Consider the following 144,179-nt stretch of genomic DNA (forward strand, 5'->3'; position numbering starts at 1 on the left):
TTTTCTGTGAGCTGGAGGAATATACTCACCGCTCCAGGAACAGGATAGTTAAAAAAAACGTTGACACAGATTTCTTTAGATCTTCTTCCAAGCTGGCCGGTCCTTGAGGCTGTTGTTCCTCTGGTTCTCGTGGTCTGTTTTCAGCAAGGCGAAGCGTGTGTCAGGGCAGGAGAGTAGAGTTCTTCCAACAGTTCCTCGGACTTGACTTTTTAAGGGTAAAACCCTGAATGGGTCAAATACTGACCCTCCCACAGGTGAATTCCAGGACAAAGGAAGCCTTTCTGATTGTTGACAGAATGGAAGTGATCAAGTTCCCCAATCAAAAGGTGTCATAATGTAATTTGATTTTAATCAGTGCCCTTACAAAAGCTTGCAATGTCTCTGGTTTCTGCCGGTCTCTTGACAATGGTCGCTGGAGACAACATTAATCGTTATCTCATTAATGTATTGTGCTTCCGTCTGGCCAGGGCAACAAGTGATTTGCATTTCAAATGCCCCTGGTCTCTTGACAATGGTCACTGGAGATAACTTTAATTGTTATCCCAGTAAGGTATTGTGAGTCTTTCTGGCCAGGGCCGCAAGTGATTTGCACTTCAACTGCCCCTCTTTGAATGAGATCGGGCCGTTTCATGACTCACGGCCTGTTTGTTTTGATTCAGTTGTCTGCCTGCAGACATGGTTTGTACAGCAATCTGTCCATTTAAAATGGAATGCCCTGTTCCAACATGTCCAGTTCATTTTGGTCCTTTGATGAGTTTGCTACAACTTACAGGGTAAAGACATTTTTTTCCAATCTCTCTCTTACTGTCTGGTTGCCAGGTTATTATACTCCTCTTACAACAACTCTTCATAGTCTTGAAGATCTCCTCTAGTTACCCCACACCAACAGCAGCAACTAGTGTTTAGATAGAGCTTTTAACATATCCACGGGCACCACAGGCATTATCAAACAACAATTTGACAACTAGGGATATTGTTCAACTGGGAGCCAGTATAAGTCAGTGAGCACAGGGGTGGTGGGTAAATTGAACTTGCTGAAAGTTAGGATAGACAGCAGACATGGCGGTTTATAGAGATTAGAAGATGGGAGGTCAGCTAGGAATGAATTGGAACATTGGAACAGTCAACCTGGAGCTAATCAGCATGGATCAGGTTTTTAATAATAGTTGACCTGAGGCCGGGATGATGTCATGGAGGTGGAAGGTGGTGATTTTAATGCTGCCATGGCTATGTGGTCAGAAACTCATCTTGGGGTCATCTTGGACACAAGGTTGGAAACAGTCTGGTTCAGCATCAGATAGTTGCCAAGGTGATGATGATGAAAAAAACGGGGATTGTGGCAAGGAGCAAAGGCAATGGGTAAGCTTTCCGGTCAGATCACTGTGGGAATCGTCACAGGTGGGATAGATAATTGACAGACCATTTAAAGGTCTGTTGACCTCTGGTAGGAGTCTTGTGGTGGACGCGACCTGAAAATCCCACCCAACGACTTTGCTGCTGGAGGAAATTTCTGCTCATTCAGTACTGGACGGCAGATAAGTCTGCCAATTTTGAGAAAGTGGCGTGATCAAGGGAGGTGGGTAAGCAGAGCTGGATGTCATCATCATTAATGTGGAACCTGATGTGTTTTCAGACGGGTGTTGCCAAGTGCAGCATGTCGCTGTGATGGAGGAAAGCTCCAGCATCTCAATTCTCGCTTCATAGTCTTTCCCCTTCCATCATCCTTTCTGCTGAATATTTTAATGTCTGCTTTTTAAATATATTTTTATGAGTATTTTCCCCATTATTTAATAATAATAAATGCAACAAATAACAGAAGAGTTGATGCCAAACTGGTACAGAAAGAACAAGAGTTATTGCCAACATAAATACAAGCAAAAGAGTGCAGAATAGATTCAGAACAGGTCAGTTGAGGAACCAGAGCCCCGAGCTTAAATGTCGGATCAATCCAACAATGAGATACCACAGCGAGTGGGGAAAAGAGGGCAAGATCATATTAATGCAGAAGGATCACAATACAGGCCGCGCACACCAAAGTATTAGCGCTTCAGATTAAATTGAGTTGAACTAAGATGAATTCATTCATGGAAGTCCCAGCAAATGTAAGACAGCCAAAGTTGGGCCTAAGGTAGGGGTTCCTTACTTCACAAAACACATCGGATTTAGAGTGGAAAACAGATGTCAAAAGCTCCATGGGATGCATTCCATAATCAGCCTATGCCAATTTTGGATAGAGGGATATTTGTCACTAATCCATGCGCATAGGGTATTCTTATGAACAGTAAAGGTCAGAATATTATGTAGGTTTTTTTCATTAGAATTTGTAATTCTCCTGTTCTGGTGACCCAAAATCAGAAATAGAGGATTAGGCTTGAAGGCTCTCTCAAAAATCCTCTCCAGTCCCTTGACAATACCTGACCAATAGGATTGAATCTTGACACAGGCCCACAGACAATGAATTTTATCGCCCTCAACCTGGCACTTTAGGCACATCGGGGATAAGGAAGGATCAAACCTATGTCTAACACTAGGCATAATACGAGAACAGTGTAGCATCTTGAATTGGGTATCCTTCATCTTATTGCAAAGCAAATTTTATAATAATATAATAATCTTTGACACAAGTAGGCTTACATTTTCACTGTAACGTGAAAAGCACCTAGCCACCACACTCCAGCGCCTGTTCCGGTACACAGAGGGAGAATTCAGAATGTCCAATTCACCTAACTCCCAATTCTTTGGACTGTGGGAGGAAACCGGAGCACCCGGAAGAAATCCACACAGATACAGGGAGAACAAGCAGACTCTGCACAGACACTGACCCAAGCCAGAGTCGAACCTGGGACCCTGGCGCTGTGAAGCAAGTGCTACCCACTGTGCTAAAGTTACTGGCATAATCCCATATGTTACCCTATGTTTCCTCATCAATCTGGCTAGCTAAGTGTTTTTCCTATGCCTGCAGGGCATTCAGAATGGCGATGTGGGTCCTGGAGTTCAAAACATCTTACTAATTAATTGATTAGGCTCAACAGAAATCAGGATTCTTTCCACCGTTGAAGTTGAGAAGTCAAGATGCAGGCAAGACTTAATTTTTTTTTAAAATCTTTTTATTGACACTTTCAAAATCACATACATTGCTGTTCGATTTCATTTATTGTACAGTCACAAAGGTTTCTCTATTTACTCTATCTGGGTCAGCATACAATCCTCTCTACCCCCCCCCCCCCTCCAGCTCCCCTCTCCCTGACCCCCCCCTCTCTTCCCCCCCCTCCACCCCGTCTTCACTGCTGCCCCCCATTCTTTCCTGCTGGGTTTTGCTACCTCACCTTGTTCCCCCCCACCCCACCCCGGGACCTCCCTCGCTTTCCTCTTTCTATCTTGTCCTGGCTATTTCCCACTGGCTACTGGCTATTCATTTATTTATGTATTGGCCACAAACAGGTCTCAGAACAGTCGGGTGAATGGCTCCCACGTTTTGTGGAAGCCCTGTTCTGACCCCCGGATGGTGAACTTGATTTTCTCCATTTGGAGAAATTCCGATAGGTTGGACAGCCAGTCTGCAGCTTTAGGTGGTGCTGCTGACTGCCAGCCAAGCAGGGTTCTATAGCGGGCAATCAGGGAGGCAAAGGCAAGGGCACCTGCCCTCCTCCCCATGAAGAGATCTGGCTGGTCTGATACCCTGAAGACCGCCACTTTCGGGCATGGCTCCACCCTCATCGCCACCACTTTGGACATTGCTTCGAAGAAGGCTGTCCAGTACCCAGTAAGTCTGGGGCAGGACCAGAGCATGTGGGCGTGGTTGGCCAGGCTCCTTGGCACCATTCACGTTTATCCTCCATCTCCGGGAAGAACCTGCTCATTCGGATTCTGGTCAGGTGGGCTCTATGTAACACTTTTAGCTGCGTTAGGTTGAGCCTCGCGCATGTGGAGGTACAGTTGACCCCGTGCAGTGCTTTGCTCCAGAATCCCCACCATGCTTGTCTTGTCCAGTTTGGTGTCGGCCCTCTCTACCAGTTGTTCGTACAAGTCACTATAGTTCCCTCAGCCGCGGATGTCTGCGTCCAGTAGCTCTTCTAAGTGTCTGTCATTGTAGTCGCGGGCATGTCCTTGTCACCTTCCGTAGGAAGATTTTAAGCTGCAGGTACCTGAGTTCGGTGTCTTTAGCCAGATGGAATCTCTGCGTCAGGTCTTCCAGTGTTGTGACCCTACTGTCAGTGTATAGGTCCCTGACTGTCAATGTCCCCCTGTCCTGTCTCCATCTTTTGAAGGTGGCGTCGGTGAGTGCTGGTGTGAACCTGTGGTTATTGCATATGAGGACTTTGTCGGACATTTCGGTGAGTCCGAATTGCTGTTGGTTCCACGTCTGGAGGGTGGCTATCACCACTGGAGTGCTTCTTGAGCGGGGATGGGAGTGTCACCGAGGGCCCGGCGAGAGGACCCCTTGCAGGTGGCTTCCTTCGCGCGCACCCTCTCTGCTTCTGGCTCCTTTGTCCATCCCATCACTCTTTCCGCTGTCGCTGCTGAATAGTAGAATTGTAGGTTTGGGAGGGCTAGCCCTCCCCTGGATTTTGTAGGACCTTCTTTGTGATCCGAGCATTCTTCCCTCCCCATCCAAAAGCCATGATTAATTTGTCCAGTGAGTTGAGAAAGGCCTTGGTGATGTAGATCGGGATGGATCTGAATAGGAAGAGGTATTTGGGCAGCATGTTCATTTTGATCATCTGGACTCTCCCCACGAGTGAGAGTGGGACTGTGTTCCATCTTTGCAGGTCCTTTTTGACTTCCTCTGTCAGACTGGTGAGGTTCCAATTGTGGATCCCTGTCCAATAATTTTGCAACAAATTCTTTCAGGAGCGTGATAATTCCTTCCATGCTGCTTTGTGGGTCCGAGATGTAGAGGAGCAGACATCCGCGTAGAGCGAGACTCTTATACTCTCTGCCTCCTCTTTGGATCCCCCTCCAGTTCTTTGCTGTTCTGAGCACGATCGCTAATGGTTCGAACGCTTGGGTGAACAGCAGCGGGGACAGCAAGCTTCCTCCCTTGTGCCTCTGTGCAGCTGGAAGTACTGGGAGCTGGTGTTGTTTGAGGGAAGACTTAATTAAGGATAAATTCTCTAAGCTGTAAATATTTAAAAAAGGATTGCCTTGGGATGCCAAATTGCTGACATAACTGCTTAAAGGATGACAAAAAGGGATCTCTAAACATGTCTCCCAGCCTACAAATGACTCTATATCGCCAGGTACCTAATCCATGGTCAATTAAACTGGGTGGGAAGTCTGGACTGCCCTGACTAGGAGAGAACAGAAGTAAGTTTAGATCCCCCTTCTACTTGGCGGACCAACCGCCATGCTAAGAGTGTTAACAATAATAGATTATCACACTTAGCAGTCCCCCCCCCCCCCCCCCTTTAATGTCAGGCACATGCAGCACCGGCCGGTGGCAACACAGGCCAAGAGCTGGAGCTTCGATGACATTCAAAGACTATTCCAGGCTGTTGAAGCGAATTATGCCTTGCTTTATCCTACAACACTGAAAATTGTATCTGACAACTCTGTCAAGTTGTCCAATAATCCATCTACTGCTTTGGCTTTCATTATATCCATGAGGGGCTTGTAAATGGGTTGATCATTTGCTGCTCGGACTAACTCAAGCTCGAGTGTGGACTCTATTGCTGCACCCTTTTACTGACAGATTTCTTGACGTTTTCCAGCATATTCTACCAATACTAATCGCAAATACTTCCGGGGCATAACAGCAAATATTAATTCAAGGACTAGGTAGATAAACATCGGGCAATCAGGATAAATGACGGATTAAAAGCAAGTGGCGCTAGAGCCCACGGAAAGCGGCAACTCCCAGGCTCACATCACGTGGCCCCCAATATCTGCTTTTTAACAGAGCATAAATTCAATTCCTCCAAGACTACATTCTGTGCCCAAGAAATACGTTGCTATGGAATAACTAGAATCACTTATGGAGTGGGCTGAACTGCAATAAGTTATGATGCAAAGACTTAACAGCCAACTTGCATCTTTTAATGCTGTGGATCTAATTTGTAATTTTAAGTATAACTGGTATAAATTATACAACATGAGAATTCAAGATGCAGCTGACACTGGTAAAGTGTTTGGCCACATTGTTCCTGCTTGATGTTGTCTTTAATTCCAGCACATTGCTTTTAGCTTCCACTTCAGAATTATGTATGAGTTTCAGTGATTATGTAAAATCTAGGGAAAATGGTTTGAAGAAAAGAACAGGTTATGTAAAACTCCACAATAAATTATGGGATATTTTGTTCATATAGAAAATAATGGTTAAAGAGTTAAATGATATCTTGTGCATTATACATAAAGCTGGCTTTAAAATGTTAACCTCCATTTTGAACATCAATTTAGATATATTTTAGTAAACAACTTGCACATAAGACAAATCATAAATTTGACTCAAATTATTTCAAAACTGCATTTAATCTTAGTAATTAATAATTGTGAATAATTGCATGTATAAAATTAAGTAAAACTTATACTTGGGATTCAAAATTTTTAATCAGCAGTTATTACTTGACATATTTGCCTCCTGCTTCTGTGGATTTCATTCCAAGACCATTTCACTAAAACATGTACAAAATTTGAAAATAAAATATGATTCAAACATTCTTTTAAACAAACATTTTCAGAAATCAACAATGTTTAACTACGAGAAATAATTATATTTTAACATTTATGCAGCAAACAGTAAAATCCAAACTGACCTCATTTGCAAATACTGAACTATCTGATGTGCACTCACTTTTTAAAATATAAATTTAGAGTATCCAATTCGTTTTTTCCAATTAAGGGGCAATTTAGCGTGGCCAATCCACCTGTCCTGCACATCTTTGGGTTATGGGGGTGAAACCCACGCAAACACGGGGAGAATGTGCACAATGTGCACACACTTAATCAATAATTAATGAAGCTGCTGTTTAATCTAGGTGCAGATTTAATATGAATGGTTTGAATTATTGCTTTGTCAGTCATGAGGATATATTTGCAAAAGATTCCTTAATTCAAAGTCATTTCATTGAGGAACCAACATAATAATGTCAATCAGAATTACACCTTCTACTGTACACAATCCACATTCCAAAATCAGTCACTGAACAGCACAAAGGCAACATCAATGGAGCCGTAATGCATCTGACTCAAAAAGTCTTCCTACCATAGAACCATGGAACCACAGAATTCCTACAGTGCAGGAGGAAGCCATTTGGCTCATTGAGTCTGCACCAACCCTCTGAAAGTGCATCCTACCCAGGCCCACTCCCCCACCCTAGTCCCGTAACCCCACCTAACCTGCACATCTTTGAACTGTGGGAGGAAACCAGAGCACCCGGAGGAAACCCACACAGTCACCCAAAGCCGGAATCGAACCTTGGACCATGGCGCAGTGAGGCAGCAATGCTAACCAGCTGAACTGTTCTCTCTTTCTCCCTCTTGTAAACTTTATCTATCACCATCTTTCTATCATGCCATATAGGACATCATCTATTGTTCCAAACTATCAATGAAATCTTCTTGACTTTTGTCCAAAGTAGGATAGAACTTATTATATCACAGTAATAAAATTCCCGTAACAGCCTCCCCGAACAGGTGCCGGAATGTGGCGACTAGGGGCTTTTCACAGTAACTTCATTTGAAGCCTACTTGTGACAATAAGCGATTTTCATTTTCAAATTATAACAAACTAAACAAATTATAATAATGGGGAAATAACTTCGCCTGAAGACAGTTGTCTGAAAATTCTAAACTAACTGAACTATGCAAAAAATTCAAAATAACCCCATAAATGTTTTTCCAAACAATGCATCAATACACAACCTTATTTTCAGTAAGAAGGCCCAATATTGCAATAGTGTCGCAGCAACATTCTCTTAGCGTTTACCGCGATATTTAAACTAACACTTAATTACATAGCTGAAAAAATACAAAAGTATTTGGTCTAATTGAGAAGATACAACACTTGTTGATTGTTTCACACAACTACGATCGACAAAACAGAAAGATGAATAAGTGACCATACTGCAAGCTTGTATAAACGTCAATCTTCATTCGGTACCTAAACAATAAATTGTTTGTGAATAAATCGTTTCCTGTACGCTGTTTCATGAATTCTGGCCTCTTTTTTCTTCTTGTGACTTCAGTATTGACCTGTGGGGAAGAATAGAACATTACATATCTATTATCTGTACTTGTGGTTAGAGTTTCAGTGGGATCTTGAATGTTTATCTCATGATTAAAATAATTAAAGGAAGCAGATAGGCACATGCTATAAACTTATCAAATAATAAACAATAAAGCGGTGCATAAAATTTTTTATGTAGAAGCTCATTTTGTTGTACACAGAGATTTTATGATGATTATCCCATCAAAAAATGGGAAGGACATAAAACTATAAATAATTAGATAGTTAAAATAATTGATTGGATTGGATTTGTTTATTGTCACGTGAACCAAGGTACAGTGAAAAGTATTTTTCTGCGAGCAGCTCAAACAGATCATTTAGTGCATGAAAACTTAATAAAAATATTTTCAAAAAATAGAGAGGATATAAAACTATATCAAATCAGATACAGTTGAAATAATTGATTTTGGGAATTATAACATACAAGAATGCACTTGAAAAGTTAGTTCCTTATCGAATGCCTCAAGAATGAAGTTATTGGAATCTTAACTTATGAGATATATTTTCCGACTGTACTGTTTGAATGAAATAGCTGCATTATTGCCTTAAAACAGTCCTGTAATGTATATTAGAATCAGATAAAGTATCAGCTTTATGGTTAAAATGCTAATGATTCTAACAGGAATCACTGAGAGGGTCTGTGGCTTTACAACACAGCAGTTAATCGGTATGACATGAGCAGAGAGATAACTAGTCACTGTAGGACTCAGACTTTGAAACTTTAGGTGACATAAGAAACTTTGCCATAGTACAAATTATATATCCAAAACCTCCAAACAACTATCCAAAATTAAGATGCCGTGTTGTGAGCAGCACCATTCCTTTTCTGCACAATTCATTATAATCCAAAAGTATGTGTGTGTCTGATTAGCTAATGAGTAGACAATTAACTGTTAACCACCAACTAGGACCATAAATAGTCCCTGCAGGAGGTATGAAAGAATAGGCAGTTAAAAGGCTGGATTGCTAAAATGGAGGACAACTTTCAAACTTTGATTTTGGAAGGTGCAGCCGCTTCCCGACTTAAAATGGAGAATGGCAAAGACTGAAGGGAAATTCAGCCAACACAGGTAAAATTGAGCAAGTGCAGAAATCATGTGTATTGAAACTTGCAAAAACCAGACAGCACTGAAACCAGCAGCCATCTGCATAGTAATGAGCAATTCCAAGGCACAGTTGCAACATTCAAGGTGAATAAAACCAAGCCAGACTCCTCGGCGCCAGCAGGAGCCAAGACAAAGGAAGGCCAACGGACATTTATGGACCGCCCAGCGATCAAGGAACAACTCCAGTATTGGAGAAATCGATCCAAATGATCGGAACGCAGTCCTATCATTTGGAACCAGGTACGTGGTCTGCCCCGAAGGGCGGGAAGCCCCTGGGGACTATAAGCCCCCAAGTTCAAATCGTCCTTCTTTGGCAGGGTCACTCAGCAACTTGAATCAACCCGTGAGAGTGACCTGTCTAAGCTGCCGCATCAACCAAGTAAGTCTCCAGTCAACGCTCGCTACGAGATAGGCGCTCCTAGCTACAAGTCCATACCAGCTTTTGAATCCTGCAGACTCAGGACCTGAACGAAAGGCCATTTGTTCCCCTGACCTGGTGGACCAATTACGAAGCTAAGTATAGGCCGTTTAGTGATAGGAATAGTCTAGAAAGTAGAGTTTATGCATGAGTAGTGATTTACTGTGTATAATAAATGTGTTTTGATTTGAATCTTACTAATCGGTGTGTTGAGTTATTGATCATTACTTGAACTTGAACCTCGTGGCGGTATCATAAAGATACCTGGTGACTCTAGAGCAAAGATTAAACGAACAGAGCAAATTACAAATTAAGAGCCAACCAAAAGTTAGCAGCATATTACTGGCAACTTCCTGACGGGACCCGATTTAGAAGTGGCCTAACCACTCCGGGAGAACCCAAAATTTGAATTAGAATCCAATTGGGAACACAAAAACTACAAGTGTTCAAGCAGTTCTGATCAATCCTCATAATTCGGAAGTGTGTTAATGCATGCGTAACTAACAGGGCTATGAGGTAAAACTGATAGATTTTTGTTGCGAAAAACTGTCGGGAGTTTGTATTCCGGAAAATGGCAAAAGCCGTACCCGTAATTCCAGCACCGCCTTAGTACCCCTCGTTCCAAATTTTAAGAGAGTATTTAGAGAGGAAAGATGGCAATGCAGGCAATGCAACGCCTCATGAACCCTGAAGAAGTTGTGGTCGCAGCGACCAGCAGTAGAGTAGGTCAGTGTCCCGTTTGGGAAGAGGAGATCAGGAAATATCTCAAAGGGAAGGGATGGCCCCTTTGGAGTGAATTCTGTGACAATGAGGAATCAGGCCCCTGGAGTATAAGACATACTTGGTGGGAGACCCTGAGCGAGATCCACAAGAAGAGCTTAGGGAAAGCTCACAAGCCGATGGCAATCATGTCCAGCTTGGCACAGTTGCGAGGCACAGAGCAGGTCGTTAGGACGCTCCAGAAAGAAGTAGAAGGCATACATTGAATGAGTAAGATTGATGTAAGTGAGGTTGAGAAAGAGAACATAGAGTCGAGAAGGAAGTTAGCAGCAAAGGATGGAGAGGTGGATGATGCCAAGCGGGCACACCAGTCTTGTCTGGCGCACCAAAGCAGTTTCCAGCCACAGTACGAAAAAGCCTATCAGGACACGCAACGTGCAGTCCTGGTAAGAGAGGAAACAGAGAAACAGGTAGAGGCATTGCAAAGGCAGTGTAGCGACCTGAAAGCAGCATTACGAGCACTCCATGCTACTGTTGCTAACTTTCCGGTTGGTTCAATTGCTCTGTTTTATTACCTTTGCTCTCGAGTCGCCAGGTATCTTTATAATATCGCCACGAGGTTCAAGTCCAAGTAATGATCAATAACTCAATACACCGATTAGTAAGATTCAAATCAAAGCACATTTATTATACACCGTAATTGCTACTCATGCACAAATTCTACGTCTAAGCTACTTCTACAACTAACAGGCCTATACTTAACTTCGGACTGGCCCACCAGGTCAGGGGAACAAATGGCCTTTTGTTCGGGTTCGGAGTCTGCGAGATTCGAAGTTGGTACGGATTGGTAGCTAGGAGCGCCTAATTTGTAGCGAGCGTTGAATTTTGGTGGTCACTGCACTGTCACGGTCAATGTTGGTTCGTGTTGCTGGGTGAGCCGGGCAGGACGAAGAGAGAGAGAGCGATTTGAACTTGGGGCTTAACTCTTATAGTCCCCAGGGGCTTCCCGCCTTTCGGGGCAGACCCTGTACCTGGTCCCAAGTGATTGGACTTTGTCCCAATCGCTTGGTTCGATTTCTCCAATACTGGAGCGGTTCCCTGATCGATGGGCGGTCTTGAGGTGTTCGTTCACCTCCTTTGTGTTGGCTCCTCCTGGCGCCGGGGAGTCTGACTTAGTTTTGAGTGTCCCAAATGTTGCTATTGTCCCCGGGGATTGCTCATTAGTATGTAGATGGCTGCTACATTATTATGCTGATGGTCGCTGGTATCGATGTTGTCTGGCCTTTTGCAGAGTTAAATACACAGCAAACCTGCACCTGCTGGTTTCTGTCTATGTTGGCTGACTGTCCCATCAGCCTTTGCCGTTCGCCATTTTGAATCAGGAGTTGGCCAATTTAGGTGGCTACACTCCCTCCTTGTGATCCTAATGCGAAGCGTGAAGGATCACGTAACTACATTGCTTTCCATTCCCTGACCCTGTGAGCACTTCTTTCATGGCCTCTACACTGACCATAACTATGCAAAAACGTTTTAACTGACAATTCTAAGGGGTGCTATGTCAAACAGGGACATGCATTACAAAACAAGAAAATGAGAACCTCTAACTATCCTTAATACACTACACTCACTTAAACATTTCATCACTCTAACTTCCTCAACCATACAAACAAAATCAGAGCAGTTTATACACATTTTTCCTGGCTTGGCAGTCAAGCTCAGGATCGTACAATTGCTCATGAACATTTCTTTATTTACAACAAAAACGCAAACGAATGCTATTTATTATAGATCTTGGGGGTCGGGGGTCTGGTCGTATCCGAAAATAGGGGATCTGATTCTATATACCGGGGTGCGAGCGCGGTAGGCTCTCCTTCTCCATTTTCTCAGACGAATAGTCTGCACGATGCAGCAGAGTATCGCCAATACCAATAAGGATTCTATCACGTAGGACAGGGAATACCAGGTTATAAACCTGGCACACCAAGATGGTGTGGTGTCGCTGGCGACTGGGCTCTGGGTACTTTGGGGAAGTGAATCATTAACGGCTGGGGGGCTTGAGGTCATGGGGTCCGCATTCGTGCGCAACCAAATGTCCATTATCATGATGAACAATCCGGAGGATGTCCTCATGGTTCTTCTTCTTTCACTTCGCTTCTCCGGTACTGGAGCTTCTGGAGTTCTGTGGAAAGAAGCATAGTATCTGTTACTATCTTGGTTTAACATCTCGTATGATAGCCTGTCTGTCCTTTAGTGCCAATTACTCCCTTTATAATTGGTCACTATGTGTGACGCCCTCATTTTTTTTTTCCAACAACCGAATTTTAGGACAAGACACACTTCCAAATAATGAACCAGTGCGAGCCGTCTCGCAGACTGTGCGGTTTACCATCCAAATGTTTCAGGATGTAAATAGCTTGTGGTTGGCAACCTAAGGGTTACCTGAAACAAAACAAAACTTTTTGAACTAAAACTTTCCAAAATGAGGTGCGTATGAGCCGCGACGGGTAAGAGTTGGATGGAGGCCCCGGGTAGGACGGTGACCAATGCAGTGTCTTCCCTACCCGAGCGTAGCTGACCAGAGTGGGGTTCCCAGGCAGGGCGGGTCCCAAGCCGTTTCTCCACTGCCTGAGCAACCAAGAACGGGCAAGAAATGTAGTCATCATGGGGGGGCTGCCGTTTTGGTTCTACCTTCGAACCAGAAGGGCAGTTATGAACGGGTGTGTGGTATCTGTCGACAGACGAGTTCCGCTGAACTGGCGTCTGGGACTTTAACAAGTCTCTGCAGACAAACTAGTTCATCTGAACTAGTGTCTGGCCAATAGCAAGTCTCTGTGGGCAAGTCCTCAGAGGTTTCGGTGAAAAGGCGTGGGGCCGTGGAAATTTTTTTTCGGTCTGAACATACAACATTTAACAAAACAGTACAAACAACGTAAAACATGCTGCAGGTTCCATCAGACAGGACACCGGTTTCTTTAAAACATCATCTGGACATCTCAGTTATCTGTTGCGAACAGTGTCGCAAAGGGGTTCTCGTTTTGGGAGTCAGACTCAAGGTCGTCGCCTTCTCCCGGATGCCAAACTCTTGAATGTATCACGGCTGAAAGGGCTGCTTGGTATGATTTCGGATCGCTCTCGTCATTCCGGACGAGTCTGTACGAGCTATCTCTGTGCCAATAGGTGGTGTCTAGTTGTGTGGGGACGGAATCAGGGTCGTCATTGTAGGTCGGTGGCCGGTGGTGGGGTTTGTTCAGGAAAGTGATCATGAAGGGATCACTCGAATCGTGGTCAGATTCGCTGGGTGTGGGTCCTGTTGCATGGGGATAGTAGGGAGGCGTGCTGTGGCTATCGTCCGAGTCACTGTCTCTGATGCTGCAGTCTGTGGGCGTTCCGGGGCGGAGTGTATATTTCAGGGGTGGAGTCGAGGTAGAGTCCGTGGCTGGGCTGGACGTGGTGGGGGATGGTAGGGTTACGTTGGCTGTGGGTGGGGTGTGGTGTGCTGCGTCAAGCATGACGTGGTGTGCGTGGTTAGACTGTGTTCCATATTCCTTCATCTGGTTGATATGGAACCACGCAGTCTTTCCATTGGGGTACTTTATCTTGTAGACGGAAGGGCTTACTTTGTCCGCAATGGAGTACGGACCAGAGTACTTTGGTGACAGGAATGTGCTGGGGTTGTATACGGAGAGCATGACTTGCTGTCCTACACTGTACTCAGTTGCATGCACTGTCTTATCGAAACAGGCCTTGCTCTGTTTCTTTCTTGTGCCCAATTTCGCTGCGGCTGCTAGCTGAGCCGTTTTAACATTATCCACTAATTGTTCTACTACTTTCTCGTGTGTGAGGACCGTCACTTCGGGGCTGGTCAAGTCTATACCTAATAAAAATTCTGTGCCTTTCATGGGGCGTCCGGTCATGAGGGTGTATGGGGTGTAACCTGTGGAAGTTGAAACTATATTTCGCAAAAACATCAGCGCAAAAGGGAGGACTGAGTCCCAAGTGGTGTTGTTTTGCTGGACCATTTTTCTGAGGGTGGATTTTAGGCTCCGATTCATGCATTCCACGATACCACTCGACTGTGGGTGGTATGCAATGTGGAATTTTTGGGTAATGCCAAATATCGTGAGGACGTTCTTCATGACACGTAAAATGGGAACCTTGGTCTGGTTCAATGCTGCGGGGGAGTCCCCATCTTGTAAAGATGTGGTGGGTCAAAATCTTGGCTGTGGTCTTTGCCGTGTCAGTCCCATCAGGTCTGGATGGGAATGCTTCCACCCATTTTGTAAACGTGTCTATCACCACGAGTACATATTTATAACCATTCCTGCAACGGGGCAATGGTCCTATAAAATCAATCTGGAGGTTAGTCCAGGGGCCATTAACGGGTCGGGTGTGACTGAGTTGAGCCTTTTTGGCATATCTGTCCGGATTATTCTGGGCACAGGTAAGACAATTCTCGATGTAGTGATTTACATCGTCCTTTAAATTCGGCCACCAACAAAGCTGCTTGAGGTGGGCTGTAGTGGGATCGATTCCCTGATGTCCATGACCGTCATGGAATAAACAAATCAGTTGATTCCTGTCCTGTTCAGGAACCACATAAAGGGTGTCTTTTAACACCACACCGTCATGTGTGGTCAGAGCATTTTTAAATCTCTCTTAGGGTGCTGGATAGTTTCCTTTTAAAATCTCCCTGAGATTGTTGTCCTGCTCCTGGGCCTCCACTAGATCCTTGATCCGAGTCTGTGAGACCTGAACTGCATTCACTGGTGCGCTTTCGGGGGGTGTCCAAATATATCCATGCCTGGAACCTGCTTTAGCCACTGCGTCAGCTTTTACATTTCCAGGGGGGAGAGGAATGATGGTGACTTCGAACTTTGACTATCCCAAAAGTCCTGTTCTGTGCTCCCTCCAAGATGTGACGGAGCAATGGGGCTGAAGGGAGGGGTTTTCCATCTGCGGAAACAAATCCTCTTGCTTTCCACAGGGGTAGGAATTCCGTAAGGCTGTTGCAGACATAGAGGCTGTCCGAGTATATGTCTGCTGGGCTGGGGAAGGAATCTGGGTGTTCCACTATATATGCGATGTCCGCAAGCTCTGCTGCCTGCGCGCCTAAGTGTCCTGGAAGTTTTATTGCTATTTCTTCTAGGGCGCGTCCCTGTGCGTCCTCGACATATATACCGCAACCTGTTCTGTGCTTCCCATCCAGTACTGTGGAAGATCCATCCACATATATCCTTATGGGTTCGCACGTGTCTGTGTGCTTGGGGCTCTGGGTTGAACTACCTATCTTTCTGGGGGGGTGTTTTAGCAATAAAGAGTCCTGTGTTGTGGTGTGGAGAGATAATTTCACATTCATGGGGGGTTCCGGGGTACTATAGGTTGTTGGCTAAAAAAAGCGTTGGTCTTTGTCCTTTTAACAGTGATGTCCCATCCCTGCAAAAGAAGGGTCCATCTGGCTGCTCTTATTTGACTGACTGTATTGTATTTGAGTCGTCCGTCCAGTAAAAGTTGGGTGGGGGTGTGTTCTGTGAGGATTGTGATGGGGTTCAGTCCCAAAAAATACTGAACTGCCCAAAATACTGTGAGCAGGTGCCTCTCACAGGCTGAAAATCCCTGCTCCACAGCATCTAAAATTATGGAGGCGTAAGCTACGGGCCTTAACTGTTCGTGCCGTTCCTGGAGGAGCACGGCTGAAAGGGTGCGGTCTGTGGTCGCTACCTCTATGGCGTAAGGGGAAAGCGGGTCTGGAACTTGTAGTGCGGGGGCTGCTATGAGTGCCTGTTTTAAAGAGTCCACAGCATCCGTATGCTGCGGAAGCCATTCCCAGGGGGCTCCTTTCTTTAGGAGGTCTGAGAGGGGTGCTGCCTTGCTGGCGAAACCGTCAATGTGGTTTCGGCAGTAGCCAACCAATCCTAAAAACGACCGGAGGGCTGAAACATTCTGGGGAAGGGGCAATTTAGCAATCACGTCAATCCATTTATGCTCGATCTCGCGTTTACCATGTGTGATAATTGTACCTAAATATATCACCTTATCTTCCAAAATCTGGGCCTTTTTGGGGTTAACTTTACAACCAATTGAGTGTAAGAATTCCAAGAGTTCGGATAGAAGCTCGATGTGCTCTTCCTTGGTGTCTGTCTGCAGTAGTAGGTAGTCTACGTACTGGACCAGACATTCGGGGCGAGAGAATTTGGCTAAACCATTTGCCAGCTGTCGGTGGAAAATAGAGGGGGAGTTGTGGAATCCTTGTGGCAGGCATGTCCACGTGTACTGCTGATTTTTAAAAGATGAAGGCAAATTTGTACTGGCACGCCTTTGCCAATGGAATGGACCAGAATCCATTACAGACATCCAAAGCCGTAAAGAATCGGGAATTGAGTCCCTGCTTGAGCATGGTCTCGGGACTTGTTGCTACTGTGGGGGCTGCTGCGGGGGTGATTTTGTTGAGTTCCAGGTAATCGATGGTCAGTCGCCATGATCCATTGGGCTTTCTCACTGGCCAAATCGGGGCATTATTAGTGGAGGCTACTGATCTTAGTACGCCCTGCTCTAATAAGCTTTTGATTACTTTTGTGATTTCGCCCTCTGCCTCTTGGGGAAATCCATATTGTTTTTGGGTCTAGGGTCAGGTCCTGTTACTTGTACGGAGCCAGTTATCCGTCCACAGTCGTGCTTGTGGGTCGCGAATGCTGCCCTGTTCTTTTGCAGAACTGCCCTAACCTGCTTGTCCGTAAGCGTGGTCGGGTTGAACCAAAATTTGCCTACTGCGCTAATTTTGTTCGCGTATTCTCCTATGTTGGGCGTTGCGGGGGCTCTTGCAGACTTTGCCATTTTCCAGACACACTGGTTGACTGGATCAAATGATAAGTTGTAGGAATTCATAAAATCGATTCCCAGAATGTGTTCTGCTGTGTGGGGCAGATCGACTAAGACTACGGGGTGCTTGGTGGTGATGGTGCCGATTTGAATGGGTACAGGGGCTGTGATGTGTCCCTGCTGTGAGTGGCCTGTAAAGCCGCTGAGGGTGATAATGGCTGTAGTGGGCCACGTGTCCTTTTGGAACAGGGTGGAGGAATTTATTGTGGTGCGGGACCCTCCTGTGTCCCAGAGAAACTCGATGGGTAGTCCCCGAATTTTCGCTGCAACTACCGGTCGTCCGGACCTATCCCAAAGGGTGTCGCAGATCCAACTGGGGGAGCCCGTACACAGTCAGCCTGTTCCGGTCAGGTCCGTCTGATCTGAATGGGTGCTAACACTATGAATGGGCTCTGTCTTCTTCTTACTCAGAGTGCCCGTCTGCTGGGCTCTCTGTGGCTTTCTAGGGGCATTACACTCTCTTGCGAAGTGTCCCAACTGTCCACAGTTGTAACACTCCTGTGACTTTTGTGGGGGGCTGTTCTTTCCTTCATTTACCCATGCGGGGTTCTGGTGTGTTGTAACTGCCTGTATGTCTGCGTCGGCTTGATTTTCCTCGGGATTTTTAACTGCGGGTTTGCTTTGTACAGATTGCTCCCAGGCGCGGGACTATCCTTTTACTACCCACTTCTCGTTATGAGCCTCCTCTGAGGGATGATAATTCGCGCAAGCTTTCTGTCCTGTTTCTGTGGCATGGGAGATAAGGGTCCATTTGGCCATGTCATCTGGGGACAAATGCGCGTGGTCTAAGTCTCCGAAAACTGCTGCAAAATGGATCGACAGGCGTCCAGCAAACGCTGTGGGGCGCTCGGCTTTCTTTTGCCAGCATTTGTTGAGCCCATCTACGGGGTCACCCCGGTTATACCCGATCGCATCCAGGATCGCAGTATGTATTTCTGCAAGGGTGCCTCCTCCTACATTCTGTGGGTCGGGAAGGGCTGCTCCGACTGAAGGATCTAAACTTAAAACTGTGAGCTTTACCTGCTCTCGCTCATCCAGGCCGTACATGGTCACCTGCTGCTTTACTCTGGCAAAGAAATGGTGGGGGTCTGAGGTGGGGAGGAACGGTGTGATCTTATCGCATGCGTCCCGTAATTGGGTCACTGTTAAGGGGGTGGAGTATAGAAATTCCGCATCGTCCGATGTGGCTGTGCGGTGGGTGGTTACTGGGTTCATTGGAGCCTGAACTATCTGCTCTGTGGGGGGTCGGGGCGCTTTTCTCTTTTGTGGCTTTCCCTGCGCACATATTCCCTGAACATATCTCTGCGCTGTCTCGTTTAATTCTTCCCAATCAGGGCCCTCTTCCTCATCTAACTTTGCTCCAAAGATTTCCTGGAATCCTTTCTGAACTGAAAGCAAAGATTGCAGCTCTGCAATCTGCTTCCGGCACTTTGCGTGGTCTAGTGAGCTTTGTCTTTGCTCCGTGGTGGCAGCATGGAGTGCTCTTAACGCTGCCTTCAGGTCACCACACTGTCTCTGCAATGCCTCTACCTGCTTCTCTGTTTCTTCACGTACCACGTTGCGTGTCCAGATAGGCCTTTTCATATTGGGACTGGAAGCTGCTCAAGTGCGCCAGACAAGACTGGTGTGCCCTTTTGGCATCCTCCACCTCTCCGTCTTTTGCTGTCAAATTCCTCCTCAATTCTAAGTTCTCTCTTTCTACCTCGCTTACATTGACCTTACTCATTCGATGTATGCCTTCTGCTTCTTTCTGGAGCGTCCTAACGACCTCCTCTGTGCCTCGCAACTGTGCCAAGCAGGACACGATTGCCATCGGTTTGCGAGCTTTTCCTCAGCTCTTCTTGTGAATCTCGCTCAGGTTCTCACACCAAGTATGTCCTATACTCCCAGGGCCTGATTCCTCGTTGTCACAGAATTCACTCCAAAGGGGCCATCCCTTCCCTTTGAGATATTTCCTGATCTCGTCCTCCCAAATGGGACATTGTCCCACTCTACTGCTGCTGGTTGCTGCGACCATAAATTCCTCGGGGTTCATGAGGCGTTGCATTGCCATCTTTCCTATCCGAATGCTGCTCTTTAAATTTGGAACGAGGGGGACTAAGGCGGTGCTGTAAATACGGGTACGGCTTTCGCCATTTTCCGAAATACAAACTCCCAACAGTTTTGTCGCAACAAAAAATCTATCAGTCCACCTTATCGCCCTGTTAGTTACGCATGCATATACACACTTCCGAATTATGAGTATTGATCAGAACTGCTTGAACACTTGTGGTTTTCTGTTCCCAATTGGACCTCTAATTCAAATTCTGGGTTCTGCCGGAGTGGTTAAGCCACTTCTAGATCGGGTCCCGTCAGGATGTCGCCAGTAATATGCTGCTAACTTTCCGGTTGGTTCAATCGCTCTGTTTTATTACCTTTGCTCTCGAGTCGCCAGGTATCTTTATGATACCGCCACGAGGTTCAAGTCCAAGTAATGATCAATAACTCAATACACCGATTAGTAAGATTCAAATCAAAGCACATTTATTATACACAGTAATCGCTACTCATGCACAAATTCTACGTCTAAGCTACTTCTACGACTAACAGGCCAATACCTAACTTCGGACTGGCCCACCAGGTCAGGGGAACAAATGGTCTTTTGTTCGGGTTCGGAGTCTGCGGGATTCGAAGTTGGTACGGATTGGTAGCTAGGAGCGCCTATCTCATAGCGACGTTGAATTAAGACTTACTTCTTTCAGTGGTCACTGCACCGGTCACAGTCAATGTTGGTTCGTGTTGCTGGGTGAGCCGGGCAGGATGAAGAGAGCGAGAGCGATTTGAACTTGGGGCTTAACTCTTATAGTCCCCAGGGGCTTCCCGCCTTTCAGGGCGGACCCTGTACCTGGTTCTAAGTGATTGGACTTTGTCCCAATCGCTTGGTTCGATTTCTCCAACACTGGAGCAGTTCCCTGATCGATGGGCGGTCTTGAGGTGTTCGTTCACCTCCTTTGTGTTGGCTCCTGCTGGCGCCGGGGAGTCTGGCTTAGTTTTGAGTGTCCCAAATGTTGCTATTGTCCCCGGGGATTGCTCATTAGTATGTAGATGGCTGCTACATTATTATGCTGATGGTCGCTGGTATCGATGTTGTCTGGCCTTTTGCAGAGTTAAATACACAGCAAACCTGCACCTGCTGGTTTCTGTCTATGTTGGCTGACTGTCCCATCAGCCTTTGCTGTTCGCCATTTTAAATCGGGAGTTGGCCAATTTAGGTGGCTACACTACCACCACGGAGCACAGACAAAGTTCACTAGATCATGCGAAGTGCAGGAAGCAGATTGCTTTCAGTTCAGAATGGATTCCACAGCACCTTTGGATCCCAGTTAGACACAGAAGACGGCCAGGATTGGGAAGAATTAAATGATACCGCGCATAGATATGTGCAGGGAACATGTGCACAAGAAAGGCGCCCCAACCCCCCACATCGCAGATAGTTCAGGCACCAATGAATCCAGTAACCACCCACCGCACAGTCACATCGGACAGAGAGACAGAATTTCTTTATACCACCCCCTTAACCGTGACCCAATTACGGGACGCGTGCGAGAAAATCACACCGTTCCTCCCCACCTCAGACCCCCACCACTTCTTTGCCAGAGTAAAGCAGCAGGCGACCATGTACAGCCTGGATGAGCGAGAGCACGTGAAGCTCACAGTTTTGAGTTTAGACCCTTCGGTCATAGCAGCCCTTCCCAACCCACAGAATGTAGGAGGAGGCACCCTTACAGAGATCCACGCAGCGATCCTAGACACGATCGGCTACAAAAGAGGTGACCCCGTAGAAAGCCTGAATAAGTGCAGGCAGAAAAAGACGGAACACCCCACAGCGTTTGCTGGACGCCTGTGGATTCATTTCACAGCAGTTTTCGGTAACTTAGACCGCGCCCATTTGTCCCAAGACGGTATGGCCAAATGGACCCGCACCCTTATCTGCCATGCCACAGAGGCAGGACAAAAAGCCTGTACGAATTATGACCCCTCAGAGGAAGCCCACAATGAGAAATGGGTTTTAAAAAGATTGTCCCGCACCTGAGAGCAGTCTGTACAAAGCAAACCCGCAGTTAGGAAACCCAAGGAACAGCAGGCAGAAGCAGACATCCAAGTGGTGAAAACGCACCAGAACCCCGCATGGGTGAACGAAGGCAGGAACAGCCCCCCACAAAAGCCACAGGAGTGTTACAACTGTGGACAGCTAGGACACTTTGCACGAGAATGCAATGCCCCACGAAAGCCACAGAGAGCCCAGCAGGCAGGCACTCTGAATAAGAATAGGACAGAGCCCATACATAGTGTGAGCACCCGTTCAGACCAGACGGACATGAATGGAACAGACTGACTGTCTTCGGGCTCCCCCAGTTGGGTCTGCGACACCCTTTGGGATAGGTCCAGCCGACCAGTAGTTGCAGCAAAAGTACAGAAACAGCCCATCGAATTTCTCCGGGACACAGGAGTGTCCCGCACCACAATTAATTCCTCCACCATGTTTCAGAAAGACACGTGGCCCACTACAGCCACAATCACCCTCAGCGGCTTCACAGGCCACTCACAGCAGGGACACATCACAGCCCCTGTACCCATTCAGATTGGCAATATAACGACGAAGCACCCCATAGTTTTAGTCGATCTACCCCACACAGCAGAACACATTTTGGGAATTGACTTTATGAACTCCAACCACCTTTCATTCGATCCTGTAAACCAATGTGTTTAGAAAATGGCAAAATCCGCTAGAGCCCCCGCAACGCTCACAATAGGTGAATACGGAAACAAGATTGGCGTAGTCGGCGAATTTTGGTTTGACCCGACCACGATTAGCACAGACAAGCAGGTTAGGGCAGTTCTGCAGAAGCAGAGGACAGCATTCGCGACCCACAAACACGACTGTGGCCGGATGACTGGTTCCGTTCAAATCACAGGACCTGACCCTAGACCCCAAAAGCAATACGGATTTCCCCAAGAGGAAGAGGGAGAAATCTCAAAAGTGATCGGCAGCTTATTAGAGCAGGGCGTACTCAGATCAGTAGCCTCCACTAATAATGCCCGATATGGCCAGTGAGAAAGCCCGATGGATCATGGCGACTGACCATTGATTACCGGGAACTCAACAAAGTCACCCCCGCAGCAGCCACCACGGTAGCCACAAGTCCCGAGACCATGCTCAAACAGGGACTCAACCCACAATATTTTACGGTTTTGGACGTCAGTAATGGATTTTGGTCCATTCCATTGGCGAAAGCGTGCCAATACAAATTTGCCTTCACTTTTAAAAATCAGTAGTACACGTGGACATGCCTCCCACAAGGATTTCACAACTCCCCCTCCATTTCCCACCGACAGCTGACAAACGGATTATCGAAATGTTCTCGCCCCGAATGTCTGGTCCAGTATGTGGACGACCTATTACTGCAGACAGACACCAAGGCAGAGCAAATCGAGCTTCTGACCGAACTCCTGGAACTCCTATAGAAAATTGGTTGTAAAGTAAACCCCAAAAAGGCCCAGGTTTTGGAAAACAAAGTGATATATTTGGGTACGATTATCACGCACGGTAAACGCGAGATTGAGCACAAAAGAACTGACTCGATTGCCAAATTGCCCCTTCCCCAGAATGTTTCAGCCCTCCGGTCATTTTTAGGACTGGTTGGTGACTGCCGAAACCACATTGACGGTTTCGTCAGCAAGGCAGCGCCCCTCTCGGAACTGCTAAAGAAAGGAGCCTCTTGGGAATGGCTTCCGCAACATACGGATGCTGTGGATGCTTTGAAAAGAGCCCTCATTGCAGCCCCCGCACTACAGGTTCCAGACCCGCTTTCCCCCTATGCTATAGAGATAGCTCTCACCGACCGCACCCTTTCGGCCGTGCTCCTCCAGGAACGGCACGAACAGTTAAGACCCTTGGCTTACACCTCTAGACTTTTAGATCCTGTGGAGCAGGGATTTTCGGACTGTGAAAGGCACCTGCTCGCAGTTTTCTGGGCAGTTCAGTATTTTTCCTACATAATGAGACTAAACCCCATCACAATCCTCACAGAACACACCCCCACCCAACTTTTACTTGACGGACGACTTAAGGACGGTACAGTTAGCCAAATTAGAGTAGCTAGATGGACCCTTCTTTTGCAGGGACGGGACATCACTGTTAAAAGGACCAAGACCCACACTTTCTTAGCCGATAACCTTCAGTACCCAGGCACCACCCACAAATGTGAAATCATCTCACCGCACCACAACACAGGCCCCTTTATTGCGAAAACACCCCCCAGAAAGATAGGTAGTACACCCCAGAGCCCCCAGCACACAGACACGTACGCACCTTTAAGGATTTATGTGGATGGTTCTTCCACAGTATTAGACGGGAAGCGCATTACAGGATGCGGCATAAATGTTGAGGACGCACAGGGACGCGCCCGAGAAGAGATCTCGTTAAAGTTACCAGGCCACTTGGGCGCGCAGGCGGCAGAACTAGCAGCCGTTGCGTACATTGTGGATCACCCAGATTCCTTCCCCAGCCCAGCAGACATATACTCAGACAGCCTCTGTGTCTGCAACAGCCTTACAGAATTCCTACCCCTGTGGAAAGCAAGAGGATTTGTTTCCGCAGACGGAAAACCCCTCCCTTCAGCCCCACTGCTCCGCCACATTTTAGAGAAAGCACAGGACAGGACCTTTGGTATTGTTAAAATTCGCAGTCACCACCGTTCCTTCCCCCCCCCCCCCCCGGAAATGCAAAGGCCGATGCACTGGCAAAAGCAAGTTCCAGGCATGGATATTTTTGGACACCTCCCGAAAGCGCGCTAGTGAATGCAGTTCAGGTCTCGCAGACTAATATCAAGGATTTAGTGCAGGCCCAGAAGCAGGATAGCAATCTCAGGGAGATTTTAAAAGGACAATTTACAGCACCATATGATAGATTTAAAAATGCACTGACCACACATGATGGTGTGGTGCTAAAAGACACCCTTTATGTGGTTCCTGAACAGGACAGGAATCAACTGATTTGTTTGTTCCATGACAGTCATGGGCATCAGGGAATTGATCCCACTACAGCCCACCTCAGGCAGCTCTGTTGGTGGCCAAGTTTAAAAGAAGACATAACGCACTACGTTAAGAATTGCCTTATCTGTGCCCAGAACAATCCGGACAGATAGGCAAAGAAGGCTCAGCTTAGTCACACCCGCCCTGTTAACGGCCCCTGGACTAACCTCCAGATCGATTTTATAGGACCATTGCCCCCTTGCAGGAATGGTTACAAGTACGTATTAGTCGTCATAGACACTTTTAGGAAATGGGTAGAGGCATTCCCATCCGGAACAAACACGGCAAAGACCACCGCAAAGATCTTAACCCACCACACTTTTACAAGCTGGGGACTCCCCCGCAGCATTGAATCCGACCAAGGTTCCCATTTTACGGGACGTGTCATGAAGAACGTCCTCACGATATTTGGCATTACCCAAAAATTCCACATCGCATACCACCCCCAGTCAAGTGGTATCGTGGAGCGCATGAATCGGACCCTAAAAGCCACCCTCGCAAAAATGGTCCAACAAAACAACACCACTTGGGATTCAGTCCTCCCTTTGCGCTGATGTTTTTGAGAAATACTATTTCAACATCCACAGGTTAAACCCCACACACTCTCACGACCGGACGCCCCATGAAAGGCACAGAATTTTTATTAGGATTGGACTTGACCAACCCCGAAGTGCCCTGCCCTCACACATGAGAACGCAGTCAAACAGTTAGTGGAAACAGCTCAGCTAGCAGTTGCAGTACGATTAGGCACAAGGAAGAAACAGAGCAAGGCCTGTTTCGACAAGACCGTGCATGCGTTTGAGGTAGGACAGCAGGTCATGCTCGCAATTTACAACCCCAGCACATTCCTGTCACCAAAGTATTCGGGTCCGTACTCCATTGTGGACAAAGTAAGCCCCTCAGTGTATAAAATTAAGTACCCCAATGGAAACACTGCGATGTTCCATATTAACCAGCTTAAGGCATATGGCCCACAGTCCAACCACGTTCATCACATCATGCTCGACGCAGCAGACCACACCCCACCCACAGCCAACGTATCTCTACCCTCCCCTAACACGCCCACCACATCCACGGACTCGCCCTCGACTCCACCCGACCTCTAGACTTCGCCCCGGAACGCCCACAGACTGCAGCAGCAGCGACAGCGACTGTGACTCAGACAACAGCCACAGTACGCATCCCTACTATCCCCAGGCAACAGGACCCACACCCAGTGAATCGGACCACGATTCGAGTGATCCCTTCCTCATCACATTCCTCAACAAACCCCACCAAAGACCACCGCCCTACGATGACAATTCCGTCCCCACAGAACTAGACACCACCTTTTGGCACCGCAACAACTCATACAGTCTCATCCGGAACGACGAGATGGACCCCAAATCGCACCATGCAGCCCTATCAGCCCTGATACATTCGAGAGTATGGCATCCGGGAGAAGATGACGACTTTGAGTCTGACTCCCAAAGTGAGAACCCCTTTGCGACCTTGTTCGCAACTGATAACTGAGGTGTCCAGATGATGTTTTAAAAAGGAACCGCTTGGGAGAAAACGGTGTACTTTCTGATGGAACCTGCAGCACGTTGTTTAATGTTGTTTGTTACTGTTATTGTTAAGTGTTGTTTGTACGGCCACATGCCATATTTGTCTGCAGAAACCTATGAAAACGTGCCAGCACGCTCATCGGCAGAAACCGCTGAGAACTTGCCAGCCCCCGTTCATAACTGCTCTTCTGGTTCGACGGTAGAACCTTTACAGCAACCCCCCACGATGACTATATTTTTGCCCGTTCTTGCCGGTTGCTCAGGCAGTGGAGAAACGGCATTGGTCTCCGCCCTGCCTGAGGACCCCCCTCTGGTCAGCTACACTCGGGTAGAGCACATACAGCATTTGTCACCGTCCTACCCGGGGATTCCATCCAAATCCTACCCGTCGCAGCCCATACGCACCTCACTTCGGCACTCTTGGTTCAAAAAGTTGTTTTGTTTTGTTTTCTGGCAACCCTTAGGTTACCATCCCTATGCTATTTACATCCTCAAACATTTGGATGGTAAATCACAGAGCCTGCGAGACGGCTCACACTGTTTCAGTATTTTTAAGTGTGTCTTGTCCGGAATATTCAGTTTAAAAAAAATTGAGGGAGTCACACATGGTGACAAATTGTAAAGGGAGAATTGGCACTGAAGGACAGACATGCTAACGCATGAGATATTAAACCAAGATAGTAACAGAAACTATGCTTGACCCATAGAACCCCAGAAGCTCCAGGAAAAGAGACGAAACGGAAAGGAAGAGAAGAGAAAGAAGAAGAACAATGAGGACAGCCTCCGTGTTGATCACCGCCATTATGATGTGTATTCGGTTGCACGCGAACGCGAACCCCCTGACCCCAACCCCCCCCCCCCCCCCCACCCCCCCCGGCTGTTAATGATTCACTTCCCCATAGCACCCAGAGCCCGGTGACAGGCAACACACCATCATGGTGTGATAAGCTCATAACGTGGTACTCCCTTTCCTACGTAGTCGAATCCCTATTAGCATTGGCGATCCTCTGCAGCATCGTGCAGACTATCCGCATGAGGAAATGGCGAAGGAGAGCCTACCGCTCTCGCACCCCGGTATACAGAATGAGATCCCCTATTTTCGGTTTTCACCAGGCCCCCCGAACCCCTTGATCTACAATAAAGACCATTTGTGTTGCATCTTCTGTAAATAAAGAAATGGAAATATTGTACACCCCTGTGCTTGACTGCCAAGCCAGGAAAAATGTAAATGCTGCTATTATTTTGTATTGTTTAGGAAGTTAATATGACTGAATATTTAGTGAGTGTAGTTTATTGAGGACAGTTAGAGGCACCGTTTTTTAAATTTTGTAATGCATGTCCCTGTTTATGACATAGCGCCACTTAGTTCATTGCATAGTTATGGTCAATGTGGAGGCCATAGAAGAGTGCTCGCTGGGTCAGGGGATGAAGACAACGCAGTTATGTGATCCTTCACGCTTCGCGTTAGGGATCACAAGGAGGGGGTGAAGCCACCTGGGTTGGCCACTTCCCGACTTAAAATGGAGAACGGCAAAGACTGAAGGGAAATTCAGCCAACACAGGTAAAATTGAGCAAGTGCAGAAATCATGTGTATTGAAACTTGCAAAAACCAGACAGCGCTGAAACCAGCAGCCATCTGCATAGTAATGAGCAATTCAAAGGCACAATTGGAACACTCAAGGTGAATAAAGCCAAGCCAGACTCCTCAGCGCCAGCAGGAGCCAAGACAAAGGAAGGCTAACGGACATTTAGGGACCGCCCTGCGATCAGGGAACAACTCAAGTATTGGAGAAATCGATCCAAATGATCGGAACGCAGTCCAATCATTTGGAACCAGGTACGGGGTCCGCCCCGAAGGGCGGGAAGCCCCTGGGGACTATAAAGTAAAGCCCCCAAGTTTAAATCGTCCTTCTTTGGCAGGGTCACTCAGCAGACTTGAATCAACCCATGAGAGTGACCTGTCTAAGCTGCCGCATCAACCAAGTAAGTCTCCAGTCAACGCTCGCTACGAGATAGGCGCTCCTAGCTACCAGTCCATACCAGCTTTTGAATCCTGCAGACTCAGGACCTGAACGAAAGGCCATTTGTTCCCCTGACCTGGTGGACCAATTACGAAGCTAAGTATAGGCCGTTTAGTGATAGGAATAGTCTAGAAAGTAGAGTTTATGCATGAGTAGTGATTTACTGTGTATAATAAATGTGTTTTGATTTGAATCTTACTAATTGGTGTGTTGAGTTATTGATCATTACCTGACCCTCGTGGTGGTATCATAAAGATACCTGGCGACTCAAGAGCAAAGGTTAAACAAACAGAGCAAATTACGAATTAAGAGCCAACCAAAAATTAGCAACAAAGGAAAGAAGAAGAAAGTTGTGAGGGGAAAGTGAAAAGTGAAGTTTATGTACTCCATGATAGTCCTCAATACCGAGGCCACGTAAGGCTGTGTACTTTGCCCCCTACTATACGCCCTACACACGCGACTGTGTGGCAAAATTTGGCTCCAACTCCATCTACAAGTTTACTGATGACACAACCGTAGTGGGTCGAATCTCAAACAACAATGAGTCAGAGTACAGGAGGGAGATAGAGAACCTAGTGGCGCAGTGTAATGGCAACAATCTCTCCCTCAATGTCAGCAAAACTAAAGAGTTGGTCATTGACTTCAGACATTGACACACTCTTGTCTGTATCAATGGTGCCGAGGTGGAGATGGTTGACAGCTTCAAATTCCTAAGTATGCACATCACCAACAATCTGTCCTGGTCCCCCACTATGACCAAGAAAGCACTACAGCACCTATACTTCCTCAGGAACCTAAGGAAATTCGGCATATGTACCATTTACAGATGTATCATAGAAAGCATCCTATCTAGCTGCATCGCAGCCAGTTTTGGCAACTGCTCGGCCCAAGACCATAAGAAACTAAAGAGGGTTGTTAAGAAGAAGATGAACAAAGAAAATTACAGCACAGGAACAGGCCCTTCGGCCCTCCCAGCTTGTTATCCCAGCCCAGTCCATCGTGCAAACCCACCTCCCAACCATTGACTCGGTCTACCTCCCGCTGCCTTGGGAAAGCAGGCAGCACAATCAAAGACCCCTCCCATCCGGGTTATTCTCCAATACATCAGGCAAGAGATACAAAAGTCTGAGAACAAGCACTAACACGTTCCACAACAGCGTCTTCCCTGCTGTTACCAGACTCCTTATATGGATCGAAGTGATCTCTCCACACATCTTTCTCCACTGATTAGTACAACACTCCTTATGCTTCACCCGAGTCTGTATCTATGTATTTACATTGTGAATCTATCGTATGTCCTATGTTTTTTTTCATGTATGGAATGATCTGACTGGACTGTACGCAGAACAATACTTTGTGCTGTACCTCGATACATGTGACAATAAACCCAAATTCAAATCCAAATCTAAATAGGGGCCAACTTTGACAGAGACCTGAGCTTAAAATGTTGCCTGGACTGTCCCCATTTCCTCAAGGTGGATATGACCACCGGGCTCGCAGAATAATTTGTCGCCGAAAACAGGAGCGAAGCCGTCACCAGTGTGCCCAACCCAGACTCCCTACATGTCCTCAGCTCAACCTGCACCCAAGCGGCCCCTAGTCCACTACACCAATCCAGCACCTTTTCCACATTAGTTGCCCAATAATATAAAAGCAAATTCGGCAAAGCCAGCCCACCGTCCTCCACAAATTTTGTGTCTCTCTGTAAAACTACAAATTCTCGGAATCTTAGCCGCCCATATAAAAGCCGCTATCAATTCATTAACCCTCCCCAAAAATGATTTATGGTGTGATGCACGATCAATGACCACTAAAGCGAGGTTGTAGTCCAACTGAAGGCTTTAATAAGCTAGATGTTTCCCCCAGCAGCTCAGGTACAGAAAGAAGGCTGCTGGGGCGGCACAGGTTCTTATACTCCGCCTATCAGGGCGGAGCTATTATACACTCTAGCCAATAGAAAGCATACAGTTTCCACCAATGGTGCTTTAGCCTATCAGGTACCGTAATATCTATAATACCACATGGAGGAAAACAGGAAGACATTGAAAAAGAAACAAAAACCATGGGAGAATATTAATTTTGATAGACTGGACTCTGCCCGCCAAGGACTGGGGAAGGTTATCCCACCTTTGCAAATCTTGATCCAGCAAGGCAAAAGGGAAGCACCCTCAGGTCAGCTTACCACCCCGTGAGGTCCAATGGAAAATACTCAGTCTTTCCCAAATTCTTTTTCATTTATAAATTTAGAGTAACCAATTTTTTTATCCAATTAAGGAGCAATTTAGCATGGACAGTCCACCTACCCTGCACATCTTTGGATTGTGGGGGTGAGACCCACGCCGACACGGGGAGAATGTGCAAACTCCACACAGACAGTGACCCGGGGCCGGGATCGAACCCGGGTCCTGGGTACCTTGAGACAACAGTGCCAACCACTGTGCCACCATGCCGCCCCTATCTTTCCCAAATTTAACTTGTATCCCGAAAAAGAGCCAAAGCTCTTCAGTAGCTTCATTATATCATCCATAGTGGGGACTGGTCCGTCACAAAAAGCAGCAAGCCGTTGGCGTATTGGGATAATCTGAACTCCACCTTGCACCCCCCCCCCCCCCAGCCCCCACAACTATCCCCTTTCACTTTCTCAAACTCCTCAAAGACATAGCTAGGGCTCAATCGGCAATGCAAATAGGAGCGGAGACATCGGACACCACTCTCATATTCCCCAGCCCAATTGAAAGTACCCTAAACTCAGAGTGTTGGTACGCACACTAGCCGAGCGGGCCTTATACAGTAGATGAAACAAACTTTGGTCCAAGCACAAACTTCTTCAAAACTGAAAACAGGTAGTTCTACTCCAACCTGATAAATGCCTTCTCAGCATCCAAAGACACAACCACCTCTGGAACCAGTCCTGCCGGCAGGGAGAGAACTACATTTAACAGTCACCGGACATTAGACGACAACTGACGTCTGACAACTTAACAAATCTTGTCTGATCTTCATCATCACTCCAGGGAGACAAGGCTCTAACCTCAACCCTAACACCTTAGCCAAAACCTTGGCATCAACATTCAGCAACGAAGTAGGACAATACGATCCACATTCCACAGGATCCTTGGGCTGGATTCTCCGCACCGCCACATTTCTATTTCACCCCGCTGGCGGGATGCTCCGTTACGCCGGCTGGTCAATGGGCTTTCCTATTGTGGGACAGTCCCACGCATTCAGGAAACCCCCGGGCTGCCGGCAAAACGGAGCATCCCGCCGGCAGAGAATCCAGCCCCTTATCTTTCTTCAGGAGGGAAATTGATCGTGGAAGGGAGCCCCAGGTCAGAGAGTCGAGAAACATTAACACCAGCAACGACACCAACTCTCTAGAAAACATCTTACAAAACTCCACTGGAAGCCCATCCGGCCCAGAGGCTTTACCTGTTTCCATCCATCCTACCTGCTTAGATTTCCCAGGACGTGGCAGTGCCTCCAACTCTTCGCGCTCCTCCTTCCCCAGCAGAGGAAATTCCAAACCCTCCAAAAATGGCAACGAATCCGACACCCCCACTGGCGGCTCCGACCAATGAAGATTCTTATAGAAAGACTCAAACGCACCATTAACTCTATCTGGTGCGGATACCAGCTTGGGGCTTGTGTCCCTGACCTGAATGATCTACGAGAAGGCCACCTGCCATCTCTCAACTGGTGAGCCAGGAGGCGGCTAGCCTACTCCTCATATTCATAAATATGAATGCTGCACCTAACCCTTACCCATAGACAACAGATCGAATTGCGTCTGCAGTTTCTTCCTATTCACCAGGAGCTCCAGGGTCGTGTCACTCGAATACCTGCCACTTCCAGAATATCATCCACTAGGGTTTGGCGCTCTTCTCTTACCTTCCTAGCCATGTGTGCCTAGTATGATATAATCTCCCCTCTAACAACTGCTTACAAGGCCTCCCACAGCATGGTAGGAGAGACAGACCCGTTCCCATTGAACGTCACATACTCATCTATAGCCTTGGAAATGTGCCCATAAAACCCCATATCCACCAATGGCCCCACACGCAACTTCCATGTCAGACGGTGAACAGGGCCCACCTCTAAGGACAGAGGTCCACCAAGTGCGGTGTATGGTCCTAAATGACTATAGCTGAATATTCTATCTTTCTCATCCCAGGGTGAAGAGACCTGCCCAATATGTCTTTCCTGGGGTATACCTTATGAACTGGGGAAAAGAATGAGATTTCCTTATCCCCCAGGTGCATGAACCGCCATGGGTCCACCCCCACCTCTGCCATAAATGCTAACATTCCACGTGACCAACCTGATCGAGAGTCTTTCACCAACACCCCCCCCCCCCCCCCCCCCCCCCCAAGTGTCAGCCATTTACAATGTGAAGGATTAGCCCATACCCACACCAAAAAAACCAGGCCCAAGTCCCACCCAAGATGACAGGCAGCCCCACCCAAAAGGTGAGACAAATAAAAACCCTAGTCACTGTCAGAGAAATACCTCTTCCCCTCCCCTAAACTATTCCTCCCCCGCCATGAACCTGATTAGCTCCCAAAGAACAATGCCCCCTCCTCTCCAACTACATCCCCTGTGGTAAACCACGGTATTGCATTGCATAGCATTGTATTGTATTGTTACATGCCTGGGCTTGTCCAGGCTGGCTCCTCCTGTGGCTCCTCCCCTCGGGCTTATGTATAAAGGTGGCAAGTCTCCACCTCCGACCCAGTTCAGGACCAGAGGCCAGGAGGCTTGCTGTTTAGTGTATTCAAGCCTCAGTTACGTTCATCACTCGTCGTGTGTTTATTGATGACATCTCAATTTAATACACTAAACTTCGAAGATGAACTCATCAGTCAAGCCTGATCGCCTGGAGCTGGACCTACAGGCAGCCGACGCCGCAGAAACCTTTGAGCACTGACTAAGCTGCTTGGAAGCGTACCTCGGATCCTTCACCGAAGACTTCACAGACCTCCAGAAGAAGCAGATCATCCACGCACAGGTGAGCCCAAGAGTCATTCTCATCAGGGACGCCCCCTTGTATGCGGACGCAATAATGCTGCTGAAGGGACAATACGTGAAGTCCGTTAACGAGGTGTTGCTAGGCATCTCCTTGCCACGAAACGACAATGCCCTGGGGAATCACTCGTAGAATTCCTGCGTGCCTTGGGTATGCTTTGCCTGAACTGTGACTGTCGGGCGATATCAGCTACCCAGCATGCGGAGCTGCTGATCAGGGACGCTTATGTCGCGGGCATGAACTCTAACTATATCCGCCAGAAATTATTAGAAGGGGGGACACTCGGCCTCCCAGAGACATTGCAACTCTCCAACTCGCTGGAGGTGGCCTCCCAGAACATGGAGGCCTACACCTCCAACCGCGCGGCACCCTCATGGATGCAGCCATCATCCGACCCGGGTGCGACGCAAGCCTGTGCTGTGCAGCGGCCGGCCAACGCCAGAATCCCGAGGTGCTACTTTATCGGCCAGAGTAATCACCCCAGACAACGCTGCCCAGCACGGAACTCAACTTGCAACAGCTGTGGGAAGAAGGGCCACTTTTCAAAAGCCTGCCAGGCCCGATCTCCCCCCAAAACCTCTGGGCCCAGCAGCGCTGCCTGCTGCCTGTCAGGGCCGCCCCCAGCTGCCGCCCCACCCGCCATGTGCAACTCATGGGCTCTGCCATCTTTTCCGCCACCTTCAATTTCAGCCGCAGCGTGCAACCCATGGGGGCCGCCATCTTTAACCCATCCTCCAACCGCCACTCGCGACCAACAGGGGCCGCCATCTTGGACGCCATCGCCGCTGCCACCCGCCACACACAAATCATGAGGGCCGTCATCTTGGACCACCCCGCAGCCTCCCGGGAGCCCAGCTCACCCGACCGTACGCTGGCTACCGCTACCTCAGACCGGCCTACCGACCGCCTTCCGAAGCTCGCCTCCATCACGCTTGATCAGTCCCGACCGCACCAACTCGTGAAGTCTACGATGACCGTCCGGATCAACGGGCACGAGACGGCCTGCCTTTTCGACTCCGGGAGCACAGACAGCTTCATACACCCAGATACGGTAAGGTGCTGCTTACTCCCAATCCTACCCGCGACCCAGAAAATCTCCCTGGCTTCCGGATCCCATGCAGTAGAAATCCAGGGGTACTGTGTCGCCACCCTTACAGCACAAGACGTAGAGTACGCTAACCTCAAACTCTACGTCCTTCCCCATCTCTGCGCTGCCCTATTACTGGGGCTCGACTTCCAGTGCCACCTCCAGAGCCTTACTTTAAAGATGGCGGATCCCTGCCCCCCCCACCGTCTGCAGCCTCGCGACCCATAAGGTCGCCCCACCCTCGCTTTTTGCAAATCTCACTCCGGACTGTAAGCCCGTCGCCAGCAGGAGCAAACGATACAGTGCCCAGGACAGGGCCTTGATCAGGTCGGAGGTCCAGTGACTCCTGCGAGAGGGGATCAGTGAGGCTAGTAATAGCTCCTGGAGAGCTCAAGTGGTGGTCGTCAAGACTGGGGAGAAGCACCTCATCGATTACAGCCAGACCATCAACCGGTACACTCAGCTCGATGCGTACCCCCTCCCCTGCATATCTGACATGGTCAATCAGATTGCGCAGTATCGAGGTTTCTCCACGGTTGGCTTGAAGTCCGCATACCACCAGCTCCCTATCCACCCGGAGGACCGCCAATACACTGCCTTCGAGGCAGATGGCCACCTCTACCACTTCTTCAGGGTCCCCTTTAGCATCACCAATGGGGTCTCAGTCTTCCAAAGAGAAATGGACGAATGGTTGACCAGTACGGGCTGCGGGCCACATTCCCGTACTTAGACAATGTCACCATCTGCGGCCATGACGAGAACCTCCGGCACTTTCTCCACACCGCTAAACTCCTGAACCTCACCTATAATAGAGAAAAATGCGTCTTCCGCACAACCCGCTGTGGTAAACCACTGTTACACCTGTATTGGGTGATGTGAGGTCGGACCTGTACTACACGGTCGCCGGTAGCCCCTGCCTGCTGGCTCCGCCCTGTAGGAGGAGTATAAATATGCGTGTCCTCTATTCAGCAGCCATTTCACCAGCTGCTGTGGGAGGCCACACATCTTACTGCAATAAAGCCACAGTTGTATCCAACCTGAGTCTTTGTACACTTGATCGTGCATCAATTTATTGCAGTAAGATTTTCTCAAAGATGGACCTCCGAATCAAACCAGATCGCCTGCAGCTGGATCCGCAGTCGTGCGACGCCAGAAAGGACTTTAATCACTGGCTGGCCTGCTTCGAGGCCTATATCAACTCAGCGTCCACCCCTCTGACGGAGGCTCAGAAGATACAGATCCTGTACTCAAGGTTGAGCTCCAGCGTGTTTCCGCTGATCCAGGACGCCCCAAACTACGCGGACGCCATGGCGCTCCTCAAAGAAAACTATGCACAGAAAGCGAACACACTCTTCGCCAGGCACATACTCGCCACTCGCTCTCAACTCCCTGGCGAGTCCATAGAAGACGTCTGGCGGGCCCTAATCCCACTCGTCCTGGACTGTGACTGTCAGGCCGTTACAGCCACCGAACATTCTACCCTTCTTATGCGCGATGCTTTTGTAACGGGGATTGGGTCGGACCTCATTCGCCAAAGGCTGCTTGAAGGGGCCACGCTCGACCTAGCGGGGACTAAGAAGCTAGCACTCTTCATGACGGTCGCCTCACGTAATGCTCAGACCTACCCCTCTGGCCGCACGGCCCACCCCTCCTATCGCTCGTGGACCCCACACACGGCCGCCCCAGCCGGGGCTTTACCCAGCCAATACACCTGCGCCACACGCCAATCCGCGCACCCCGGGGTCCCTGATGTTACTTCTGCAGCCAGCTGAGGCACCCACGCTAACGCTGCCCGACCCGCGCTGCCATTTGCAAGGCTTGCAGCAAAAAGGGCCACTTCGCCGCGGTGTGCCAGGCCCGCGCAGTCGTCACTGTCGCCCCTCCCCCTTACCCACACACAATGGGCGCCGCCATCTTCGTCCCGGACCAAGCGCGGCCAGTGGGCGCCGCCATCTTCACCTCCCGGGGCCACATGCGGCCAGTGGGGCCCGATCCCGACCGCATGCGCACTCTCATGGAGCTTCCCCTCTCCCACTGCCCCAAAGCCCTCAAACGCTGCCTGGGGTTCTTCTCCGACACGCCTAGTGGGTCCCAAACTACTCGGACAGGGCCCGCCCACTCATTCAGTCCACCCACTTTCCCCTTACGGCCGAGGCACAACAGGCCTTCGCCCATATCAGAGCTGATATAGCCAAGGCCGGGATGCAGGCAGTAGACGAGACATTGCCCTTCCAAGTAGAAAGGGACGCATCAGACGTCACACTTGCCGCCCCCCTCAACCAGGCACGCAGACCCGTGGCATTCTTTTCCCGCACCTTTCATGCCTCAGAAATTCGGCACCCGTCCGTCGAAAAAGAGGCCCAACCTATCGTTGAAGCTGTGCGGCATTGGAGGCATTACCTGGCCGGCAGGAGATTCACTCTCCTCACAGACCAATGGTCAGTAGCCTTCATAGATTATCATAGAATTTACAGTGCAGAAGGAGGCCATTCGGCCCATCGAGTCTGCACCGGCTCTTGGAAAGAGCACCTTACCCAAGGTCAACACCTCCACCCTATCCCCATAACCCAGTAACCCCACCCAACATTAAGGGCAATTTTGGACACTAAGGGCAATTTATCACAGCCAATCTACCTAACCTGCACATCTTTGGACTGTGGGAGGAAACCGGAGCACCCGGAGGAAACCCACGCACACACGGGGAGTATGTGCCTTCATGTTCAACAACACGCAGCCTTCATGTTCAACAACACGCAGCGGGGCAAGATCAAAAATGATAAAATCTTGCGGTGGAGAATTGAGCTCTCCACCTATAATTACGAGATTTTGTATCGCCCCTGCAAACTCAACGAGCCCTCAGACGCCCTCTCCTGAGGTACATGTGACAGCGCACAAGTAGACCGACTCCGGGCCCTACACGACAGCCTTTGTCACCCGGGGGTCACTCGATTGTACCATCTGGTCAAAGCTCGCAATCTGCCCTACTCCGTCGAGGACGTACGGACAGTCACCAGGGACTGCCAGGTCTGTGCGGAGTGCAAGACGCACTTCTACCGGCCGGACCGTGCGCACCTGGTGAAAGTCTCAGCGTGGATTTCAATGGGCCCCTCCCCTCTACCGACCGTAACACGTATATTCTCAGTGTGGTCGATGAGTACTCCAGGTTACCCTTCGCCATCCCATGCTCCGATATGACATCTGCTACCGTCATCAAGGCCCTCAACACAATCTTCGCTCTGTTCGGCTTCCCCGCTTACATCCACAGTGACAGGGGATCCTCATTCATGAGTGATGAGCTGCGTCAGTTCCTGCTCAGCAGGGGTATCGCCTCCAGCAGGACGACCAGCTATAACCCCCGGGGAAACGGGCAGGTAGAGAGGGAGAACGGGACGGTTTGGAGGGCCGTCCTACTGGCCCTTCGGTCCAGGAACCTCCCAGCCTCTCGCTGGCAGGAGGTCCTCCCTGATGCACTACACTGCATCCGGTCACTACTGTGCACCGCTATGAATAACACACCCATGAACGTGTTTTTGCCTTCTCCAGGACGTCCATTTCCGGGGTGTCGCTCCCGACCTGGCTCGCAGCTCCAGGACCGGTCCTCCTCCGTAGGCACGTCCGACTCCACAAGGCGGACCCGTTGGTGGATAGGGTGCACTTGCTCCATGCCAACCCCCAGTATGCCTACGGCCGCCAAGATGCTGTCTCCCTCTGGGACCTGGCACCAGCAGGTTCCACTCACACACTTCCACAGCCTGGCGCCGCCCTCCCCTCACCCGGCGCTCCCAACATTATCCCCACCAGGACCATCCCTCCTTCCCCTGCCCACGCAAGAGGATGAAGAGGATTTTGGCACGCTCCCGGGGCCACCCGACATCAGGCCAGCACCGACGTCGCCAGCATCGACATCGCCGCCACCGTTACGTCGCTCCCAGCGGAACATCAAGGCACCAGACCGATTGAATCTCTAACTGGCACCGGACTTTCAAAAGACATTTTTTTTCTCTCCTAATAAAACACTGTACATAAATTCACTACTGTATATATTTCTCCAGCACCCCCGCCGGACTCATTTTTAACAGGGGGGTGAATGTGGTAAACCACTGTTACACCTGTATAAGGTGATGTAAGGTAGGACCTGTACTACAGGTTCGCCGGCTGGCTCCGCCCAGTGGGAGGTGTATAAATATGCGTGTCCTCTATTCAGCATCCATTTCGCCAGCTGCTGTGGGAGGCCACAAATCTTATTGCAATAAAGCCACAGTTGTATCCAACCGGAGTCTTTGTACAATTGATCGTGCATCACCCGCCTAGCCATCCTCGGCTATGTCGTGGAACACGGAGTCCTAGGGCCCGATCCCGACCGCCTGGAACTCCCCCTCCCCCACTGCCCCAAGGCCCTGAAGAGATGCCTGGGGTTCTTCTCTTACTATGCCCAGTGGGTCCCCAATTATGCGGACAAGGCCCGTCCACTGATCAAATCCACCGTTTTTCCCTTGACGCCTGAGGCCCGACTGGCCTTCAACCTCATCAAGGCAGATATTGTCAAAGCCGCGATGCACGCTGTGGACGAGTCCATTCTATTCCAGGTGGAGAGCTATGCGTCGGACTTTGTTCTGGCCGCTACATTCAACCAGGCGGGCAGGCCCGTGGCTTTCTTCTCCCGTACCCTCCATGCCTACGAAATCCGACACGCCTCCGTCGAAAAGGAAGCCCAAGCCATCGTAGAAGCTGTGCGACATTGGAGGCATTACCTGGCCACAGGCAATTCACTCTCCTCACTGACCAACAGTCGGTTGCCTTCACGTTTAACAATACGCAGCGGGGCAAAATCAAGAATGACAAGATTCTGAGGTGGAGGATCGAGCTCTCCACCTACAACTACGATATCTTGTATCGTCCCAGGAAGCTCAATGAGCCCCCAGATGCACTATCCCGTGGTACTTGTGCCAGCGCACAAGTAGACCGACTCCGGGCCCTCCACAATGACCTCTGTCACCCGGGGGTCACCCGTTTGTTTCACTTCATCAAGGCTCGCAACCTGCCTTACTCCATCGAGGAGGTCAGGACCGTGACCAGGGACTGCCAGATCTGCGCGGAGTGCAAACCGCACTTCTATCGGCCAGACAGGGCACATCTGGTAAAGGCCTCTCACCCCTTTGAGTGCCTCAGCATCGATTTCAAAGGGCCCCTCCCGTCCACTGGCCATAACGTGTACTTCCTCAACATTGTTGACGAGTACTCAAGATTCCCTTTTGCCACCCCATGTCCTGACATGACCTCTGCCTCCGTCATCAAGGCCCTGCACAGTCTTTTCACCTTTCTCGGGTTCCCCACCTACACCAACAGTGATCGGTGATCCTCCTTCTTGAGCGACGAGTTGTGTCAGTTCCTGCTCAGCAAGGGCATTGCCTCCAGCAGGACGACCAGCTATAACCCCCGGGGAAACGGACAGGTGGGGAGGGAGAACTCAACGGTCTGGAAGGCCGTCCTCCTAGCCCTACGGTCTAGAAGTCTCCCAGTCTCCCGCTGGCAGGAGGTCCTCTCCGACGCGCTCCACTCCATCCAGTCGCTCCTGTGTACAGCCACCAACGAGACTCCTCGTGAGTGTATGTTTGCTTTCCCCAGGAAATCCACTTCCGGGGTCTCTCTCCCGTCCTGGCTGGCAGTCCCAGGGCCCGTCCTTCTCCGGAAGCATGCGTGGAGTCATAAAACTGACTCCCTCGTCGAGAAGGTTCTGCTCCTCCATGCAAACCCACAATATGCCTACGTGGCACACCAGGACGGGTGGCAGGACACAGTCTCTCTTCGGAATTTGGCACCTGCAGGTTCCCCAGCAACCACCACCACCATCCCCGACCCTATACCGTCTTCCCCCGCCGCTGCCCACCTACCACACAAACTAGCACCCGCAAGCCCACCGGCAACAATCACCACCACCTCCGCCCATACGCCCCCCCCCCCTCCCCCTTCACCGACTCAACATCTGGGTGAAGAAGAAGACAACACTCTCCTGGACATGCAGGTCTCGACACCGGTGCCCACACCACAGCCGGGACTGCGGCTATCACGGCGGAAGGTCAAGGCCCCCGATAGACTTAACCTTTAAGACCACTTCACCCCGCCGGACTCTTTTTTAAACAGGGGATGAATGTGGTAAACCACGGTATTGCATTGTATAGCATTGTATTGTGTTGTACATGCCTGGGCTTGTCCAGGCTGACTCCGCCTGTGTCTCCTCCCCTTGGGCTCATGTATAAAGGTGGCAAGTCTCCGCCTCCGACCCAATTTGGGTCGGAGGCCAGGAGGCTTGCTGTTTAGTGTATTAAAGCCTCAGCTACATTCATCACTCATCGTGTGTTTATTGAAGGCGTATCATCCCCCCACCAAACAAACCAGCTAAGCTCATTAAAAATGGGTCCAACAGGCCACAGCCCCTCCCCCCACCACACTCCCGTTCACGAGCTAAAACCTTGCTGCTAGTGAGGTAACCCCCTGTCCAGGTAAAGGTTAAGGAAAAAAGCTCCCTAGCCCATCCAGTTACATTTGTAAAAAACAAAATCCAACACCCCTGCAGCACTCAAATTCCGATCAGGGACCATGCATTTCCATTACTATTCCCATCAGGGACCATGCATTTCCATTACTATTCCTTAACCACTACTCACATTAGTCCCCCACCCCTCCGCCACATAACGTATGTAAACCCCGAATAACAACACATATATACAGTATATAAGAAATCCCAAACAAACCCATCCCATCAACAACGATAACAGTCCTCACCGTACCCTTTTCACTGGATCCAAGACCCTGCTCTTCGGCAAAAGGCCCCACCTTCTTCACTGTATCAAAATAGTGGTCTTTCTGCCCAGAGGTAACTCGCAACCTCGCTGGGTACACCACTCTGAAACTCACTCCACTCTGGTACAGCGTTGCCTTCGCATTATTACAGGCCACCCGCCTCATCACCATCTCCACTCCAACGTCCTGATATATCCGGATGGTGATCCCCTCCCATCTTGAGTCTCGATTTTCATTTGGCCACTTCAGGACTCTCCCCTTCTCTCGGGCGTTTTGGAATCTTACAGCCACTGCTTGTGGCGGACCATTTGTTCGAAGCTTCTGCCGGAGAGTTCGATGGACCCTATCCAACTCTGGAGGGGACATCTTTTCATTCCCCCCCTCCACGAGCTCCCGAACATGTGAGAAAAATACTCAAGTGGGATTTGGGCCCTCCATCCCCTCCGGCAACCCACGATTCTCAGGTTTTGCCCTCTTGATGTTCTCCACATCATCCACTTTCACCTTCAGGATCATGTTTCTCGCCCCTACCAACGCGATCTCAGCCTCCAATGAGGCGATTTGATCGCTGTGCCTCGACAAAGTTTCTTCCACTCCCTTCAACACTTCTCCGTGCTCCTTCACAGCCTCCGAGTTTTTCTCCACCATCTCTTGGATGGGACCCAAGCGCCTCCCCAATCGATTTTGAGGGTTTCCCTTGTTTCTCGAAATGCTTCCCGAGCTGCTCTTGAGGCCATTGCCTCTGTCAGTGTATCTGCTGTAATAGGAGCTGCCGCACCCACTGGAGTTGACTCCGTCATCTAACCTCCTGGTGAGCCACATGGACACCCCAAATCCGTCGAACTTTCTTTCCACCAGCCTTTTTTTTGAGAGTTTCAACATTCTTTCCTCAACGGGCAGACTAAATCTTCAGGCACGCCGAGTGTGTTCACCCAAATTCCTCAGGCTCTGGGCAAAAAGGTAAAAAAAAACAAGTCTCTGACGGGAGCTACCTAGTGTGCGACCTCCTCCTACATACCGACACCAAATTTTTTGTAATGTTTCTGTGCTCCATCCCCTGTTTTATTTCTTGCTGTCTATAATAAAAGCATGCTTTTAGTTTCTTAAAATTATAGATTAACCCCACTCAACTACCCACTAGAGATAAATTGAAGTCTGAATTTGAAGTGATTAAAAATTACTATGACTTCATTGAAAATTGGTAGCACAGTGGTTAGCACTGTTGCTTCACAGCACGAGGGTCCCAGGTTCAATTCCCAGCTTGGGTCACTGTCTGTGCGGAGTCTGCATCTTCTCCCTGTGTCTGCGTGGGTTTCCTCCGAGTGCTCTGGTTTCCTCCCACAAGTCCTGAAAGAAGTGCAGTTAGATGAATTCTGAATTCTCCCTCCGTGTACCCGAACAGGCGCCGTAGTGTGGCGACTAGGGGATTTTCACAGTAACTTCATTGCAATGTTAATGTAAGCCGACTTGTGACACTAATAAAGATTATTAAATTGCCAAATTGAATCATAAAGCATTCCTATGCTACTCCGTTAAAAACAGAATTGAAAACATCTGCCCACACTTCACTGGTTTCACACATTTACCGTGCCTTTAATTCTACTGTCAATTGCTAGAAGCAAGATAACAATGCTGTTATAATGAATAAGAACCACAATTCTTGGTGGTCTGTATGGAACAGCTTTTCTTGCTACTGTTTGCAGGAAATCTGCATGCAAACAGATAGTAGCTCTCTATGTCTGATCCTGCGATGTGTATTGTAAATCCAACTACAAACAACATCCAGCAAAGGATAAAACCATACCCCTGATTTGGAAAAAAATAATCAATTTTGAGGTCAACTTCAGGATAATTAAATTTTACACGATTCAAAGCTGAGCAAATCAGCACGTTCACTTCATGCCCTCCTTTTATATGCATCACTCTTATTCACTTAGGAAAGCTTGAGTTACAGAATAATTACTGCTGTTGCTAGCAAGAGCAGTTAGAGATAGAAGCCAATTTGATTCAAAGCCATTAAGTTTAGAAGTTTCCAGGTTCAGGTCCCAGCTTGAAATTGGACAGCCTCTGATTCTGTCACCGCAATTGGCCTCAATGACATGGAGATTAAGGGAGGGAATGAAAAAAGAATGAGCCAGCATCCTCACTCCTGATTACTAGATCAGGGCCCCGGGCCAAAATGTGCGTCAGAAGAGTAATAGAGGATCAGAGACCCACACTCGCCTCCACTGCAGCAGGGATTCATCAACATTATCAGGGAAAATACACACACTAACATTGCAGCTCAAGCACCAAGAATCCTGCATCCTGCTTCAGCTGGACCATTGAAGAAATGGAGTCATATTCAAAATAGTCATCTAATTTCAAACTGTTTATCAAACATGTTGGGGTAATTTGTGACCTGCTGAGAATGTTACATGAATGTGAGTCTTTTCTTGTGTACTATTGAAAAGATGCTGGTGTAACATTTACATGGAGGCAAGAAGTGCCATTAAGAAACAACCTTGATAGCACTGGCAAGTGAAGAGGGCGCTGGCCCAAGCAGTTCATCACTGGTGGGATGTCCATCCAGCAGGGAGCGGGAGGTGATTGCTCCAGTGAGAGAAGGACCTGGCCAAGAGCTTTGTCACTCTCAGCGAGTTCAGAAATCACCAGACAGACTGCATTTGTAATGGACTGAATTTGATGCTCTACCATCTTTGGGTTATTTTTGTAAATATTTATTTATCTGTTGTTGTGTATATAATACGACACTAAAAGGGGCGTGGTGTCATTGCCCCTTTTCAGGGGTGTTGCCCTGAAAGGGTTTTGTGACCTGCTGATCCATTGGGGGGCAGAGTTGGAGCCTTGCTTGGACTTGTTCCAACAGTTATGGTCGGGCCTGGAGAGTTAAGATCTTTGTTTCCTTGCTCTGTAATGTGCACAGTTGTTCTGTTAATGAACATTCATTAGTTCACTGACCCGAGTTTGAGCCTTAATTCACTACATTACAGCCTGGTTCATGTTCCTCTGGATTGTGGAGTATCAAAAGCTACCAGATGCCTCCTGTAGCTGACATCCTGCTAGTTCAGAATCTCAAAGGTTTGTGGTAATTCTAAGTAAGCCTTGTGGGAGAATCTGCCAACCAATCTGCCACATGCTCACACGCTATAAGTTCTGCTTTATGTGAGAATGTTGTTCAGTGACCACAGCAATGACTCCTCCTCACCACAAGTCAACTTGCACCCGGTGCTGATCATTTCCCATTGAAATGTTAGATCTACTCTAATGGAATGCAATAGAGGGGCGGCACAATGGGACAGTGGCTAGCACTGCTGTCTCACAGTGCCAGGGACTCAGGTTCGATTCCGACTTCAGGTGACTGTCTGTGTGGAGTTGGCACAATCTCTCCATGTCTGCGTGGATTTTCTCCGGATGTGCCGGTTTCCTCCCATAGTCCAAAGATGTGCAGGTTAGGTAGATTGGCCATGCTAAATTGCCCCTTAGGGTGGCTCAGCTGTAATAGGTCAGGAGATTGGGCCTAGGTCGGGTGGTCTTTTGAAAGGTTGATGCAAACTTGATAGGCAGAATGCCTCCTTCTTTCCTGTGTGGATTCTATGATCACCTGCAAATATAAAAAGACACAATATGTAAGCAACATGACTTAAAAATATACATACAATGGAACAAGGGACAGTCAGTTACAAATAGAATTTTAGGAGAGACTTATCAAAGCAAAGAGGTGCAATTGTAGACTACTGAACAAAGGATTTTTGTCTGTACATAATGAATAGAGTTATTTTTATGGACATGCTATGTTTATTGATATGTTATGTTTATGCACAGGTTTATTTCCACTATTTACTATGCTGAGAGATTGTACAATAGGATAGACAATGTAAACTTACCAGACATTTGGGATTCCAGGGCAAACATTCCTGAAATGGTTTTGCCAAAATTTACATCCTTTTCCATTGAGCAAGTTACATGTTAGTCGCTGGTGTAGTAGCTCTTTCAATCTCTGGGCATTGAACTCTTTCTGTCTTTGCAAGGCTTTCAGATCCTTCTTGGAAATCCATTGGTGTTTGCTGTAGTTTAGCCATTACTTTGGGAATGCAGACATAGTAAAAAATAGCACCACAATGTTTGCAAGATTGCTTGACGAGAATCAATAATTTTGGCAGGGTGGTCTGCACAGCCTCCTTCTAGACTCCAGTTTGCTCAGATACTGTGAGCCACATGTGAGGACATCTTCATTTGTCTTGATCAAAATATATTTTCATGCATATTTATATTTGATGATTGAATAATTGATAATAACATCTAGTTGTGTATCACAGTTTAACAATTATAGCAAATAAATGTGCTGATTTGTAAGAATGCCAATCTTCAAATGTAACCAAATAAAGGAGTTCATTAATAGTGTCATTCAAATGCTTTAAATTAACGCTAAACCTAAATTGGGTCATCGTTAATTCAGTCTTTTAAAAAAATTAACTTTACACATTGCCAGTTTTGAAAAATGATCTCAGTTTGGTCAATATTCAGCTCAGTACAGGTTATAGAGGTATGAAGAAGTTATAATTTTGCAGATCTGTTCATTTCAAAATTGTTATATTATATTCTCCACTTTAAAAAGGATCTTGTTCATTACTCATGTGTTCAGTGATAAAATAACAGCCTGAAAATACACTGAAACCCCTGCTTTGTGCAGAGATTGGTCTTGAAAGAACTATTCAAGTTTTGTATAAGAGCACTACCAAGATCAGTCATTTTCAAACTTAGGGATACGACCAGAGGGTGTGGGAGGGTCGTGGAATGATCAGTTGCGTTGTTCCCCATTGCGGGAAGAAATTACCAAAGAAAGGCCGAAACCGACTTTTAAAAATGTCAGCCACCACCAGCTTTCAAGAATGCCGGCTGTCCCACTCATGCGTGCCCCCTCAGCTGAATCGAACAGTATGCAGGCCCGGAGCCCAGCAGGGTAGACCGCCTCCTCATGACGTCAGCGCACTGTCCCAGGACTAAATTTTTTTATTTTTTTTTAAAAATCGATGGAGTCTCCCTGCCAGAAGGAGCAGCAGAGAGCAGGTCGCGTGCCCAACGCACTGACGTCACATGCTCTGGGTGTGAAATCACAGAAGATGGGGAATTCCTCCATTTTGTAGCTGCCAGGAAGCAAGCAACAAAAGACAGTAATTTTGTAATACGGAAGAGGGCCAGAGACACAAACAGGCTCACAACTGAATGTGCTGGAGAGAGCTTCTCAGGAAGGTCCATGGCAGGACAAAGCAGTGGGGGGGGGGGGGGGGGGGGTGAGCTGTGTGCAGAGCTCCAGGGCCTCTGGTGAACAGTCTGAAATCGGGAACAAAGTAGTATAAAGATGATTTGTTGAGGTTAATTGTTAATTTTGCCAATGCTTGGGACTACGGCGCTGAGGACCCGGGTTCAAATCCTGGCCCTGGGTCACTGTCCGTGTGGAGTTTGTACATTCTCCCCGTGTCTGCGTGGGTTTCACCCCCACAACCCAAAAGATGTGCAGGTTAGATTGATTGGCCATGCTAAATTGCCCCTTAATTAGAAAAAAAATAATTAGGTCCTCTAAATTTATTTTTAAAATGTTGCCAATGCTAATCCAGAGTGTGTTATATGCAGCAAAATACTGATAAATGAAAGTTTAAAACTTCGAAGGCATTTGATGACCATCCATGACGCTTCAAGGACAAACTTCTTGATTTTTTTTCCTTAACAGGAATGTAACATTGAATGACAAAGCAAGTGAGATTGTGAGGACCAAGCAGGCTCACCTGTCGCATTAAAGGTGAGCAAAAATGGTGCGTCGCGAAGGTCAGCTGGCATGGGCATGGGTTATGAAGGTCGGCCGGTTGATAAAAGTGGGTCCCGGGAAAAAAAGTTTTAAAAACACTGACCTAGATAATGCAGTTTATGATTTGAAAATCCCACAACGTTGCAAATGAATGGGTTTCAATCTATTTGAACTCTTGACCTCTGTGGCTGACCGTTGGCACAATTGTTGTATTCGCCTTTTCTGGCAGTTTTCTTTAAACATCAGCAAACACTAAGTTCAATGGTTTGAACTAAAATTTATCTATTGATCTTTCTCTTTCAGAAAACCAAACAAACAAGAGTTAATATTCGGCTAACTTAGTCTTTGATGTTACAATTTCACAGATTTTCCTTGGATAATTACAACCAGAATTGGTGGAACATTTGTTTGAATATCTCATTTTACATCAAGCTGAAAAAGACCAATTTTCACGTGTAGCTCTGATTTCTGGTGCACCCAGTATATAGCCAGAGGACTGATGATCGGAAATGAGATGAAGCTAAAGGCTCAACTGCTTCTACTTTTGATTGCTCACCATCGGCCATTTCTCCTTCCTCTTCAGCCACTCCGCCTTCCTCTATCTCTTCTTCCTCTATCTCTTCCTCTTCTTCTCCCTGGCAATCTGTGCAATAAAAGTAAAGAGAACTCATTAGAAACCTCTGCCCTGATATGTCCTGATCCTCAACAGTAGCCTTCCAACCCTGGGGAGTTACTAGTTCACTTGAGTCACAAACTGACCCCCACCCTGCTAAGGTGCCTAATTTGTAATGTATTTCCAGTCAGAAGCCAAATGAATCTGCCAGAAAATTAGGAAATGCTAGTATAACACACTGAAAAGTTGCATTCAAAAGTATATCAGCTTCAAATGCTTTCTGCAGTAACCCAAACCATGGTATAGCCACAGAAAATTTGGCAGGTGCCTTTAACTTGGAGAACATTGATGAACTTTTAAGTTATGTCAGTAGTGTATTTAATCAGGCCCAACCACATACACCCTGCATATATATCTCCAAAAATGTTATGCACAGCAACAACAATGAGAGGAAACTACTGGATAACCAGCAAAATACAGTGGAGCAAGCTCTGGTGGTGGGGTTTGCAATGGGAGCTCAGCAGTGATCAACAGTATTCAACATATGCCAGCAGTCAGCATTCTTTAAATGTGAGCTTTGGAGGAGAATTCCTGTACCAACACCTAGCTCCTTCTCACTCCGGCTCCACATTCAGCTAGGTACATATATTTTTTTTTATTCATTGTTGCTTTCAGCCTAACATGACTGCTGCATGTAGGCCTGGCTTTCCTGAGCAAATTTGATGCAGACCTAGCTGTGGGGCCCTCAACCAGACGTGAAGCCCTTTATTTTCATATACTGAGAGGATGTAGCAGAGATTTCAGGTAAGGGCACTGCCACCAATGTATTGGTGTTATATGGCAGATAGTTCATATGCAATGACTGTGTGTTCCATGTATTGATCATTCTTTGTATGAAAAGCTTCCTCTACCCAAATTAACATTTCTGCCACTGTCTGGATTTAATTTTAGATAGTGGCCTTATGTTTAAAATTCTAAATTCATATGAGTTTTCATATGCCCAACACATTGGAGCCTTAGCAGACTATTTAACGCTCAAAATAGCAGTGATACTCGGAAAAATTTCTTGGCAAAGTTAGGTTAAGTGGTGTTGCTCTGATTAGAAAAGTGCTGGCAGGGGTGCAGTCCAGAAGTCAATGCTGGGACCATTTTTGATCTTAGATATTGAACCTGGGAAGAGAATAAAAGACTAATATTTATATAGCACCTTTCACAACCTCACTACCTTTCAAAGTGCTTCACAACTAATGAAGTACAGAGAACCTGCCCTCAAAATTTGTTGATGACAATATAGGAGGTTTGGCAAACACTGATGCGGACATAAAGAGAGTTCAGAAAATTTTTTAAAACCCAGAAAAACAGAATATGTTTACAGGAGGAATATGGAATATAAAGTAGATAAGTATGAGGTAACATGTTTTTTGAGAAAAGTTAGGAAAGGGAATATAGATATAATGCAGAAATATTGGAAGTATGGATGTACAAAAAGGTAAATGGGTTCAAACCTATAATTCTCTGAAAGTGCAAATAGATAAACCAGAATCAAGTCATCAGAATTTAGAATTTTAAACATAAGGCCATGGATGGGCTAAAAATCTGGTGTATAGGAAGATACAAAAGTTTGGGGAGAAATTAGGGTAGTGCAATTCATTTTTGATTGTCTTGGTACTGGAGTCAAGTAGCTTTACCCTATATTGTGAAGTTGTTTCATTATCCTATCTGAAAGTGTGTTCCATGTATTGATCATTCTTTGTATGAAAAGCTTCCTCTACCCAAATTAACATTTCTGCCACTGTCTGGATTTAATTTTAGATAGTGTTCCAAATTTACCTTTTCTATACCTTTTACTGTCTTAAATACCGCTCCCCTATAAATTGAAGGAGTCCTCAGCAAAAAGCAGCCTCATTCCAATGGGTGCAGGCACAGAGCACGTTGGCTTTGATCCATGACAGGTCTTCAAGATATGAATGTTAGAAGCCTGGGTGAGTTGGAGTTTGCATAGGGTGGAGTTTGAGATTTCAGAGAGGGCAACACTGGGGAAACTGGAGAACTTATGACAAAGACCTGGGTAGAATTTGAATGGTGGTTAGGAAGGGAGTCTGGACTTCTGGTTGCGGCTATGCGGAGCTAAGTCGCACGTTCGGCAGCTCCCGCTAGAAACTGACTTTTGGGCTCTTTTTAGGGCCCCCAACGGTACTTTTTCGACGATTCCCAGTGTGGGAAGGGGACAGCAATATTCCCCCAGCACTGTATGGATTGGACCAGGAGTGGAGCGGTGAAAAAAGTGGAATTGGAGCAGAGAAAGGTGCGAGGGAGGAAGACCAAGATGGCGGCTGGTGGAGAGCAGGCAGCGTGGGCGCAGTGGTCACAGGAGCAGCAGGAGTTTCTCCAGCGCTGCTTCACGGAGCTGAAGGCGTCAATTGATAAGCTGCTTGAGACTCAGATGGCCCAAGGGACGGCGATCCGGGATGTCCGGCAAAAGGTCTCGGAGAACGAGGACGAGATCTTGGGCCTGGCGGTGAAGGTGGAGGCGCATGAGGCGCTCCATAAGAAATGGCAGGCGAAGTTCGAGGACATGGAGAACCGGTCGAGAAGAAAGAAAATGCGGATTCTGGATCTCCCGGAGGGGCTGGAAGGATCAGATGTCGGAACCTACGTGGTCAACGTGTTGAACACGCTAATGGACGCGGGGGCCTTCCAGGGGCCCCTGGAGCTGGAGGGGGCCCATCGAGTGCTGGCGAGGAGGCCCAAGCCCAGCGAGCCTCCACGGGCAGTGCTGGTGCGGTTCCACCGTTTCGTAGACAGAGAATGTGTCTTAAGGTGGGCCAAGAAAGAGTGGAGCAGCAGGTGGGAGAACGCAGAGGTCCGGATTTATCAGGACTGGAGCGCGGAGGTGGCTACGAAGAGGGCTGGGTACAATCGGGCTAAGGCGGTGCTGCATCGGAGAGGGGTGAAGTTCGGCATGTTGCAGCCGGCGCAACTGTGGGTAACCTACAGGGACCGTCACCATTACTTTGAGACGCCGGAGGAGGCGTGGACCTTTATTCAAGCCAAAAAGCTGGACTTGGATTGAGGGCTAGGGACGAGGGGATGCTGAGGGGGGATGGTTGAGACTGTTGTGTCGTGTTTTGGAGGGATTGTGCGGTTGGTTGGGCAATGTTTCTTCTCTGTCTGTCGAGTGGGTTCGTAGGGGGGGGGGGGGGCGGGTGTCAGGTAAATGCTGTGGGCGTCGGTGTCTGGAAATGGAGATGGGGCCCCGCGGTGGGGGGGGGGGGGGAATTGGGACTGGGCCTGGAAAGGGAGCTGCGCCAGAGGGGGTGGGGTCGGGTGGGTGGAAAGCACGGGCCTTTTCCCGCGCTAAGAGTGGAAAGGGACAGGGCCGTGCTGGAAAGCATGGGCTTTTTCTGCGCTGAGTGTGGAGGGGGGTGGGGGAGGGGAGAGCCTGTTGACGGACAGGAGGGGGAGGGGAGACTCCCACACTGGGGGGGTCGATGAAGCTGCAGGAGTGGCCGGGGTCAGCAGGAGTCGGCTGACTCACAGGAGTACTATGGGGGGAGCAATGCTGCTTGGGGGAGACCTAGCTGGGGGGAGGGGGGGGGGAAAAGAGAGAACCGGGTTGCTGCTGGAATGGCCAAGGGGGAGCTGGAGTCTGTAGAGGAGGTCGGGCGGGGGTCTGCTGCTGGGGGGAACGGGAAGTGCGGGGGGCGCGGGCACATGGCTGGCCTAGAAAGGGTTATGGCTAATCGGCAGGGGGGGCGGGGGGGGGGGCGCGGGCAGCCCCCTGATCCGGCTGATAACCTGGAATGTAAGAGGCCTGAACGGGCCGGTCAAACGGGCCCGTGAGTTTGTGCACCTGAAGGGGCTGAAGGCGGATGCTCCAGGAAACACACCTGTGGGTGGCAGATCAGGTAAGGCTGAGAAAGGGGTGGGTAGGGCAGGTGTTCCATTCGGGGTTGGATGCAAAAAATCGGGGGGGGGGGGGGGGTGGGGGGGCGATTTTGGTGGGGAGGCGGGTGTCGTTTGAGGCGTTCAGCATCGTGGCAGACAATGGAGGTAGGTATGTGATGGTGAGTGGTAAGCTGCAGGGGGTGCAGGTGGTCTTGGTAAATGTATACGCCCCGAATTGGGACGATGCGGGTTCCCGGACTTGGAGACAGGGGGCTTGATAATGGGGGGGGGGGGACTTCAACACGGTGCTGAATCTGGCATTGGATCGCTCTAGGTCTAGGACGGGCAAGAGGCCGGCGGCGGCCAAGGTGCTGAGGGGGTTTATGGACCAGATGGGAGGAGTGGATCCGTGGACGTTTGCGAGGCCGGGGGCCAGGGAATTCTCATTCTTCTCCCATGTTCATAAGGCCTACTCCCGGATTGACTTTTTTGTAATGTGGGCGCTGATTCGGAGGGTGGAGGACATGGAGTATTCGGCGATAGACATCTCTGACCATGCCCCACATTGGGTGGACCTCGAGCTGGGGGAGGAGAGGGACCAGCGCCCGCTGTGGCGCTTGGAGGTGGGGTTGTTGGCGGATGAGGAGGTGAGCGGGCCGGTCCGGGGGTGTATAGAAAGGTACCTGGAGGCCAAAGAGAATGGGGAGGTGCAGGTAGGGGTGGTCTACGAGGTTCTGAAGGCAGTGATCAGAGGTGAGTTGATCTTCATTAGGGCCCACAGAGAGGGGAAGGAGAGGAGAGAGAGAGGGAGAGGCTAGTGGGGGAGATGGTAAGGGTGGATAGGAGGTATTCAGAGGCCCCCGAGGAGGGACTACTCAAGGAGCGACGAAGCCTCCAGGCCGAGTTCAACCTGTTGACCACCAGGAAGGCGCAGGTGCAGTGGAGGAAGGCGCAAGGGGCGGTGTATGAGTACGGGGAGAAGGCTAGCCGGATGCTGGCACACCAGCTTTGGAAGCGGGAGGCAGCAAGGGAGATCGGGGGAGTTAGGGATGGAGGGGGGAGCACGGTGCGAAGTGCGGTGGGTATTAATGGGGTCTTCAGGGACTTTTACGAGGGACTGTATCCGTCTGAGCCCCCACTGGAGGAGGGGGGGATGGGCCGCTTTCTGGACCGGCTGAGGTTCCGAGGGTAGAGGAGGGGCAGGTGGCGGGGCTGGGGGCGCCGGTTGGGTTGGAGGAACTGGTCAAGGGACTGGGGAGGATGCAGATGGGACGGCACCGGGGCCAGATGGGTTTCCGGTGGAACTCTACAGGAAGTACGTGAACCTGTTGGGCCCGCTGCTGGTAAGAACTTTCAACGAGGCAAGGGGGGGGGGGGGGGAGGTGGCGGGGGGAGGGGGTCCTGCCCCCGAAGATGTCTAGGGCGCTGATTTCTCTAATTCTGAAGCGGGACAAGGACCCTGTACAGTGCGGATCGTATAGGCCGATTTCACTCCTTAATGTGGATGTGAAACTGCTAGCAAAGGTATTGGCCATGAGGATTGAGGACTGTGTTCTGGGGGTCATACATGAGGATCAGACAGGTTTTGTGAAAGGGAGGCAGTTGAATACCAACGTACGTAGGCTCCTGAATGTAATTATGATGCCGGCGATGGAGGGGGAGGCGGAGATAGTGGCGGCTATGGACGCGAAGAAGGCCCTTGATAGGGTGGAGTGGGGGTACCTGTGGGAGGTGTTGAGGAGGTTTGGGTTCGGGGAGGGGTTCGTCAGCTGGGTGAGGTTGCTGTACGAGGCCCTGGTGGCGAGTGTGGAGGAGGTCGGAATAGGAGGAGGTCGGAATATTTCTGGCTATACCGAGGGACAAGGCAGGGGTGTCCTCTATTCCCCCCCCTGCTCTTTGCGCTGGCGATTGAGCCCCTGGCTATGGCTTTGAGGGAGTCCAGGAACTGGAGGGGGTTGGTGCGGGGGGTGGAGGAACACCGGGTTTCGTTGTATGTGGACGATCTGCTATTGTATGTAGCGGACCCGGTGGGGGGGAATGCAGGAGGTGATGCGGATCCTGAGGGTGTTTGGGGATTTCTCCGAGTATAAGCTCAACATGGGGAAGAGCGAGCTGTTCGTGGTGCACCCGGGAGACCAGGAAAGGGGGATTGGTGAGCTTCCGCTAAAAAGGGTAGAAAGAAGTTTTAGATACCTGGGGGTTCAGGTGGCGAGAACTGGGGGGCCCTGCATAAGCTCAACTCAACGAGCCTGGCGGAGCAAATGGAGGAGGAGTTCAAAAGTTGGGATATGCTGCCACTCTCCCTGGCGGGTAGGGTGCAGTCGGTTAAAATGACGGTGCTCCCGAGGTTTCTGTTTCAGTGCCTCCCCATCCTGATCCCTAAGGCCTTCTTTAAGCGGGTTAACAGGAGTATTAAGGGGTTTGTATGGGCAAAGAAGACCCCAAGGGTGAGAAGGGTGTTCTTGGAGCGGAGCAGGGACAGGGAGGGGGTTAGCATTGCCAAACTTATGTGTGTAGTATTGGGCTGTCAATGTGGCGATGATGCGTAAATGGGTAATGGAGGGGGAGGGGGCAGCGTGTAAGAGGCTGGAGATGGCGTCCTGTGTGGGCATAAATAAAGGAGGAGGGGGGGCTGGTGACGGCATCGCTGCTGCTTCCTCCGATGAGGTACACCACGAGCCCGGTGGTAGTGGCGACCCTCAAAATCTGGGGGCAATGGTGATGCCACAGGGGGGGGGGGGGGGCTTGGGTGTGGTCCCCGATACGGGAGAACCATCGGTTTGTCCCAAGGAAAATGGATGGGGGTTTCCTGAGTTGGCACAGGGCAGGTATTAGGAGGATGGGGGACCTGTTCATAGACGGAAAGTTTGCAAGCCTTGGGGAGCTGGAGGAGAAATTCGGGCTCCACCCTGGAAATGCTTTCAGGCATATGCAGGTAAGGGCGTTCGTTAGGCAACTGGTGGTGGAGTTTCCGCTGCTGCCGGTGCGCAGGGTCCAGGACAGGGTGCTTTTGGGGGTGTGGGTTGGAGAGGGTAGGATCTCGGCAGTTTATCAGGTGATGCAGGAGGAGGAGGAGGCCTCTGCGGAGGAGTTAACAGGTAAGTGGGAGGAGGTGCTGGGGGAGGATATCGATGAGGGTATGTGGGTGGAGGCCCTGGGAAGGGTAAACTCTTCCTCCTCTTGCGCGAGGCTCAGCCTGATACAATTTAACGTGCTGCACAGGGCGCACATGACCGGGGCAAGGCTAAGCCGGTTTTTTGGGAGTGAGGACAGATGTGCGAGGCGTTCGGGGAGCCCAGCAAACCACACCCACATGTTCTGGGCATGTCCAGCGTTGGAGGAGTTCTGGAGGGGCATAGCGAGGACGGTGTCAAGGGTAGTGAATTCCAGGGTTAGGCCTAGTTGGGGATCGCAATATTTGGGGTGTCGGACTAGCCAGGAGTGCAGGAGGCGAAAGAGGCCGGTATTCTGGCCTTTGCGTCCCTGGTAGCCCGGCGAAGTATTCTGCTTCAGTGGAAGGATGCGAGGTCCCCAAGCGTGGAATCCTAGATTTACGACATGGCAGGATTTATTAAATTGGAGGTGGTGAAATTTGCCTTAAGGGGATCGGTACAAGGGTTCTTCAGGCAGTGGTAGCCGTTCCTAGACTTCCTGGCGGAGCGTTAGGAGCTGGTCAGCAGCAGTGCAACCCCGGGGGGGGGGTTTAGTTTGTGTCTAGTAGGGGATGCACTATTGTTTACTGTTTAACGTTTATTTGTTTATTTATGCACTTTTGTTCTTGTTGTTTTATTATTTGTGTAAAGGGGGGGGGTCGTATTTTTCTGTTGTGCTAAAAAAAAAAGGAAGGGAGTCTGACAAAATTGTGGGAGATCTTGTGGTGCTGTGGTAGCGCCCCTGCTTCTGAACCAGAATCTTCAGGTTCAGCTCCCACTCTAGGAACTGGTGCAGTCATAACATTGAGAATCAACTTGCAAATCCTTCCAACATACACCAATGGTAGGCAATAAGAGCAGGAGAGATTCCTGGTCAGCCTGGTCATCCTTGAATGGATGTTGGGAATTCATACCTCCATTGGAGACTGCCATCATTATCCATAGCTCCAGGCTGCAACATGCATGTAAAAGTGTCCACAGCAATATTATCTGGTGGTCTTCAACCTTCATAATTGTGTAAAAATTAACATCAGAGACTGTATTACCAAGAATGTGCTACAGGATACTGCAATAAGTGGCTTTCTGCATAGGCTGCATCAATGTCTGGCAGACTTCTTCCAGTTTCATTGTTAAGTATCATGTCATTTTACTTCTGTAGTTATTTTTGAGTGTGCTGCTTAGCGTGTATGCAGTGACTGTGACTCCTTGCCTTCTGAGGTGGCAGGAGAATGTCATGGGCATCCCTACATTTTCCAGTAAGAAAGTTACTTCCATACATCTGAAATTCTCTCCCCCAAAAAGTTGAAACTGGAATGATTGGAACTCGCAAGATTGAGATTGATAGATTTTTGTTAAGGTCAGGGTATCCAGGGATATAGATCACATTTAGGTAAATGAAATTGAGATAAATAATGGCAGAACAGACGGGAAGGGCAAAATAACCTAATCCTGTTCCAATATTCCTATATAGCTTTGCATTTAGATAAGACTTCCCTATAGTTGCTATAGCCTACAGAAGACATGTCACCTGATGTCCCCATTCAGAGTAAAAACGATTTGTTCAATAATGTGCCCCGTTAGGTTATTTTTACTCTTTGGCTGAAAATGGTCACAAAGAATTTCAAGTTTTAGCCCTCTTATATCTGATATCTAATAGATATCTGACAACACAGCAACTTAGTGATGCTGATGGGAACAAACAGAAAAATCTATGAAGCATGAGAATGCAAATGCACAGAAAAGCTTAATCCGGTAAAGGATTAGACGGAATATTAGGTAGCAAGTATCCTAAATAACATACAGCATACAGTCATTTGGGAAAAATAATCATTTGCTTCTTTATTTGACGAAAATGAACCTTCTCCCCATCCACAACATTAGATCGGGAGGCGGTGGCATAGTGGTATTCGTGGTGATATGCCTGTAGATAATATTCCATGTATGCAGCAGTGTGGCCTTCCACCAGTAGGTGTCATCAGATATAAGTCAGGGCAGATCTGGTGATCCTCAGAAGTTGTAAGATGTACACGAGGGCAGTCGTGCATAGGGGTAGTTTCAGGGGAACCTAAAGATAACTTACTCTGCATCTTATCATTACCGTACCACGTGCGCATAATAAAAATCGTGTTTGCACAAGTCACTAGCAGTTCTGTAGATTCCTTACTTGACAACGAACACCGAACACAACAGTATTGTCACTGGACTAGTAATAATCCAGAGATGCAGGGATGTGATCTGGGGACCTGGGTTCAAATCCCATCATGGCAGGTGATGGAATTTAAATGCAATAAAATATCTGGAATTAAAAGTCTAATGATGACCATAAAACCATTGTTGATTGTCATAAAAACCCATCTGGTTCACTAATGTCCTTTAGGGAAGGAAATCTGCCAACCTTACCTGGTCTGGCCTATATGTGGCAGGGACAAGGAAGGAAAATGCGGCGAGCCGTTCAAAACTCCATTGATTTTGGCTGGACTGGAAGATTCTGTAGGCGGGAGGAACGGTAAAATTCCACCCTCTATGTTTTCAATAAAGTTAATGGAAAAAAAATTATCCATGGTCCCCCAATTATTCTAATAAATAAAAGAGCACTGCACTAAATACCTGACTGGAAATTTATCCTTTGCAGCACCTGTTCGGCTCTTCCGAGATTGACCACAAAATGATCCATGTTTTCATACCCAGGCTCCGTTCTCTCCAACTGGGCCGCTTTTGAAGTATCAATAACTCTAAGAGAGTCAGGCAATGAAATATTATTGCAGACAGGTTGACATGTACACTGACATTTAAAAATCTATTGGAACAGCAATTGAGATACTTCTGTGATTTAACTGGAGTGGAAGTAAAGCATTTCTCCATTTTGTTTAATGTTTTCTACCTAGAGATATCATGATCTCATTGAATTTGAAATGATTGCTGCAAATAATGTTAAAGACATGAGGGCATTTCTCAGTTATATTGTGTTACTTGCTTCCTGCTGTGTATTCATGTTTGTTCCTAGTTGGAACAAGGTCACTTTAAGAGTTTGATCAGGTGATATACTGATGATGTCATCAGCAGTTTGGGCGGGCTAACAGTCAGTCTATTCTAGCAGTCAGTCTATTCTAGCAGTCTGTTTAGTAAACACCTTTCCAAGAAGGCTCTTAATTGTTTGTACCTTCATTGTCTGCAAGTCTATCCTTTAAAAATACCACAAAGAAAACTGGCGAGGAGGAGGTTCGAACCACATTGCCAGACTCCCGGACAAGAAGAAAAAAAGAAAAATTGTTGATCTGTGCGCAGACATCCGAAAAGGATTAAGAAGCTAAGAACTTCGCTACACAAAAGCTGGCAATTGAGGGGTGCCAAAATCGCTAGCTGCCATCAATTGGACTGATATTTAAATACAGATTTCAGTGAAAATATCATCTTGAATGACACTATTAGAGACAGACTAGTGTGTGGGGAAAGAAACAAAGCTATCCAGAAAAGGCTGTTAACAGAAAGCAAGTTAGATCTAACAGCTTTAGAGGTTGCAATCGTGATGGAACTAGCAACTAAGGAAGCGCAACAATTAAGTTTGAGCACTAAAATCCGTAAAATGTACTTACTCTGGTGGCTAGGAGGTGAACAGTTACACACGCAGTGCCTTCCTCCTGGGGATTGGATGTTTTGGCCCTTTCTGCCCGGTTAATGGATGATGTTTGGGAAGAAATTAGTGCAGTACGATAAAATAAGATCCTCTCTTGTGAGTGATGTCTGGCGGATTCAGTACAAGGCAGAAGGATTTCCTCGGATTCAGAAGGTCCTTGAGCCTCAGAAGGGGAAAAATGGTAGAGGTCTCTGTGGCATCGTTGCCCCCTCCGTGGACAACCGAGAAGTTGCTGGACTTCTTAACAGGCGAATATAAGAAGCAGCGACAGGTGGTCGCTGAGGATCTGGTGAAGGTGATTGAGGAGGCACTGACACCTATTCAGGCGTCCTTGTACAGGATGGATCAGCAGATAGAGATACAGAGGACGACAATCAGAAAGTGCAGAAGGCGCTCACTGACTATAGCGATCGGATTGTCTCTCTGGAGGCAGTGTTGCTAACTTTCTCCTTAGTTCAATTGCTCTGTTTTATTACCTTTGCTCTCGAGTCGCCAGGTATCTTTATGATACTGCCGCGAGGTTCAAGGCCGAGTAATGATCAATAACCCAATACACCGATTAGTAAGATTCAAATCAAAGCACATTTATTGTACACAGTGATCGCTACTCATGCATAAATTCTACGTCTAAGCTACTTCTACAACTAACAGGCCTATACTTAACTTCGGACTGGCCCACCAGGTCAGGGGAACAAATGGCCTTTCGTTCGGGTTCGGAGTCTGCGGGATTCGAAGTTGGTACGGATTGGTAGCTAGGAGCGCCTATCTCATAGCGAGCGTCGAATTAAGACTTACTTCGTTCGGCGGTCACTGCACCGGTCACGGTCAATGTTATTTCGTGTTGCTGGGTGACCCGGGCAGGACGAAGAGGTGAAGAGAGCGATTCGAACTTGGGGCTTAACTCTTATAGTCCCCAGGGGCTTCCCACCTTTCGGGGCGGACTCTGTACCTAGTCCCAAGTGATTGGACTTTGTCCCAATCGCTTGGTTTGATTTCTCCAATACTGGAGCGGTTCCCTGATCGATGGGCGGTCTTGAGGTGATCGTTCACCTCCTTTGTGTTGGCTCCTGCTGGTGCCGAGGAGTCTGGCTTTGCTTTGTGTGTCCCAAATGTTACTTATTGTTCCCGGGGATTGCTCATCAGTATGCAGATGGCTGCTACATTGTTACGGTGATGGTCGCTGGTATCGATGTTGTCTGGCCTTTTGCAGAGTTTGAATACACAGCAAATCTGCACCTGTCGGTTTCTGGCTTGTTGGCTGACTCTCCCATCAGCCTTTGCCGTTCGCCATTTTAAATCGGGAGTTGGCCAATTTAGGTGGCTGCAGAGACGGCGTTGCTGGCAGATGGTGTTAAAGGCCAAGTTCGATGATCTGGAGGATCGCTCCAGATGGCAGAATGTAAGAATTGTTGGGCTGCCGGTGGACCTGAGAGGTACAAATGCCACAGATTACATCCCTTAGATGTTTGGTAAGTTGGTGGGGGAGGGGATCTTTCCGGCCCCTCCTGAGTTGGACCGGGCCATTCGATCATTGAGGCAGAAGCCCAGATCAGGGAAACCACCATGGGCCATCATAGTCTGATTCCATAGGTACCTGGAGAAGGAGCGAGTCCTGAGGTGGGCGAAGGACCACTGAGATGGTAGATGGGAGGACCATGTCATCAGAATATACCAGGATGTTGGGGCAGAGTTGGCAAGAAGACATGCGGTGTTTAATAAGGCCAAGGCTGCGCTCTATATTGGGATGGTGGACCCGGCTCGGCTTCGGGTCACCTACCAGGAGGAGAAAGCGAATGATTTGTTAATAGACACGAATCGGGGGTGAACTGAAGTGCTTGAGGAATATGGGCGGGATTCTCCATAGCCCGATGTCAAAATCGTGATCGTCGATCATGCAGAGAATGGATTTCCATGCCGGAATCGGGGCCGGTGCCGGTTTGACATGCTCCGCACCCTACAAACAGGTGTCATCGTGCCGTGTGCCATTTCAACGTCGTTGGCCCGTCATCAGCCGGTCCACCCGCGATGCTTCGCCCCGTATGGGCCGGGTTCCTGATGGCGCGGAACATGTGTGGTCCCAACCCTGCGGGTACCTGGCAAGATGGCTGTGGAGTGTGTCCAATTCCGCCACACTCAGCCAGGATCCATGCTGCTGGTCCGGGGTGGGGGGCTTCTGCTAGGGATGGGGGGGGCTGGTGGGGGGGGGTGGCCATGGGGTGGGTTGTGTGGTCACGGTTGGCGGGTTGAGCTCGCGCCATGTTGTACAGCGCGACCTGTGCATGTTGTCAGTTGTGCGCATGCGCGGCCCTGAGACCCGGCCATTCTCCGCCCGTTTTCGGCGCGGTCCACAGTAGTTTTAGTCGGCGCCGATGCTAGCCCCTCACCGGTTCTGGAATCGGTGAGGGTTTCATGCCGAATTTTCGGGCATGAAAGTCCACACATGCTCCACTGTCGTTAGCACTTAGTCTCCCAAACAGAGAATCCAGCCCCTGTTTGCTCATTGTTAAGTTCTTGTGTATCTGTATTTTTGCAGACTGGTCTTTGGAGCCGGGCTGCCCTCAGCAATCCCTTTGGAGGTTGAACAAGGCGTTACCTGCGGATAAGGGATTTTGCGAATCGGTATCCTCCTATATTGGGGAGTATGTGGAGTTTAACAAGAACCAGGCAGTTTCGCCTTCCATTCTTTGGGAAGCATTGAAGGCGGATATTAGGGGAGAGATAATTTCTCACAAGGCATATAGGGATAAATCTGAGAGGGTGGAGAGACTGAAGCTGGTGGATTCCAACCTTGAGGTGGACCGCCAAGACTTAATTGCCCCAACATCAAAGCTTTTGACAGAGAGAAAGAAATTGCAGATGGGTTTCGAGTTGTCAACGGGGAAGGTGGTGAGCCAGCTGTATCGCTCGAGGGGAGCATTTTATAAGTATGGGGAGTAGGCCAGCCATCTGTTAGCTCATCAGCTGAGATGGCAGGCTGCCTCCCGGTAGATAGTTCAGGTTAGGGGCTCAGGTGGTTTCTGCCCCAGAGAAGGTTAATGAGTTGTTTGAGACCTTTTATTGTGAACTACATAAGTGGGAGTCTTCGATGGAGGATATGACAATGTCACAATATTTGGATAGGTTGAGCTTCCCAAGGGTGGAGCAGAAGAGAAGGCAAGAGCTGAAGGCACCGACTGGACTGGAGGAGATCGTTAATTGTATTTGTTCAATGTGGAAAGGCAAAGCACCGGGTCCGATGGATTCCCTATTGCATTTTATAAAGTTTGCTGGTCTGTTAGTTCAACTTCTATCCTGGGGGTTGTTACCGGCCACACTGGCATAGGCGTTGATTTCCTCGATTCTGAAAAAGAACAAGGATCCCACAGAGTGTGGGTGTTGGCAACTCATCTGGAGCGCTGACTGCTGGGGCGATTTCAGAGGCGTTGGCAGGATTTGTTAAAAGCTGGCAGTCGTTGGCCAACATTAGGGAGATAGGTGAATGTGGTGTTGTTGCCCTCCACAGTGACCGAGCCAGAGGTGATTATTTTGTTGGTCGCGGAAGCGTTTGACAGGGTTGAGTGGAGATACCTCTTCGGGATTTGGGGGCACTTTGGCTTTGGGCCAGAATTTATATCTTGAATTAGGCTTTTATATCGGGCCTGATGTGTTGGGTGTTCTGGATCACATACAGGTCACCAACACTTGAAGTAATGCAACACTATTTTAGTAAAAGGTTAACTATTTAAACATACTTGAACTGTGGGTAAATACGATACTAGCTTTAACTAAAGACCTTTGCCTTGTCCTAACTAGTTGATGCATTCAGCACATGGTGAATGTCTGTGTTGCAGGCTGTGAGCTTTCTCCTAGCTAGCTGCTACTCGAATGAGCGGGAACTCTGATGCCCCCTGTCTTTATAGTGCATGTGCTCTCACTGGTGATTGGCTGCAGTGTTGTGTATGTTGATTGGTCCCACTGTGTGTCCATCAGTGTGTGTCTGCACCATGATATACTGGTGTATATTATGACAGGGCCTTAACTACTAATGTCCTGAGCTTCAGGTACTTTCAACTGAACAGGGGTTCAAGGCAGGGGTGCCCATTATGTCCATTGTTGTTTGCCTTAGCGATTAAGCCTCTAGCATTGCACTCAGATCGTCTACCACGGCGATAGGGCGGGGAGGGAACATTTCCGTAAAGACAATTGGGGAGATTGGCACTACCAAATCTGTTGTGTTATTACTGGGCGGCAAACATTGAGAAGGTGCGAGGGTGGTTTAAGGATCTTGACACTCAATTGGGGGCAGATAAAGGAAGCTTTGTGTATAGGGTCAAGTCTGAGGGCCCTTGTTACTGCTTCACTCTCATTCTCTCGTCGAGCTCAATAATAACAGCCTCTTTGAGGATTTGGAATCAATTTGGGCAGCATTTTAAATTAGGCTCTATGTCGCTGTTGGTGCAGATTTGTATCGATAGGTTTGTACCGCCTGGGTTAGGTTCAACGTTCCGGGCATGGGAGAGGGAGGGGTTGGAGAGATTTAGGGATGTTTCTGGAGGATAGGTTTGCCGGTCTAGATAAGATTTTGGAGAAGTTCCAGCTCCTGAGAGAGAACGTATTCAGATACTTGCAGGTGCCTGAGCTTGTATGAAAGGAACTTCCTTCGTTTCCCCTGGTACCAGTGCCCTCGCTTATGGCTAGGGTCCTGTCCTTGGATGAGCTTGGGGAGGGAAAAATCTCAGACACTCATGGTAGTTGTTGACAATGGAGCAGGCATCACTGGAAAATGGAAAGAGGAAATGGGAGGACGAGCTGTGTTTTGTCTTCTGAGGTGCCGGGGGGGGGGGGGGGGGGGGGGTTGAGTGAGGCACTTTTAGGGTCTACTTCACCTCCTTGTGTGCAAGAATAAGTCTGATAGTTCAAGGTGATGCACAGGGCATACTTAGCCAGGACACCTATGAGTGGGTTCTTCTCGAGGGTGGAGGATAGGTGTGTGCGGTGCTCTATGGGGCTGGCGAACCACACACACATGTTCTGGTCTTGCCCCAAACTGGTTAATTTTTGGGTCTCCTTTTTTAAAACAATGTCAGGGATTCTGGGCGTTATGCTGGAGCCGTGCCCGTTGGTGGCCACTTCTTGGAGTGTCAGACTTGTCGGTGCAGGCGCGGACAGAGGCAGATATCTTGGCCTTCGCCTTGCTAATAGCCCGGAGGCGTGCCCTGCTTGGGTGGAGGTCTCCGGTGCTGCCCAAGGCTTCTGCTGTTAGGGATACAGAGGTGTCCATCTTAGCCGTCACAACCAAGCTTCGCCAGAACTGCAAGTTCGGATCTGCGCTTAGCAATGTGCTGGACAACCGTTTAGTTTGTGAAATATAAAATCTCATCACCCAAAAGAAACTCCTGGTTGAAACTACCATTACATTAGAAAAGGTGTGGAGATGCCGGTGTTGGACTGGGGTGAGCACAGTAAGAAGTCTTACAACACCAGGTTAAAGTCCAACAGGTTTGTTTCGATGTCACTAGCTTTCGGAGCGCTGCTCCTTCCTCAGGTGAATGACTGAGGAAGGAGCAGCGCTCCGAAAGCTAGTGATTTGAAACAAACCTGTTGGACGTTAACCTGGTGTTATTAGAATAGGTGATCGAGGACTTCCAGTGGCGGCTATGGAGTGAGTGGTCGCATGTTTGGTGGATCCCGCTCGAGGTGGAATTGTTTGGTCCTTTTTACCCAATATTGGGGGTGTTTGCTGGTGCAAACTGCATGAACAGTGAGAGACAGGAATTTTCCTCCAGTGGGGCTGGTTTCTGGCTTACCAAACTAGGAGTATAATGAGCAAGTGGCAACAGTATGGCACTTTCGAAGAGCGACAGAGGAAAATGACGGAGGGCTCTGGATCATCATTGCTTGCCCAGTGGTCTACCAAGCAATTGATGGCGTTTTTGAACGTCAAGTTCCAGCAGCAGAGGACCTGACTAAAGTGGCGAAGCTGATCAAGGCGGGCATTGAGAAAGTGGCGGTGCAGAGTTCCGCACTCCAGAAGGTAGAGTCGTCGATGGTGGATATGAGGACCGGTTAGCCTCATTGGAGATAGAGATGGTGTTTGTGGCAGAGGGCCAGAAGCGGTTGAGGGAGATGGTGCAGGACCTGGAGAATCACTCCAGGAGGCAGAATCTCCGGATTGTGGGGCTGCCTGAGGGGATTGAAGGAACGCAGTATGTGGCAAAGATATCTGAGAAGCTGGTAGGGGGGGGTGGAGGACAGGTGTGTGCGATGCTCTAGGGGGTGGAACAGGCACACGGGGCATTGAGAAGGAGGCCGAAGGCAGGGGAGCAGCCAAGGTTGATGGTGCGATTGATTGCATCATTTTCTGGACAAAGAAGATTCTGTGGTGGGCGAAGGAGAAGGGAGAATGTACCAGGGAAGGTAACGTAATGTGTATCTGGGTGTGGAGTTGGCCAAGCAGTGGGCAGAGTTCAACAAGGTTAAGGATGCCCTCTGCAAGAAAGGAGTGATGTTTGGGGTGCTGTACCCTGCTCATCTGTAAACCTTTATTTTGACACACTGGAGGAGATGAGTAATTTTATGAGAGACCATGGACTGGAAGGCTTGTGAGGACACTAAACTTTGGAGTAGCCAATATGGGGAATAGGGGTCTGTATGCCGGGCGGATTGTTGTATTAACCATGTGTTGGTGTGGATTGGTAAATTAGTTCAACTGTTTTTGGAGAATTGCTGATTAGGGGTGGTAGAGGGGAAGAGGGGTAAACAGTTGCCTCAAGTGGGGGACACCATGCTAGCAGGTAGGCGAGTTAACAGGAGTGCAGTTGGGGGAACGATCCATGGAGGGGTGTGGAGGGTTGTTTTTTTTTGCTTATTTGTTTATGGGGAGGGGAAAGAGGGGGTTGGGAGAGATGCTGACATGGGCGGAGTTGGTGAGGTGCAGTTGGTTAAGGACGACAGCAACGGACATCTTGGGGAGGCCCAGACGGTGAGCAAGGTGTGAACCTGGGGAGCTGGTTAAAGAGGGGCCATTGGCTGATCAGGGAGAGGGGGGGGGAAGGGAGCCCTCCTGACCTGGTTGATTACGTGGAATGTTCGGGAGTTGAATGGGCCGATTTGGAAGTCTCATGTTTTCGCTCATTTAAGGGGTTTGAAGGAGGGCGTTGTGTTTCTTCAGGAGATGCATTTGAAGGTGGAGGACCAGACCAGGTCGAGGAAGGGCTGGGTGGAGCAGGTATTCCATTCAGGTTTGGATATGAAGATGAGTGGCTTTTGAGGTGGGAAGTATTATGACAGACCCTGGGGGTAGATCTGTGATGGTGAGTGGGAGGTTGAGGGGGAGCCCATGGTGAGTGTGTGTGCCCCAAATTTGGACGACGTGAAATTTTTGAGGCGGATGTTGGCAAAGACTCCGGACCTGGACATGTACCTGGGGGCAGAGCTGGACCCTCGGCTGGACCGATCATCCCAGGTCCCTAAAGGGGTCGACCATGGCAAAGGAGCTGTCAGGGTTTATGGAATGCATGGGAGGGGCAGACCCGTGGCAGTTTGAGAGGCTGAGGCGAAGGAACTTTCATATTTCTCGCACGCCAATCAGGTGTACTCTTGGATTGACTTCTTTGTCCTGGACAAGGTTGGATCAAAGTATTCGCCGATCGTGGGGCCTGACCACATGCCGCATTGGCTGGATTTGTGGACCACATGCCGCATAGGGTTGGTTTGTGGGTGGCAAAGGGGAGCCTCCAATGGTCTCAGAGGAGGGTGGATTTGGGGTTATTGGCAAGAAGATAGGGGTGGCTTTCCAGAATTATGTGGAGCAGAATAAGATGGGGGAGGTTTCTGCCTCCACATTGTGGGAAGCGTGGAAGGCTGTCGTAAAGGGTGGGGCGGGGGGGGGGGGGTGCAGTTTATCTCAATCTAGGCGCTCAAGGAGAGGGTGGAGTGGGCTGAGAGGTTGAGGTTGAAGGAGGCCATTTTGAGGGTTGACCGGAGGTATTCGGCAGTGCCTGAGGAGGCGCTGTTGAAGGAGAGACAGAAGTTCCAAAAGGAGTTTGGATTTGTGTCCACGGGAAAAGCAGTGGGGCGGTGCCAGGGCGGTGCAATGTATGAATATGTGGAGAAACCCAACAGGATGCTTGCCCACTAGCTGAGGAAACTGGGAGGATGCAAGATGGCGGGGGTACGGTTGTAACGGGGGCAAAGGAGGTGACTGGGCTGTTTGAGGTGTTTTACCGGAAATTGTATAGCTCGGAGACTCCGGTGGGGGATGTTGGTCTGAGACGGATTTTAGCTGGGCTGCAGTTCCTGAGGGTGGCGGAGGCAAAGGTGTCTTGGGGCCTTGATTGGACTGATGGAGATAATGGATTGTGTTGATTTGATGCAGGCCGGATGGGTTCCCAGCCGAGTTCTGTAAGACGTTTGGGTCAGAGTTGGGGCCCCGTTAGGCAAAAGCTCCCCCACATTGCCTCAGGCTTCAATATCGTTAATTTTAAAGAAAGACAAGGATCCGGAGCAGTGTGGGTCCCACCACCCGATTTCATTGTTGAATGTGATGCGAAGGTACTGGCGACGCAGATAGAGGATTATGTTCCCGGGGGGGGGGTGATAGGTGAGGACCAGATGGGATTTGTGAAGGAGTGACAGCTGTTGACGAATGTCCGGAGGTTTCCAAGTTGTCAGCCCCCATAATCCCCGTCCTCAAGCAGGATCCATCCTCCACTGGAGCAGGAAGCTCTATCAATATCCCCATCCTCAATGATGGAGGAGCTCAGCACATCTGTGAAAAAGGCAAGGCTGAAGCATTCGCAATGATAGTCAGCCAGAAGTGTCGATTGGTTGATCCATCTCGGTCTCCTCCTGAGGTCCCCAACATCACAGATGCCAGTCTTCAGCCAATTTGATTCACCCCATGTTATATCAAGTAATGGCTGAAGGCACTGGATTATGCAAAGGGTATGGGCCCTGACAATATCCTGGCAATGGTCCTGGAGACTTGTGCTCCAGAACTTGCTGCACTCCTAGCCAAGCTATTCCAGTATAGCGACAGTACTGGCATCTACCTGGCAATTTGGAAAATTGCCCAGATTTGTCCTGTACATAAAAGCAGTACAAATCCAACCCAACTAAGTGCTGCCCTGTCAATCTGGAAGGTGATGGAAGGAGTAATCAACAGTGCTATCAGGTGGCACTTACTCAGCAATAACCTGCTCACAGACACTCAGTTTTGGTTCTGCCAGGGTCACTCAGCTCCTGACCTCATTACAGCCTTGGTCCAAACATGGACAAAAGAGCAAAACTCCAGAGGTGAGGTGAGAGTGACTGCCCAACATCGAGGCAGCATTTGATCGAATATGGCATCGAGGAGTCCTAGGAAAACTGGAGTCAATGGGAATCAGGGGGAAATCTCACCACTGGTTGGAATCATATAGAGCACAAAAGGAAGACGGTTGTTGGAGGTCATCTCAGTCCTGGGATATCACTGAAGGAGTTCCTCAAGGTAGTGTCCTAGGCTGCTGCTTCATCAATGACTTTCCTTCCAACATAAGGTCAGATATGGGGATGTTTGCTGATGTTCAGCACCATTCATGATTCCTCAGATACTAAAGTAGTCTCTGTGAAAATGCAGCAAGATCTGAACAATATCCAGGCTTGGGCTGACAAGTGGCAAGTAACATTTGTGCCACACAAGTGCCAGGCAATGATTATCTCCAATCAGAGAGAATCAAACCATCGCCCGTTGACATTCAATGACATTACCATCACTGAATCCCCAATCAGCAACCTCCTGGGGGTTACCATTGACCAGAAACTGAACTGCATTAGCCTGATAAATATTTTGGCTAGAAGAGCAGGTCAGAGGCTAGGAATCCTGCAGTGAGTAACTCACCTCCTGACCCCCAAAGTCTGTCCACCACTTACAAGTCAGATGTCATGAGTGCGATGGAATACTCCCCACATGCCTGGATGAATGCGGCTCCAACAACACTCAACAAGCTCAACACCATCCAGGAGAAAGCAGCCCGATGGATTGGCACCCCCTTCCACAAACATTCATTCTCTCCACGACCGGCACACAGTATCAGCCGTGTGTACCATCTACAAAATGCACTGCAGGAACTCACCAAGGTTCCTTAGGCAGCACCTTCCAAACCCACAACAAATGCTGACCTACCCAGTGAATTTTTCACATCCGATTTTTAAAACAAAATGGTTTGCTGCTGCAAATTAACCATCAATCAGCTGCGCAGGTGGATAGGTGCCCAGTCCACAAGATCAAAGGCCTCTACGCCAAGCTGGCGGGAGGCTTTACCCACTCAAAATTAGGTCTCAGCCACGGATATCTACAATTGGAAATGGACAGAGTCCCAAGTTTGCCACGATAAATACATAACAGGGTCTATTTCATTACATTTTGCCAATACTATACTTCCCTTTTAACATTACTCATCTACACTTGCTTCCATCTGAAAATGTGTTGGTGTGGAGAAATGTTACTTGAAATTGTAATTTGAGTTTAGTTTTAGCTACATAGTCTGTGAAGGGTATTTTAAAATCCCATTTGGTATCGTAAGTCGCCTCTTCCATCTCCAGGAGCAACTGGTTGCAGCATTGAAAATTTTCAAATACATATTTCAATATGGTTACACAGATATACTGTACTTACTCATCAGCTCACAGAACTAGTGTAAATATATTCACCCATGGATGAATACAAAGACAGTTGTTACTGTTTGAAGAAAGAACAGCTGCTTCCTATCTACAAGGATTAGTGCAGGCTTCTTGTCTACGAGAGATGATGCATGTTTCCTACCAGAGGCAAAATTCCTACTGTGACTAGCTTTGTAGTGAGACTGCAGCTCGTTCATTCACACTCCATCGAAAGGGGGGCTATGGAAGCGAGAACATATGAGATTGTGAGCGTGAGACAGGGAGAGAGGGGCACTGTGTGAGAGTGAGCAAGTGTGTGGAAGGAGAAGAAAGAGAGATTTTGTGAAAGAGAGTGCAAAAAATTGGCTTAGGAGATAATATAATAAATTGAAAGGTATGTAAGGTGCCTCATTAATGGAAAGATTACTCAAATAAGTCTTACTGGACCACTATTAAAGCAGAAATAAAGATGTATTTTTAATTCCATACCTCTTGAAATTAACTTACTTTGTAATCAGTTGCTTTGTATTCTGTGAACAGAGAAATGCATAAAATGAACTGGATTGTAAATAAAACCAAAAAAGTCCACCTTGGTATAATTCTTACAAAAATCAAATGATACACAGACCTGCAGGAATACTGCCATCTGCGGTTCCTCTGTAAACTGCAGAGCTGTTTCTACCAGCTTGCTTGCCCCTTCCAGGTGATCTCCATGCTGCCTCATCAGAGATCGGACATATTGCACTTTCTCCTCCTGTTCGCGAGTAATACATTGAAGCATTTCCTTTTTTCTCTCTTCCAGAATAGCATACAGAGCATCAAATTTTTCACAAAGGAGTTGTTTTTGTCTTCTGCTGTTGTCCTGAAAACATATGAAAGTCTGATTATAGAAGGGACAGACTGATGGAACCAAATAATAGACACAAAGAATTGCAGTGGACAAAACTGGCTTTTAAAAAGAAACCTACAAAGTTCAGCTGCAGTTTCTGACATTAGGAAGCAATCCCTGCCGAGGTGTCCAACCCCTTCTACACCACAAATGCTAATCTGTAAAAGACATCTTAAAGCAACTCTTCCTCCTGTCCTAATGAGATGCGTCACAACTAGAAAGCCACGTCTCACATTGCCTTGCACAGAATACAACATACTTATGGCATAGATTACAATATACTTGTTCAAGTTAGGTGGATTAGCCATGCTAAATTACCCCTTCGTGTCCAAAGATGTAAGGTTTGGACATGATCAATGTGCGGGATTACAGGGATAGGCAGGGGAGTGGAACTACAGTGGGGTGGTCTTTCGGAGGGTGGGTGCAGACTCGATGGGCTGAATGGCCTCCTTCTGCACTGTAGGGATTCTACATATGGCAAAAAATACAATATAGTCATGGCACAGATTTTGAAAGTTAAAAGTTTCCTCTGTCGTGTTGGGTGTTCCGCTATACAGATGAACCAACACGGTTGCAGATGGTACAACTCTGTTTTATTACTATCAATAACAACATCTGTAAACTTATGACTGTGGTTCGTCCTTTACCCTTTAACCTGTGGACCCAGCCCTTACACTATCTTAGAGAGGCACTCAGCACATGGTGTATGTCTGAGTGGCTTGCTGTGAGCCCTGTGCCCGGAGCTGTCTCCTGCTGGAATGAGCGGGAACTGTGGTGTTCCCTGTTTTATAGTGCGTGTGCTCTTGCTTGTGATTGGCTGTGATGTTGCGTGTGTGTTGATTGGTCCGTTGATCTGTCCATCAGTGTGTATGTGTGTTTGCACCATGATGTTTATCTGAATATCATGACATCCCCCCATTTTTACAGGAATATGTGCCTATGTGGTAATAAATATAGATGTGTACTGAGTGCAGCTGAATGTGTGTGTGCAATATCTACAACATGTACATGAGGCTAAACTATATACATAGGAAGGTGTCAGGTGCAACAAAGCAACGAGGTTGTACCATAAACAAAACATGTGTAATTATCAAACATCAAAAACAAACTCCTATAACGACAAAAAGAGAAACACATTAACATTGTGGCATAACACTTTAGTGAGTCCAATGTTCAGACAGGCTCATAAGTCCAGCCTAGTAGGTGGGTGACAAATTTGGGTTGACCGCCTCAAGGGTGGGTCAGGATCCATGGGCTGAGGTATGGGCCTGGCCACAGGCGACAGAGGAATGGGCATGGTGGCAGGAAGCTCCACGAAGTCGACATCAGGAACAACAGGAGGGCGTGGCACCGGTGTATGATCACGTAGCGAGCGCGGAAGCAGGCGAAGAGCCCGGCGATTACCCCGGCGAATGGAGCCATCAGGCATGCGAACCAGGAACGAGCGGGGGGGCATGCGTCGGAGAACTTCGGCAGTTGCCAACCAGCCACCCACTGGTAGGTGGATGCGGACGTTGTCTCCAGGCGCCAAGGCAGGAAGATCAGTTGCCCGAGTGTCATGAGCCACCTTCTGCTGAGCACGCTGCTGTCGCATCCTTTGCAGTACTGGAGCATGGTCGGGTGTAGGAACAAGAATGGATGGCACACTGGTCCTGAGGGCGCGACCCATCAACAGCTGGGCTGGTGAGAGGCCAGTGGATAGTGGGGCCGAGCGATAGGCCAGCAGGGCTAAGCAGAAATTCGATCCGGCATCAGCAGCCTTGCAGAGGAGCTGCTTGACGATATGGACACCCTTTTCCGCCCTGCCATTTGACTGGGGATGCAGAGGGCTGGACGTCACGTGTGTGAAGCCATATGAAGCAGCAAAAGAAGACCATTCTTGGCTTGCAAAACAGGGCCCATTGTCCGACATGACAGTAAGCGGAATGCCATGGCGAGCGAAGATTTCTTTGCATGCCCTGATGACAGAGGACGATGTCAAATCGTGCAGGCGTATGATCTCTGGATAATTCAAAAAGTAATCTATAATGATGATGTAGTCCCTGCCGAGCGCATGAAAAAGGTCTACATCCACCTTCGCCCAACTCATGGGGCTGAAGCGTCTCAGGGGGTTGCACCGGCTGAAACCTTTGGCAGGTGGGGCAGTGGAGCACCATGTTGGCGATGTCGTCGCTGATACCTGGCCAGTACACAGCTTCTCGGGCCCTCCGCCTGTACTTCTCAGCCCCGAGATGGCCTTTGTGTAATTGTTCGAGGACCACCCTGTGCATGCTGTGTGGAATCACAATCCGGTCCAACTTTAGGAGGACACCGTCAATGACGGCCAAGTCGTCCCGGACATTGTAGAATTGTGGGCACTGTCCTTTGAGCCACCCTCCAGTCATGTGGCGCATCACACGTTGTAGAAGGGGGTCAGCCGTAGTCTCCCGGCGAATACGGGCCAGACTTGAATCATTAGCTGGCAGATTGGCCGATGTGAAGGCCACATGCGCTTCGACCTGACATACAAACCCCTCCGAATCGGGCGGCGTGCTCACTGCTCTGGACAGGGCATCCACGATGATGAGGTCCTTTCCCGGTGTGTAGACCAGTTGGAAGTCGTACCTCCGGAGGAATTGAGCAGAATGCGCTGGAGGCGATGGGTCATCTCATTCAGGTCCTTTTGTATGATGCTGACCAGGGGGCAATGGTCGGTTTCCACGGTGAACTGAGGGAGACCATACACGTAGTCATGGAACTTATCTATGCCGGTTAACAAACCCAGGCACTCCTTCTCGATCTGCGCATAGCGCTGTTCTGTGGGGGTCATGGCCGGCGAGGCATAGGCGACCGGAGCCCATGATGCAGTGTCATCCCGTTGCAGGAGTCCCGCCACAATGCCGGACCGGCTGGCATCAGTCGAGATCTTCGTATCTCGAGAGGTGTCGTAGAACGCCAGTACCGGGGCTGTGGTGAGCTTAATCTTGAGCTCCTCCCATTCCTTCTGGTGTGCGGGCAGCCACTGGAACTCCGTGGTCTTCTTAACTAGGTGTCGAAGAGCCGTTGTGTGGGAGGCAAGGTTGGGATTGAACTTCCCCAGGAAGTTGACCATCCCGAGAAAGCGTAACACTGCCTTCTTGTCTGCCGGCTGCGGCATGGCTGTAATGGCGCTCACTTTGTCTGCATCCGGACGCACTCCTGACCGGGATATGTGGTCCCCCAGAAACTTTAGCTCAGTTTGGCCAAAAGAACACTTGGCTCGGTTGAGGCGCAGGCCGAGTTCTCGTACCCAAGCAAAGACACGCTGGAGATGACTGATGTGCTCCTGTGGTGTGGTGGACCAGATGATGACGTCGTCAACATAGACACGCACCCCTTCGATGCCCTCCATCATCTGTTCCATGATTCGATGAAATACCTCGGATGCCGAGATGATGCCAAACGGCATTCTGTTGTAGCAGTCCCTGCCAAAGGGAGTGTTGAAGGTGCACAGCTTCCTGCTGGACTGATCCAGTTGAATCTGCCAAAAACCCTTTGAGGCATCAAGCTTTGTAAAAATTTTAGCCCGGGCCATTTCGCTCATGATCTCTTCCCGTTTGGGTATGGGGTAGTGTTCCCTCATGATGTTATTGTTCAGGTCTTTCAGGTCGATGCAGATCCTGAGTTCGCCAGAAGGCTTTTAACGCACACCATGGAGCTGACCCATGGCGTGGGCTCCGTGACCCGGGAAAGCACTCCTTGGTCCTGCAGATCCTGCAGCTGCTGCTTGAGGCAGTCTTTGAGTGGTGCTGGGACTCTACGAGGTGCGTGAATGACCAGGGTGGCATCCGGTTTGAACCATATTCTGTAGGTGTAGGGCAGTGTGCCCATGCCCTCGAAAGCCTCCTGGTTGTGGGCGACGAGTGAGTGGAGCTGTGCCCTAAATTTTGCATCTGGGAAGTCGGACGTGCCTTCTGGAGACAGTGTGTACCCACTGAACGAGGTGGAGAACCTTGCACGCCTGTGCGCCTAGCAGGGAGTCCTTCGATGATCCAATTATCTCAAAGGACAGTGTGGCTGTGTATGCATTGTGTGTAACCTCGAGCTGGCAGGATCCCATGGCCGGGATAACATTTCCACTGTAATCGACCATCTGACAGCGGGATGGCCGAATCGGTGGTCTGACCTTCAATGCGTAGAAGGCTGACCATGCTATAAGGTTGGCGGAGGCACCAGTGTCTAAACAGAATGTGATTGGTGATCGGTTGACCATTAGGGTGGCACACCATTCATCACCCGGATTAACGCTGTTCACAGGCATTGGCTGGTGGGTCCTGCTTGGGGACATCCGGTTCCTGTCAATGACCGCGACGCGGAAGGCTTCTCGGTCGTCGGTATCACCGGTCTGTACATCGTCAGGGTATGACTCGGTGTATGGAGGCTGAATGGCCCGCACGTCCCTGCGAGGCTGGCGGAATTGGGGAGCGTTGGCAGGTTGAGCTGCTCGACAGCAGGCAGCGTAGTGGCCCATCTTGCCACAGCGGAGGCATTGTCGATTCTTTGCTGGACATTGCCACTTTAAATGTGCGGATCCACAGTTGCCGCACGTTGTGACGTCATGGCGTTCGTTGCGCCATTGCGCATGCGCAGTTCGGTGCTGCGTAGAGCGCGCATGCGCATCACGTCCCTCTGCGTCAACGTCTCTTTTGGCGTGTACAAGCACGGGAGGCCGCGAAAAGCGCGTGCAATGGCCGCCCTCGTCCAGGCCGCGGGCTGGGAGGAACTCAATCGACTGGACCCGCTCGGCCTTGTAGGACCCCTGCCGTGCCGATTCTGCCGCCTGAAATTGGGAGTACCGGCTGGTCGCGTTTTCATGGAGGACTCAGGCTTCGATGGCGGTGGCTAAGGTGAGGCTCTTAATTTTGAGGAGCTGCTGGCGTAGGATGCCGGAGGTGACCCCAAAAACTATCTGATCCTGAATCATGGAATCGGAGGTGGCCTCATAACCGCAGGACTGCGCGGGGATACGGAGGTGTGTCAGGAAAGATTGAAAAGGCTCATCCTTACCCTGCAGGCGCTGCTGGAAGAGGTACTTCTCGAAACTCTTATTTACCTCGACGCTGCAGTGCTGCTCGAGTTTAAGAAGGACCGTCTTGTACTTCGTCTTGTCCTCACCGTCCGCGAACTCCAGGGAGTTGTAGATGTGGATGGCATGTTGCCCTGCCGTGGAGAGAGGAGGGCGATTTTTCTGGTGTCCGAAGCATTCTCTCTTTCTGTGGCTTCTAGGAAGAGCTGGAAGAGCTGTTTAAACAGCTTCCAGTTGACGCCGAGGTTTCCAACGATTTGGAGCGGCTGCGGCAGGCTGATGGTGTCCATGGCGCAGGATGGCGGATTCCTGAAGATGTGTAGGTAGATCTCACAGTTGCTGGGTTCCAATCCTGGTACTATGTTGTGTTGGGTGTTCCGCTACACAGACGAACCAACACGGTTGCAGATGGTACAACTCTGTTTTATTACTCTCAATAACAACATCTGTAAACTTATGACTGTGGTTCGTTCTTTACCCTTTAACCTGTGGACCTAGCCCTAACACTATCTTAGAGAGGCACTCAGCACATGGTGTATGTCTGAGTGGCTTGCTGTGAGCTCTGTGCCCTGAGCTGCCTCCTGCTGGAATGAGCGGGAACTGCGGTGTTCCCCATTTTATAGTGCGTGTGCTCTTGCTTGTGATTGGCTGTGATGTTGCGTGTGTGTTGATTGGTCCGTTGATCTGTCCATCAGTGTGTATGTGTGTTTGCACCATGATGTTTATCTGAATATCATGACATCCTCCTCACCCGAGATCGAACTTTGTTCAATTTCACTCTCCCTCCATGATCTACAATCCGTCCATCAGCCTAAAAATTGAAGATGGACAGGAAAAGACCTTTAAGTGACCTACCGTTGCCCCAATTAAGGCCACTAAGTGGCCACTTAAAGGCCTTAATTGGGGCAACGGTAGGCTTCCCATCTGAGGCCGTGCCCGCCCTGCTGTAAAATCGGCTCCAGGTTGTGCAAATTTAGACTGTTGACATTAAATTGTTAATGGTTCGTTCTTTACCACTTCCACCCCTGGCAAGGTAAACCTATTCCCATGAACTTATTGCTAGCCTAAAATCTCAGCTGAAAGAAATTTCCAAATATTAAAGGAACTCGAGTAACTCTGGATTGGGTCCTCAAATAAAAGGTCTTCTCCCCAGAAGGTTTCAACCAAACATTTTGTACTTAGGATAGAACATATATCGAAATATATCTGAGCAGAATGAACTATTGTGGAATTTCTCAATATCAGCTCTTAGGATCCTAACTTAGAATCCTAGAATATTGTTATATTATATGTGGGTTCTCAAGAGAATATAAGATTGAGACACCAATTTGTGCATACTTCTTTAATACATACTTAATATTCAAACAAATTGCAGCTTATACATGAGCGCTAAAGCTAACCATAGCATGTCAATAGGGTTTTAAAATACTTGCAACTTATACGTCCGCTGTAATAAACAGTCTTGTTGGATAGCAAACAAACGTTGAATAAAATAATTATATACACAATCCCATATGATTGCTTACGATGTTGAAGTGCCTTTGCCTCAATTATAGGGAACCCAACCATAGACTGGACTCAAGCTATGGCTGTAAAAATAACTGACTAATGGCTGAATGAATCGAGTCCGATGACTCTTTGTCAAAACTTTGACAACGAGTCATCGGACTCGAAACATTAGCTCTTTTCTCTCCCTACAGATGCTGCCAGACCTGCTGAGATTTTCCAGCATTTTCTCTTTCGTTTCAGATTCCAGCATCCGTGTGGTAGTCACCACTAGCAGTATTCTATCTATTATGGTAATACACACTGCCTGCTGGCTCCGCCCAGTAGGCGGCGTATAAATGTGTGCGCTCGCTGGTGCCGCATTCTGATAGCAGCTGCAGAAGGCCACACATCTTTGCTCAATAAAGCCTCGATTATTCCACTACTCTCGTCTTTATGGTAACTGATAGTCCATCAATTCATTGAGCAAAGATTTTTAAAACGATGGATCTTCGCATCAAGCCTGATAACCTGCAGCTGAACCCCCAAGCAGCCAATGCTACGTCCGCTTTGGACCACTGGCTAGCCTGCTTCGAAAGCTACCTCCGAACACCCGCTGAGGAACCCTCGGGCGCGCAGAAGCTCCAAGTCCTTTATTCATGGGTGAGCCTTGACATTTTTCCTCTCATCCGGGATGCGCCCACTTACTCCGAAGCAATGGAGCTCCTGAAAGGACATTACGTTCGGCCAGTCAATCAACTATACGCCAGACACCTCCTGTTCACGAGACAGCAACTCCCCGGTGAGTCCCTGGACGATTTCTGGCGTGCCCGGCACATCCTGGGGAGGAACTATGACTGCCAGGCAGTTTCGGCAGTCCAGCACACAGAATATTTAATCCGAGACGCATTCGTTACGGGCATGAGATATGCGTACGTCTGCCAGCGCCTATTGGAAGGGGGTACGCTTGATCTTGCAGGAACTAGGCAGCTCGCAAACTAGTTAACAGTGGCCTCTCGTAACGTCCAGTCGTACGCCCCCGACCGCGCAGCACCCTCATGGGCATCGCCTGCGCCACGCAGCAGCCAGCCAATCCTGGGGGGCCCCCCAAGTGCTATTTTTGCGGGGAGAACAAACACCCCCGGCAGCACTGCCCAGCGCGGAGCGCGACCTGCAACGGATGTGAAAAGAAGAGACACGTTGTTTCTGTTTGCCAGGCCCGGTCAATCGCCGCTGTTTCTAGGCCCAGCGTCCCTGCACCCCCCACAAGCGACACAGGGGCGCTGCCATTTTTCTCCTCGCAAGCCACATGCAGCCAATGGGCGCCACCATCTTTGATGCCACCCACCATGTGCACCCCGTGGGCGCCGCCATCTTCGGCGCTATATTGGACGGCGCCTCAGGAGACCTGCTCGCCTGGAAGCTCAGCTGGCCGTTAATCGCCTGCTGCTACCTCCACCACCGCTGACCAGCCCGGGGCCTCCCAGCATCTGCCGCAGATCGCCTTGATCACCCTGGACCAGTCCCGGCCCCGCAACCTCACGACAACGGTGAAAATCGGTGGGCACGAGACGTCCTGCCTTTTTGACTCCGGGAGCACAGAGAGCTTCATCCACCCCACGACGGTAAGACGCTGCTCCCTAGTGGTACACCCCGTCACCCAGAAGATCTCCCTGGCCTCCGGATCCCATTCTGTGGAAATCCGGGGGTACGACATCGCGATGCTCACTGTCCAAGACACAGAGTTTAGCAACTTCCAGCTCTACGTCCTCCCCCAACTCTGCGCTGCTCTGTTACTCAGCCTGGACTTCCAGTGCCACCTCCAAAGCTTAACCTTAAAATTTGGCAGACCCCTACCCCCCCTCACCGTATGCAGTCTCACGACCCTGAAGGTCGATCCACCTTCCTTGTTTGCGAACCTCACCTCGGATAGCAAACCCGTCGCCACCAGGAGCAGATGCCCAGAATAGGACCTTAATCAGGTCGGAGGTCCAATGGCTTCTGCGGGAAGGGGTCATTGAGGCCAGCAACAGCCCCTGGAGAGCCCAAGCGGTAGTAAGTGGTAGTAGTAAAGACTGGGGAGAAGCACAGGATGGTCATTGACCACAGTCATACCATCAATCGGTACACGCAGCTCGACGCGTACCCATCCCACGCATATCTGACATAGTCAATCCGATTGCGCAGTATCGGGTCTTTTCCACAGTGGACCTGAAGTCCGCCTACCACCAGCTCCCCATCCGCCCGGAGGACCGTCAATACACTGCGTTCAAAGCAGATGGCCGCCTCTATCACTTCCTTAGGGTTCCCTTTGGTGTCACTTACAGGGTCTCGGTCTTCCAATGTGAGATGGACAAAATGGTTGACCGGTACGGACTGCGGGCCACCATCCCGTATCTAGACAACGTCACCATCTGCGGCTACGATCAGCAGGACCACGACGCTAACCTCCTAAAATTCCTCCAGACCGCCAAACTCCTTAACTTCACATACAATAAGGAGAAATGCGTGTTCCGCACCAACCGCTTAACCATCCTTGGCTATGTCGTAGAAAATGGAGTTCTAGGGCCTGACCCCGACCGCATGTCCCCCCTCATGGAACTCCCCCTCCCCCACTGCCCCAAGGCCCTGAAACGATGCCTGGAGTTTTTCTCCTACTATGCCCAGTGGGTCCCTAACTATGCAGACAAGGCCCGCCCACTCATTCAGTCCACAGTTTTTCCCCTGATGGCTGAGGCCCGCCAGGCCTTCAACCACATCAAGGCAGACATCGTCAAGGCCACGATGCACGCGGTCGATGAGTCGCTCCCCTTCCAGGTCGAGAGCGATGCAACTGACGTAGCTCTGGCCACCACCCTCAACCAGGCAGGCAGGCCCGTGGCTTTCTTTTCCTGCACCCTCCATGTCTCCGAAATTCGGCACTCCTCTGTCGAAAAGGAGGCCCAAGCCATTGTGAAAGCTGTGTGATATTGGAGGCATTACCTGGCCAGCAGGAGATTCACTCTCCTCACTGACCAGCGGTCGGTTACCTTCATGTTCAATAATACACAGCAGGGCAAGATCAAAAACGATAAGATCTTGGGGTGGAGGATTGAGCTCTCCACCTATAATTACGAGATTTTGTATTGCCCCGGGAAGCTCAACCAGCTCCCTGACGCCCTATCCCGTGGTCCATGTGGCAGCGCACAAGTGGACCGACTCCGGGCTCTCCAGTATGACCTCTGCCACCTGGGATTCACCCGGTTCTGCCATTTCATCAAGGCTTGCAACCTGCCCTACTCCATTGAGGAGGCCAGGACCGTCACCAGAGACTGCCAGGTTTGCGCGGAGTGCAAGCCGCACGTCTACCGGCCAGTTCGAGCGTACCTGGTGAAGGCCTCCCGCCCCATTGAGCGCTTCAGCTTGGACTTCAAAGGGCCCCTCCCCTCCACTGATCGCAACACGTACTTTCTGAACGTGGGCGATGAGTACTCCCGGTTCCCTTTCGCTATCCCATGCCCCGATATGACTTCTGCCATGGTCATTAAAGCCCTCCACAGTATCTTCACGGTGTTCGGTTTCCCCACCTACGTCCACAGCGATCGGGAATCCTCCTTTATGAGTGATGAACTGCGTCAGTTCCTGCAGCAAGGGCATTGCCTCCAGCAGGACGACCAGCTACAACTCCCGGGGAAACGGACAGGTGGAGAGGGAGAACGGGACAGTCTGGAAGGCCGTCCTGCTGGCCCTGCGGTCTAAAAATCTCCCGGTCGCCCGCTGGCAGGAGATCCTCCCCGGCGCGCTCCACTCCATCCGATTGCTCCTCTGCACCGCGACTAACAAAACCCCCCATGAATGCCTCTTTGCCTTCCCCAGGAAGTCCACCTCTGGGGTCTCGCTCCCAACATGGCTGACAGTTCCTGGACCCGTCCTCCTTCGCAAGCATGTGCGGACCCATAAGTCGGACCCTTTGGTCGAAAAGGTCCACCTCCTACACGCGAACCCGCAGTACGCCTACGTGGCGCACCCCGACGAGCGCCAGGACACAGTCTCTCTCCAGGACCTGGCACCCGCTGGATCCCCACCCACGCCTCCGACCTGACACCGCCCCCCCCCCCCCCCCCCCCCCCCCGGTTGCCTCATTCACCCCTGCGCCACTCCCCCTCCCCCCAGCGATCCTCACTGCAGCCCCCGCCCAGGAGGATCCATCCTCCCACTGGTTCCACTCAGGGGTGACAAAGACGAGGACAACACGCTCCCGGAGTCACAGGTGACGAAGTCGGTGCCCAAATCACCACCAGGACTGAGGCGGTCGCAGAGGAGGGTCAAGGCCCCCGACAGACTGAACTTGTAATTTGTCTCCACCACCCCCACTGGACTCTTTTTTAACAGTGGGTGAATGTGGTAGTCACAACTAGCTGTAGTCCATTTTATGGTAAGACACATATACTAGAGGTACAGGGGTAAATCCCTGCCCGCTGGCTCCGCCCAGTAGGTGGCGTATAAATGTGTGTGCTCGCCGGTGCTGCAGCCATTCTGGTTCCAGCTACAGGGGGCACAACATCTTTGCTCAATAAAGCCTCGGTTATTCCACTGCTCTCGTCTTTGTGGTAATTGATAATGCGTCAATCTGCAGTAATTTGCTTTTATCTAATAGCTGAATAAATGTCTGAACTAATGGACACTAATTTAAAGCAAATTTAATTGGGACTGAAAAGGGCTTTTGTTGTGTATTGTATTCTTTCACAAGAACAAGTTCTTTATCAAATGTGAGAATGTCCTCAGACGATTTAACGATTTGGAAATGCAGGTGGCTAGTTGGCTGCTTCCCAACTCACAAGAGACTCAAGGTTGACCTGTTTACACCTGGCAGCCTGGCACCAACCCAAACACAGCAGCCATATTTCAAACGTTTTATGTCAAGCTGTATATTTTAAACTTTCTATTTGATAATGCTAATTAACCGTTTTTCATTAAGGTTTTTCATAAAATTACCGGCAGGAGCCACTAAGCAATAATCAGAAGCAGGAATCTGGCAGATATTTATTCTAAGATAAAAGCAAATTACTGCAGATGCTGGAATCAGAAACAAAAAGAGAAAATTCTGGCCAATTTCTGCAGGTTTGGCAGCATCTGTGGAGGGAAAAGGAAGCTAACATTTCGAGTTTGACAAAGTCATCCAGACTAGAAACGTTAAGCTCCCTTTTCTCTCCACAGATGCTGTCAGAGCTGTTGAGATATTTATTCTCACTGGTGCAAATGTGCTGAATCCAGTTATCCAACCGAGATCAGACAACTTCAGGACAGAGCGTGAATCAAGCTTCAGGACCTCTGCTCTGCATTATCTATCCAAGTCTTTACTAATCGAAGCATCAAGGGAGCTCACGTAACTGCTACATGGGAGGAGGAGAGTAGTGAATTGCACAGTTTCCAGCCAAAGTGATACCTAATCCAATGTTTCATGCTGGTGTGCCAATGTTGCTACCACCCCTACTAATTGAGTTTATTATGCAAGACTGCAAAAGGCCAGATGGGCATAGATTCACCACAAAGTATCTTTTATGTTGGTCTATCTAGAATTTCCAATAAATAAACGAGAGCTTTTGATGTATCCCAGTTTACTCACAAAATGCAAGGCACACAAAATGAATTTGCAAGTGCAGAGGTAATACTGTTCAGGTTAACAGGCTCATAAACTTAACAGTGTACTATTTCTGAGATTTTTATTACATTATATTGAAATAAAAGATGGCACCCATTTGACTTTCTCAAAAATTCAATTATTTTTCTCTCCAATACATATTTTGGATTTATTGGAGCAAACCATTTGCTAATAACGTCTTTACAAGTGCAATTGTTATTGCATTTTGAATTCCATGGCCTTGACCAAAAACTATAATGGAAAGAAAACATTTGAAATGAGACACTTTTGCAGCTGGTATCCAGTGACCCAACTAGAAAGTTCAAGTACAAACAACAGAGGCGGTGAAGATTTTGTCCAGTTTTGATGTTCCACTCCTCCTAATTGTAAAGTGCACTCACTGTCCAGGCCTCGATGCCAGAATTAAGCAAGGAGCTTAATGGCTAATTTTAAAATCACATCCTTGTAAGACGTAACTGGTACATCACACGTGGAAAGTAATTTAGAATTCTCCTTTGCTTAAGCCTTTCATTGATCAAAGGTGAGGCTGAATGCTCACTATTAGAAGGACTGTGGGCACAATTCAGTCATGTTATGCTTGACGTTTGGAGCCAATATACCTTATTACAGGCAGATTATATTGGCTATATACATTGGACATTCTAGGTTTATCTGGAACACTATTCAAGCTTCATCAGGCATTTTGTGTATGTACACATTAGTGCAGTGCTGCTCAGAAGGAGCTATGGAGCCCCGAATGTGTATTACGGAGTCACAGATATTGTATGTGTTCAACACATAATATAATAATTTTTACTTATTGTCACAAGTAGGCTTCGATGAAGTTACTGTGAAAAGCCCCTTGATTGGCACCCCTTCCACAAACATCCACTCCTTCCACCACTGATGGACGGACACTGACACTGTGGCAGCCACGTGTACCATTTACAAGATGCACTACAGGAATTCATCAAAACTCCTTAGATCGCACATTTCAATCCTGCAAGCACTGCCATCTGGAGGGGCAAGGGCAGCAGACGCGTGGAAACACCACCACCTGGATGTTCCTTCCAAGTCACTCACTATCCTGACTTGGAAATAAAAATTGGTGATATATTCCTCCTGATCAGCACTGTGGTGTACCACATGGACTCCAGCAGTTCAAGATGGCAGCTCCCCACCATTTTCATGGACATGGGGTGGCACAAAGGGGGTCTATGATTTTTTGCGTTGATGCACACAGGGGATCCCCAAGGGATGTGGGCCCTCTTCTTGCCTGATTTTAGTCCATGCATTGTAACCTGCTGGGCTACCTCGCTTTCCCCAGCCTTACCCAGCCACACTTATTATGGTGGGCAATTACTGATGGAAAATAAATGTTGGCCTAATCAGTGACGCCCACATCTTATTAATTAATTGTTTAAAATCTGCTTCCATTGATGTAAGGGTCAAGAACCAGAGGACACCGATATAAGATAAATGACAAAAGAACCAACAAAGACATGAGGGAAAACTTTTTTATGTAGCCATTGGTTAATGGACCTAGAATGCACTGACTGAAAAGGTGGTGGAGGCAGATTCGAAAATGGCTTCCAAAAGGAAATTCGGTAAGTACCCGAAGATAAAAGATTTGCAGGGCTATGGATGAAGGATGGGATGTTCGACTTTCAGATTTGCTATTACAGAGATCTGGCATGTACATGGTGGGCCAAATGGCCTCTTTTATGTTATTATCATTCTATGATTCTATTAATGGTGTAATTAGTTCACTAAAATTCAGTTATAGCAAGAAGAAACTAATAGTAATATTTTGAGTGTTGGAAAGTATTCCTCATCCCCACCGGTTGAAAAGTCTGTCAGCGCCAAACTGACTTTAAATCTGGCTACCCTGCAATGACAGGCTGGTTTTAATGTGTTAAGAGTGAGATTCAGCCTTTCAGGGACACAATGAGCAGGGTTCTCCAGCCCCCCAGTCATTGTTTTGGCAGCGGGAGGTGGCGTGGCATTCACTGGTGGAGTATTTCTCTGCTCCCATCGTTGTCAATGGGAATTCCCATTGAAGCCACCCCATGCTGCTGGGAAACCTGCGGGAGGGGTGCACTGCCACCGGGACTAACAATCCCACTGGCGTGAATGGCAGGAGAACCTTGGCCAATGTCTTGCTAGATTGTCTCTACAGTCTACAGACCCAGCTGAACCAGAGTACAATAGTGGCCACTGCTGGGACTACAAAGAGCCCAGAGAAGAACTGAAGATTGATACTGGGGTATTTTGGCCATGGCTATTTTTGTAAGTCCAGAGAGGGGGAGGAAGGAGGGTGGGCTTTTAGAGGCCAGGGGAGAGGCACAAAGAGGGGGTTTATGATCTTTGGAAATATGGGAATTTGCTGAGCTACTTGACTTTCCCAGCCTTACCCAACCACATGTATTATTGCAGCAGGGTGAGCATTAGGTCCTTAAGTGCCATTAATTGTCCACCTGAGGGCCTGAATAGGCCTGAGGGCAAGAGCACTGCCTGACACCTTACCCGTAATATGGAGGACAGGTCGGGCGTGGGCATGATGGTGGCAGGCTGGCCGCCCACTTTTTAAAATAAATTTAGAGTACCCAATTCATTTTTTCCAATAAGGGGCAATTTAGCGTGGCCAATCCACCTACCCTGCACATCTTTGGGTTGTGGGGGCGATACCCACGCAAACACAGGGAGAATGTGCAAACTCCACACGGCCAGTGACCCAGAGCCAGGATCGATCCTGGGACCTCGGCGCCGTGAGGCAGCAGTGCGAACCACTGTGCCATCGTGCTGCCCTCTTGAAGCATATTAAACAATTCATGGGGAATCAAAAGTTCAAAAATAGCAAAACACAGTAGGAAGAGTATTTATTATGGATCGTGTGTTGAATTATGGAAGTTACACTCGAATTGCGGAACAAATTAATTAAAACAAACGAGAAAATGCTGGAAAATCTCAGCAGGTCTGGCAGCATCTGTAAGGAGAGAAAAGAGCTAACGTTTCGAGTCCAGGTGACCCTTTGTCAAATGCACTGACTGAAAAGGTGGTGGACCCAGGGACCCGGGTTCAGTTCCGGCCTTGGGTGACTGTGTGTGGAGTGTGGTAAACCACTGTTGAACCTGTATTGGGTATTGTACGGTAGGACCTGTACTACAGGTTCGCCGGTAGTCCCTGCCTGCTGGCTCCGCCCAAGGTCTTCAGCACCACCAGTGTTCCAGGACCTGGGCTCACCAGCCGCCCCATTATCCGATGACCAACCAAGACTCGCCTCCATGTCAACCGACCGGTCTCGTCCGCATAACCTGACCAACGCATCCACCAGCGTGAAAGTCGACGGACATGTAACTTCCTGCCTGCTGGACTCCGGGAGCACCGAAAGCTTCATACACCCGGATACGGTAAGGCGCCGCTCCCTCACGATACACCCCACCAACCAAAAAATCTCCCTGGCCTCCAGATCCTATTGCGTAGCAATCCGGGGGTACCGTACGGTCACACTCACGGTCCAGGGCGCAGAATTCACCGGCTTCCGCCTCTACATCCTCCCTAACCTCTGCGCTGCACTAATCCTCGGCCTGGACTTCCAGTGTAACCTCCAGAGCCTAACCCTGAAATTCGGCGGGCCCTTACCACCCCTTACTGTGTGCGGCCTCGCGACCCTAAAGGTCGACCCACCTTCCCTCTTTGTCAATCTAACTACAGATTGCAAACCCGTCGCCACCAGGAGCAGACGGTACAGCACCCAGGACAAGACTTTCATCAGGTTCCGCTGCTTCATCAAGGCCACATCATCAAGGTCACAACAGCCCCTGGAGAGCTCAAGTGGTAGTGGTTAAATCTGGGGAGAAACACCGAATGGTCGTGGACTACAGCCAGACCATCAACCGGTGCTCGCTGCTCGACGCGTACCCCCTCCCACGCATATCTGACATGGTCAATCAGATTGCGCAGTACCGGGTCTTCTCAACGGTAGACCAGAAATCCGCCTACCACCAGCTCCTCATTGTAAATTAGACCATCCATACACCGCCTTCAAGGCAGACGGCCGCCTATACCACTTCCTTAGGGTCCCCTTCGGCGTCACAAACGGGGTCTCGGTCTACCAAAGGGAGATGGACCGAATGGTCGACCGGTACGGGTTGCGGGCCACCTTTCCGTACCTAGACAACGTCACCATCTGCGGCTATGATCAGCAGGGCCACGACGCCATTCTTGCTAAATTTCTTCACACCGCTACTCTCCTAAACCTCACTTACAACAAGGAGAAGTGCGTGTTCAGCACAAACCACTTAGCCATCCTCGGCTATGTGGTCCAGAACGGAGTTCTGAGGCCCGATCCCGACCACATGCACCCCCTCATGGAGCTCCCCCTCCCCCACTGCCCCAAGGCCCTCAAATGCTGCCTTTTTCATACTATGCGCAGTGGGTCCCAAACTATGCGGACAAGGCCCGCCCACTCATACAGTCCACCCACTTTCCCCTTATGGCCGAGGCACAACAGGCCTTCGCCCGGATCAGATCTGATATTGCCAAAGCCACAATGCACGCTGTAGATGAAACACTGCCCTTCCAAGTAGAAAGCGACGCATCAGACGTCACCCTTGCCGCCATCCTCAACCAGGCAGGCAGGCCCGTGGCATTCTTCTCCCGCACCCTTCATGCCTCAGAGGTCTGACACTCATCCGTCGAAAAGGAAGCCCAAGCTATCGTTGAAGCTGTGCGGCATTGGAGGCATTACCTGACCGGCAGGAGATTCACTCTCCTCACTGACCAACAGTCGGTTGCCTTCATGTTCAATAACACACAGCGGGGCAAGATCAAAAATGATAAAATCTTGCGGTAGAGAATCGAGCTCTCCACCTATAATTACGAGATTATGTATCGCCCTGGCAAACTCAACGGACCCCCAGGCGCCTATCACGAGGTACATGTGCCAGCGCACAGGTAGACTGACTCTGGGCCCTGCACGACAACCTTTGTCACCCTGGGGTCACGGTTGTACCACTTCATTAAGGGACAAAATCTGCCCTATTCCGTCGAGGAAGTAAGGACAATCACCAGGGACTGCCAGGTCTGTGCGGAGTGCAAGCCGCACTTCTACTGGCCGGACTGCGCGCGCCTGGTGAAGGCCTCTCACCCCTTTGAACGCCTCAGCATGGACTTCAAAGGCCCCCTCCCCTCCACCGACCGTCACACATATTTCCTCAGTGTGATCGACAAATACTCCAGATTCCCCTTCGCCATCCCATGCCCCGACATGACGTTTGCCACCGTCATTAAACACAATCTTCACTCTGTTCGGTTTCCCCGCATACATCCACAGTGACAGGGGATCCACATTCATGAGTGATGAGCTGCGTCAGTTCTTGCTCAGCAGGGGTATAGCCTCCAGCAGAACGACAAGCTACAACCCCCGGGGAAACGGGCAAGTAGAAAGGGAGAATGGGACGGTATGGAGGGCTGTCCAGCTGGCCTTACAGTCCAGAAACCTCCCGGCCTCCCGCTGGCAGGAGGTCCTCCCTGATGCACTCAATTCCATTCGCTCATTACTCTGCACTGTCACTAACAATACATCCCATGAACGTCTTTTTACCTTCCCCAGGAAGTCCACATTCGGGGCGTCACTCCCGACTTGGCTCACAGCTCCGGGAACCGTGCTTCTCCATAAGCACGTCCGACTCCACAAGGCGGACCCGTTGTTGGAGAGGGTGCACTTGCTCCACGCAAACCTCCAGTACGCCTACGTGCCGTTCTCCGAAGGCCGCCAGGATACGGTCTCCCTCACCACCAGCAGGTTCCACCCCCACATCACCCCTTTCGCCCCTGGCGCCACCCTTCCCTTCCCCATCGCTCACAACAGCACCCCCCCCCCCAACCCCAGGACCGTCCGTCCCCCCTCTGCCCACGCCCGACGATGAAAAGGAATTTGGCACGCTCCCGGAGTCACCTTCGACCAGATCAGCACCAACATCGTCGACACCACTCCACTGCGTCGCTCCCAGAGGAACATCAAGGCCCCGGACCGGCTAAACCTCTGACCGGTCCACCGGACATCAAAGGACATTTGTTTGCTCAAATCTTGTAAATATTAACTCATTGTTGTATATAGTTATCCACCACCCCCGCTGGACTCAATTTTTAACAGGGGGTGAATGTGGTAAACCACTGTTGAACCTGTATTAGGTACTGTACGGGAGGACCTGTACTACAGGTTCGCCGGTAGTCCCTGCCTGCTGGCTCCGCCCAGGAGGCAGGGTATAAATATGCGTGGCCTCCAGCTAGCAGCCATTTCGCCAGCTGCTGTAGGAGGCCACACATCTGATAGCAATAAAGCCTCAGTTGGATTCAACTATCGTCTTTGTCCAATTGATCGTGCCTCATGGAGTTTGCATGTTCTTCCTGTGCCTACGTGTGTTTTCACCAAGTGCTCCGGTTTCCTCCCACAGTCCAAAGATATGCTGGATAGGTAGATTGGCCATGCTAAATTGTCCTTTAGTGTCCAGTGTCCAGCAGGTTAGGGTTATGGCGGGGAGTGGAGTACTCTTTCAGAGGGTTGGTGCAGGCTCAATGGGCCTCCTTCTGCACGGTAGGGATTCTAATACTGATGGCTTCTTGGTATCATCGTAACAGTTGTCAATACTTTGCATATGAGTATATGTTCTGCTAGGAGATAATTCAGCTATATTTTCCAGGCAAGATGTGACTATTTAATCGTAGGATAATAGATTCATAGAATATTTAGTGCAGGAGGATGCCATTCGACTCATTGAGTCTGCACCAACCGTCTGAAAGACCACCCTATCTAAGCCCACTCCCTCACCTAACCTGCACATCCCTGAACACTAAAGAGCAATTTTTAAAATCATCTCGGAACTTTATGTTATTTAATCTCAGCATGGGTCCTGAAGTCTGCCCCTGGTGGATACTGGGTGAGTTGGAAGCACTATGGGTGACGAGTGGAATTATAGGTTGGCATGGTAGTCACGAGGGCTATGGGGTGGATAGAGGAAATTAAGTAGCATGGGTGGGACATGGGAAGCATGTGGAGTGAGGGCTGGAGGCTTGTCTTATGTTTTTCTGTTTGTAAAAAGAAAGCTTCAATACAGTTGCCTTTCTCCAGCCCGCCTCTGCACCAGGCATCCTTCATGCCAGGTACCCCCTGCACCTGTTCCGGGTTCACCCAACCCGACTCCTAACATAACATAGAACATAGAAAATACAGCACAGAACAGGCCCTTCGGCCCACGATGTTGTGCCGAACCTTTGTCCTAGATTAATCATAGATTATCATTGAATTTACAGTGCAGGAGGCCATTCGGCCCTTTGAGTCTGCACCGGCCCTTGCAAAGAACACCCTACCCAAACTCAACTCCTCCACCCAACACCAAGGGCAATTTTGGACACTAAGAGCAATTTATCATGGCCAATCCACCTAACCTACACATCTTTGGACTGTGGGAGGAAACCGGAGCACCCGGAGGAAACCCACGCAGACACGGGGAGGATATGCAGACTCCGCACAGACAGTGACCCAAGCCGGAATCGAACCTGGGACTCTGGAGCTGTGAAGCAATTGTGCTATCCACAATGCTACCTACAATTACATAGAACATAGAACGATACAGCGCAGTACAGGCCCTTCGGCCCACGATGTTGCACCGAAACAAAAGCCATCTAACCTACACTATGCCATTATCATCCATATGCTTATCCAATAAACTTTTAAATGCCCTCAATGTTGGCGAGTTCACTACTGTTGCAGGTAGGGCATTCCACGGCCTCACCACTTTTTGCGTAAAGAAACTACCTCTGACCTCTGTCCTATATCTATTACCCCTCAGTTTAAAGCTATGTCCCCTCGTGCCAGCCATTTCCATCCTCGGGAGAAGGCTCTCACTGTCCACCCTATCTAACCCCCTGATCATTTTGTATGCCTCAATTAAGTCTCCTCTTAACCTTCTTTTCTCCAACGAAAACAACCTCAGGTCCATCAGCCTTTCCTCATAAGATTTTCCCTCCATACCAGGCAACATCCTGGTAAATCTCCTCTGCACCCGCTCCAAAGCCTCCACATCCTTCCTATAATGCGGTGACCAGAACTGTACGCAATACTCCAAATGCGGCCATACCAGAGTTTTGTACAGCTGCAACATGACCTCCTGACTCCGGAACTCAATCCCTCGACCAATAAAGGCCAACACTCCATAGGCCTTCTTCACAACCCTATCAACCTGGGTGGCAACTTTCAGGGATCTATGTACATGGACACCTAGATCCCTCTGATCATCCACACTTCCAAGAACTTTACCATTAGCCAAATATTCCGCATTCCTGTTATTCCTTCCAAAGTGAATCACCTCACACTTCTCTACATTAAACTCCATTTGCCACCTCTCAGCCCAGCTCTGCAGCTTATCTATGTCCCTCTGTAACCTGCTACATCCTTCCACACTGTCGACAACATCACCGACTTTAGTGTCGTCTGCAAATTTACTCACCCACCCTTCTGCGCCTTCCTCTAGGTCATTGATAAAAATGACAAACAGCAATGGCCCCAGAACAGATCCTTGTGGTACGCCACTTGTAACTGAACTCCATTCTGAACATTTCCCATCAACCACCACCCTCTGTCTTCTTTCAGCTAGCCAATTTCTGATCCACATCTCTAAATCACCCTCAATCCCCAGCCTCCATATTTTCTGCAATAGCCTACCGTGGGGAACCTTATCAAACGCTTTACTGAAATCCATATACACCACATCAACTGCTCTACCCTCGTCTACCTGTTCAGTCACCTTCTCAAAGAACTCGATAAGGTTTGTGAGGCATGACCTACCCTTCACAAAGCCATGCTGACTATCCCTGATCATATTATTCCTATCTAGATGATTATAAATCTTGTCTCTTATAATCCCCTCCAAGACTTTACCCACTACAGACGTGAGGCTCACCGGTCTATAGTTGCCGGGGTTGTCTCTGCTCCCCTTTTTGAACAAAGGGACCACATTTGCTATCCTCCAGTCCTCTGGCACTATTCCTGTAGCCAATGATGACATAAAAATCAAAGCCAAAGGTCCAGCAATCTCTTCCCTGGCCTCCCAGAGAATCCTAGGGTAAATCCCATCAGGCCCCAGGGACTTATCTATTTTCAGCCTATCCAGAATTGCCAACACCTCTTCCCTACGTACCTCAATGCCATCTATTCTAATAGCCTGGGTCTCAGCATTCTCCTCCACAACATTATCTTTTTCCTGAGTGAATACTGACAAAAAATATTCATTTAGTATCTCGCCTATCTCTTCAGACTCCACACACAGCTTCCCATCCCTGTCCTTGACTGGTCCTACTCTTACCCTAGTCATTCGCATATTTCTGACATACCTATAGAAAGCTTTTGGGTTTTCCTTGATCCTACCTGCCAAATACTTCTCATGTCCCCTCCTTGCTCGTCTTAGCTCTCTCTTTAGATCCTTCCTCGCTACCTGTAACTATCCATCGCCCCAACTGAAACTTCACACCTCATCTTCACATAGGCCTCCTTCCTCTTAACAAGAGATTCCACTTCTTTGGTAAACCACGGTTCCCTCGCTCTACGCCTTCCTCCTTGCGTGACCGGTACATACTTATCAAGAACACGCAGTAGCTGATCCTTGAACAAGCTCCACTTATCCAGTGTGCCCAACACTTGCAGCCTACTTCTCCAACCTATCCCCCTCAAGTCACGTCTAATGGCATCATAATTGCCCTTCCCCCAGCTATAACTCTTGCCCTGCGGTGTATACTTATCCCTTTCCATCATTAACGTAAACGTCACCGAATTGTGGTCACTGTCCGCAAAGTGCTCTCCTACCTCCAAATCCAACACCTGGCCTGGTTCATTACCCAAAACCAAATCCAACGTGGCCTCGCCTCTTGTTGGCCTGTCAACATATTGTGTCAGGAAACCCTCCGGCACACATTGTACAAAAAATGACCCATCTAATGTACTCGAACTATATCTTTTCCAGTCAATATTTGGAAAGTTAAAGTCTCCCATAATAACTACCCTGTTACTTTCGCTCTTATCCAGGATCATCCTCGCCATCCTTTCCTCTACATCCCTAGAACTATTTGGAGGCCTATAGAAAACTCCCAACAGGGTGACCTCTCCTTTCCTGTTTCTAACCTCAGCCCATACTACCTCGGAAGATGAGTCCCCATCTAGCATCCTCTCCGCCACCATAATACTGCTCTTGACTAGCAGCGCCACACCTCCTCCTCTTTTGCCTCCTTCTCTGAGCTTACTAAAACACCTAAACCCCGGAACCTGCAACATCCATTCCTGTCCCTGCTCTATCCATGTCTCCGAAATGGCCACAACAACGAAGTCCCAGGTACCAACCCATGCTGCCAGTTCCCCTACCTTATTTTGTATACTCCTGGCATTGAAGTAGACACACTTCAAACCACCTACCTGAACACTGGCCCCCTCCTGCGATGTCAAATCTGTGCTCCTGACCTCTATACTCTCATTCTCCTGTACCCTAAAACTACAATCCAGGTTCCCATGCCCCTGCTGCATTAGTTTAAACCCCCCAAAGAGCACTAACAAATCTCCCCCCCAGGATATTTTGTGCCCCTCAGGTTCAGATGTAGACCATCCTGTCTGTAGAGGTCCCACCTTCCCCAGAAAGAGCCCCAATTGTGCTATCCACAATTCGACCCTCTACCCCTGGTCGAAGGTCTGACATTCAGTAAAACATTTTCATAATTCGGGCTTGCATAGCCTGGAATTCGAAAAGTCTAGGTCCATGCGTCCCTCAGTAAAGCCAGAAGGGGGAGCAGGGTGCTCATTCTAGTATTCCCTCCGAATCTCTCTGCAATATCCAAAGTTCCACCTTCTCACAGAGACAGCGCTCTCACAAAATTCAGGTCCAATTTTACATCTGGACTAGGCATTCACTTGAAGTCAGTCAAGAGAGATTTTACCCAGGACAAGTTCGCCCTCTATTGGTAAGTAATATTTTACTTGCCTGCACACAAGAGAAACTTCCACATATACAGGTTGCAGCACTAGGATACCACGATTTTCCATTCACCCTATACTGGTCATTAGGTGCATTTCTAGAATACAGTTAGACATGATGAATAATGTGGTTTGATTTAGTGGTTAAAGTTTAGTGATTTACATGACACTTTCTTTTCCAGTCAGAAGACCTGCAGGAGATGGGCAAAAATTGTGGATCACTGAAGATACCGATTCATACAAGTAGATCCATCATATCGTCTCCGAGTTCAGTGAGACTGATATCACTGTCTGTATTTCTTTCAGTTTTTCTCTTAATCATGTAATTTGATCACCAATTGTAAGTGAAATACCTTTAAGCTTATTAAATATTCAGTTAAATGGCAAATGTATGGGAAAAAAGGAATATCAAAGCAGGCCATTTGGCCCCTCGAGTCTGCTCCACCATTTAACTTGATCATAACGGATCTTCTACCTCAATGCCATTTTCCCACACTTATGTCCATATCCCTCACAACAGTTTTCATAGTTTTATTTGTAGAATCAGGTCCTCTCAGAATATAGTCTCATCTCTCCACCCCAGTGAGTACATTCAACAATTCTGACTATTATGAAATATCAGTTCTTGGAATGGAAGAATTTTCTGCAATCTTGTATTTCCCTAGCTTGGTCTATGCAATCCAAAATGTTAAAATTAGATTTGCTGAGAATCTGTTCAAATATGATGCTCAACTGGTCTAATGTAGTAAGAGCTCAGTGTGTAAGGTCTACGAAAGCACAGGTGCAATTGGGTTTATAATTACTCCCCCTGTCCATTTCTGATTCCACGCTCATCTATTTGTTTCTGCCGGACCTCTTCATTTAACCTTCGCTGGATGATTCTAGATTAACCCTAAAGTTATCATCCCAATCTCTTTAGCTGAAGCGAAAACTGACCCGCTGTCTCCTCAGACTCGCACCAAAGCTCTCCCTGCTGCATTTCCAATTTGTTCTCCAATTGCCTGAGCCTCAATCAACTGAAATCTGCTTCAACACCAACCTGCTTCTGACTGTCCTTATCCCTTTGTGGAATCCCCTGATGTTCCTTAATTCAATCTCAAAGATATATACCCTCCGGCTGCATTAAAGTTACTTCATTTACTATTTGAAGTGGCATTAACAACAATAGAAGGACCAGTAACAGAGTGAGTTGTGGGGGCTTTACTTTTTAAGTAAACAGATGGTAGCAGCACAGAAGTGCACAATAGCTTAGAAATTGCAGCACATTGGGTCGCCTGCAGTGGTGGCGCAGTGGGGAAAGTTGGAACTTAAAGTTAAAACATGTAGATCAGGCTGGAAAAAAGTCATTGATGAAACTGGGGCAAAAATATTTTTTAATCTTCTCAATATATTAAAGAAAATTATTTAAAGGAAGAGAAGTGGAAAGAAAGGAGGAATTATGGGGGGTGCACAAATGCCAGCTTCAAAGGGCCTAAGGGTGTGGAATAATGGAATTAATGGGTGCTGGGATGGAGTGGTGGGAAACAAGGCTGAAAGAAATTGCAAAGGTAAAGTAGAGCAAGGCTGTGGAGTGATCTAAAGACAAGAATTAAACATTTTAAAGTTAATACATTACGATGGAGTGAGTCCATGTAGATTACTGGGGATGGCTATAATTGTCAAGTAGCATGTAGCAAAAGGTAAAATGTAGGCTACTGAATTTTGGAGAAACTGGAGATTGAAGGATGGAATGCTGGAATGGTGAACATTGGAGTAATCAAGTTTGGCTGCAACAGTCGTGGTGAGGTAGAGGTAGGAGGTGCTTCAGAAGTGTAAGTAAGCAATCTTAATGCTGGACAGGATGTGTGATTTAAAGCTTTGCTTTGGGTGGAACATTACGCATGATTTCATACAGTGTGGTTCTGCCTGAACAGGCTCCCAGATTGGGGCAGGTTTCAGGGACAATGGAGTAGAACTTTTGTCTTCCCAATATACAGTGGAAGGACGTGGTAGCACCATCTGCAAAAATCAGGAAGTATGAGGCAGCTCTTTTGCTATCATGGTTTTGTTCATACCCAGTTAGGCTTCTTAACCAATCATCAGCCCTTTCAGATAGAGAATGTTATGTGGCAGGGACATGCCTGAAACAAAGAATGAAACAGGAAGAAAGTTGGTACACCTCTGATTCACCTATTTCCTGACTGTAACAAGGGAGTTCATGATGTACGCTCTATGGTAGTCACCACTGTTGTATTATGTTGTATATTGTATATACTGCACTGCATACGAGGGTATTACGGTAAGGCCCCTGTACGACAGGTACGGGGGTAGATCCCTGCCTGCTGGCTCCGCCCAGTAGGCGGAGTATAAATGTGTGCTCTCCAAACTGCAGCCGTTTCGGCAGCAGCTGTAGGAGGCCACACATCTCTATGTAATAAAGCCTCGATTACTCTCTACTCTCGTCTCGTTGTAATTGATAGTGCGTCAATTTATTACAGAGATTTTACAAAGATGGATCTCCGCATCAAGCCGGATCGCCTGCAGCTGCATCGTCAAGCAGACAACGGCAAAAGGACTTCGCACATTGGCCAGCTTGCTTTGAAGCATACATCGGATCTGCGACAGACCCAATCCCAGAAGCACAGAAGCTCCAGATTCTGTACACGCGGCTGAGCTCCAATGTCTTTCCCCTGATCCAGGACGTGCCTACCTATGCAGAGGCCATGGCTCCACTGAAGGAGAACTATGCTCAGCAGACCAACAAGATCTACGCCAGGCACCTCCTGTCCACGCGGCACCAACTTCCCGGTGAGTCTGTGGAAGATTTCTGGCGTGCCCTGCTCGCCCTGGTGAGAGACTGTGATTGCCAGGCCGTTTCGGCCGCTGAACATTCTAACCTGCTAATGAGAGACGCATTCATTACGGGAATAGGGTCGGCCTACATCCGCCAGCGCCTCTTAGAAGGGGCTACACTTGACCTCGCGGCGACCAAGATACTAGCGTTCTCGCTCACTGTCGCCTCACGCAACATACAGGCGTATGCCCCCAACCGCATGGCCCACCCCTCCTGGACATCGTGGACCCCGCCAACGGCCACCCCATCGTGGACCCCATCAGCGACCGCCCCCAGCCAACCCCATGCCTGCGCCACGCAGCAGCCAACCAACCCCAGGGGACCTAAGTGCTACTTCTGCAGACAGACTAAACACCCCCGGCAGCGCTGCCCGGCACGGAGCGCGCTCTGCAAGGCTTGCGGCAAGAATGGACATTTCGCTGCAGTGTGCCAGGCCCGTCAATCGCCGCTATTGTCCCAGCACCCCCCTCATGTGGCCAGTGGGCGCCGCCATCTTCCTCGCATCAGACCTCGTGCGGCCCGTGGGCGCCGCCATCTTGCTCCCCTCACAACACGTGCGGCTTGTGGGCGCCGCCATCTTGCTTCCCTCACAACTCCTGCGGCCAGTGGGCGCCGCCATCTTGCTTGCCTCAGAACCAATGGGCAGAGCCATCTTGCCTGCCCCAGGACACTTGCGGCCTGAAGGCGCCACCATCTTGCCTGCCTCAGGACATGTGCGGCCCGTGGGCGCCACCATCCTCCCTGCCTCAGGACCCCTGCCCGTCGGGCACCTCATCGGGCCGCTCATCGCCTGCAGCCGCCGACGACCAGCCGCATCTCACCTCCGTAACGATCGACCAGTCCCGACCGCACAACCTCGTGACTGCGTCGACAAAGGTGAAGGTCGACGGGCAAGAGATATCCTGCCTTCTGGAGTCCGGGAGCACTGAGAGCTTCATCCACCCCGATACGGTAAGGCGCTGCTCCCTCGCGGTACACCCCATTAACCAAAGAATCTCCCTGGCCTCCGGATCCCACTCCGTGGCGTTCCGGGGGTACTGCATCGCCACCCTCACCATCCAGGGCGTAGAGTTCAGCGGCTTCCGGATCTACGCCTTGCCCAACCTGTGCGCTGCCTTGCTTCTCGGCCTGGACTTCCAGTCCAACCTCCAGAGCCTAACCCTGAAATTTGGCGGGCCCCTACCACCCCTTACTGTACGCAGCCTCACGGCCCTTAAGGTCGACCCACCTTCCTTGTTTGCGAACCTCATCCCGGATTGCAAACCCGTCGCCACCAGGAGCAGACGGTACAGCGCCCAAGACAGGATCTTCATCAGGTGTGAGGTCCAGCGGCTGCTGCGGGAAGGTATCATCGAGGCCAGCAACAGCCCCTGGAGAGCCCAAGTGGTAGTGGTGAAAACCGGGGAGAAAAACAGGATGGTCATTGACTAGTCAGACTACAATCAATCGGCACACGCAGCTCGACGCGTACCCCCTCCCACGCATATCTGATATGGTCAATCTCCCCATTCGCAAGGTGGACCGCCATGTACCGCGTTTGAAGCGGACGGCCGCCTTTACCATTTCCTGAGGGTTCCCTTCGGCGTCACTAACAGGGTCTCGGTCTTCCAACGGGAGATAGTCCGAATGGTTGACCGGTATGGACTGCGGGCCACTTTCCTGTACCTGGATAACGTCACCATCTGCGGCCACGACCAGCAGGACCACAACGCTAACCGTTCCAAATTTCCCCACACCGCCAAACTCCTCAACCTAACCTACAACAAGGAGACGTGTGTGTTCAACACGAACCGATTAGCCATCCTCGGCTATGTGGTTCAGAACGGAGTTCTAGGGCTCGACCCCAATCGCATAGGCCCCCTCATGGATCTAACCCTTTCCCACTGCCCCAAGGCCCTCAAACGATGCCTGGGGTTATTTTCGTACTATGCCCAGTGGGTCCCTAACTATGCAGACAAGGCCCTCCCACTCATCCACTTCACTGGTTTCCCACAGATGACCGAGGCTCACCAGGCCTTCAACCGTATCAAGGCTGACATGGCCAAGGCCGCGATGCACGCGGTCGACGAAACGCTCCCCTTCCAAGTCGAGAGCGATGCATCAGATGTCACTCTGGCCGCCACCCTCAACCAGGCAGGCAGGCCCGTGGCATTCTTTTCCTGCACCCTCCATGCCTCCGAAATTCGGCACTCCTCTGTCGAAAAGGAGGCCCAAGCTATCATTGAAGCTGTGCGGCATTGGAGTCATTACCTGGCCTGCAGGAGATTCACTCTCCTCACTGACCAACGGTCAGTTGCCTTCACGTTTAAAAACACACAGCGGAGTAAGATCAAAAATGATAAAATCTTGCAGTGGAGGATCGAGCACTCCACCTTTAATTATGAGATTTTGTATCGCCCCGGTAAGCTCAACGAGCCCCCCAATGCCCGGTCCCGAGGTACATGTGCCAGCGCACAAGTGGACCGACTCCGGACCCTACACGACGATCTCGGAAACCCAGAGGTCACCCACTTTTATCACTTCATTAAGGCCCGCAATCTGCCCTACTCCATCGAGGAAGTCAGGGCCGTCACCAGAGACTGCCAGGTCTGCGCGGAGTGTAAACCACACGTCTACTGGCCAGACCGTGTGCGCCTGGTGAAGGCCTCCCGCCCCTTTGAACGCCTCAGCCTGGACTGCAAAGGGCCCCTCCCCTCCACCGACCGCAACACGTATTTTCTCAATGTGGTCGACGAATATTCCAGATTCCTCTTCGCCATCCCATGCCCCGATATGACGTCTCCCACAGTCATCAAAGCTCTCAACACCATCTTCGCTCTGTTCGGTTTCCCCGCCTACGTCCACAGCGACCGGGGATCTTCATTGATGAGCTGCGCCAGTACCTGCTCAACAGGGGCATTGCCTCGAGCAGGACGACCAGCTACAACCCCCGGGGAAACGGGCAGGTGGAGCGGGAGAATGGGACGGTCTGGAAGGCCGTCCAGCTGGCCCTACAGTCCAGAAATCTCCCGGTCTCCCGCCGTCAGGAGGTCCTCCCCGACGCCCGTCACTCCATCCGGTCGCTACTGTGCACGGCGACTAACGAAACCCCCCCATGAACGTCTCTTTGCCTTCCCCAGGAAGTCCACCTCCGGGGTTTCGCTCCCAACGTGGCAGCTCCAGGACCCGTTCTCCTCTGCAAGCACGTGCGGCTCCACAAGGCAGACCCATTGGTTGAGAGGGTACAGCTACTCCACGCAAACCCGCAGTACGCCTACGTAGCGTACCCCGACGGCCGCCAAGACACAGTCTCCCTCAGGGACCTGGTACCAGCCGTGTCCCCACACCGGTGCCACCTTCCCTTCCCCCAGCGCACCCCACCACAGCCCCCACTCCAGGACAATCTGTCCTCCCCTTGGTCCCACCCGGGGATGAAAAGGATGTCGACACGCTCCCGGAGTCACCGACGACTGAGCCGATGCCTGACTCGCCACCAGCACTGCGGCGCTCTCAACGACGGATCAAGGCGCCAGACCGTCTAAATTTGTAACCTTCTCTGAAATTTTAATGACAACCTGGATGTAAATAGTTTTCCACCACTCCCGCTGGACTCATTTTTAACAGGGGGTGAATGTGGTAGTCACCACTGTTATATTATATTGTATATACTGCACTGCATACGAGGGTATTGCAGTAAGGCCCCTGTACTACAGGTACGGGGGTAGATCCCTGCCTGCTGGCTCCACCCAGTAGGCGGAGTATAAATGTGTGTGCTCTCCGAATTGCAGCCATTTAAGCAGCAGCTGTAGGAGGCAACACATCTCTGTGTAATAAAGCCTCGATTACTCTCTACTCTCGTCTCGCCGTAATTGATAGTGCATCAGGCTCAAGTTCCAGATTCTTGATCTTAGTTGTGATATTTGGGAAGTTACCAAATACAAGCCAAGTACTTTCTCACAGGAAAATGGCAAAAAAATAGAAAAGGCTCGTCCCCCACCTTCGGCTCAGTTACATGACATTGGCAACACTTGCAGAGAAGGCAAATTTCCAAATATAGTCTGTGCTTCATTACTTTTTTGGTTAAGTTTTCTTGCTGCATTAAATATCGAGCATGATGAATTCAGTGAAAAGATAAAAAGAGAAGCTCCAGAACTGGCTAATTAAACATGATTCAGCAGTCTTCCTGGCTGGAAATGCGGATCAGGAGGTTAGTAGACAATTAAGGGACATAGAGTGGCTGATTCCTGTGTCACTTTAATTCTATTGCACATGCAATGCATCTGAAGGAAGTTAATGCTTTGCAAATCCTAACAACCTGCTTGTTGGAAACATTCCTCTGTTATGAGATAGGTTGCATGATGTAAAGAAAACACCCAGCCTAAAAAACATGTTGAGAATGCACTGAGCATGCCTGAGGAGGCATGTAAACATGTTCCCGTGGTTGAAACCACAGCTGGCAATATCACGGAATCTGAAAGCCAGTAAAGCAGACACTGGCAGAGTAACAATAAACATTCCTGTACCACCGGGGCAACATTCCAACTCAACAATAGGTATTCACAGGAAAAAAACATTTAAGTAAATTTGGAAGGTTATTCGACATGATTCTTCTGGTGTTGTTCATCAGATGCACTCAATGTTTTTATCATCATCATCATAGATTTACAGTGCAGAAGGAGGCCATTCAGCCCATCGAGTCTGCACCGGCTCTTGGAAAGAGCACCCTACCCAAGGTCAACACCTCCCCCCTATCCCCATAACCCAGTAACCCCACCCAACACTAAGGGCAATTTTGGACACTAAGGGCAATTTATCATGGCCAATCCACCTAACCTGCACATCTTTGGACTGTGGGAGGAAACCGGAGCACCCGGAGGAAACCCACGCACACACGGGGAGGATGTGCAGACTCCACACAGACAGTGACCCAAGCCGGAATCGAACCTGGGACCCTGGAGCTGTGAAGCAATTGTGCTATCCACAATGATACCGTGCTGCCCTGCGGTTTTCCCAGCGGTTATGCTCATGTGCTACTCCGATGAAAGTGACACATAAGCTTTACTCCCGCAGATCCAGAACAATGATCGTTTCTCAGCATTTTGGCTAAGATCAAGTGTAGTATCTGCTCGGCCTTTTGGCTCAGATCTGGTATGTCTCTCTTGTGGGGACTATGAATTGGATTCAATTTGAATTGTTTTTTGGAGCGGGCGGGGGGCTGGATTGGGGGGTTTGCTCCTGTCCACACTCTGAGCCCTGGCTTGGTAACTCAGAAAAAGTAATTTAAAAAAAAATCTTATCCAGAACAATAAAATAAAAACAAAACACTGCAGAGTCGGTGTGACACAGACTCAAAACATTAATTCTGGGTGTGATTTTGCGACCCCTTTGCACCTGCTGTCTCTCTCCATGCACCGGGAGCATCACACAAGAGGCCCAAATCGGACTTTGTGTCAGACACAAACCCTCGTTGGCCATGATCCAGAAAATCATATTAAATGAACCATTAAGCTCATTTAAATATGCAGCGCCGGGTTGTGTCCTCACCCAGGCCCCAATTAGTACTGGTCTCCACAAGCGGAGACCAGGCATGCTGGCCACTCCTGGGGTCTCAGGAGTCCATTGGAGCCCCCCTTCCCCCAAGTGGTCAGGCACAGGGCAAGGCAGTACCCTGGCACTCCCCCTGGCACTGCCAACCTGGAACTGCCAGGGGTGTCAGGTTGGTATTGTCAGTGTCAGGGACACTCTCTGGGTCCCAGGTTGGCAGTGCCAAGGGTAAGGGCCTGAGGGGGGCCATGCCCATGAAAAGGGGGTGAAGGGGGATTATGAAGGATGGGGGGGGGGGTTGAAAGGGAGTATGAAGGGGCATCATAAACGTTGACGGGGTGAATGGGGAGGGTCCTGAATAGGGGCCCCTTAAAAGATAACTGCGGGGGAATACTAGTCTGGATCTCTTCCTAAAAGCCGACGGGAAACACCCCGGGAAACAGGGAGAATCGCGGCCCCTGTTATTCTCTCTCTATAGAAGCTGCCAGACCTACTGCGTTTATCCAGCATTTTCCAGTGCAGGAAACGGCCAGTAGGCCCATCGAGTCTGCACCAATTCTCCAAAAGAGCACCCCACCTAGGCCCACTCCTTCTCCCTGTAACCCCATCTCATCTGCACACGAAGGGGCAATTTTATCATGGCCAATCAACCTAACCTGCACTTATTTGGACTGTGGGGGGAAACTTGCTCACTCAGAGATCCACACAGACACGGGAAGAATGTGCAAACTTCACACAGTCACCTGGAATCTACCCGGGTCCCTGGCAATGTGAGGCAGCATTGCTGAACATTCTGCCATCGTGCTGCCCTTGACTTATAGATTTATTTAATTTGGATGTTGTTTGGGGAAAACGGAAGTCTTAAGAAGTTCAGGGATTTGAGATATATTTTGGAACAAGGGATACGTTCTAGATAAACTGTTTGTGTCTTCATGTACTTTCTTTAAATTGTTTTTATTAAATTTTTCAAAATCTTACAAAACATACCATTTTTTATAAAACTCTTGAAATATCAAACAAAACAAGAAAGAGAACACAATCCCCACGCCCCAGCAACTGGCGGTAATTATTTCCTTGAAGTAATAAAAGGCCGCCACCTCCAGTAGAAAACGGAATGATCCCAGCACGGTGTACTTCACCTTCTCTCAGTATGAAAACTCCATTAGATCCCCGAAGCTTGCCAGGGTACTTGGTGGGACTAGCGACTTCCATCCCAGCAGGACCCGCCCGCCTCCAGGCGATCAACGAAACAAAGGCAAGGACATCAGCCTCGGCCCTCGTCTGCAGCCCTGGTGAGTCCGACACCCCAAATATGGCAACCACAGGATTGAGTGCCTTGAAATTCCCCTCAGAGGGGAAATTATATTATACAAGGTGCAAATGAATAGGGAAGTATGAGAAAAGAACCAGAAGCTACTTGACGATATTCTGAAAGTGGCAGGTATTCGAGGGACCCTAACCTGGAGTTCCTTGAAAATAGGAAGAAACTGCAGATGCAGTTCGATCTGTTGTCAACTGTGGCATTCGAGGGGGGTCATTTATGAATATAAGGAGAAGGCTAGTTACCTCTTGGCTCACTGGGTGAGATGGCAGGTGGCCTCCATGGAGATCATTCAGGTCAGGGACTTGAACGTTAAGTTTGTGTCCGTTATGGATAGAGTAAATGGTGCATTGAGGCTTTTTATAAGAATCTTTACAAGTCAGAACCGCCAGAGAAGGGGGTTGGAGATGTTGGCATTTTTGGAGGGTCTAGAATTTTCTCTGATGGGAAGGAGGAGCGCAAAGAGTTGGGACCCAAGTTCGATTCCCGGCTTGGGTCACTGTCTGTGTCTGCATGTTCTCCCAGTGCCTGCGTGGGTTTCCTCCGGGTGCTCCGGTTTCCTCCCACAAGTCCCGAAAGACATGCTTGTTAGGTTAATTGGACATTCTGAATTCTCCCTCAGTGTACCCGAACAGGTGCCGGAATGTGGCGACTAGGGGGTTTTCACAGTAACTTTATTGCAGTGTTAATGTAAGCCTACAGGTGACAATAATAAAGAATATTATAATTAAGTCTTGGCAGCTATAGGACGGATGCAAACAGGTCAGGCCTCGGGTGTGGACCTTGGGTAGGGTGCTTTTTCCAAGAGCCGGTGCAGACTTGATGGGCCGAATGGCCTCCTTCTGCACTGTAAATACTATGAACGTTGGCTGAGTCGCATGAGTATGTACCACGTACCTGGTGGGTGGTGTTCTCACGTGTAATGGTGAGTACGTAGATCTATCATAGATCATCGACATGTGTACCACCATTACACGTGACAACACCATCCACTAGATACATGGTACGTACTCGTGCGACTCAGCCAACATTGTCTACCTCATACGCTGCAGGAAAGGATGTCCCAAACGTGGTACATTGGTGAGACCATGCAGACGCTGCGACAACCGTTTGGCAATCGCCAGGCAGGAATATTCCCTTCCAGTCAGGGAACACTTCAGCAGTAAAGAGCATTCAGTCTGATCTTCGGGTAAACATTCTCCAAGGCGGCCTTCAGGACCCGCGACAACGCAGAATCGCCGAGCAGAAACTTATAGCCAAGTTCCGCACACATGAGTATGGCCTCAACCAGGATCTTGGATTCATGTCGCATTACATTCACCCCCCACCATCTGGCCTGGGCTTGCGAAATCCTAACAACTGTCCTGGCTTGAGACAATTCACACCTCTTTAACCTGTGATTATCCCTCTCTCTGGATCTGTAAAGACTTAATTACTTGCAAAGACACGCATGCAAAGTCTTGCATTGTTGACTTTGTCTATATATGTGTTTCTGGAACCCACCTCTTCATTCACCTGAGGAAGGAGCAGTGCTCCGAAAGCTAGTGAATTGAAACAAACCTGTTGGACTTTAACCTGGTGTTGTAAGACTTCTTACTGTCCTCACCCCAGTCCAACGCCGGCATCTCCACATTCAAAATCTCTGTCAACCTTTTCTTTGATCGTTTGTTAAATTGATGATAATATACACTTTGTAGCAGTCCCTTCCCAGCATTGGAGTCTGGATATCCAGGAGTCTGGATATTTTCATCAGTTCAGGCTCGTTAACCTTGTCCATTGTGATCTCATAATTTTCCACCATAAAGTTGCCAGTTTTGCCATGCATCATTTTTCAATTTAACTGGCGATGGGATTAGAAAATTTACTGCAATGCTTTTTAGTCACTCAATAATTTGCTTGCAGCCTGTGTTTCCTTTGTCCTTCTTCTATGCAGCTAATAATTTAATTTGCAGCCTGTGCAACCGGTGTGTGATTTTCTTTTGTCAGTTTTCAGCAGCTTTTTCGCAGATTCTGACTTTTCTCTGTGCCTTTCTGAGCTATCTCACTTACAGCCTTTATATAGTTTTCTTTTCTTCTTTTCAGCAATGTTTCTGTTACAAATTTGAACCTTTCTGTGCTCCTTGGTTCTCAGTTACTTCCCTGTGTCATTTCCAGGGTTAAAAAAATCTTTTGATTTCTTCACTTCTATACACCATGTTTCAAGTATTATGACTGCAAACTTCTTCAGTGTGTAATCAGCAAGAGGTCTTTATTGAATTGTCCTAGGATGTTTACCTTCACTAATCAGTTTAACAGTGCCTTAGGTACAAAATAATTAATGAACAATGCAGCCCGCTCCACTTCACTGAAATCAGCCATTCATTGAACTTTATGTAAGACAGCATTTTGAATTTCTGGAAAAGAAAACTAACTGTGGGTCTGAGACAATAGGTTTTGCTTCACGCTCTTCAGTGGGTACATGACATTTGCTAACCGTATGCAGTTTGTTTTAATCTGAAGTGAGATGAAGATAAAATACATACAAAGCATGTAGTGCGTTCATGCTCAAGATCTGTAAAGTGAAAGGGCAAGGTAGCAAGCATTGCCACATTTTAGCCTTGTCCATAGCCAACTGAAATCTAATAGCATCTTTTTCCTACTATCACTGTCGGCCAGTATAAGATTACACCATGAAATTCCAGCATTGTTACAATCATGATCCTTGACTTTTAAACAACTTTGTTGCTCCAAGCACCTTTCTGCAAGGCTCCTCCAGGAAATCAGCCACTTGTGTGTAGTGAGCTGTGTCCTTAGAAACAGCATAGAATCTTAATTCAAACTGCCCTTGATATCACATTGGAGCTGGATGACCTCAGCAAGCTATGCTACAAACGGAGAAATCTGCATTCCTGGACCATAGTGTGATCTCATGGATTAGGTAGCGCTGGAGCAGCTGTCAAGTTGGTTTCATAGCTTGGGCTTCCAACGGTTTTCAATACGAACACCCATAGGGCTGCCCAGTTATGCATCTTGTAACTCACTCAGACCTCCAGTAGGAAGTGAAGAGCCTGGTTTCAAAGTGACAAAGAAATATTCAAAGTATATTAAAAGGGGAGCCCTCCCACTGACTAGTCTTTGAGATGACACTATCAAAGTTACGTTGGTTTTCTCCACTTACTGAAGGATCTGAGACACTGCAGGGAACACACTGAATTACTTACCAACATGTATTATCTGTTTAAGTGTTTACATTTTGCACAGCACAGGTTTCTGTAAAGCTATGCAAACAGGACTGAGTGATTTGATCAAACAGAGGGAGAATAGGAATTTGGTCGGCGTGCTAATTATTTAAACCAGGAGGCAACATTGAAGAAGTTAATAGAAACATAGAAACTAGGATCAGGAGTAGGGCATTCATCCATTCGATCATGCTCCACCGCTCAATGTGATCATCGCTGATCCTCTATCACAGTGCCATACACCCGCTCTGAATGATCAGTAATTAATTAGATCTAAGTGAATAAAGCTAACTAAGTAGAAGATACTAACATTACAAGGATCCAAACTGCACTAATTAAAAATATGGTGTGGAAAGGATTGGGGGCAGCTTCACAAGTTAAATTTGGGAAAAGCAGTGGATCAAATGAAAAGGGATTTCCGTAGATGGGACATGCTCCCACTGACGCTGGTGGGGAGGGTTCAGACGGTGAAGATGACGGTCCTTCCGAGACTGCTTTTCTTTTTTCAATGTCTCCTGATTTTTGTCCCAAAGGCTTTTTTCAGAAGTATGAATGCGGCGATATCAAGGTTTATATGGGCGGGTAAAACCCCGAGAGTAAAGAGGGCACTCCAGGAACAGGCCCGCGGGGAAGGGGAATTGGCTCTCCCGAGCTTTATTAACTATTACTGGGCTGCCAACATATCGATGGTCAGGAAGTGGTAGTGGGGGAGGGGTCGGTTTGGGAGCGGATGGAGGGAGCATCCTGCAAAGGTACGAGTTTGGAGGCTTTACTGACGGCGCCCCTGCTGTTCTCGCCGCTCGGTATTCTACAGGTGCGGTAGTGGTAGCAGCCCTAAGGGTGTGGGGGCAATGGAGGCAGCATATGAGACTGAAGGGGGCGACAGTGTGGTCACCGATCTGTGACAATCACCGGTTTGTCCCAGCGGGGCTGGATGGGGGCTTTAAGGTATGGCAGCGAGCGGGCAGGGATTGAGAGATTTGGGGATTTATTCATCCAGGAGGGCTTTCCGACCTTGGAGACATTAGAGGAGACTTACATTAACACTGCAATGAAGTGACTGTGAAAAGCCCCAAGTCACCACATTCTGCCGCCTGTTCTGGTACACAGAGGGAGAATTCAGAATTCTCAGCAGGTACGGGAATTGAACCCGCACTACTGGCCTTTGTTCTGCATCACAAACCAACTGTCTAGCTCACTGAGCTAAACCAGCCCCATCTCCCCATAACCCCTGATTCTCCTTATTAATCAAGAACCTATCCATCTCTGTCTTAAAGACACTCAGTGATTTGGCCTCCACAGCACTTCAATGTGTAGACAAGTCAATGTGTAGACATTGCCAAGGCATTTTAGGTCACTGCCATGGATGTAATTGTGACAATGGAGTACGTTCCTGACTTCTGCCCACAAGTGGCACAGTCTTGCTTTTTCCTTGATCTGAGCATTGATTCCTGGCCACCAGAAGTAGCTTGTTGTGAGTTCCTGAAGTTGAACTGTACCTGGGTGTGCTTCAAGTAATTATTCCAATACACTTTGTCACATGTTTGGTGGAATTATTACCTGCATCTCCCACAACAAGCTTCTGTCCTATACTGTTGAGTTTTCTGGAAACATATGGCTTTAATTCGGGATGTGTTCCTATTATATTCCCTTTTAACACCATTTCTAATAGCTTCCTCATAAGACCATAAGACATAGGATCAGAATTAGGCAACTCGGCCCATCGAGTCTGCTCCGCCATTCAATCATGGCTGATATTTTTCTCATCCCCATTCTCCCCATAACCCCACCTCCCCTTAATTGATCAAAAACGTATCCATCTCTGTCTTAAAGACACTCAGTGATTTGGCCTCCACAACCTTCCGCAGCAAAGAGTTCCACAGATTCACCACCCTCTGGCTGAAGAAATTCCTCCTCATCTCTGTTTTAAAGAATCGTCCCTTTAATCTGAGATGGTGTCCTCTGGTTCTAGTTTTTCCTACAAGTGGAAACATCCTCTCCACATCCACTCTATCCAGGCCTCACAATATCCTGTAAGTTTCAATAAGAACCCCCCCTCATCCTTCTAAACTCCAACGAGTACAGACCCAGAGTCCTCAACCGTTCCTCGTACGACAAGCTGCGCATTCCAGGGATCATTCTTGTGAACCTCCACTGGACCCTTTCCAAGGCCAGCACATCCTTCCTTAGATACGGGGCCCAAAACTGCTCACAGTACCCCAAATGGGGTCTGACCAGAGCTATATTCAGCCTCAGAAGTACATCCCTGGTCTTGTATTCTAGCCCTCTTGACATGAATGCTAACATTGTGTTTGCCTTCTTAATGCCGACAGAACCTACACGTTAACCTTAAGAGAATCGTGAACAAGGACTCCCTTTGTGCTTCTGATTTCCTAAGCATTTCTCCATTTAGAAAATAGTCTATGCCTAAATTCCTCATTCCAAAAGTGCATAACCTCACACTTTTCCACATTGCATTTAATTTGCCACTTCATTGCCCACTTTCCTAGCCTGTCCAAATCCTTCTGCAGCCCCCTTGCTTCCTCAATACTACCTGTCCCTCTACAAATTTTTATATGATCTGCAAACTTAGCAACAGTGCCTTCAGTTCATTCTTCCAGATCATTAATGTATATTGTGAAAGGTTGTGGTCCCAGCACAGACCCCTGAGGCACACCACTAGTCACCGGCTGCCATCCTGAAAAAGACCCCTTTATCCCCACCAGTCAACCAATCCTCTATCCATGCCAGGATCTTACCCTTAACACCATGGGCTCTTAACTTATTTAACAGTCTCCTATGCGGCCCCTTGCCAAAGCTTATGTGGAGGGATTTGAAAAGGAGGATGAGAATTTCAAAATGGAGTCTTACTGGAATGGGAGCCAATATAAACCAGGGAACGTAGGAGCGATAGAAGAATGGGATGGACAACTATTGTAAACTTGGACTTTTAATTAATTGAATTAGAAGCTTCTTGAGGAGAATGTGGCATACTGGTAATCTCACTGGACTAGTAATCCAGAAGCCCAGGCTAATGCCCTGGAGACGTGTTCCAATCCCACCACATAAACTGGTGGAATTTGAAGTCAGTTAATAAATTTGGAATTGAAAGCTCATCTTGGTGATGGCGGCCATGAAACTATAATCGATTGTTGTAAAAACCCATCTGGTTCATTAATGTCCTTCAGGGAAAGAAATCTGCCATCCTCACCCATGTCTGGCCTATGTGTGACTTCAGACCCAAACTAATGTATGTGACTCTCATCTGCCTTTTGAAATGGTCTGGGAAGCTAGTCAATTCAAGAGCAATTTCAATTTGACATGGGCAACAAACGCTGGCCTTGCCCATGAAGAAATAAAGGAAAAGAAAATCGAATGGATTATAACTCAGAGGTCATCTATCCACATCTTTAGTCACAAATATATTGGTGCTCGTCTTCTTACCTCAATGGTTTTACAAATCTCTTCCAGCTGAGTAACGATTGCTTGGATTCTGTCATTTCCTGCCACCAGCATTGCAATACCATCACTGAGCTCAGTCTGCAAAAAATAGCAACGCTTATCAGACCAGAGTACAAGCTATTCTAGTCAGCAAAGATAACATAAAAACCTACTTCTCCTGTGGATTGAACAGTTCTGCAGTTAACCTAACAGCAACCCCTTGAAGATCATTTTGTAACACTCAATAATCTAATAATAATCTTTATTAGTGTCACACGTAGGCTTACATTAACACTGCAATGAAAAGCCCCTAGTCGCCACATTCCGGCGCCTGTTCGGGTACACAGAGGAAAAATTCAGAATGTCCAATTCACCTAACAGCACATCTCTTGGAACTTGTGGGAGGAAACTGGAGCACCCGGAGGAAACCCACGCAGACACGAGGAAAACGTGCAGACTCCACACAGACAACGACCCAAGCCGGGAATCAAACCTGGGACCCTGGAGCTGTGAAGCAACAGTGCTAACCACTGTGCTACCGTGCCGTGTACTTTGAGGTACACCAGCATTTCTACACCAAAAGGAACTATGACTAACCCTAAATTTCACTCAGCCGACTGATCCAATAACCAAATGTGGTGGGGCTTGCAATCTTCGTAAGATATAGGAGCAGAATTAGGCCATTTGGCCCATCGAGTCTGCTCTGCCATTCTATCATTCTTCCAACTAATCCCATCAGGTGCTCATCCCTGTCTTTGCTTCCCTTTCTCCCCAAGTCTTGTTTTCCCTTCCACTTTTTCTGTTGTTATTTTCCATGAATTCGTAATTTTCTTATAGCGCGACTTCATTCGTTTTTGCTTCTGTTTCTCTCTTCCTCTTTCTCTTCTCTGAAGCCATGTGCAATTGTGCCCGTCAGTCAGCAAGAAGAGTATGCTGGGAAGTTGAGAAGCATTTATTTTAATAACAAAGTCAAACATTGAAAGGATCAGGAATAGGACATTCAGTCCCTTGAGCCTGTTCTGTCATTCAATTATATCATGGCTGATCTGTCCCTTATTTGTATCTACGTGCCTTTGGTCAAATAGCAGCAACAAATCATAGGATATCTATCAGGAGAATATGGGAATATGGGAAACAGGTAGTAGATATCATAAATGGTAGCTCACCTGTAATAGGAGGCTATAGCGGTGAAAACCAAGACAAAGGAAGACAGTAAAAAATGTATTTTCTCAAGAGACCTTCCAGATGATTTTATACCATATGAACTCCAATTATTTCTAAGGGGGGGGGGACAGGAAAATGGTCAATGAATGGCTACCCTACTCCATCACACTGGGATTCAGATGTAGACCCAACCCAAACTGAACTGCTTGTTCACTAATGAGGAAAAGCAACCCATGCCTAAATCACCAGAATAGGATCCTACCCATTGGGTCATCTGGAATTCAACTAGGTACTCAAATAATAAAACTAGATTTTATTCTTGGCCAATTAGAGTAAAGCACAGTATCAAATTATAAAATAGATAAATGCGAGGCAAGTGATGGCACAGTTTTGCCAAGGCGCAATCAGCTCCCAGTTTATGTAAATTAAACATATTACTTACAAAATAAACCATTTGTCACATCAGTGCCAGAATTTATCTCTGCGGAAATCATGAGATACGTGATGAACAGTAAATCAGTTTAGCTTAGCAACATAGATTTTCTTTAAATTGGAACATATGAACATACAAGCATGCAAATTAGGAGCAGGAGTAGGCCATTTGGCCCCTCGAACCTGCTCCACTATTCAATAAGATCATGGCTGATCTAATTGGCCTCAATTCCACATTCCGCCTACCCCTGATAAACCTTTGACTCCCCTGGTTAATGCATTCTTTTTTTTTTCCAATTAAAGGGCAATTTAGCGTGGCCAACCACCTACCCTGCACATCTTTGGATTGTGGGGGCGAGACCCACCCAAACACGGGGAGAATGTGCAAACTCCACACGGATAGTGACCTGGGGTTTGACCCCCCCTTGTTAGTCAAGAATTTATCTAGTTCTGCCTTAAAAATGTTCAATGACCTTACCTCCACTGTTCTCTGGAGAAGACAATTCCAGAGATCCATAACTCTGAGGGAAAAATTTCTTATAACCTCCATCTTAAATAGAAGACCCCTTTTGAAAAACTTTATCCCTTTGTTCTAGTCTCGCCCACAAGGGGAAACATCCTTTCAGCATCCACCCTGTCAAGTCCCCTCAGTTTTTAAAAAAAAAAAACACCTTTCAATCTTCTAAATTCTAATGGGTAGAGACCTTGTCTCTCTCCCCCACACTTCTCCCGACACATCCAGTTATCAGTCAAGTGAACCTTCTCTGAACTGCTTCTAATGCATTTACATCTTGATGAATATATGAAATAATGGATATTTATGTCCCAAATGAAAACAAATATTACTCAAGATACCTTTTGACGTTTGTAGACATTTTGAAGAGGTGCCACTTCGCAATCTTTGTGAGCGCCAAAGACTTTGCACATTGAGCAAGTTGGAGCCTCACAAGTGAGACAGTAAATATTAATCTTTTCTTCTTCATGTTCTTCACACATTAACTGCTGGTCAGATTTGGTGTGCAGAGGCCTGAAGGAAACAAATTATGAGAAGTGTTAAAATTAAACGAAAATAAAATAGCACTGTGACCATAATTTCAAGAAGTTAACTATTTCTCAAAAAACAACTGCGCCTCTTCCACCAACCCTGCCCCAACATACCCCGGCCCCCATCCAAAACACCCCGAACCCTACCCATAAACCCAACTGTAGCCAACCCCACCTCTAAACCCAACCCTCACACTAATCCCACCCTCAACACACCCAGTGGTAGGAGAATTATTGGAGAAAATTCTGAAGGACAGAATGAATCTCCACATAGAGTGGCAAGGATTAATCAAGGATAGTCAACATGACTGTCGGGGGAGATCATGTATAATGAATTTGATTGAATTTTTCGAGGAGGTGACTAAGTGTGTAGATGAGAGTAGTGCAGTTGCTGTAGAGTACATGGACTCAATAAGGCTTTTTATAAGGAAGACAACTGATAAAGAAGGTAAGAACCCATGGGATCCTGGGCAATTTAGCAAATTTGATCCAAAATTGGCTTTGAAGTAGGAGGCAGAGGGTAATGGTCGAAGGTTGTTTTTGTGACTGGAAGCCTTTACCAGTGATGTACCACAGGGATCGGTACTGGGTCTCTTGCTGTTTGTAACATACGTTAATGATCTAGACTGGAATGGGGGAGGTATGATCAATGCAGGTGATACCAAAATTGGTGGTGTGGTAAATAGCAAGGGGGAAAGATAACAGGATGATGGGCAGAACAGTGGCAAATGGAATTTAACCTAAAACATGTGAGGTGATGCATTTTGGGAGCACTAACAAGGTAAAGGAATACACAATGGTCGGAAACTCGAAAGTGGTAGGACACTCTAAATTCATTTTAAAAATGGATAGACTTTCCCGGAGTAGATGGGTCAATAACCAGGGTAAGGTGCAAGAGTTCAAAGGGGATTGGAGGAAAAACATTTTCACCCAGAGATTGATGGGAATCTGGAACTCACTGCCTGAAAGGATGGTGGAAGCGAGATCCCTCACAACATTTATGAAGCATTTGCATACAAAGATATGGAGCAAATGGAAAATGGGATTGGAATAGATAGATATTCGATGGTTGGCACAGACACGATGGGCTGAAGGGCCTCTCTTTCTGTGCTGTAAAACTCAATAACCAAGACAACCCCAATGCAACCCCCCACGTAAACCCAATCCTACACCCAACCCCATCCAACATACCCCCAACACCACACCAAAACACTCCCAACCCCACGCCCAAACCCAACCCCACTCCAACACACCTGCAAATCCATCCCCAACATTACCCCAAACACAACAAACCCGTTGCAAAACTCCCTCAAACCCAACCATATAAAGTGCCACATAAATGTGTAAACCAAAGAAAACCTTGCATAAGTCATCAGCTTTGAAAGTGTGATGTTTAATAACTAACCATAAATTCAGAGAAATAATATAATAGAGTGATCATGATAGCAAGATAAAATGTAAATAAATGATTAATACTTAAATAAATCTAAGGGGACTTATCAAGTGCTTTCCTGAACTCAGTTATAATACTTTGTCTTCGATTCAGTCAACCATGACCTGAAACCCTATTTCTAGAACAATAATTTTGTCATTAATCTCGCTGCTATTTACGGAATATTAATGAGCACAATATGGCTGATGTGTTTTCCTAAATTACAACAGTGACTACACTTGATTGGCTGCAAAGCACGTTTGATTGTCTATGAATGTGAAAGGCACGATATAAATTATTATTAACAGTCAACAATTAGACTATTTACCCACTATCGTTATCTGGATAAGCATGACACAACTACAACCTCGATTCTCTGAATGAATGAGACCAAAAGATTTTGAAGTGAAAAGTAATTATAATAACTTTGCCATTGAGAGTTTGGTTTTATCATTAAACCGACTTACATGAAGTTTGAATTAACCTCACTGTGCGGTCCATCAGTCACAGGTTCCTGGTGTAAAAGGTGGTTTTATACAAATAGTGCTATTGATGATGCAGTGTCATATAATGGGCATGAGACAACCTCGTTATCGCAGATTTTGCAAATAGCAATGTCACACAAATGTGTAGACAGTACGAAGTCTTACAACACCAGGTTAAAGTCCAACAGGTTTGTTTCGATGTCACTAGCTTTCGGAGTGCTGCTCCTTCCTCGGGTGAATGAAGAGGTCTGTTCCAGAAACACATATATAGACAAATTCAAAGATGCCAAACAATGCTAGGATTGCGACCATTAGCAGGTGATTAAATCTTTACAGATCCAGAGATAGGGGTAACCCCAGGTTAAAAAGGTGTGAATTGTATCAAGCCAGGACAGTTGGTAGGATTTCGCAGGCCAGATGGTGGGGGATGAATGTAATGCGACATGAATCCCAGGTCCCGGTTGAGGCCGCACTCATGTGTGCGGAACTTGGCTATAAGTTTCTGCTCAGCGATTCTGCGTTGTCGCGGGTCCTGAAGGCCGCCTTGGAGAACGCTTACCCGGAGATCAGAGGCTGAATGCCCTTGACTGCTGAAGTGTTCCCCGACTGGAAGGGAACATGCCTGCCTGGTAATTGTTGCGCGATGTCCGTTCATTCGTTGTCGTAGCGTCTGCATGGTCTCGCCAATGTACCACGCTTCGGGACATCCTTTCCTGCAGCGTATGAGGTAGACAACGTTGGCCGAGTCGCACAAGTATGTACCGCGTACCTGGTGGGTGGTGTTCTCACGTGTAATAGTGGTATCCATGTCGATGATCTGGCACGTCTTGCAGAGATTGCCATGACAGGGTTGTGTGGTGTCGTGGTCACTGTTCTGAAGACTGGGTAGTTTGCTGCAAACAATGGTTCGTTTGAGGTTGCGCGGTTGTTTGAAGGCAAGTAGTGGGGGTGTGGGGATGACCTTGGCAAGATGTTCATCGTCATGAATCTACACAAATGTGTAGAGTCAGATTCCTCCCCTTTTATTCATCAATCATGAGTCAATGGCCTTAAATAGGCTTTGATTTAGAGCTCCAATAAAAAATAAGTTGTTGGAACCTGGGCCTGAATTTTACATTGCTCAGGCAGGCGGGCGCTCTACCAGGAAGACGACATCGGGCACACATCACAATGTCATCGGTCAGCGGGCACACGTGAGAGTGAGAACCAGAAAGTTTAGTCCATTAAGGGGCCAATTGAAAGCAATTTTACTTTTACACTTGGGAGGGCTGGAAAATTGGCCAAGCGGCCTTTACATTTTAGCTGCAACCTTGATCCAGAGCTGGATGAAGTGTCAGGGCTGAAATAAAATTTGACAAGGTGTCTGGGGACTGAGCGTTTGAACGCACAGTCTAGACTGTTTGCAGAATTTTTCCATCCATTTGTTTTGTACGGGTTTGCATATCCCTGAGACAACTGCAACAGCTGTCCTCATGAGGGAGCTGTCTCAGACAAGCACTAGCACACATCCCCCTTGTCTCAGCGCCTGCCCTCCCAGCACCACTTAGCCATTTCAGCATGCTTCACGCTGGCTGCCCGTTCATTGGCCAGCCAGCATGAAATCACACTCCAGGACCAATTACATTCACGTCCGCTTTTGGGCTCGCCAAACGTGCCCATCCAAGGGGAGAGAAATTCAGGCCCTGGAATTCTTTGTTAGTTGAAGCAAGGGTCAATACATTTTTTTAAGGAAATAAGAATCTTTATTTGGAGCAGTGGATGAGGGCTATTGAGAGAGGTAAAGGCAATGGAAGTAGTTTTGGATTGTTCCAAATTAAAATCAGCCCAGGCCTGATCCAAATAGCCTCGTACTATTTGAGAAACCTCAAGCAAAAGGTGAAGAGGTAACATTGGACCATTAATGTAATCCTTGTCCATTTGAATATTGCTCCCAAAAACCCAGTTATCTATAAAAGAACCTTACCAAAATTGTAAACTGTGGAACTCAAAAGTTTCCTTCTTTCTGTCCTCCGGTTTCTAAGTCCCAAGGTTGATGCTCCCTTAGCAGTATTGCCCAACTTACCTTCTCATTCCCCTTCTTTCCAAACATGCTGGTTTCTTAATTTTAAAACTGTGACCATTTTTACCCGTTACTATTTGGATTTCCATTGTGGGGCAGTCCACTCCGACCCCAAGGGGATTTGATATCGTCTCTTCACACTTACGAACAACGGAATCCCTAAATGGAACTGGGGGCAAACATACTTCCTTTCCCACCTTAGCTGAAAGAACAATGCAGGAGTGAACGGTTGCAAGAGGGTGGAACAGCGCAAACTGCGAAGCAGCAAAAACAAAAGCGAAGCTGCAGAAGAATTCTGTAATTACAAACCATTCACTAAAATACATGTATTCTCTGTCCAGTTGTCTCTATAAATAAAGCATATTGCGTAACCTGGATGATTCTTGCTTGTAGATGTCAATGATATTTTCCACCAGGAGATTTCTCTGCAGGCCATAAACTCCATGGCGATCAAGTACAACCTCATGTCGGCAGGAAGGGCAGCGAAAGCGGCCCCCTGAAGGCACTGTAGTCGAACCCCTCGACTGCCAGAATGGGTTGGAAGCCTGAGAATGACATACCAAATGAAAATGTCAGTCAGCTCTGCAAGATTAGTCAGCTAAACCACCTGTTTACACATACTGCCTTGTTGTCTTCTTGTCAGTCTTCCTCTTTTGTAGTTTTTATAAATAGTTTTTTTTTTTTTTTTGCTTCGATGATAGTTATGAAGCTGAACACCAGTGCCATCTACCATGCATCCGATAAGGAGAAATGTGGTTTTTTAAAGAAAGGGATGAGTTGGACTCAATGACAATTTCTCCCCTCCCACCACGATTGTAATTTGACATATTTTCTTTCTCACTTCCCTTCTCTGTTGTCCCTCATACTTGCAGCACTGCTCTGAACAATTTCACACATGAGCAGGCCGAAAACAATCTTATCAAAAATACTTTTCTGAAGGGCACTTTTCACCTGATTAAAAAGTCTATGCATTTACTAAAAATATGAACACAGAAAGCAGATACTCAAATACCCAAATTATTAATAGTGCACTAAAGTTAACAACTATACCATGGCCAAATATTGGTAACAACCGAAACACCTACCTGGAAAACATCATTGGCACATTTTCTACACAAGTTATGCTGACACGGTAAAATCACTACTGGTTTTGTGAACATTTCCAGACAAATGGGACAAATAAGTTGCTTCTCCAAACTGTCCATTGTCTGTGCACCTCCAAGCATCGGTTTGAATCCCACCGCAAGGTTCATCCCCGAAATCAGGAGGTTCACTTGATCGGTGAAGTTGTACTTAATTTTTTTCCCCTTTCTGCAGAGCTCTGTTTTTTACTACCCTTTGCTCTCAGCTGAAACATCAACTGCTGGGCAGACAGTTAAATTTAGAATCATTTCACGGGGGTCGTATCTTTTTTCTTTTAAGCATTAAGTCACATGGGCCAACAGTTGAGAGCCCTGCATTCCTCACTCCATATTTATCTCCTGAAACCTGAGACTGAGATGTCGAGCAGCCATTTGTTGGGCAGCTCCTCTCCCAGTCAAGTGATATTTAGTCATGTTTTGGTATGCCACAGATTAGGTACAAATGCAGCAGTAAATTGCTAAAACAAAATTTCAAATGCTTTCAAAATCAACTTCCACTTTGAGTTTCAAACCCAAAAACTGGAATTAAATCCATAGAGGAAAAGGTATTGAGGTCATTTGCTCCCAATGCCTGATAAGTGATTTTAAATCAATGCAGCTTTTGACCTCTGCTCAGCCAATTCTTTTCTGCTCAGCAATATATTCCTGTTAAGTGAAGACCTCTTATTTCACTTTACAAATATTCATCTACTCTCACGAATAACACGTACAGAGAGTGAAAAGATTGCAAACTTATTGATTATGAATTACTCAAAATCCACAGGCTAATAAATGAACACAAATGATAACATCATGATTAAATTGGGTATAACGTATAACCACAAACGGGTAGTACCTACCAAAACATTGCCAGTTTCCTATTGGATTGTAATTAAGTGCCCAATTTTGCATGAGCGGTCACAATGACAAATGAAGGGCAGGATAGCCCGAATAAAAGTAGATAAGGAATTGGGTGAAAGAAAAGCAGCATCTAGGGAGGAATGCCGGTCTGATCTGATGCACTCAATCGTGAGACTCGTGGATTACTATTCGAATCTCAACTATTTCCAACTATAAACAACCAAGTTCATTGCAAATGATTGCACCTCCTCAGCTTTTTCCTCCTCCCAACATCAGCACCCTCCTCCTCAAAATGACCCACCCTTAATTCCTGCCCTCACAAATTGTCATACAATTTCCAGACACCCTTTCCTCTCCAAAGTCATTAGATGCATGTCACCTTGCAAATCCACACCCATTTCCTCTATTTAATGTTTGAACCTTTGCCTCACCTGCCACAGCATGAAACAACCCTAATAAGTGTCACAAATTACATATGAACATGACCATACAGTATGTAGCTCCCTGAGCTTGCTGCAGCCTTTGAGACAATTGGCCCCACCATCCCCCTCCAATTATTCCCCTCCATTGTCCAGCTGGGATGGATTGCCCTTGCTCAGTTCCAATTTACGTATCTAATTGTAGCCAGAGCATCTTCAGCAATGGCTATCTACCTGCCTCCATCGAGTTACCTCTGGAGTTCCCCCAAGGATCCAACCCTTGCACATGTGGACATCTCTGGCAAGGCAAGCTGTGGTCACCCATCACTAATTGCCCTTGAGAAGGTGGTGGGTGAGCCACCACCCTCAACTGCTGCAGGTAATGCCTCGCAGGCAACTCATTCACACTCTCATTCTCATACCATTTGAGCCAAGATGGACGTATGAGCTGACAACTTTTGGCCCACATGATCCAGGCCTCATGTTGCATCTGCTGCTTTGCCTTTCACTTCACTTGTCTGCCTGCCCATACCCTCCATCTCACTGAGACATGTTGCTTGCTTCTCACATGGAAGTTGATCAAACCATTCTACATACCGTTGCGGTGCGGAATAGATCAGTGACCCTTTTCTTTCATTGGACCTAGATATGCCGGTGGACTCTATATATCTGCTGGCATCAACAGCGGTTGATATCCTGTTCCTTGGTCAGGTGGGATGGACTCCTGATGCCATTGGTAGAGAGTTGCACCCCCTGTCGTTCTCAGGCAGCCTGGAGGAGAATCTGCAGGGAGACATCGCTGAACCATGAGGCCATGTGGTAGCTCTAAGCTGTGGGCTAGCCGTGTCTGGAGGTCAGGGTGACGATCCAGGAGTTCTGTAGCAGACTATACAAAACAGACCCTCGTGGTTTGGCAGCACGAGAGCCAAGTCCTGTCCAGGTGCTGCATGAAAATGGTTCTTGGACCTCTAAACCCATCTAAATGGGTTCAAACAGCCACAATAATATGCCAAGAATGGTTCCAGGGATGTGAAACTTCAGTTATGAGGATAGATTGGAGGGGTTGGGACTGTTCACCTTGGAGAGAAGAGGGTAAGATATTTGATAGAGATGTTCAAAACCATGAGGGGAATGGTCAGAGTAGATAGGGAGAAACTGTTCTCACTCGTAAAAGAATGACACTTAGGAACACTCAGTAAACGAACGTAACTTTATTATGGTATGTCCTCTCATATCAGCTGCTTCTCTATTTCTTGCTGTACATTGCATTCCTTGCATACATTCTTACAGCAGGGCTCTACGGTGAGCCAAAGGGACAAATATATAGCATTTCCTTCCCGCTTAATCTAAACGTCCCAAAATAAGTTGAACATGAACAATAGTCAATAGGTTAGTCACTGCTGTAAATGCAGCCAGTTTGGTCGTCATTGATAGCAAACCTCTGCCGTTTTCATTTTGACACTAATGGGTACCACTGGTGTTTTCATCTTCACACTGATGAGCGATGGTTGGTTTAACTGGAAGTTGTCTTTGCGCCCGAATAGATTGGGAGGTGCTGATTTTCTTAACGGTATCTGGTGGTGTAGTGGTCACAGGAAAACACCAACTTGGTAAGGCCAAAACGGAATTCTCAACAATTTTAGCATATCTGTTTTTTCCAGCCCATAACTGGTCTGCATGTCCCCTCCGAATAACGTCATCTGAGGTCTGGACAGTGTAAGAGACATCTTAAGTTTGCGCAAGGACTGTGGCAGGAACCCATTCCTCCCCTGAAGAGTAATTCCAGGCCAAGACTCCATGTCCCTGGTGGAAAACTCTGTGCTTCACCTTGCTTTCATGCTGTTCCACTTGTGCTTGTTGTTGTTGGCACACAAGGTCCTTGGTTTTTAGAGGTTTTAGAAGATAAAATGCAGAAAACAGCTACCTTTTCATCATGAGTAATGCAGGAGAGGTCTTGGTTGTGGCATGTGTAGTGTTCCGATTGGACAGCAAGAATTTGTTGAGGGTGTTGGAAAAACAAACCTTTTTCTTTGATTGCTTTCAAAGCATGGGGGGGGGGGGGGTGGCATACTGGTTTTGTCACTGGATTAGTAATCCAGAGACCCAGGGACAGCCTCTGAAAACCTAGGTTCAAATCCTGCCACTGCCGATTGTGAATTTGAATCCAATAACTATCTGAAATTAAAAGTCTAATTATGACCAAGAAACCATTGTTGTAAAAAAAAAAAACCACACCTGGTTCACTAATGTCCAAAGATGATCTCCAATGCTTCCTGTTCAATCTGGGCATATTTGCACTCAGCTTTGCTTAAGGTTTGAGAATCAAAAGCGATGGATCATTCTTCACCCGATTTTATGATGTGGGAGTTCACCACTCGTACCCCCCAAGGAGACACATAACAAGCCAAGGGTAGGATCTAAGTAGGATCAAAGTGCGTGAGGGCTTCAGACTTAAGTAACACTTTGCTGGCCTGCATGAAGGCGTTATTGTATTGGTCTGACCACTTCCACATCTTGTTCTGGCACAAGAGGTTATGTAATAATTTCAGAATTGTTGCCAGGTTTAGGATAAATCTTCCATAATAATTCAACAATCCCAGGAAGGCATGTCACTGGCATATATTCTGCGGTACAGGTGCCTCTGTTATGGCCTTAACCTTAGAATGAGATTTGTGAAGGCCAGTGGTGCCAATCACATGTCCCAGGTCTCAACAGATGATTGGAAGAATTCACACTTGGTCCTTACGGACTCGCCGTCCATAGTCTTCCAATCTTTGAACAGTGGCATCCAAATTTCAAAGGTGTTCCTCTTAATCTATTCCAGTGTCTAGGATGTCATTCAGATATCACTGGACTCCGCTCAATCTGCTCTGGATCTGATCCATTTCCCTTTACAAAACTGTAGGAGCAGATGTGATACCGAACGGCAGTCTTCGGTACAGGAGCAAACCCCTTGTGTCATGATTGCTAGAAGTTCCTGTGACTCTTCTTGCCCACATTTATCTGCAAGTAGGCCTGGCTCAGGTCAAATTTGCTAGCTGCCCACCGTTATGCAAATCGGTTCTCAATGTGAGGTAATAGGCGCTGTTCAGCATATAAGACTAGATTTATGGTGACCTTAAAGTCCCCACAAATCTTCATAGAGCCACCTTTCTTGATGACTGGAAAATTAGTCCATTCGCTGACAGTTCCAAAAACTTGGTCTTCACAAGCTGCTCCAAGTCAGCCTCCACCTTCAGCCTAACAGCATGAAGTACAGGCCATACCTTCAAACATTTTGCTTTGTTTCCATCCTTGCCCCACAGCTCCACATTTTCATCAAAAGCTCCAACGATGATGAAAGCTTCCACCATTTTTACTTATGCAGGTTTCCAGTATGTGTATTTTGTAACCACTTTTCCAGCTATTTTGGTTTTCCTATTTATAAAAAGCATGAATTTGAACTTCGGTCTGTAATTTACTACAGCCAGCTCTCAAATCTATTTCCAGAGTATCTTTTCCTCACATCCACTTGAGCCAACTGATTTTTTCTGTAGACAGCAAGGTGGTGCGCATATGTGAAAGTTTCCTTTTTTCTGAATTTTCTTTTCTTAACTTCTACCGAGTGGTACAGCAAGTGTACATCCATTATCCTCATTGCCAGTTTTGTTACACTCAGTAACACTCGATAAATGAATGTAACTTTATTGCAATATGTTCTCTCTCATACCTGCTGCTTCTCGGTTTGCTGTTCTACATCACATTACACCACTTCCTTGCATGGGGATGAGAAACATTTCAGCCATGATTGAATGGCGGAGCAGACTCGATGGGTTGAATGGCCATCTTCGTTACTCTAACCTTTCATTCCCAATCTGCTAGTGAACCTTAGCTGTACCCTTTCTCTGACTCTAATATTACTCTATAATTAAATGCCCAGACTTTTATACAATATTCCTATTGTGGACTAACCACTTTAGTATCACACCCTTGCTTGAATAGTCGATGCTTTTGTGCATCGACTATTCACAATCCCACTTGCCTTTATATGGCTTTGTCTAGCTGAACTCCCATTTTTAACAATACATGTATCTGCACTCCTACATCTTCTTTCCCTTATGGGTGCGATTCAGCGGCCTCGTCATGCTCGACTTGGTGTTGAGATGTGGTCGTTGAATCCCGCAAGAGGCCTCCATCGGGAACCGCAACGCTTGAAACGTCTCGCGAGACTCAACGGAGTCTCGCAGTGCGGCACAATGTGGATCTCGCTGGGCAAGGTCCAAGCATTCATATTTAAATGAGCCATTAGACTATTTAAATATGCACTCGCTAAATTCACATGGGGCCCGGGTCATTCACCAGCCAGGCCTCAACCAGGTGCTGTTTGATACTGGTTCAGAAAGTCATGAACCATTCATGATGGCACCTCGGGCAGGAGGGGGGTCTTGCTCAGGAGTTGTGGTCAGGCACTGGACAGGGTGGTACCCCGTTGCTCTCCCTGACACCTGGGCACTGTCAGCCTGGCACTACCAAGGTACTCGGGAAGCACTGCCAGGATGCCAGGCTGACCATGCCAATGTGCCCAGTTGCTAGGTTGCCCGTGCCAGGGCTGAGCCTTTCCCTTAAGAGGTGGGGTGAGGCAGGGCTTGAGGACACAAGCAGTGAGTTAGGTGAAGTGGGAGGGAGGGGGGGGGGGGTGGTCAGAGGTTGCAGTGGGGGCACTGAGGGGGCCAAAAGATCGGGGCTGTCTTTAAAAATGGTGCCTCGCCAGTTCAGGAACTGTCTTGAAGGCTGGTCTCAATAGAGTTCCCCACTGAGACCAAAACAAAACAGCACAGTGCCATTGAATAGCAAGGTCGTCAGCGCTGAGAAACACTCTTCTAAACATGACGTTCAGCGTGTAACATGAGTCCACTGAATCGCGTCCATACACAAATAGTTTACCATTTAGGGTATATTTTCTTTCACCATCCTTTCCCCTGCACATACCCTGCCAATGTAGCTGCAACTGCCCATTTGCTGAACCTGCCCAGGTTTGTGGGTGTGGTTTCTAATCTGGGATTAGCAAACATTGATATTATTACTCCTGGTTTTATGCACAACTATTTCCAAAAATTAGAAAAATAACCCTAACATAAATCTTGCAGACCAGCCTACAACTCTCTTACTGTCACAAGTAGGTTTCAATGAAGTTATTGTGAAAAGCCCCTAGTTGCCGCATTCCAGTGCCTGTTCAGGGAGGCATTGTTCTGCATTACAAGCCCTCTGTGCTAAACCAGCCCCTATGTCACCTTCAACTACCTATCTAACCTGTTCTTAAATTGTCATAGTGCATTCCACAGCCTCAAACACAGTGAAAAAATGTTCTCCCCACCTTCAATCTCCCATACATCTTCCCTCATTTTAAACTATTTTTGCTTCCTTGTCACAAGCTTTGCTGCCAGAGATTTTTGCAAAGTTTTGCTTTCATCTTCTCCCCACCCTCCATATTCCGGGATAGTAAGCTTTTGGGTCTGTTGACTTTTAATTTTAACCTCATTTAATAAAGTGAGAACTGATTCTGCCTCTGAAGCTCTCCAATATTCTTGCAATCTGAAACACTCCCGACCACACCTTTCATGTATTGGCATATTTAATCTGTTCCTCCTTATTTGTTCATTGTTTGGGCTCTAGGCATAATTCCTGTTTTTGAGCATTGCACGTGAATCTGGAATTTATCTTCTCAAATTGCAAAATCCCACCCTCTGCTTTCCTATGTCACTGGTTTAATTTGTGAACCACATCTGGTTAGTTTCTCCCTCTTCAGAAATGTTTGCATACAGTCGAGTTTCTTACGAAGAACAAAACAGCACAGGAACAGGCCCTTTGGCCCTCCAAGCCTGCTCTGACCATGGTACCTGCCTAAACTAAAATCGTATGCACTTATGGAGCCCATATCCTTCCATTCCCACCTTGTCTAGATGCCCCATAAATGCTGTTATCATACCTGCTCCCACCACCTCCCCAGGCAGCGCGTTCCATACATTTACCACCCTGTGTTTTTTTTAAAAAAAACTTGCCTCGCACATCTGTTCCAAACTTTTCCAATCACTTTAAACCTATGTCTCCCAGTACCTGGCTCGCCTACCCTAGGAAAGAGCATCTGACTATCCACTCTGTCCATGCCACTCAATCTTCTAGACCTCTATCAGGTCGCCACTTAACCTCCCTCGTTCCAGTGAGAACAGACCGAGTTTATCTAACCTCTCCTCATATATAATGCCCTCCATACCAGCCAACATCCTAGTAAATCTCTTTTGTACCCTCCCCAAAACATCCACATCCGTCTGGTAGCGTGGCGACCAGAATTGTACACAATATTCCAAATGAAGCCTAACTAGGTCCTATACAGCAGCAACATGACTTGCCAATTTTTATATTCAACGCCCCGACCGATGAAGGCCAGCATGCCGTATGCCTTAAGCACCTTATCCACATGCGTAGCCACTTTGTAATCGGTGGACATCCATGCACAGATCGCTCTGCCTGTCATTACTCGCAAGAGTTCTACCATTTACTGCATAATTCCTACATGCATTGGACCTTCCAAAGTACATTATCTCACACTTGTCCGAATTAAACTCCATTTGCCATTTCTCCGCCCAAGACTCCAACCAGTTTATATCTTGCTGCATATCTGAGGTACAGGCAACTAAAAACAGATAAAGCACTTGAGGGATACAAGGAAAGGAGATAAGAGCTCAAGCAGGGAGTTAGGAGGGCAAAAAGGGGTCATGAAATGTCCTTGGTAGACAGAATTAAGGAGAAACCCAAGGCACTTTATACGTATATTAGGAACAAGAGGGTAGCTAGAGAAAGAGTTGGCCCACTCAAGGACAAAGGAGGGAAATTATGTACAGAACCAGAGGAAGTAGGTGAGGTCCTTAATGAGTATTTTGCATCGGTATTCACAAAGAAGAGGGACATGTTGATTGGTGGTGTCTCAGAGGGATGTGTAAACACTTTAGAACAGGTCGTTATTACGAGGGAGGAAGTGTAAGCATTGAGGTAGACAAATCCCCAGGGCCAGATGTCATCTATCCTAGATTACTGAGAGGGCAAAAGATGAAATCACTGCGCCTGACAGAAATCGGTGTCCTCATTAGCCACAAGTGAGACCTCAGAGGATTGGAGGATAGCCAATGTTGTATCGTTATTTAAGAAGGGTTGCAAGGGGCAGCATGGTAGCACAGTGGTTAGCACAGTTGCTTCACTGCTCCAGGATCCCAGCTTTGATTCCCACTTGGGTCACTGTCTGTGTGGAGTCTGCGCATTCTCCCCGTGTCTGCGTGGGTTTCCTCCGGATGCTCTGGTTTCTTCCCACAGTCCAAAGATGTGCAGGTTAGATGGATTGGCCATGATAAATTGCCCTGAGTGCAGGTCCACAGATCCTTAAAAGTGGCAGCACAGGTGGAAATGGTGGTAAAGAAAGCATATTGCATGCTTGCCTTCATAGGACGGGGTATCAAGTATAAAAGCTCAAAGATTATGTTACAATTATATAGAACGTTGGTTAGGAGTGTAGCCATCTGGGATGGCCACTTTCAGCATATAAAATGGACACTCGCAGAGCATACGGGGGAAAATGGACAATGCAAAGTAAACAAGCAGGCACAGAGCCTGAATGTGTATTTAGAAGGCAGACTGCAGACAGAACCGAAACTCTTGGCCGATTTACACATTGATGGCCCATCTCCGGGAAACAAAGAACTAGTGCTCAGGTAGCCGATACCATCCCAGACATTCCGGCGCCACTACCTCAGCAAGAAGACACAAACAAAGCAAGGCCAACGGCCATTAAGGACACACCCAGCCATCAAGGCATCCGCCCCTTTATTGGCTCAGATCAATGGCAGTGATTGAGAAGCTGCCCAATTAATTGGGACCAAGTTTAAGGCCCGCCTAAAAGCGCGCAAAGCCCCCCCCTCCCCCCCAAGTATAAGAAGGAACCCTCGCCAGTAATGTTGCTCCCTTTTGTGGCTATAAATATGGCAGTTAATAAGGTCACCTTTCTTAATCTTAATTATGAATATGCTTGATACCGCCACAAGGTTCAACCGAATACCGATCAAAGAGCCAATACACCAGTTAATTAGTTCAAAGTCAATGGTACTTTATTTACACACTATGATTTACTCATGCACAATAACACTACAGGCTAAACTATGTCTATCACTAACACCTGTACTTAACTTTGGGTGCCCACTTAGGTGGAAAAAGTAAAAACCACAAGCATAAGACCAAACCTCTAAGATTCGGAAGTGTGTAATTTGCATGCGTACTAACAAGGGATAGAAGGTAACCTCGATATATTTTGTTGCGTAAAACTGTCGGGAGTTTTGTAGACCGGAAATTAACTTGAGCTGTACCAGTGTTTGCATCACCGCTTTATTCTCCCCTGTTCCAAATTTACAGTCGAAACCCAGAGATTACAGTAGAAATGGCAATGAAGGCAATGGAAGGCCTTATGAACCCCCAGGAATTCGAGGTCGCAGCGACCAATAGAGCAGAGCAGTGTCCCATATGGGAAGAGGAAATTCGGAAGTATCTAAAAGGGAAAGGATGGCCCCTTTGGAGCGAATTTTGCACAAGATGAGGAAACAGGTCCCGGAAGTATAGGACAGACTTGGTGGGATAGCCTGACCGAGATTCATAAGAAGAGTTTCAGAAAAGTTTGCAAGCCGATGGCAATCGTGTCCTGCTTGGCACAATTGCGAGGCACAGAGGAGGTCATGAAGACGCTCCGCAGAGAGATTCGAGACAGAGAGAAGAATAGTGAGGGAGACGTTAGCGAGTGCGAGAAAGTTAATAAGCAACTCAGAGAGCAGTTAGCAGCGAAGGACAAGGAGATGGCGGATGGCAAACGGGCACACCAATCTTGTCTCACTCACCTAAGCAACTTTCAGTCCCAGTACGATAAGGCCTACCAAGACACACAACGTGCGGTGTTGGTAAGAGAAGAAACAGAACGTCAAGTCGAGCAATTAAAGAAACAATGTCAGGATTTAAAAGTAGCCCTACGAGCAGTCCACAGTTCCACGACGGAACAAAGGCAGAGTTCGGTGGACCACGCCAAATGCCGAAAGCAAATTGCAGACCTGCAATCCCTGCTCTCAGTACAAAATGGTTTCCAAGATACAGCTAGATCAGGAAAATGGCCCCGACTGGCAAGAGTTCAATGAAACTGCCCATCGCTATGTGCATGGAACATGTACTCCAGATAAAACCCAGAAAAGGAAAGCACCCCCACCCCCGACTGCACAGGTAGTGCACAATCCCATGATCCCTGTCACCACACAGCGCAGGGCCACAACAAACGGAGACTCCGATTTTCTGTACAGCACCCCATTAACCGTCACCCAATTAAGGGACGCGTGACAAAATCAAACCATTCCAACCCACATCAGGCCCGCACCATTATTTTGCGAAAGTTAAGCAACAGACGACCACGTACGCCTCGACCCCTCAGTCGTGGCAGCCCTTCCCGACCCACAAAATGTAGGAGGAGGCACCCTCCAAGATATGCATGCAGCAATCCTAGATGCAATCGGCTACAATAAGGGAGATCCCGTCGAAGGACTCAATAAATGCAGAAAGAAAAAGATCGAGCACCCAACAGCGTTTGCTGGACACCTTTGGACCCACTTTACAGCAGTATTTGGAGAGTTAGTCCGCGCCCATTTGACAACAGAAAATATGGCCAAATGGACTCGCATCCAAGTCTCCCACGCGACCAAAGCAGGACAGAGCTTGCGCCAATTATGACTCCCCCATCTGGTCAGCTACGCTCGGGTAGTGCACCTACGGCACTGGTCACTGCCCCACCCGGGGATTCCACCCATTCTTGCCCCGCCGCGGCCCACACGCACCCCATTCGGAGCTTTTATTTCGAAACTCTTTTACTGTTTCTTAGTATGTGGTTTAAAGAATGCTCTTTGCCACAAGTTGTGTTTGCTTTCCGGCGACCCTTAGGTCGCTACCCCACATGTTATTTGCATGTTCAAACACTTGGATGAGACAATCTGGCTGCTGGACAGAGGAATTGTCCGCCCACTCAGCGCATTGGTCACAGGCTGCAAGACTGCTCGCACTGTGACAGTATTTCTTTTTCGGATGTCTTGTCCCCAAAAATATTTGGTTTAAAAAAAAATGAGGGAGTCACATATGGTGACAATTCTAATGGGCAATTAATAATAAAAGGAGAGCCAGACAGACATAAGAGATCTTAAACAAGGTAATAACAGATATAATGCTTATGTCCAGAGGAAATCCAAAACACCAAAAGACAGAGGAAGACCAAGAGAAAAATGAAGACGGACATCATGACCTACATTTGGATCATCATGGGATCACTACATTTGCGCGTGGAAGCGACCCCCCCCTGACCCTTACCCCCACAGGCTGTGAATGTTTCCCATCACTGCCATACACCACACCCAGAGACAGTCACTGACACACCAACCTGGTGCGACCTTATAAAATGGTATTCCCTTTCATACATCGTAGAAGCCCTATTAGTTGTAGCAATACTCTGTAGTGTCATCCAGACACAGACTTCGGAAATGGCGAAGGAAAGCCTCCCCGCACTCCGGTATACACACTTGGATCCCCTATTTTCAGACTCCAGCAAACCCCCCACTCTCTCTAAATAAATAAAGTGCATCGACTAATTTTTGTTTTGTTCTAATAAAAACAGGATGTGAATTTTCTGTATTTGACCGCCAAGATACAGAGAAATGTGATGCTGCTATTGTATAGTTTTACACTGTTTGTAAATTCTTTTTATTGGCTAAACAGCCTGAATGTTGTTTAGAGGAAGATAGTTAGAGGTTCCTGTATTTTAAAGGAAAAGAAATGTAATGCATGCTTGAATGTTATAGGGCCCCTTAGGATTTTATAATGATATGATGTAAATAAAAGCAATTTAGGTAAAGGTTCAAATCCATAGGACAGAGTAGGATAGAACCTGTCCTTGATTGCGGGTGCTCGACTTAGGCAGAGAACAAAGAAGATTCAGTAAGGTGATCCTTCACGCTTTGCATTGAGGATCAGCAGGAGGGAGTGTAGCCATCTGGGATGGCCACTTTCAGCATATAAAATGGACACTCGCAGAGCATACAGGGAAAAATGAACAATGCAAAGTAAACAAGCAGAGCCAGAGCCTGAATGTGTATTTGGAAGACAGACTGCAGACCAAACAGAAACTCTTGGCTGATTTGCACATTGATGGCCCATCTCCGATAAACAAAGAACTAGTGCTCAGGTGGCCGATACTGTCCCAGACATTCCGGCGCCACCACCCCAGCAAGAAGACACAAACAAAGCAAGGCCAACGGCCACTTGGGACACGCCCAGCCATCAATGCACCCGCCCCTTTATTGGCTCAGATCGATGGCAGTGATCGGGAAGCTGCCCAATTAATTGGGACCAAGTTTAAGACCCGCCTAAAAGCACGCGAAGCCCCCCCCCCCCCCCCCCCCCCCAAGTATAAGGAGGAACCCTCGCCATGTGTTCCCTCTCTTGGAATTGGCTCTCAACCGGAGAGACCCTTCCACCTGCACCACCAGAAGCAAGTTCAAGTTCAACGCTCGCTACCAGACGGACGACCTTAGCTGTACTCCCGTTACCTCTTCGAACCCAATAGCCTCAGATCCGAACAACGGCCATTGTTACTCTGACCTAAGTAGGCACCCGAAGTTAAGTATAGATGTTAGTGATAGACATAGTTTAGCCTGTAGTGTTATTGTGCATGAGTAAATCATACTGTGTGTAAATAAAGTAGCACTGACTTTGAACTAACGAACTGGTGTATTGGCTCTTTGATCGGTATTCGGTTGAACCTTGTGGCGGTATTAAGACCTACCTGGCGACTCTGAAAGCATATTCATAATTTAAGACTAAGAAAGGCGACCTTATTAACCGCCATATTTATAGCCACAAGAGGGAGCAACAGGCCACATTTGGAATACTGTGTCCAATTCTGGTCACTGCATTACCAGAAGGTCGTGGAGGCTTTGGAGAGAGTACAGAAAAGGTTTACCTGGATGTTGCCTGGTATGGAGGGTAGTAGCTATGAGGAGAGATTGAATAAACTGGGATTGTTCTCCGTAGAGAGACGGAGGTGGAGGAGCGACCTGATAGAGGTTTATAAATTATTAGGGCTATAGATAGGGTGAACAGTTGAAGGCTTTTTCCCAGGGCGTAAATGACAATTACAAGGGGCGACAAGTTCAAGGTGAGGGGGGAAAGATTAAGTGGAGATGAGCGAAAGGGGTGGTGGTGGTCTGGAATGCACTGCCAAGTGAGGTGGTTGAGGCAGATAGGTTAGAGACCTTTAAGACTTATCTAGATAGGCACATTAACAGACGGGGCATAGAAGGATACAGGCGAATGGTCTAGATAGGACACGATTGGCGCAGGTTTGGAGGGCCGAAGGGCCTGTTTCTGTGCTGTATTGTTCTTTGTTTTCTTTGTTCTTTATATCCTCTGGCAATCCTCTTCACTATCTGCAACTCTTACCAATTTTGGTGTTGCGGCACCTGGAAGGCAGCATGCCATTCAAGTGCATTGGTGACTGTGCTACAAAGGAAACTGTTCCAGAGCTATAGGATTTTCTTGTACTGCACCCCATCACACTGTTTCCCCCCTTCCCCCACAAGCATGTGGTCACTCACTCTCTTTTTTGTGCTTCACTATTTATCTATACAGTCACTACCTTCTGAAACTCGTCTTCCCAACTTGTAGCCAACAAGTCCTCTGATTCGATGTTCTGCTGTTCAAGCAATAGAACTCCGGCACTTTCTGCAGTACTCCAGCGGAACACTGCAGAACGATGTACCACATGATGCATGCACACACCATCTCACCAAGAATCTGATTCCATCCTTTCTAGGCTTCTAAATTCCAAGATTTATATTAGATTTAATTTGCACAAGTAAATTCTTCTTCAGAAAAACTTGAGTAGATTTCCCTGTGTGTTAATGGAAGCAAAATCATGACAATTTAACAATCAGCTAGATAATTTAAAAAAAATTCATTTAGGGGAAATTCATCTCTGGTTAGGCCCGCATTTATTGCCCATCCCCAATTGCCATTGAGAAGGTGGTGGTGAGTTGCCTTCTTGAATCACTGCAGTTCTTCTTGAGGTGTTGGTACACCCACTGTGCTGTCAGGGAGGGAGTTCCAGGATGTTGCTCCAGTGTGGGAGTCACCACCAGGTGTATACGTGTTACGGTAAGACACATATACTAGAGGTACATGGGTAAATCCCTGCCTGCTGGCTCCAACCAGTAGATGGCATATAAATGTGTGTGCTCGCCGGTGCTGCAGCTATTCTGGTTCCAGCTACAGGAGGCACATCTTTGCTCAATAAAGCCTCGATTATTCCACTACTCTCGTCTTTGTGGTAATTGATAGTGCATCATACAGCGAGTGAAGGAACGGCGATATATTTCCAAATCAGGGTGGTGAGTGAGTTGGAGGGGAATCTCCAAGTGGTGGGGTTTCCAGGTATCTGCTGTTCTTGTCCTTCCAGATGGTAGTAGCTGTGGGTTTGGAAAGTGCTGCCCAAGGAACTTTGGTGAGTTACTGCAGTGCATCTTGTACATGGTACACACGGCTGCCACAGTTTATCGGTGGTGGCGGGTCTGAATATTTGTGGAGGGGGAGCAATCAAGTGGGCTGCTTTGTCCTGGATTATGCCGAGTTTCTGGAGCGTTGGTGGAGCTGCACTCATCCAGACAAGATGGTGGACAGGCTTTTGCGGGTCCGTAGGAGAGTTATTCGCTGTAGGATTCCCTCCCTGTGACCTGCCCTGGTAGCCACAGTATTAATATGGCTAGTTCAATTTCTGATCAATGGTGACGCCCAGGATGTTGATTGTGGGGGAGTCAGCGATGGTAATGCCATTGAATGTCATGGGGCGATGGCTAGATCCTGTCTTTAGATTATCATTGCCCAACACTTGTGTCAGCCCCAGCCTGGATATTGTCCAGGTCTTGCTGCATATGGACATAGACTGCTTCATTATCTGAAGAGTCGTGAATGGTGCCGAACATTGCGCAGTAATCCGCAAATATCCCCACTCCGGTACAGGCTTAGAGGGCCGAAGGGCCTCTTCCTGTGCTGTATTGTTCTTTGATCTTATGATGGAAGGGAGGTCATTGAAGAAGCAGCTGAAGATGGTTGTGCCTAGGACACTACCCTGAGGAACCCCTGCAGTGATGTCCTGGAGCTGACCACCACAACCATCTTCCTTTGTGCCAGGTATGACTCCAACCAATGGAGAATGTCCCCGATTCGCATTGACTCCAGCTTAGTTAGGGCTCCTTAATGCCATACTCATCAAATGCTGCCTTGATGTCAAGGGCAGTCACTCACTTCACCTCTGGCATTCAGTTCTTTTGTCCATGTTTGAACCAAGACTGTAAAGAGGTCAGCAGCTAAGTGACCCTGATGAAACCCAAACTGAGCATCTGTGAGCAGGTTATTGCTGAGTAAGTGACACCTCTTAACATTGTTGATGACTCCTTCCATCATTTTGCTGATGATGGAAAGTAGACCGATAGGCGGTAATTGGCTGGGTTGGATTTGTCCTGTTTCTTGTATACAGGTCACACCTGGGCAATTTTCCACATCGCTAGTATTGTAGTTGTAGTGGAACAGCTTAGTTAGGGATGCGGCCAGTTCAGGAGCACAAACCTCCAGTACTATTGCCGGGATATTGTCAGGGCCCATAGCCTTTGCAGTATCCAATGCCTTGAGCCTTTTCCTGATATTACATGAAGTGAATTGTATTGGCTGAAGACGGACATGTGATATGCTGGATACTTCCGGAGACGACCAAAATGGATCATCCACTCGGCACTTCTGGCTGAAGATTTAGGCTAATGCCTCATCAATGATGGGGATATTTGTGGAGGCTCCTCCTCCAGTGAGTTGTTTAATTGTCCACCACCATTTACGGCTGGATGTGACAAGACTACAGAGCTTAGATCGGACGGGTTTGTTGTGGAATCGCTTGGCTTCGTCTATTACTTGCTGCTTATGCTGTTTGGCACACATGTAGCCGTGTTGTATCTTCACCAGGTTGACACCTAATTTTCGTTATGTCTGATGTTGCTCCTGGCATGCTCACCTGCACTCTTCATTGAACCAGGGTTGATCCCCTGGCTTGGTGGTACTGGTAGATTGGGGGATTTGCCAGGCCAAGAGTTGCAGATTGTGGTTGAATACAATTTTGCTGCTGATGGCCCACAGCGCCCGATGGTTTCCCAGTCTCGAGTTGCTAGATCTGTTCAAAGTCTATCCCATTTAGCACACTGGCAGTACCATACAACACGATGGAGAGTATCCTCAATGTGAAGACTGGACTTTGTCTCCACAAGGACTGTGTGGTGGTCACTTCTACCGATACAATTATGGATAGAGGCAACTGCAGCAGGCAGGTTGGTGAGGGGGAGGTCAAATATGTTTTCCCCTCGTTGGTTCCCTCACCACTTGCTGCAGTCCCAGTCTTGCAGCTATGTCCTTTAGGACCTGGCCAGCACGGTCTGTGGTGGTACTACTGAGCCACTCTTGGTAATGGGCATTGAAATCCCTCACGCGCTCTTGCCATCCTGTGTTTCCTTCAAGTGGTGTTCAACATGGTTGAATACTGATTTGGAGGGGGTTGTTGAGAAGAGACATGGGGAATTTACCAATAAGCATATAACAACCTTCTTTAGCTGTGAAAATATTGCAAAAAATGGATTAAACCATAACGCATGCCAGCCAACATATTAGGAATCCACATTTATTGTCAAGTCTTTCATGAGAAAATTGTACAAAATATATTCTGATCACATCAAATCCAGACGCAGCACAGTAGAGTTTAAAATTGTAATATCACTCAGTTCCCTATAAATGAATGTTCACTATCCCTTTATACAGTGAAAAATGCAACTGAAAAGTACCGTAAGCCCTTTGACCATTAAACTAGTTCAGAATTTTCATGACAATGGATGTTTCTCATTACAGCAGTCTTAGTATAAGAGATGGGAGCAAAATAAATCTTCTTTCGACCCTTTTCTTGAAATAGAAATCTGGACAATGAGACAGCATCCTTTTCTAGCTACAGTCAATCAGTGATATGTTTTAATTTAAATTTAAAGCTTTCTCTTCTCTTTAAAACATACATAATTTTGAAAGTCAAAACAGCATCATGATGGCACAGTGCCAAGGACCCAGCTTCAATTCCAGCCTTGGGTGACGATGTGTGTGGAGTTTGCACGTTCTCCCAATGTTTACGTGGGTTTCTTCCAGGTGCTCTGGTTTCCTCCCACAGTCCAAAGATGGCCAAGCTAAATTGCGCCTTCATGTCCAAAGATGTGGAGGTTAGATGGAGTTACAGGGATAGGATAAGGGAGCGGGCCTAGGTAGGGTGCTCTTTCAGAGGGTCAGTAAAGACTTTATGGGGCAAATGGCCTCTTCTGCACTGTAGGGATTCTATAGAATTCATGACCTCTCCTTTCATAAATAATTTACTTTGTTACGAGAATAATTTCCCATGCTTTAGAGGGAAGAAAAGATGCTGTTCTTACGTGGTCTTGCCTACATGACTCCAGACACAAAGCAATGTGGTGGACTCTTAAATGCCCTTAGAAATAGTCCAGCAAGCCAGTCAGTTAAAGGGCAGTTAGGGATGGGCAACAAATGCTGGTCTTGCCAGCGACACCCACATCCCGTAAAATAATTATTAAAAAAATGTTGGATGCAATCAACATCATTGACAAAGAAGCACTGGCACGAATTTAAATTTTGTTATCTTTCTTACCCAACCAACGACCAGCTTTTGCCCCATTGTTTGATTTAACTGTACATTCCTACTTGCAACAGGTAAACCAGCTCCGATCAGCTCTTAATTTTAGTAGGCTAGGGAATTTTTAAAAAATCTGCCAGAAATGCTCAAAAAATATGGTTTACTAAAAGGAAGCTGTCTCACTTCATGAAGACTTGGACTTCTCCAAAATCCCATTTCTGAGTAACATTCTAAGCAGACAACACATGATATGATAAACAGATAGAAAAACACCAAGTTCAGAGTAACATGGCACATGCTCTTATACACTTAGAATTCCAGAGGCAACCCCTACATCAGACTAAAATTGCATAGCATTACATTTAAATTCAAAGCAACTAAATTGGTTTGCACAAAATTTTTGCCATCAAGTTTCAAAATTGCATATACAAATAATATATTTTAACATTGAGAAAAACAATTCCAGTAATTCATGGAGTATGGCTAATCATCACAAGACATTAAAGGGATATTATTCAGAGCAAACAGTTCCAGTATTTAGTGCAGTTCCAGAAATGCTGTGCTAAAGTGTCTGTACCGAAACAAATAGTTCTAAATGCTTTAGAAGGGAACAAGATCATTTACTATTGCCAGTGATTTACTAAATAATTCTAGCAATGTTTACATATTGATTCAGACATATTGTTCAGAAGTGAAAGTATTAGACAGTGATTCCACTAGATGAATTAATTCCACATTTCAGATGTTTCTCATCACCTTGAGTTACAAACATGAAGGTTGGTCAAGTTACAAAAGTATTGCCTCAAAATTAAATAAGCGCACTATTGCACATAAGCTCACATTTAACTCCAAAGGCAGTAGCTTATGAATTCATGATTTGGAGATTTTTTTTGGGGGGGCTATGTTTGATATAAGTAGAGAACTTGAATTTTTGATCTTGACTCATTCTAGGGTACAATGACAGCTACAGAATGATTCTGAGCAGTCAGCCTGGCTTCAAATTACATTTTGTTCCACAGCACAGAGGGAGCTCTGTGCCTGCATACTCCTTCATGCAGAGCTAGGTTCCAGATATTAAATTCTAAATATTGAATATGCAGTATCCTAAGTACTGCTTTAAACTATACTGGAGTTATACTTATTTGGCATTAAGCCCAAGCAGTAGGAAACTCTTTTCACGTGATCTAACACTACTGTCACCTCGAGTGGGGACAGGATCCAGCTCGGGAGTTATAATATCCTGCATTATATTTGGCAGATATGCTTATATTCAGTGATAAACAGCTGCAGTGTATGCTTTTCAATATAACTGTATTCCTACAAAGCACAATGTTAAAGCACGTTTTAGTACTAAGTAGTCCCTGATCCATTAACCAGACACAATGTACATGACTGTTGTTCAAAATATTAACCTTCATTTTGATCAATTGGCACAGACAGCATAATAGGAAGCACTTAACATTTACTGCTGTAGATAACCTGTGTGACTTGGCCATTATCTCCAATGATGTGGATGTTTGCAGTAAGTAAACAATCATTTTTTATTTATTTATTTTTTTAAAAGGGGGAATTTACCCAACCTCTCCCCACAACTGCATAGCCTCAATTTAGAACCTCACTCCCCCCATTGTCCCGAGTTATTCATCTGGGAGAATAAAAATAATTTCTGCTGAAGGCGAGCTTAACTAAAATTTAAGAAACGTTCCCCAAAAACAGATTTTTGTTTATTAGCAGCATGTACTTCACCAGTTTAAAGCCTTAGAATCCAGCTTATACTTTCTGTGGGTAAAACAATTTGGTTGCACACGTGTCAATTTCCAGGAAAAATGCAATTCAAGATTTCTAATGGATTAATAAGTATTTAACTGTCAGAAACATACAAGAGCTGTATTCCTGTTCTGTGGCAGAAACCCCAGTTCCAAATTCCACTTAATATTTGTACTACATGTTTACTTTGGAAAACTTTCAAACAAATGTTAATGCAAATTCATGCATTCAGATATTCAAATGGAAGATTTACATAATGGAGGTTTTAAAGGGATAATGTTAATCAACGTTCCAATAACCTTTAGTAGCTCTCTATCCTGAACATGGCTTTATAATTCTGTATAAATGATACACTGATCAAATTTTTGGTTTTTACAGTTTTGGTTTGGCCTTTAAAAATATAGTAGCTCAACAACTTTAACCTCAATTATATTTCAAAGAGGAAATTCCTGGGAAATACAACACTCAAATGAGATGTTCTGCCCCCTATAGTCCACAACAGTGTTACAACAGAAATGTTAACTGCAACGGGTGTTTTGCAAAGCAGAGGAGAAAAAAAAAGTATTTTGTGAAAAGATACAAGTGTATGAAAAATACATTTCAGTCTGAAACAATTTAGGTTAGTGAGCAAAATCTTCTATGAGTAACCCTTTAAAATAAAGTAGGACTATGCATTTATTTTAAGAAATCCACTGGAGTCAGAATATTCAATTGAATCCATGCTGCAGAACCATGCCACACACCTGGAGATCTTTGTATGGTTCTAAAAGTGGATAAAGCAGGATTTGTAAACGAGAACCTCATTGCCAAATTAACTTTGCGTCCCAAAGATGTAACAGCAGGAACTAAAACACGGGAAAGTCAGAACATTTTACCCACGATGGAGGGACGTGATAAAAAAAAAACATGTGCCTCAGCAAAGAATAATTGACTCCTGTTTTCATACACTGCAATTGAACAAATATTAATCAGCTATTACCGAGAAAGATGCTCTGTAATCACTGTGACATAAAAATTATGCTATGTGGGTATCAACGTTAACCCTTTGTTCATGGAAACTTGGATTATCAGAATAGATGCTAGAAATTCAAACTGCCTTGTTAAAAAAATGACAGTTCTAAAGCTGCAGAACATGATAGAAAAATAAACAATACTGGCCAAAAAGGTGCCATTTACATTGTTCATCCACACTAATGACAATCATGTGAAAAGTACACATTTTGTAAAAGTAATATTCATAAATTTGTAAGATGACAAAAGTTAAAAATGGCTATTTTGTTTACATACAGTATTATACATTTATGTAACTCACAGGTATTAGTCTCCAAAACAATGCCCGAGCAATTTGTGCAGACTGCCTTTCGTTAGACTACGTTTATTTAATAGAACAAGTTTTCTCCAGATGTGTAATTAGAAGCCAATTCAAATGTCGAGGGTAGGTTGACCAAAAATGTCTCGCATGTCTCTGCAGGAATACTATCTATTTTCTGGAAATGATCAGAAATTTAAAAACACAAGTATAGAAAGATTTTACTTGAGCTGGATTCATCAAATAGTCATGTTTATATATGGCATATTCTTACCTGACACCTGGATTTAGTCAGTGTCATAAAAGGTATTTCAAATGGGTCCTAAAAATTTTGCTATAACATACTGCAGCTTTGAAGACCTTTTCTACCAGACTTATTCTGTCTCAAAAGGTTTACGATTGAGAAAATTCCATTACTGAGGTTTGTTCGCTGTAAACATATGCTTTAGAAAATGCAGAAGTATGGAAACTTAATGCACAGTCATAAAATTTGTACAGTTAAAGGAACATTTTAAAAGTTCAGTATAATAAATGTAGCACGCAGGTTCCAGTATTTACAATTAGATAAACCAATAAAAATAGTGGCAAATTCTGCCATTCATCAATTATGTTGAGTGCATCAATTAAATATACATTTCATGATTCCTGGAAAAGCATTTTGCTTGTCATTGTGACAGCACCCAAACCTGTTTCAACAGGATTCAATTTTTAATCTTATTACAGAATTTTTGTTCACCCACAGTATACAAGCAGATTTTGTTGCTTCGGATTGGAAATTATGAAAAAATGGTATAATCTATTACAAGTGCGCTTTCCAGTGTTAATTTTAATTAGCCAAAATCAAACACAAAGGGTGAAGCTGTAGATTCAAGTTTTGTTCTACTTTTAATTTCATTATAAATTCCATTGCTTTGTTATTTTTAATGACTATTGTAGAAAATTCCAAAAGCACAAGATGTGCAGTTGCAATAGTCATATAAATGCCATTTATAAAATCCGCTCATGCATCAAGTGTGCATGACTACCAGCTCAAAAAAATCATGTTCAAGCCTGCGGCTCATTAAAGCAAAATTTTCTCACTTAGTTGCTGCCATAGCATATTACAGAAATTCACCAGTTGCTAAAGGATTTAAGAAAGGTACCTTTAAAGCAACAGTGTTGCATACCTTTGAAAATAAAAAAAATCCTTGAAATTGACTTTTCATTAGGTTATACAGGAAAATTCTGTAACGGGTGAATTAGTTTTGTTTTGTAAAGTTAAACTACAGTTTATCAAGCATCAATAGGTACAGGTTTGTAATTAATACCTTACTCCACATGTATTTGCAGTCCTGTAATAGATTCAATGTCACTCTGCCCAACAGGTTGATGTGATGTGCCGAATGCAGGTGAAGAAAGTTAACATGCTTTTCACGTGTGTTAGTTTGCTTTTCACTTCCAGCCTATACCACTGGATAGCAGCAATGCGAAAAGGAGATCCAAAGGCGCTAGTCTGTCTCGGTTAGTACACAGCCTCTCTATTGGCAAGTCCTCCACTGTGCCTCATGAAACACAGGGACACTGGGTTCCTCGAGGCCTCTGGAATTTGGAGAATGTTTGACCTCCAGACATGCTGTGTGCAGGCCCACGGGTGTGGGCATGCCTTGGCAATAATGAAGCAAGCTCCCATATATCGGAAAATGATTCCACTGCCTGGTGATTGATATATGAAGACTAAGAGAATAAACTCTGATCAAAAATCTGGAGTACAAAGACAAACTGATGCCCAACTCTTTCAGGGAACTCCTACAACCAGGAGAGTGCCAAATGTAGTGTTTTGCATTCCACTGGACACATCCGGGGAGGTTGATAGGGGGACCATGGCTTTTGAGCAGTCCAGGATCTCAATAAAATTTGACAGTCCTGTACCCTGGAGAGGGACGTTCCAGTTTCCCTGAACACAAAGCTGACCACCAGGGTGCATGCCATTATCTCACAAGATGGATGTCTACCAGATAAGATTCAATGTTAGAAAATCAAAACTGGACCCACATTTTCCCACCTATAAATTTACTTCGAAAAAGAGAGAGAAATTAGAATGTAATAATACATTAGTTTGAACTAGGAAATTGCTATTCAAAACTTCCAATAAATCAAAATTCTGATGATAGTTAGCAGCACTGGATTCACAGCTAAATGCATTGCAGATCTGAACATCACTCATCACCTATGATTGAGATATAATTTTGTCAAATTACAGATAGTTTTTTTAAAGCAGTCAAATGAATCTAACAACTGCAATCTAGCTCATAGCATACATCCAAAGACTGTGGATTACATCTTCCCACATACATTCCTGATAACTAAATCCACTGAGTCATAAGTAAATAACCTATTTGGCACAAGACTTCAATCACTAATCAAAAGTGCAGTGCTGTACAGAGTACATTCTTATTAGGTCAAATAGCCATTTTTAAGAAAACCAAAGCTTTATGGATCTAACTTTTGGTGAACGTGCAAATGTTTCTCACTGAATGAAACAATAATTCCAACATCATCTAAAACTAATTGGTTGTGTCATTCAAATAAAAAGCATTGAGCTGGTCAAATAAAAAGTGCTGTGCACTGCAAATCTATGCAATGAAGAAACTATTTTCTAATCCATTAAAACTGAAATATTCACGATACCGGTTATCCCCAAACTAAATTTGATTTGGCCACTATTTTGCACATGCTTCAGAAAACGACTGGCTTTGGTAGTAAACGTAGTAAAAGTGTACTCTGAGCCAAAGATGTGTACAATATATACATTTTTCTTCAATTAGCAGTGTTTTACTAATAGCTAACGTAGTATTTTGAAAGCCTAAAATCAGTGCAACTTTAAATTACCATTTTTATTCGCTTACCAACTCAGACATCTGGTTCAATGGAATGAAGTTATAAAGATTTCTGCACACTACAGACCTAGTATGTAGCTATACTAGTTTTTAAAAAAGCCTGTAGGACTAATTTTAAAAAACAGCCAAGTAACCCTTTTGCTTAAAATAGATTATATCTCATAAGAATGTTTCAGTTGCTGTGGTTGAACATAACACAAATGTAGACTGTACAATACATTACAAAACAAATTTACAAGTGTGTTGGTTGACTGTGATGATCATTCAGAAACAAATGGCAAACTATAAATTACATACATGTTCAGTTAAAATTAATTTTCAGAACCCTGCTCAAATATCCTTGGTTAAAATGAATTTTCGGACCCTCTGTTTTTATGTATCGCTTCTGCAATCCGACATTTGATTAGCTGACAGCTAGGTTGATTCAGATGCCATAGATCCTGACTGTGGTTGAATTATGATCGGGATATTTACACCTAAAGTGGAAAACAAAAAAGTTGATTATTTATAATGTGATATAGCCCTAGCATAAAATGCAAGAGTAGATCATTTTATTTTAATTTTTTTTAATGCATTTGTGCACAGGGTGTGGCCGTTGCTGTCCAGGCCAGTATTTATTGCCCATTCCGAATTACCCGAGAGAAGCTGCTGATGAGGCAGTGGACAGCTTTGTTTGATAATTAAGTGGCATATTAGTCAAGTTCATAACAAAATCAGAACATTATGTTCAGTAGAAACAGAAAGGCTCTGGAGGTGTGACGTATCATTTGCCATGCAAGTGAGCAATTGTCTGAAGGTCAGCATTATGGCAGAGATTTGTAGCTAGCTCGTAATTGATCAAACATTGACTTAATTTGTTGCATTTTATGGCGAACTAACTAAAAATAATAATCGTTACATGATCACTGTCAGCATCAAAGAGTTTTGGGGCAGCACGATGGTGCAGTGGTTAGCACTGCTGCCTCACGGCGCCCCAGATTCGACCCCAGCCCTGGGTCACTGTCCATGAGGAGTTTGCACATTCTCCCCATGTCTGCGTGGGTCTCACCCCCACAATCCAAAAATGTGCAGGGTAGGTGGATTGGCCATGCTAAATTGCCCCTTAATTCGAAAATATATATAATTATTTACTCTAAATTTATTTTATTTTTTAATTGAAAAATAATTAAGCAGTTTTAGAAAAGGGATGGGGAAGGGAACATAAAGATGCATTTAAAAAATGCTTTTCTTTTTTTTAAAATAAATAAATTTAGGAGTGCCCAATTATTTTTTTCCAATTAAGGGACAATTTAGCATGGCCAATCCACCTACCCTGCACATCTTTGGGTTATGGGGGTGAAACCCACGCAGACACGGGGAGAATGTGCAAAATCCACACGGACAGTGACCCAGAGCTGGGATCGACCCCGGGTCCTCAGCGGCATGGGGCAGCAGTGCTAACCACTGTGCCACCGTGCTGCCCTCAAAAATGCTTTTCTTATGTCTCATACATCATAAAACATTTCACATGCAATGCATTATTTTGAAATGCAGTGATTGTTATGGAGGTAAACAAGACATTTAAAATACTGGGTGAAGCTCAGGAAAGCCTCAGGAATAAACCCAGGTTATGATGTTTTAATCTGAGCATGGTGCACAACTATCTGCAGCATTTCTGGCTTTGGGTATGATTTGAATGGAACACGCTTAAAATATAACCCTTTAACAATTGAAATTTGACCTCATTTATGAGCAAAGTTACTTGAAATGTTACGCTAATACTCCGCTATCCAAAAGGAACACAATACACCATCCAGCCTCAAGTATTTAGCTTTCATTAGCCATCCAACAGCATCAGATAGCAAGCAAGCAAAGTCTGAGACTTTTGGAATATTACACGGAATACTTAGAATCTGAGCCTCAAGAGAATATGTAACACCTGCATTTAAGAGGCCTGATGAAGATCGCGGTGTTATTTAACAAAACATTTCACATTGCATAACACAAATAACATTTTGATTACAAAGTTATTAGTAGGAATAAACCGCAAACAATCACAAAGCTGATGGAGCAATTTTTAAAGAAATGTTATGATCTATGCAGCAATCATTAGTTTGCAAGCTTGAGGACATTATTAATGACAGGAAGTCAAAAATCCTCAAATTCTCTTACAAGCATTTACACCTGTTGTTTTTCATCAGCGTTTTCTGAGGCTGACCTAGGTGCTGGTTGGGTGATAACTGCTTCCCCTAATGAAAAATCAACAAGAAAATTCTCAGAAAAATGTTTTTTGCTTGTTAGTTATTCAATACACTGAAATGTTTTAATGATGAAGCAGTTTTGCATCCAGACAACTGTAGCATGAGGGACATGTACATCCCACACTATTCCGGTGAGTCACTAGAGACACAATGCCTACAGGGGAAATAAATGAAAGGTTTTAGATTAATTTGTTAATGCACTCTATGTAGTGTGGGAATGTGGGCATGTGTTCCTATATACCAAGCATATTAGTTTTGTCCTCAAGTAGGCCCCTTTTGGGATCAAAAGCAACAAATTTAAAGTCCTTGCCAAAATCTACTAATATAAAAAACACTGAAATATATGCCTTTAAAATTAAAGAAAAAAGTTAATAGATAACAAAAGCTCTGAAGTTCTTTTGTTTCCAACATCAAATTTCCAGCAGCTCTCAGAAGGAGTCAAGTAACATCGATAAGTAAGGTTTAAAGTTAAGTCAAGCCATCAACTCCAACATTCTTCAGTACCGGGTGAAAGCCACAGGGCTGATTGCATTTCACATCATTTGGATTTTCAGGTACAGCACATAAACTTACATTTCAACAACCTAAGCCTAGGCTGGCGATAGTCTAAAGTAAATAAAATGGCTAGAAAAATAACTGGATAATAAATACATAGCACCCGCAGTAAGTTTCTTTTTGATATGTTCACTACAAAAATTGCAAGATAAACAGTGCAGACAAACAACTAGGCTTTCAGCACTAACGGTCAATGAGATTTTAAAAAGTGCATTTTTGGGATGTTTTTGAATTTACGCAAATAGGATATTTGACATGTAATTTCCCTTCTGGGCGATACCATGCCAGCATTCTCATTAAACAATAAAATACTTGTCTCTCATCTTTGATAGCTCACTGTAAATTCTCAGCATCATCATGGATATACTGATGGAACCCAAATGGCATTTCCCGACAGACTTCCCTCGTTCCAGTTGATCAAGTCTTTTTATAAAGACAGAATTTACAGTGCAGAAGGAGGCCACTAAGCCCACCGAGTCAGCACCGGCCCCCGGAAAGTGGACCCCACCCAAGCCCACGCCTCCACCCTTCCCCGCAACCCCACCTAAGCCTCCCATGTGCTAAGTTTACATCTGTGTTCTTTAGAAATCTATTAAT

General features: G+C 47.3%; 2 protein-coding genes and 1 non-coding gene across 6 annotated transcripts in view; 1 reads left to right on the top strand and 2 right to left on the bottom strand.

The window, feature by feature from the left end:
• Positions 1 to 6,527: 6,527 nt before the first annotated feature.
• Positions 6,528 to 116,993, bottom strand: trim54 (tripartite motif containing 54). Of its 2 annotated transcripts, XM_072499019.1 has the most exons (9): positions 116,704 to 116,993; positions 115,991 to 116,163; positions 111,454 to 111,625; positions 109,006 to 109,101; positions 69,240 to 69,473; positions 69,119 to 69,141; positions 56,965 to 57,089; positions 47,261 to 47,347; positions 6,528 to 8,190 (listed from the first exon to the last, which is right to left on the bottom strand). In XM_072499019.1, exons 1-9 carry the CDS (start codon positions 116,869 to 116,871, stop codon positions 8,180 to 8,182), a joined length of 1,089 nt encoding a protein of 362 aa, XP_072355120.1. In that variant the 5' UTR covers positions 116,872 to 116,993; the 3' UTR covers positions 6,528 to 8,179. The 2 variants fall into 2 exon arrangements, with proteins under 2 accessions (XP_072355120.1, XP_072355122.1); XM_072499021.1 differs by lacking the exon at positions 56,965 to 57,089.
• LOC140415697 (U2 spliceosomal RNA) lies at positions 100,562 to 100,756 on the top strand. The gene has a single exon (XR_011944620.1). It is a non-coding gene; the product is annotated as a U2 spliceosomal RNA (small nuclear RNA).
• A 16,821-nt stretch (positions 116,994 to 133,814) lies between the features above and the next one.
• dnajc5ga (DnaJ (Hsp40) homolog, subfamily C, member 5 gamma a) overlaps positions 133,815 to 144,179 on the bottom strand; it is a 68,639-nt gene continuing 58,274 nt past the window's right edge. For 2 of the 3 annotated variants that reach the window (XM_072499026.1, XM_072499024.1), the window contains exons 5-6: positions 142,939 to 143,015; positions 133,815 to 141,263 (exon numbers count right to left, since the gene is read on the bottom strand). In XM_072499026.1, coding sequence (XP_072355127.1) covers positions 142,945 to 143,015 — 71 coding nt within the window. In that variant the 3' untranslated portion in view covers positions 133,815 to 141,263; positions 142,939 to 142,944. The remainder of the gene's footprint in view (positions 141,264 to 142,938; positions 143,016 to 144,179) is intronic. The other variant, XM_072499025.1, reaches the window with a different exon arrangement.

This window comes from Scyliorhinus torazame, chromosome 4, assembly GCF_047496885.1.
Source record: "Scyliorhinus torazame isolate Kashiwa2021f chromosome 4, sScyTor2.1, whole genome shotgun sequence".
NCBI lineage: Eukaryota > Metazoa > Chordata > Chondrichthyes > Carcharhiniformes > Scyliorhinidae > Scyliorhinus > Scyliorhinus torazame.

Excerpts from the sequence above, each read along its gene's own strand:
- trim54 (XM_072499019.1), bottom strand. The coding sequence starts at position 116,871 with ATGAACCTTGCGGTGGGATTCAAACCGATGCTTGGAGGTGCACAGACA. Across the intron at positions 109,102-111,453 it reads ATGTCTACAAACGTCAAAAG|ACTGAGCTCAGTGATGGTAT; the intron begins GTATCTTGAGTA and ends TATTTTTTGCAG. Across the intron at positions 69,142-69,239 it reads AGATGGCAGTATTCCTGCAG|AATACAAAGCAACTGATTAC; the intron begins GTCTGTGTATCA and ends CTCTGTTCACAG.